This window comes from Peromyscus eremicus, chromosome 1 (genome assembly GCF_949786415.1).
Source record: "Peromyscus eremicus chromosome 1, PerEre_H2_v1, whole genome shotgun sequence".
NCBI lineage: Eukaryota > Metazoa > Chordata > Mammalia > Rodentia > Cricetidae > Peromyscus > Peromyscus eremicus.
The window spans coordinates 68,867,598-69,009,605 of NC_081416.1; the positions used below are offsets into that span (position 1 = coordinate 68,867,598).

General features: G+C 45.0%; 5 protein-coding genes across 10 annotated transcripts; 3 read left to right on the plus strand and 2 right to left on the minus strand.

Annotated features, from left to right (window-relative positions):
• Positions 1-13,294: 13,294 nt before the first annotated feature.
• Positions 13,295-55,517, plus strand: Dhx32 (DEAH-box helicase 32 (putative)). The gene is made up of 11 exons (XM_059265153.1): positions 13,295-13,652; positions 25,936-26,129; positions 32,034-32,406; positions 37,024-37,269; positions 39,078-39,177; positions 39,269-39,427; positions 50,316-50,507; positions 51,410-51,559; positions 52,695-52,882; positions 53,999-54,180; positions 55,055-55,517. Exons 1-11 carry the CDS (start codon positions 13,371-13,373, stop codon positions 55,221-55,223), a joined length of 2,235 nt encoding a protein of 744 aa, XP_059121136.1. The 5' UTR covers positions 13,295-13,370; the 3' UTR covers positions 55,224-55,517.
• Positions 55,321-66,485, minus strand: Bccip (BRCA2 and CDKN1A interacting protein). Its single transcript, XM_059265133.1, has 7 exons — positions 66,289-66,485; positions 61,747-61,821; positions 60,982-61,062; positions 59,544-59,633; positions 58,667-58,854; positions 57,273-57,447; positions 55,321-55,752 (listed from the first exon to the last, which is right to left on the minus strand). Exons 1-7 carry the CDS (start codon positions 66,445-66,447, stop codon positions 55,582-55,584), a joined length of 939 nt encoding a protein of 312 aa, XP_059121116.1. The 5' UTR covers positions 66,448-66,485; the 3' UTR covers positions 55,321-55,581.
• Positions 66,486-66,690: 205 nt separating this feature from the next.
• Uros (uroporphyrinogen III synthase) lies at positions 66,691-90,520 on the plus strand. 5 transcript variants are annotated; one of them, XM_059265167.1, is made up of 11 exons: positions 66,748-66,790; positions 74,504-74,579; positions 75,847-75,922; positions 76,131-76,214; positions 77,189-77,285; positions 78,398-78,472; positions 79,762-79,836; positions 86,026-86,106; positions 86,593-86,678; positions 87,663-87,761; positions 90,084-90,520. In XM_059265167.1, exons 2-11 carry the CDS (start codon positions 74,566-74,568, stop codon positions 90,219-90,221), a joined length of 825 nt encoding a protein of 274 aa, XP_059121150.1. In that variant the 5' UTR covers positions 66,748-66,790; positions 74,504-74,565; the 3' UTR covers positions 90,222-90,520. The 5 variants fall into 5 exon arrangements, with proteins under 5 accessions (XP_059121176.1, XP_059121150.1, XP_059121158.1 ...); XM_059265175.1 differs by having other exon boundaries at positions 66,789-66,900; XM_059265193.1 differs by lacking the exon at positions 74,504-74,579 and having other exon boundaries at positions 66,691-66,790.
• Positions 90,521-94,816: 4,296 nt separating this feature from the next.
• On the plus strand, positions 94,817-100,319 carry Mmp21 (matrix metallopeptidase 21). The gene is made up of 7 exons (XM_059250530.1): positions 94,817-94,978; positions 95,395-95,908; positions 96,887-97,026; positions 97,280-97,421; positions 98,435-98,692; positions 99,640-99,812; positions 100,020-100,319. The coding sequence occupies exons 1-7, from the start codon at positions 94,817-94,819 to the stop codon at positions 100,317-100,319; spliced, it is 1,689 nt and encodes a 562-aa protein (XP_059106513.1).
• Positions 100,320-102,221: 1,902 nt separating this feature from the next.
• Positions 102,222-136,297, minus strand: Edrf1 (erythroid differentiation regulatory factor 1). 2 transcript variants are annotated; one of them, XM_059265212.1, is made up of 25 exons: positions 135,995-136,297; positions 134,785-134,993; positions 133,506-133,572; positions 132,757-132,882; positions 130,226-130,350; positions 129,826-129,982; positions 127,425-127,526; positions 127,062-127,183; positions 126,254-126,365; positions 124,422-124,569; positions 124,234-124,342; positions 123,701-123,812; positions 122,606-122,866; positions 120,622-120,693; positions 120,175-120,325; positions 117,405-117,593; positions 116,895-117,095; positions 115,690-115,908; positions 114,718-114,941; positions 113,261-113,419; positions 112,798-112,947; positions 111,583-111,736; positions 108,843-108,958; positions 107,046-107,197; positions 102,222-103,046 (listed from the first exon to the last, which is right to left on the minus strand). In XM_059265212.1, exons 1-25 carry the CDS (start codon positions 136,100-136,102, stop codon positions 102,872-102,874), a joined length of 3,720 nt encoding a protein of 1,239 aa, XP_059121195.1. In that variant the 5' UTR covers positions 136,103-136,297; the 3' UTR covers positions 102,222-102,871. The 2 variants fall into 2 exon arrangements, with proteins under 2 accessions (XP_059121195.1, XP_059121200.1); XM_059265217.1 differs by lacking the exon at positions 127,425-127,526.
• Positions 136,298-142,008: the final 5,711 nt, after the last annotated feature.

The following is a 142,008-nucleotide window of genomic DNA, read 5'->3' on the forward strand; positions in this document are numbered from 1 at the left end:
GAGGTCTTGAGAGAGACAGTAGCAGAGAGGACAGCTTGCAGGCTTTTTACCAGTCTGTATTTCTAGGTACACCTCTTTGGGAAAGCTGGGAGCTGCTCTTTGCTCATTATCAGGTGGTGGTTTGTCTGATAGTTTAGTGAGAATCGGAATACATTATGTGTAATTTTAGGGACAGGGGATATAACTCAGTTGGTAGAATACTTAGTGTGAACTAAGCCTTGGGTTCAGTTCCCACCCAGTGTAAACTAAATGTGGTGTCCCACAACTGTAACCTCAGCACTGGTGAGGTAGAGGAAGAGGATCAGAAGTTCAAAGCCATTCTTGGTGACATGGTGAGTTCAAGGCCAGCCTAGGCTACATGAGACCCTATTTCAAATAATAATAATAATAATAGGGAAGTGCTAATAGATAACGAATACTGATATCTTCCATGTTGTAAAAGAACTCCCCCTCTCCTCCAGACAGGGTTTCTCTGGGTAATAGCTTTGGCTGTCCTGGAACTCACTCTGTAGATCAGGCTGGCCTTGAACTCACAGAGATCCACCTGCTTCTGCCTCCCGAGTGCTGAGATTAAAGGTGTGTGCCACCACTGTCTGGCTTTGTTTTTGTTTAAGGTATGGAAAGGAGATCACTAGGAGTAGGTTTTGGTGACTGTGGTGCCAGTGTCCTGGGGAGGGAGAGCCACTGGAAAGAGCAGACTTGGAGGTCTTGGTGACATAGGGTAAAGGAGAAGACAAGGCTACCCCCCAATGTCTGATGTCAGCAGTAAGGTGGACTCTCCAGCTGTTTGTTGAAGTCTAGAACACAAAAGAAGGAAGCAAGCTTTGTAAAGAATATGACAAATGGGCCAGCCAGTGGTGGTACACGCCTTTAATCCCAGCACTCGGGAGGCAGAAGCAGGGGATCTCTAAGTTTGAGGCCAGCCCGGTCTACATAGTAAGTTCCAGGACAGCCAGGGCTACACGGAAACCCTGTCTCAAAAATAAAACATCATCAACAACAAAAACAGATATGACAATGGAGCCGGACAGTCGTGGCCCACACCTTTAATCCAAGCACTTGGGAGGCCGAGGCAGGTGGATCTCTTGAGTTTGAGCAAGTCCAGCCTGGTCTACAGAGCAAGTTCAGGACAGCTAGGGCTAAACAGAGAAACCCTGTGTGTGGGGGAGGAGGGGATATGACTGTGGACTGTGTGCTGAGTTCAGGTTGAGACATGAGCACATGCTTGTTGTGCTGCCCCATAAGCAATAGTTGGACACGTGGATCCGCAACCATAAAAGCCTGCAAGGAAGCCGGGAAACTGCACCCAAGCCTTCAGAACCATTTGCTCACAGTGTCTTTAGTAAGGGAAAGGGACCCAGGACCCTGGGGCACATGTATTTTACAATGGAGGAGGGTGGCGGTGGGAGACCCTCACAGACTAAGAAAAGGGTGGCCACAAAGGTAAGCTGACCTGTGAGAAGGGTCCTGAGGTGTGCAGGTCTGGCCATTCCCTGAAATCATTGTGCTCTCCACCCCCAACCCAGCTCCTGGTCGTTATTAAAGTGAATGCAGAGTGCCTACAGTTTGTCTACAAGGAAAGAAAGCCGCTCGGCATTTCTAGGGCTCAGGGTCTCTATTTAGGACAATAATCCATGAAAAATGTACCTTCAAACATTGGCACTCACGATGCCTCGGGTCAGTAGTGGGCTATGGTACCTGTATGTTTGCTCTGTTGCTTGATTGCTTGGGGGAAAGGGAGTGTCAGCAGAACGTGGTGGCCAATGACTGTGATCACAACACTCACGGGCTTGAGGCCGGAGGTAGAGGGTAGCCTGAGCTACATAGTGAACCCCTGTCTTCTAAGTAAGTAAATTAATGAATTTTAAAAGTTCAATAAGATGGCTAAAAGTTCATTTTATAAATTTCAGAGGTAAAATAAATGTCGTATTTCTTAGGGAGACTGACGGGTGTACGCTCCTCAGATCTTAGCTGTACTGGGTTCTACCCCATGCACGCAGGAGTAAGCCAAGTTAGTATTTTTTTAGTGTATTGACTCTGCTTTAAGGAGCCCTTAAGCTATTATACAATCAAAAGTGATTAAAAAATTAATATTGGAAAGACAAAACCCTTCACTGTGGGGAGTTGAAGTGTGAACATTAAGAAGTCTTTCTGGCCGTGCACCATGGTGCACAGCTTTAGCCCCAGCACAGGGGAAGCAGAGGGGATCTCTGTGAGTTTGAGGCCAGCCTGGTCTATGTAGTGAATTCTAGGACAGTCAGGGCTGTATAGAGAGACCTTGTCTCAAAAAAAAACAAAAAACAAAACAAAAAACAACCATACCAATAAAAAAAAGTCTAAATCTAAAAATATTTAAATTATAATGTGTGAATCTTTGAAATCCATGTAGAGCAGTGAAATGGCTTAGTAGGTAAAGGTGCCTGCCACTAAGCCTGTGAGACTGAGCCCAATCCCCAGAGCCCCCATAGTAAAAAGAGAGCCAACTCCTGTAAGTTATCCTCTGACCTCCATACAAGTACCCTCATGGCCCCCATATAAAATAAATAAATAAATACGTACATTTTTAAATTAATTGTGCAATTGATTATTCATGATGCATTTGATATGGAACAATGTTGAATAAAGACTGACTGGTTTTCTAGGTGCTTTTTCCAAAAGCTGATGAATTTTTTTTTAATTTAAATTTTATGTTTATGGGTGGTTTGCCTGCATGTACGTCTGGACCCCCTCATGTGCCTAATACCAAAAGAGGGCATCTGATCCCCCTGGAAAAATGGCTTAAGATGGTTGTGAGCATCCATGTAGGTGCTAGGAATTTAACCTAGGTCCTCTGGAAGAGCAGCCAAGTGGCTCTTAACCACTGAGCCATTTCTCCAGTCTCAAAGATGATCAATTTCATTTGTTTACTTAAACTAGATGTCACTGGTTTTAAAGTCTAGAAATAAGGTTTTAAAAATAAAATTTGAATTTTGACCTTATCTTTTCCAGAGAGACTTTAAGTAGCTCCTAGAAAGCAAATACATTCTGGAGAAGGCTGGCCCTATGAAAACATGGGCAGAAAAAAAAGACAGAGCCTTGTTGTGCAGCCCAGGCTAGCCTGAACTTCTAGTTTTGCCTCAGCTTTGGGCACGCTGGGGTTACAGGCCTGTGCCAACGCACCCAGCCTTCTGAAAATCTCAGGAACGTGACTTCATTGTGTCAATGGAAGCTTTCTGTAGCTGAGAAAGCACTCATGCTAAGTATTTGACTTGTAGCCCCATGAGGGCAGTTAGAACCATGCCTTTCAAATACATAAACAAGATCTGCAAACAGATCTGTACCGGATTTATTTCAAAAACATCATTCTATTTGCATTTATTATGTGTGTATTATTTGTATATGTATGTATGTAGGCAATGCACCTACCACAGCATACACTTGTGGAAGTCACAGGGCATCTTTCAGGATTCTGTTCTCAGATCAGCAGGCTTGAAAAAGAGTATCTCCTCCTGCCCCTTTTAAAAACACTATCTGACATCTCCTGTGGAGTAAAGTATTTCTTCAGCCTGCACTGATATAATACAAACTCCTTTTCTTTCTTGAGACAGTCTCACTGTGTAGTTCTGACTCTCCTGGAACTGACTTTGTAGTAGACCACGTTGGTCTCAGACTCCCAAAGATCTGCCTGCTTCTGCCACCTGAGTGCTGGAAGTAAAGGGGTGAGCCACTTCACCCAGCCAAGCCCTGTGCTTTAAAGAAATTGGGAAGAGCAGTTGCATGGCTCAGCAGGCACCATACACTAATCCAGGATCAAGCTGGGGCCAGACTGCCTGACTTCAAACACCTGCTGTGTCACAGCCAAGGTGCTTAAAAACTGGGTAAATTAACCAAACCTCTGAAAGCTTAAACTTCCTCATTTGAAAAAAAAAAAAAATAAGACTGATAAAGTAAACCCTCAGGGGGTTCTTAAGGGTTTAAATGAAATAATCCATATAAAGTGCTTAAATGCTTAACAGCATCTGGCATAAAATACGCATGCTGTAAGTGCTAATCAGTAGACTTATCATCGTCATCATCATTAATCCAACTTCAGGAGTGTGTGGATCCATGTTCTCCAACTGTGGTCTGCAGATGGGTGCTGGCCCCAGCCTTCCTGTCATGTGAGGAGAGGAGTTGCTACCAGGACTTTTGGCTACAGTGAGAGAGGCAGTGTGTGCATTTACACACTGAGACCGGCTGCTGTGGGTCACCACTTGGCATAAAATTGCCATGGAATACTGGACCCATGATCATGTGCTCCGGAAAAACAGATGGCCTTTTATCCTAGCTCTCGCTTGCAGTCCTCATTCCCTCTCTTTTCTAAACATTAGCATTGCGGGTTGTAAATATATGGTTCGTTGGCTTCAGTGAATCCTTACTGATCACGGTGCCCATGCGCAGCCCTGGGTCTGTTTTCTAGGAGTTGCAAAGATAACTCTGAAACCATCTCTATGCTAGAGCAAGAGCAATCTGGGTAAATGTGGAAGTTAGTATTTTGTGCACACAGTATTTGCAGTGGTTTTATAGCCTGGTCACCTGGGCTCCTGCATCCCGGAGAGGACAACAGAATACCTATTTGTACTCTAGCATCATGTGGTATCTGTCACAGAAGTCAGTGTTCCCAGTTTTCAAAACAGGATTTGACTGTTCTAGAAATATGCAACACTAGCAAGCATCTGAATGAGAAAATAACTTTTTTTTTTTTTTTGGTTTTTCGAGACAGGGTTTCTCTGTGTAGCTTTGGAGCCTGTCCTGGAACTCACTCTGTAGCCCAGGCTGGCCTCTGCCTCCCGAGTGCTGCGATTAAAGGCGTGCACCACCACCGCCCGGTGAGAAACTAACTTTTAAAGGTTATTATTGAGAGCCCATCTTCTTACACTGTAACTTGTACCTGAAAGTGGGAGTCATAAAAACTGTGGCAACAGGAAAAGTTTTCTAAGCACACAGCAACCCCAGATTAATTCAAAATCGAACTGGAAATGAATCTAGGTGTTTCTGGCACTGCTTTCCCATGTTGTATCATGCGTCTTCACAGCAGCCTTTGTTCTGAGCATACAGCGTGCACGCTTCACACTTTCTGTGCCAACAAGCTCTGCCCGAAACACTGGGGCTCAGATTCTAAACCATTGTGTGTTACTATTGCAGTACTTTTTGTTTGGTGTGTGTGTGTGTGTGTGTGTGTGTGTGTGTGTGTGTGTGTGTGTGTGGTATATGTGTACAGGTGTCTGTGCACATGGGTGTGTAAGTGTAGAGGCCAAAGGTCACTGTCAGATGTCTTCCTCAGTGACTTCTTCACCTTATTTTTGGGGACAGGGTCTCTCATTGCACCTGGGGTCACCAACTTGGTTCAAACTGGCCAGCGAGCTCGTAGGATCCACCTGTCTCTGTCCCTCTTCCCCCAAGGAGGAGAGTACAGATGCACCCCCACACTCAGCTTTTACGTGGATGCTGGGGATCGAACCCATGTCCTCGTGCTTGTGCAGCAAGCCCTTTATCCACTGAGCCAGCTCCACAGCTCCTGATTTACAGTGCTCTCACTGTGCACCCAGAGATTTCTGCTCTTATAAAAACAGTGCTTTAATTACCAAGACTGAATACTTTGTACCATCTTTCCTCAGCATGCCTCAAAGTACTATGCCTTTGCATTCTGTTGTATTAGAGTCCTTGGTTTTAAAAACTGCTGTTTGAGTTGCTGGCTTGAATTTCATGGGAAAAAAATTAAACAAATCTTGGCTTATAAGGACAAAATTTCCTAATTTTGAAGTCTCCGTAAATATACTTCTGCCACTTATACTATGTATTGGTGCAAAGTGACATTCTCAGCACTTAATAATTCTAAAATCAAAATGTCAGTTAACCTTAAAAAGCCCTGAAGAAGGGGCTGGAGAGATGGCTCAGAGGTTAAGAGCATTGACTGTTCTTCCAGAGGTCCTGAGTTCAATTCCCAGCAACCACATGGTGGCTCACAACCATCTGTAATAAGATCTGGTGCCCTCTTCTGGCCTGCACTCATACATGCTGTATACATAATAAATAAATAAAATCTTAAAAAAAAAAAAAAAAAAAAAAAAAAAGTCCTGAAGAAGCTTCATGTCCTTCAGGGTATCCAGCCAAGATTCATTCTTTGTGCAAAAATAAGCAAACATGGCAGTCTCATTAGTATGCAGATTTGCCTTTGACTTTAATAAACAGTGATACTATCTATATACATGCCAAAGAATTGTTTCAAAAGTGAATTTCTTTATGATCAGTAAATGATTTATATATCGATTTTGCGTACCTGTATAACCAGGGTCACGTCAAGGTTTCTGAGGTTATAAAGGGATGATGAGCAGAAAACACTAAGAAGCCTTATAGAAGACCTGTCTAATCATTTGCTCTTATGTGCAAACACATGGATCATGAGTGATTTACTGCTCTGTTGTAGATATTGAGGGTATATCAGAGAAATTAAAATCCTGGAGAGCTTTTGCATTGGCTACATGTGAAGCTGGGCATCACATAAAAGAGTAACTTAAAAGAGGTGAGATATTTTATACCTGTCCTGTAGACCCAATCTTGGGGCCAACTGATCTTTCAGACCTACTAGAAAATGATACTAAAGGTTTTTTGTCAAGAAATTTTCCTTAGCAGGGGACTGGAGAGGTGGCTCAGTGGTTAAGAGCACTTGCTCTTCCAGAGGACTCAGGATAAACATGCATTAAGCAAAACACCCATACACATAAAATAAATGTAAAAAAACATAAAGAAAAATGTTCCTTAGTTTGTAATAATTCTTCGGGTTTTTATTGTTGCATGAATTGCATTTACTGGTTTCTCCTGCTGGGTGTCCCTGATTATAACCACTCTCATTGTGCCTTGTGCCTTAACTTAACCTCTTACTGGTTCCCCCAGAGCTGGATCTCAAGGGCAGCTTTAACAAAACTAAAGGCAGGTGATGAAAAGATAGACGGGGTTAAAGACAAGAGTGTACTGTCAAACTTCAGATGAAGATTGCCAGGAAAGCAGAGAACTCTTAAAAAGCTGGTCAAGAAGTGTCCGAGTTATCCCGCACATGAACAGCCTTCGTACCAGTGTGTCAGGCCACTTGTGGCTCCCTCTCATTGTTGAAATCATCTGCCCAAATTTGCCTGTCTCTCCTGCATGGATCAGCCTTGCTTTCCTTTTAGTTGCTTGGCAATAAGATGAAGGGCATGCATATGTCATGAACAAAGAATTTCTGTTTCAACACCCCCTCAGCCTTGGCTGGACTGGAGCCCCGGGAGAGAAGCCAGCCTGCATGTTCACACCATCCCAGCATGGCCACCATGCAGGCAAGCATCAGGCCAAATGTTGGCTGAATGAGTGAAGAAACCTGGAAATGTAGACACAGAGAATGAGACTGATTGGATTGTGAGAGGTGCCTATGATACAATGCACCAGATGTCTTAAAGGCATACAATTCCTAAAGACCACAACATGTATCATTATTTATTCAATTACAGTTTGTAATCAAGGTTCTGGATCATAGGGATTAGCAGTGAAGGAGTTGAAGCAAAGCTCCGGCAATAGTCCAAGTGAAGACATGGATGGGTGGGTAACTAACTCCCTGGTATGTGAGGCTGTTGCCTGCTCACTCTCAGCCGCAGAGACCTGGGATGTGCTGGCTTCTGAATCTCAGAGCAGCCTTCTCATTTCTAACAGTAACTCCTGAAGGGACCAAGGAAAATCTGGATGCTATTGAGTTTATGAATTTGCCCACTTGCCCATTCCTCCTTTCTAAGGGTAGCAAGGGTATATAGCATGTCCTTGATAAAGAGGACACAAGTGTCACCATAATGACTTCCTAATGAGGTGATTAGACATTACTCAGCAATGCTAAGGGATCTGGAACTCAGAACAGTGATGTGGCAAAAAAGCAGCTGAGCAGGATGTAGGACAGCCTGCAGGGAGGCAGGGGTTGGGGTTCAGGGGGACAGTGGTCACAGATCCTGGACATAATGGCCTAAGGAAAAGAAAGGAATAGAATTCTGAGAAATTGTTATGGGCTTGTTGACTGGCTTTGTAGGGGGCAAGGGGAGCTTGATAAAAATATCTCTGAAGCCTTAGCATCATTCATCCATCAGCAGATACTTACTGAATGTCTCCTATGCCCCAGGCAGGCCCTGTTACAGATGTAGTGAGCCAAATAGAGCCAGAGCTCTGCTTCACAGAGCTTGCCATCTGGTGGACAGCTCAGACACCAGAGATACATACGCTGAAAGGCTGTGATGTATAGAGAGGAGGTGGCCAGGGAATCCTTTACCAAGCTGGCCCTTGGCAAACCTTTATAAAATAAGGAAGTGAGGCACTGGTTATCTAAGGAACATTTCAGACACAGAAGAACAAGTACAGGGCCTGAGACACAGTGAAGGAGCCCTGATAGGGCTGAGGGAGACCGAGACAGCTGAGGGAGATGGGGCAGAGTGGCACCAGGTCCCTATCAAACACAGCTTCTGGAGGTCACCACTGTTGTTCCTGGGCTTAGGAGGCATGTCCTCCATCTTCAATAGTCTTTGGTCTTTGTTGTCTTTCTTACCTCCCTCTGACTACAGCAGAGAAGGTTTAGACTGAGCCCACCCAGATAGCCCAGGATAGCCTGAGCTCAAGGTCCATGGTTACAACTGCCTTTGCTGTGCAAAGTACATGCTCACGATTTCCGGGATTAGGCACCTGATACTGGCCTTTTGAGACCTGGAGAGTTGTCTTACAGGCTGCTCCACTCCCCAAATCTGCTGGTGTCTGGTGTCCCTTTAAGAGTTAAGGTCAAAAATATTATATAGGGGCTGTCGAGCTCAGCGGGAGAAAAGCGTGAATGCTCACTGCCCACATCTGTTGAAGGATCAAGTAGAGGATCTGAGATTATAAAACAGAATCAAGGGGTCCTGGCAGTGTAGCTCAGTGGTAGAGTGCTTGTCTAGTATGCATAAAGCCCCCGGCCTGAATCCCTACCCTGGGAGACAGAGTCAAGAATAACTTCAAATACTTCGGTCTGAGCAACTGAAGGAGTTAATTGGGATGCAGCCAGGTGTACAACGTGGAGGCCGTGTTGGGAGCTCAGTTCCAGACATGCAAAGTTTGAAGAGCTTATTCAGTGTCTAAGTGGGAAGTGATGAGAAGATGTTTGAACACATGAGACTGGAGTCCAGGGAGGCTGGAGGAGAACACTACCCTGTTATCAAGGGAGGAGGGAAGAGGGCCGGGGACTGTGTTGGGAAAGACGCAAACACAGAAGAATGCAGCTGAGGAACTCAGAATACTGTAACAAACTAACCCAAGAGAAAGCAAACCTGCGTGCCCTCAGCCTCCGTTCCTGCTCTTCTGTGTTTCTAGAATGATCTGACCAGACCTCATATGTCTGAATGACTAAAGCAAGGCCTTTTCTCATCTCAGCTTCTGGTTCTTGCTCACTAAGGCTGTTACATACATGTGGGGTTTTTTGTTTGTTTTTGTTTTCTGTATTTTTAATACCCAATTACAAGTTGTTACAGGCCCGTTTCAAAGGGCAGCCCTGAGAAACTGCAGTCTACAGTGTGTATGTAGGATCGCTCTGAAAAGGATGTTTTCACATTCAAATTTCTTTTAGTAAAAGGTTTATTCTGATAGCAGTTTCAGTTTAATTTTACTTGAGCGACATATAACCTACCATATTTGCCTGCTTGTTTTTCTTCCCTCCCTCGTTCCTTTCCTTCCTTTATTCCTTTCGAGTATCCTATGTCCCAGGCTGGCCTATAATTCACCATGTAGCTGAAGATGACCTTGAACTTCTGATTCTCCTGCTTCCACCCCTCCAGTGCCCACTTGATACAGTGCTGGGGCATGAACTCAGGACTTTTCGTGCTAGGTAAGCACTCTGCCAGCTGAGCTATAACCCTAGCCTCCATGTTCTTTCTTCCCGTGTTAGGTTGCTAATGTAGGGCATGGATCACTTATATATTTTTAATTACTGCTAGGGAAAAAAATGGATTCGCATAGCTTAGTACAGATGCAGGCCAAATGAAGCCAGGGATCTGAACATCACTGGGCCTTAAATTCAGCCTCCAATTGGGTCTCAGCCTCTCCACTGTCCAGCACAAGCCACACACAGTCACAAGAAGTCACTCTGACTGCTCCAGAGTCTGAGAATTTAATAGCTTGGTTCTTCAAACTCACCAGTTTACACTGAAGCCCTTTGTGGACCCAAGCTTTCCAAATGTTTTTCAAACAAGCCTGTCTGGTTTCTAAGGGCCAAGGAGGATCACCCCCCTGGTTGAGTGTGCAGATGATGGGGTGGCATGGATTCTGAGTCACTGAGACAAGCAGGACTCCAGGGCAGCAGTCTGGTTTTGAATTTTCTCTGCTCAAGGGAGTGTGAGGACAACATTCTGCTCTGGTAGCTTACACTAATAATGACCTGAGTTTCAGTGGGGGAAAGTTAAACTGTGGATATATGTTATTCAAGGCTGCAAGGCACACCACCCAGGAGCATGGTAGCATCACCTCCTAAGATTCCTCGGGTTGAGCGGGCTACTGAGTGTATTGCTTAGGGCTTGGGCATGCTTGGTAGCCCTGGGGCACCTTCCCCAGCTCTCTCAGGTTGGAGGGTTTCCTGACTCTCTGCTGCTGTGGCCTGAGCACCCCAGAATGATAGCCAGCCCTTTGGCACAGCATGGCCTCTTCCATTGGCGCATTGGCCATCTTTTGTTCCACTATAACTGTCAAGTGGTGTGAACACATTCTTGTATGGCAGAGTGGCCAGGTGAGCCTTAGGTCATAAAAAGAGCATGCTTAGAAGATGTGTCTATTCCCCAAGGGTTCATAGTGGTCACTCCTATGGTCATGTTCAAACACTGGTTTTCAAAGCAATAAGAGATAGTTATCCAAAGCCAATTGTGAGTGACAAACCAGGAGTAACAGATTTAGGTGGCCCTGAATGATGTGTTCCTCAGAACAAAGGAAATCAGATAAGTGCATTTACCAAACACATGGGTGAGGACATCAGGTAGACCCGAGCAGAGCCAGGGAATCTCTCCTACAGGCTCCAGATGACAACCGATGACATCCTTAGCTCTGGGTTCCGTGGAAGCCAGTGGTCTGTTCAGCAGTGTGACAGTGCATTCCAAGCTTTGCTTAATAGAAACAGGAAGTTAGGTCACATGTGCTGGCTGGTAATGAGTATCTATTAAGAGGACTAAAGGCAGAACAAGAGGATTTTGACTATGCAAACCATTCTGTCTCTCCACAGTCGTAAAGTTCTAGTCATCAGCCTTCAGGATCTTCAACACACTTGTGGCTCATGCTTTGTGAGACTACTGACTACTCTCAAGGGTGTGCCATAAGTTAACAGAAATGTATTCAGTAAAGATGATAGCTGTGCTATGCTTGTTCGTTTTATTTTTTTTTAATTTAAAAATTTTTTATGTATAAATGTTTGTCTCCATGTATGTTTATGTAGCACATGCATGCAGTATTCAAGGAGACCAAAAGAGGGCATCAGAACCCCTGGAACTGGAGTTACAGATGGTTGTTAGCTGCCATATGGGTGCTGGAAATCAGTCCCAGGTCCTCTAGAAGATAGCCAGTGCTTTTAACTGTTGAGCTCTCTCTCCAGCATCTTAGGCTTTTTAAAAAAGTAAAATTGGTAAGAAATAGTCCCTAAGGTAATCAGGGACATGGTGTAGTAGCAGCTTAACTTAAAAGATTACAAGGGTGAATGAGAACCCTGAGATGTGATTCTAATTAGAAGGAAAGAAAATGTGAACCTAAGACTAAACCTTAGCTTCTTCAGCAGGGTCCGCTTCCTAGACCTGCTGACGTCAGAGTTTGCCTGCCAGGCATCTCTAGCTGCCTAGTTTCCTGCAGCTGTCTAGGGTATCATCTCATGCCATAGGCAGTGTAAAGGATCATGAAGAGAATCCACACTGAACTTTTGTGTTTTTATTATGCCATATTGTGGTTGCATTTTAGTTTGGAAGCAGGATGCATTTTTCAGAACCCTACTGAGACAGAGGCGGGAAGTGTCCAGCCTGCCCCCCCCCCCCCATGGCCTCTGCCCTATGTGTGTGTCGAGTGCCTGGTGCCCAACAGATCCTTCTTGAATGGCTGGCTCCTAGGCACCCACTGGGCCAGTGTGCAGATCTTTTCTTCTTCCTTATGAATGAGGGGCCAGTCCTGGAAGCAGCTGGAGGCTAGCCCGGGAAACAGCAGTTCAGGTAGCACAAAGCTGTGAAAGCGTGCGTGCAAGGTGACTAGGTCCTGCTTTATGACTTGTTCTTTTTAACTTGAGTTTCCTCTGTTTGGTTGGTTGGTTTTGTTTTTAATTTCCACCTGGCTGATATGAGAAGGGACTTTCCCTAACATCACCAATTGGCTTATTTCCCCCTGTTAATCTCTAGTAATTGGAGAAGGAAGAGAAACAATGTCTCACTTGATACGTAAGGAATATGTTCTTGGTGTAAATCTCACCTTTCCATAGGCAAGCTCTCGTTACTTAGATTAAAAGTTATCTTTTATTATTTTGGCTCTAGCTTGTTAGGCTTCACACTCAGGACTCTTAAGAAATATTCTGGGGACTAATTTAATTAAGTGAAGGTCTTATTAGCAAAATATGGGGGGGAAAAGAATAAATTCACATACCTCCGTGGCATTTCTAAACTGGCATGAGCAGTCCTTTACTCCCAAGGCATGCTGGGTAATAGACTTTCTGGTAGTCTGTGTTTGGGGACCACTCTCCAGGCCCACCCGCCCGCCCGTACCACTCTGCCCATTATAAAGTCCGTGCCTCTTTGTCAGGGGATTAGGTGACCACGTGACTGATTAGCCTCACAATTCCGATGAGCCTCCCTGTTGCTTTCCATTCACAGCTACCACGCTGCAGAGGCCTGAACAGAGGTCAGGGAGAGAGCAGCAGGCTCAGTGAGGATCGTTTCCCAAAGCTGCGCCGTGCTCTGCTCTAAGAGCCGGCCTGAATTATTCCCGGTGGGAAGCAGGCAGCAGCCGGCACAGAGAGTAACTAACCACTTCACAGAAAAGGCTGACTGTTGGCCTTGAGTGTGTCTGTGTTTCTGTTTTTAACTCCTTGTATGTTACCAGATTTTACACTCATCTTCCATGTGTTTGTTTTTAGCACGGTTTATTGAAAGCCATGTAACAGACCAAGAGCATTGAAGTGAGCCGGCACAGAGGGTAACCCAGCAACGAGGAACACAGGTTTGAGGAATTAACTTGCTGAACTCCCCGAGCTGGGCCCGGGAGCCTGGCTGAGCGTGTGAGTGGGCCTCACATCCTGTCTGCAATGGGCTGCTGACAGAACTGGACTGTGGAATGTGGACGGCCTGAGCTCACTGCGGGAAGAAATGGACGACGAGGAACTGGAGCATCCAAGCTCCTCCCCAGAAAAACGCTATTTTCCCGAATCCCTAGATTCCAGTGACGGGGACGAGGAAGGGGTCCTGGCCTGTGAGGATCTGGAGCTGAACCCTTTTGATGGCTTGCCGTATTCATCGCGCTATTATAAACTGTTGAAAGAGAGAGAAGAGCTTCCAATATGGAGAGAAAAGTACTCCTTCATGGAGAGTCTGCTGCAAAATCAGGTTGTGGTCGTGTCAGGAGACGCCAAGTGTGGCAAGAGTTCTCAGGTGAGGAGCCGCTAGGAAGGCCCGTGGCCTTGAGGTTTTTGTATGTATAAAATGTTGCAACCAAACAAAAAGAACATTAGCAGCTTGGGTGCTGTAAACCAACCTTGGTTATTACAGACAGGAAACTGTGTGGAGTGTACCTAGATTATCCCGGAATAGTAATTCAGATGATCTCATTTGTAGATGAGGTCTTAGAAGATGAAGTCGGTGTTAAAACCCTCCCGGTTTTAGAGGATTACCGTTGATTTTTGTTTATGTGCCAGTGGCGATAATCACAACCTCTGACTCTTCTTGCTTTTTTCCTTTTTTAAAGTTTTTTTTTTTTTTTGGTTATTTTAGTTTTATGTTTATGAGTGTTTGGCCTACATGTAAGTCTGTGCACCACTGTGTGTGTGCCTGATACCCAAGGACACCAGAAGAGGGTGCCAGATCCCCTAGAATTGGAGTTAAAGACAGTTGTAAGCCATCATGTGAGTGCTTCAAACTAAACTCAGGCCCTATGAAGAACAGCCAGTACTCTTAACTGCTGAGCCATCTCTCAGCCTGTGACTGTTCTTATGTGTGAAGCTGGCTGAGCTCAGAAGCCAAATGCACAGTAAATCATTTTCTTCTTTTATTTATTTGTTTTGGAGGAAAGGTCTCCTGTAGCCCAGGCTGGCCTTGAATGCCTGATCCTCCTGCTTCTACCTGCCAGGGCTGGGATCATGAGTATGTGCCACTGTGTCCAGCAGAAATCCTTGTTTGCCTTGCAGTAAGAAATACCAGAATGGCCAAATATCCAGATCGGGGACAATAGAGAGAGAAAAGTGTTGTATATTGGGTGTGGATGTTCACGTGGGCCCATAAAATCATGAGACAGAGGTATCTCAGGGTGAATTTTAGCCTTTTCCAGCTGCAGGGGGGAGACTCAGCCTCTGTTGGACTGAGACCCTCTCCCTTAGCCAAGGCATTTTTATTGTTCTCCAGTTTATACCTTTAGCAAGTTATTTCCACCCAAAACATCCTCTCCCCTAGGAAAGGAGTAGGGCTATTAAAGGATGAATATAGTAGCTAGGAGTATGGCTTGGTTGTACAGCACTTGCCACAAACATCTGAGCCCTAGGTTTGATTTCTAGCATGCTAAAATGATAAATTTAGGAATACAGATGTTTCCAGTGTTGATGTGAGCCAAGGAGGATTTTTGAATTGGGCACAAGGTAGTGCTTTGTTGTGAATATAATTGTATTGGGGGGTGGGTCCCGAGCTCCAAAGATAGTTACTGAATACTTCCTGTCCAGTTTGTTGTTTGATCTTCAACTTTTAACTCAAGAGAGGTCTGTGTTTTGCCGGGCGGTGGTGGCGCACGCCTTTAATCCCAGCACTCGGGAGGCAGAGCCAGGCGGATCTCTGTGAGTTCGAGGCCAACCTGGTCTACCAAGTGAGTTCCAGGAAAGGCGCAAAGCTACACAGAGAAACCCTGTCTCGAAAAACCAAAAAAAAAAAAAAAAGAGAGGTCTGTGTTTTACATGGTAGATTCTTACAATGAAACAATTAGACTAGACCACACAGATTAGCTGGTAGAAGGCACAGTGGGTTTTCAGACGACAGAACTGTGGCCTGGAAGCCTTAGACAGTGTGCTGGCTCAAGTTGCACAGTCCTGAGCTGGTTGAAAAGAACAGTCACAGCCAGGTGTTGGTGGTGCACGCCTTTAATCCCAGCACTGGGGAGGCAGAGCCAGGCAGATCTCTGTGAGTTCGAGGCCAGCCTGATCTACAGAGCAAGATCCAGAGCAGGCACCAAAACTACACAGAGAAACCCTGTCTTGAAAAACAAAACAAAACAATAACAAAAAAACACAGAAAAGAACACTCACACTGTGCCTGCCTCTTCCAAGTCGCCTGAAGTGTACTTTGGAAAGAGGAGGGCTGGGTAGTGAGTGATGGTTTATATCTGGTTTACAGCTGCCAGAGTTTTATTGTAACTTTTTATTTACTCTGATGAGTTGTTTTTATATCGACTTACTTTAATTCATTATAAGAACTAAATGAAATTTTTTCTGGTTTCTATGGACAAGTGGACATTTTTTATTTTAAAATTTGTCTTTTCAAATCTTGTTTTTATGCTTATTGTGCTTATTTCAAATTGATAAAAAATTTTCAGTAATAGTACAGATGTTTTCCACAGCTGGCCCCAGAGTCTCCAAAAATATTGCCATACCACATTTGATTCAGCATCCCCCCCCCACCCGCCACTTCCATGCATGAACACACACATTTTTGTTCCAAAATTTTTAAAGATTTAGTGTGTGTGTGTGTGTGTGTGTGTGTGTGTGTGTGTGTAGTTTTTTTGAGACAGTATTTCTCTATGTAGTCCTGGCTGCCCTCACTCACCATGTAGACTATGCTGGCCTTAAACTCACAGATCCATCTGTCTCTGCCTCCTGAGTGCTGGAATTAAAGTTGTGTGCTACTATGCCTGGCTATTTATTTTTATTAATGTGTGTGTGTGTGTGTGTGTGTGTGTCTGAGTGAATATGTGCCTTGTGTGCATGCGCCCTCAGAGGCCAAAAGAGAGCTGAAGTTACAAGTAAGCTGCCCCATGTGAGTATGGGAACCAAACTCTAATTCTCTGAAAGAGCAGCAAGATGTCTTTACTCCTGAGCCATCTCAATAGCCCCTATTCTGCACCTTTTAAGACTAAATTGAGGTGTGATGGCTCATGTATTTAATCCCAGCACCCAGGAGGCAGAGGCAAGTGGATCTCTCAGTTTGAGGCCAGCCTGGTCTACAGAGAGAGTTCCAAGACAGCCAGCCTACATAGAGAGACCCTGTCTCAAAGAAAAAAATAAATAAATAAAAGTTAGCAAAGCCAGGCATGATCCACACCTATAATCCAAGCAGTTGGAAGGCTGAGGGAGGAGGATGAGCAGGGGCAGGCCAGCATGGGCTCCAGAACAGGACCGCTGAAGGAAGGTGGCATAATGCCCTTCTCTCACAGTACCAACAGAAGGAGCCGAAAAGGGAGTACAGTGCTGATGTCCCTCTTTGTACTGATTCCTAGGTGTTCTATTTACTAGCTGGGATGCCATCAAAAATTGAAATCTTCCTCCAAAAGGATCCAGAATTATTCTGGAGTATTCATTGTCACTTAAAACTCCTTCAACCTGAAACAGCTTCTCTGCTGTCCTTGATGACCTTGGCATTTTCAGGGCACAGTGAGTTCTGTGGAACTTTGATGGTGTCTGAGGTGTCCTCGGGTTGGTTCAGGCTCTGCCTGTGGCAGGACGGCTCCAGGTGGCTCCTGAGGAGTGCTGCCCTGGTGCTTTCTCAGCATGCTGTCAGGAGCAGCAGCAGTCAATCCTTCCTCCGTGCTGCTGGTGCTGAACGTGATCTCTTGGAGAGATGGCAGCTGCCGGTTCTCAGCCGCGAACTCCATGTTTCCCCTTATGGTTTCATAGACCGCGTGAAGTACGCGCCTTGTCACACATTAGCCCACAGTGTCAGCCTGCTTTACTTTGGGATGGTCACTTGGCCCTGATGGCAGCCTAGCAGTGTCCTGTCTCCCCCCACCCCAACCCCCCATAACTCTGACACACCTGGTGGCAGCTAACAGTGGTCCTAATTCTGCCTTCAAATCGACTGAAGACTCAGCTCTTGATTTCTTACTTTATTGTTTGGGTTTTGAGACAGAGTCTCTCTGTGTAGTCCTGGCTGCCCTGGAACTTGTTATGTAGATCAGGCTGGCCTCAAACTTACAGATATCCTCCTGCCTCCCAGCTGCTGGGATTAAAGGCATTTGCCATCATGCCCAGCCTTACTATTTACAAATGTTTAAATTATTTTTGTTTTTGTTTTTGTTTTTTGAGACTGGGTCTTATTCTGTAGCCCACGCTAACCTTAAGCTCTCCCTACAATCCTCCTGCCTCAGCCTCCTAAATGTTGGGGTTGTAGGTGTAAGCTTAGCTTTCTATTCTTAATTATTTATTCCATTTCTTATGTTAGCATAGACCCAGTCCTACCCTGTGGGTTCTCATTCACTAATAAACGCATCGTGCTGCTCAGTCTGTCCCTCCGTGCTCGGTTAGAACACCTCAGGAGGACCCTGTTCTCGTCACTCACCTGCGTTGTTCTTGGGTACTTCGTTGCTCGCACAGTAAGATGTCCCAGGCTCCTCTAGCACGTTCCCTGTGCCAGCCTAGGGAACAGCCGGTCTTCTCAGGGAGCTCTGGTGTCTTTAGCAGATAACTGCATTTAGAAACTGAGACCTGGGCAGCAGGTGTGCCTGTTGCTGTTGGCTTCTTGTGTTCCTGGTTCTTCCTACTGGGAAGTATGTGACTTCTTGTGTTTCTGGGAAGTATGTGGCTTCTTGTGTTTCTGGCTCTTCCTGCTGGGAAGTGAGTGTGATTTACCTGTATCCCATCAGTTCATCTGCATGCATAGCTCCATGTTTCGACCCTCCTCTGTCTTCCTCTGTTCGTTTCTTTCTCTGGGTATTTCCATTTGTTCATCTTTTATATTTGTCTCCCTGTGTCAGGATGCATTCATACCACTGGCTCCCAGCTCAGCTCTGGTCTCTTTGTAGCAGCCCCACCTTCCGTAACATCCTTCTCAGCCACACGGCCCTCATTATTTATATCTCCGTTTCCTTGTTCAGTCTCACAAAACTGGTCATTTCGGAGTTGCTGCCCCACGTTTCTTTAGAATTTGTGACTGTTAAGAGCAAGAATCGCTGTACATTCTGTCAGTGTGTAACAGTTGTTATAACGGGGCACGGTGTGGTTTCTTTTGTCACTTTAAAGTTTAGTTTGTTTGAGATAGCTTCTCCAAGTATCCCAGCCAAGAGTGACCGTGAGCTTCGGATCCTCCTGCCTCCACCTCCTGCGTGCTGAGATAGCACCATTTTTAATCTTAGTCATGTTAGTAAGCTGGGATTTTGTTCTGTTGAGGAGGAAGGCAAAGCCTTTCTGGTTAGAGGAGTCAAATTGTATTCAAACAGAAAATTCATTTGTGTTTTAAATTCTGAAAGTAACTTGTTTTGTTTCCAAGACTCCGTTCTTGTTTCCCACAGTTTTAAGTCTTCCAAAGAAAAGCCTATCTTCAGAGCCAAAGTTTCTCCAGCTGCCTTCTCTTTCTGGTGCAGATGTTACCGGGGTTGTTTAATGACTGCCCGGGGGAAGAGAAAGACAATTTCTCATCCATTGGAGGAGCCCTTTCCTGTTACTGTTTCGGGACAGACTTAGGAAAGCCAGGAGGGAAGAGAAGCATTTCTAGAACTACCTACTGTGTCTCCTCCTCCAGCTTTTGCCCTTGTCTCCCATGAGTCAGATGGGTCAATGACATTAAGCACAAAACAGCTAAGATTTCATTTGAGACACTGGTGGTGTGGGATGTCTCCTGTCTTGACTGGACATCTTTGTCCACAATTCTCTGCAGATAGATTCCATGGTGAAGGATTCTGACTTACTGGTTGGCAGCGGGCAGAGTGATCTACTTGGGGAATCAGTTCCATGGCCCCTCTGCAGGGATTGTGGGAGAGATTCCCGTCTTCGGGTGGATTGCTAGTCCTTAGGACTCCTTTCTCCTTGGGAAGTCTGTGGTTATCTTGGTACTGAAGGGACTTTGGTGCTTTAGTGTCCTTGGGACTCCAGGAGAAGATGTGAAAGAGGAGTCTCCTGCACAGGCTAGAGATATCAGCAAGGGCTTGGGGACCTGGAGGTCAGGACAGCAGCCATTTTCTGTCTCATGGGGGCCTTTTCCTTCTTCCACCAGTGCTGCTCTTGTGGATGTCGTCTTGCCAGATTGGCACTGATGAGTCTTGCCAGATTGGCACTGATGAGGCCGTATACAATGCTGCCACCACCGCTGCTGCTGCTGCTGCTGCTGCTGCTGCTGCTGCTTTGGGTTCTGATCTGCATTTGGCTGATGGATTCTTAGTCTCCCAGAATCCCACAGCCTGAGCTCTTGTATGGGCTATGCTGTCAAGCATGGGGACTGGAACATTTTTACCTCACCTCATGAATTTGCACCAGTCAGTAACCAAAGTCCACAAAGCCGATGGGAACTAGAGTTGGCCACCCGCCTCGTTGCCTTCATGGCAGGAGATACACATATTGCCGCCTACCCTGACACTTGCTCCTGCCCCAGGAGTCCCTGAAGCGGGTGAGGTTATGGGCAGAGTAGAAGCATGCCTCACTGCAAGGACTTTTACACAGTTGGCATGTCTGACAGTTCTTAAAACCACTTTTAGAAAATGGATTGAGAAAATATGGTTATTCGATAGATGGGTTCTGAGCGATTGATTTCCAGCTGGTGAGAATTTCTAAACCGAGTACACGCACGTGGGTGTTGTCTGCTCCCAAACTCCAGACGAGCTGCTTTGTAAGTGGGGTTTTGTCTCCCTTGGGGTAAAGGAGCAGTTGCCTAATTTTTTTTCCCACTGTACTGCACAATTTTTGCCAAGTGCTTAGTGTCATTGTTGTCCTACAGGGTCTCGGAATTCACTTTCCCCAAAGAGAGCAAGCCCCGCATGCTGTGGAAAGACGTAGCGCTCTGCATGCCTGTGGCTCCCACAGGTCCGACTTGGCTCCTAGCCTACCCACCATTGGACGTTCTGATAGGGAAAGATCTGCCAAAGAGAAACTGTGTCGAGAATTGAGAGCTCTGTCCAGCAGGTGATTGTGGGATGACCAGATGAGGGTCCTCTCCGGACAGTGAAAAGCCCCCGGGGGAGCATTACCTGGAGGAATGACAGATTCAAGCAAGGAGCCTTAAGCACAGACGTAGGCAGTGTCCCCACACTGCAGACAGCGACACAAAGCCCTCTTGGGGAGTGCTCCTCTGCACCTAGAAGTTATTAAGTGCCTAGACTTCGAGCTCTTCCTGACTCCTGCTGTTCTCAGCAGTACTTGACATTTGTCAAGGACGTGCACTTCAGAATGCCCCTGGTCTGCCTAGAGCAGCGGTTCTCAACCTCCCTAATGCTGGGACCCATTAATACAGTTCCTCATGCTGTGGTGACCCCCCAGCCATAAAATTATTTTCGTTGCTACTTCATAACTGTAATTTTGTTACTGTTATGAATCATAAATATCTGTGTTTTCTGATGGTCTTAGGGGAGACCCCTGTTCCGAAAGGGTCAGTCCACCCCCAAAGGGGTCACAACCCACTGGTTGAGAACCACTGGCCTAGAGCAATGAGGCAAGGGTAGGAATTCTAACAGCAGGACCCCTCCCCTTTCTGTTCAGAGGGAGAACATTGCAGCCTGCAATTGCAAGGCTTACTGTTATTATCTACAGGTATATATAATGGACACATCTTCCAGGCTCTGTAATTAGTTGCGGTTTCTGCTCAGCTGTGAAACTTGGTTACTGAGTAAACATCTCTACTCTGCAGAGCAAGTGGGTTCCCTCCTCCACTGGGTGTTTTATCCGACCTGTGAAAGGACCCTTCCCAGTTCCAAGGCTGTGACTTCCTGGGTTCCTTTCAGCTCTGAAAACTCTGGGACAGCCCTCCCTGCCTCAGGATCCTGGCTTGCTTTTCAGTGGCAATCAGGGAAGCCACGCCTCACGTCTTCTGCACATCAATCACCACGACAGTGACAATCTTCCTGACTTTCAGAGAGGTTTTCTCCCTCCCTGCTTCATGCTTGACGCCCATGCTGCTCTAAGCTTCATCCCTGCCTCTTTGCTCACTTGCTCAGGTGCTGTTCATGTTAATCATGCGTTACCCCAGTGTTGTAATGAGAAATCGTGGAATATCTGTTTCTTTGCTGAGCATACTGAGTTTATTAGAGGTTCTGCTGTTGTCCTTTCTGCTAAGTGGCCCTCGGTTTACTCCTTTTATGCTTACTCTCCAGCCTGGCTCTTGTCCTTTCTTCATTATTATGAGGTCCTTTTCCGTCCCAGCGCCACTTGCCCGCCCCGCCCCTACACCCCCACCACCCTGTGAGCGCTGAGAGAGCAGAGACCCATCTTCTTGGTCACCAGAGTCTCACAGTGTTCAAATATGTGTTAGCCCCACTGTGTGTCAGACCCTTTCTCGAATACTAAGCCACAAGTATGGATTTTCCAGTCTGTTGGGAGACAAAAGATTCAAAATGTTATTTTATTCACCTTGCATAAGAATCCTGTTTGAGGTCTTGCCTAGGGCCCTAGGTAGAAGACCCTGGCAATAGAAATCAGACTTAAAGGGAAGGATTTGGCAGGGGTAAAATGATCTGCTGGTGTGTTAGTTACTTTCCTGTTGCCACGAGGAAACACCCAATAAAAGCAGCTGAAGGAGGGAAGGGTTAGCCCTGAGGTGCTGACACTTGCCTTTGATCCCAGCAGGCAGGTGGATCTCTGTGAGTTCCAGGCCAGCCTGGTCTACAAAGCAAGTTCCAGGACAGCGAGGGCTGTTACACAGAGAAACTCTTGTCTCAAAAAAACAAAACAAACAAAAGGGAAGGGTTTATTTGAGTTCACAGTTTAAGGGAACAGTCCATTATGGCGGGAAAATGTGGCAGGAGCTTGAGGCAGCTGGTCATATTGTATCCATAGCCGGGAAGTAGAGAGGTGGATGTCAGTTCATTTCTTTTTTCCCTTTTTTTAGTGTACATGTACAGGTATGCAAACATTACGGAGGCCAGAAGTCAACATCAGCTATCTTCTTGAATTACTCTACACCTTATTTTTTAAGAAAGATTCTCTCAACAAACCTGGACCTTGCTGATTCTGATAGACCAGCCAGTGAGCCTCAGAAATCTGCCTGTCTCTGCCTCCATAGCTGGGATTACAGAGGAGTGCTTTTTCACATCAGTGCTGGGCGTGAGCTCAGGCTCATGAATACACAGCAAGCGTGTTATCCTTGGAATCAAGTGCACCATGGACCCCCCTTTTTTTTCCTTTTTATGCAGTCTAGGTCCCCAGTTAGAGGGTGATGTTCTACACACGTTTAGGTCTCCCCACCTCAGCTAAACCTGACAGCCATGCCTCTGGGTGTAGATGTAGTTCTGAACAATCTTATTAAATAAGAAACACAGAGCCAAATGCAAAGTTAAAAGCCCAGAGATTGAGCAGCAGCTGAGAGCTAAGACCACCTTCTTACCCCTCACTGTTGTCCTTCCCCTGAGAAAGAGACCTACTTCCTGTTGACTTTCTGTTCTGCCTTCTCATTGGTTGTAAACCCAACCACATGACGACCTCATCACTGCCTGCCTATACAGACCTCCAGGTCTCTATGGTTGGTATTGAGATTAAAGGCGTGTGTCTCCATGCTGGCTGTGTCCTTGAACACACAGAGATTCTGTCTGTCATGTATCGGGATTAAAGGTGTGTGCTACCACTGCCCAACTTCTGCTAAATGGCTGGCTATTATCTCTGATCCCCAGACAACTTTATTAACATACAAATAAAATCACATTTCAGCACAAATAAAATCTCACCATATCTGGGTGATTCTAAATCCTATTAAGTTGTTCATGAAGGTTTTAACCATTACACTAAGGAATGAAGGTAACAGGTTTTACGTAAATTTCTATTTAGGCCAGTGATTTTGAAACAACTCAAGATAAACTATCTAGGATTTAGCCGGGCGGTAGTGGCGCACGCCTTTAATCCCAGCACTCGGGAGGCAGAGCCAGGCGGATCTCTGTGAGTTCGAGGCCAGCCTGGGCTACCAAGTGAGTCCCAGGAAAGGCGCAAAGCTACACAGAGAAACCCTGTCTCGAAAAACAAAAAAAACAAAAAAAAACTATCTAGGATTTTAGACATTTTAAATATTTCTGGAAGATACAAGAAATTGGTTTGCTTGGTTGATGAATATTAACTGATAAAAGGGATAACTTGCTGAGGATGACTGTGGATCTCTGTTCTCACAGCTCATGGTCTGGGGGTGTGGCACAGAGGGGATGAGGAGCCTGTGGCTCAGTGATGACAAGCATTGCCCCCCACCTTCCCCCCCCCCCCGCACCCCTCCCCACCCCACCCTGGTCAGCATAGCAGGATCTAATGTACTTAGTCACGGACAGCAGTGAGCCCTGGAGAAAATGAAAGAGATGTTCCGACTTGGGGGAGGAGGAGTCAGCTCTGTTTAACTCATTGTTTCATAGATAAGGAAACTAACACATAGGAAAACTGCCCTGTGTGAGACAGAGCACTAACCAGCCAGCCTGGTCCCCGAGTTATAGGAAAACTGCCCTGTGTGAGACAGAGCACTAACCAGCCGGCCTGGTCCCCGAGTTACAGGAAAACTGCCCTGTGTGAGACAGAGCACTAACCAGCCAGCCTGGTCCCCGAGTTACAGGAAAACTGCCCTGTGTGAGACAGAGCACTAACCAGCCAGTCTGGTCCCCGAGTTATAGGAAAACTGCCCTGTGTGAGACAGAGCACTAGCCAGCCAGCCTGGTCCCCGAGTTACAGGAAAACTGCCCTGTGTGAGACAGAGCACTAACCAGCCAGCCTGGTTCCTCAGTGCAGCATCGTAGACTTTCTTTCATACAGCAGACTAGGCAGGGACTAAATAATGACTATACAGTTAGTCATGGCCAATATGCTCATTTTGGAATCACTAACACTTTCAAATTCCAGTGAAAATTAAAATATAAGAATTTCATGATGAGTCTCTGTAGCAATCTCCAGATAATTTAAAAATGTTAATAGGCTTTTACTACCCAGATCAGTTTTAAAAACACCTTTGGACTGGTTTTTTAATGCATGTACCAAAGCATAATTTATTAATAGCACCTTAAGGTTATAGAGTACAAAATGAATTTAATACTTTCTACTATAACTCTTGCACACATGAACCTGATTAAAACTCAGTTGATCCATAGCACATTTTATTTTTTAATTTTTAAAATTTATTTATTTACTTTTATTTATTTTTTTTTTTTTTTTTGTTTTTCGAGACAGGGTTTCTCTGTGTAGCTTTGCGCCTTTCCTAGATCTCGCTCTGTAGACCAGGCTGGCCTCGAACTCACAAAGATTCGCCTGGCTCTGCCTCCCAAGTGCTGGGATTAAAGGCGTGCACCACCACCGCCCCGCTTATTTTTTATTGTATGTGTATGTGTTGCTTTCATGCATGCCTGGTGCCATGGAGGTCAGAAGAGGGCATGAGATCCCCTGGAACTGAAACCACAGACAGCTGTGAGCCACTGTAGAGATGCTGGGAATCGAACCCAGGTCCTCTGGAAGAGCAACCAGTGCTTTTAACTACTGAACCATCTCTCCAGCCATGGAACACATTTTAGATAAAAAGGATTTTGAAAATAAAATGGCTGAAGAGCCGCTTTACTTGAAATTGACTCTAAGCAAGCTGGGTTGATTTTTAATTACATTCAGACAATAAATTGGCAGAACATTTTAGCTTTCATTAGTAAAACCATGTTAAGCAGGCTCATTTGGATATTGTTATGATTGCTTAAATTTAAATATAAATGCTTTAATTCGGGGTTGCTATTTTTCATTTAAATGTTGTTTAATATTACATTCTTTAAAACATAATCGCTCACACCAGAAACTGTATTTTTGATGAGGCCTTCTTATTACCAGAAAAAAATGACTTGTGTCTGTATGAGTCTTTCACAGTTGGCATAAGCTGGGCCTGGACAGTGTCCATCAAATAAGAGCACTTGCTGCACTTGGCAGAGGACCTGGGTTCTGTTCCCAGTGTCATCTGTAACTCCGGTTCTCAGAGATCCAGCGCCCTCTTCTGGCCTCTGTGGGCACTGTATGTGGTACACATACATGAGCAAAATACTCATACACATAAAACAAATAAACCTCTAAAAAATTTTAAGAGGCATAAGTTTAGACCATTTTTTAAATTATTTTATTTTATTTTCTATTATCAGCTTGATACAGTACAAATTCTTATCCTAATAGTGAAATGTTTCACTGAAGCTTGCCCAGTGATTGAGTAAAACCAAAACTTATTCTAAGCCACAGTCATCCTAGGGTCCCCCCTGCTATGTAGCCTCCCTGGTTCTGTGGGTTGCAGTCTGATTGTTCTTTGCTTTATATTTAGCATCCACTTATTTTTTTAAATGTCCTAAACTGACTTTCTAAAGTCAGGGAGTCAAAGCTTCATGGTTTCCGATTTCCTGGTAACACCTGCATACTCATCATTTACTAGTGATTAAAGTGTACAGCATTGATCACTCAGAGCCTCACTAAGAAAGGTTTAATATAGTCTGCTGGTAGTTAACTGGTGAAAGAAAAAGGTCTCAAGAGCACATGAAGCCAGATCTGAGAAAGAGCTGCTCCTCTGTGTTCTGAGTTTGTCTTTCCAACAGGGGCTGATCCTGTGTCGTTTTTCCCTGTCCAAGGTTCCTCAGTGGTGTGCTGAATATTGCCTTTCCATCCACTACCAGCACGGGGGTGTGATCTGCACACAGGTCCACAAGCAGACGGCGGTCCAGCTGGCCCTGCGGGTAGCCGACGAAATGGATGTTAACATTGGTCATGAAGTGGGCTATGTGATTCCTTTTGAAAACTGCTGCACCAGTGAGACAATCCTGAGGTTTGTACGTAGACGCTTCATCTCGGCCTAGGTGCCTCTTGGCTTGGGTTCTGCAGTCCTCAGAGTATTGTCCTTGCCATCTACATGTCAAGCACCCATGGTGTAATAACTGCCCTCCCCAGCCTGACACACACCGGTTGTTTTCCCTCCCTGCTGTCCTCACTTGTTCCTTGTCTAAGCTTCCATGATTACAGTCCTCAGGGGGAGAATTACAACTTGTTAGTTTCACCCAGGACCTTCCATCTGGTACTTAGAGATTTGTGCCTCCTGGTAAGGCCATCACCATTGGCCTTGTGCCAGCCACGTGACCCCCTGTGGCTCTGTGTGATACCTATGTTTCCACACTTCTACACCTTATACCTGGCCTACCCATCGTGTACTTGGCCTGTCTACGACTCTTCTGGGGTTGGCCAGTTCTTTTTTTTTTTTTTTTTTTTCCCAAGACAGGATTTCTCTGTGTAGCTTTGCGCCTTTCCTGGAGCTCGCTCTGTAGACCAGGCTGGCCTTGAACTCACAAGGATCCGCCTGGCTCTGCCTCCCGAGTGCTGGGATTAAAGGTGTGCGCCACCACTGCCCGGCATTGGCCAGTTCTTCCTAGCTACTCAGGACTCAGTGCAAGGGTCACCTGTACCAGGAAGGCTTCCCTGACCTTGTAGAGGTAGGCATTAGAGGCTCCTGGTGGGCTTCTGTGACACCCACCCTCAGCCTCCACATGGCCTTTGGGATCTGTTTTTCTAGATATACTTTGAAGTCTTAGGGGTTCCAAGGAGCCTTCTCTGAGGCTGCAGTTACGTTGGCAGATGTTTGTGTTTAGCTTTCTTTAACAGAGGTTTCCAAGGCTTGACACGTAGTAGAAAAGAGAAATGCAGAAGGGGAAAAATAAGGAAGGGGGGAATTGGAAAAGTAACTGCTTAGAGCCAAGGCTTCTCTAGTAGTGTTCTAGCACCCTGTAGACAACGACAGAGCCTGTGCCTATCCCACACTGCAAGGAGTGGCCAAAGCTGCTTGCAGCCAGAGGTGACCACCCAGTGGGTTTCAGATGCCCAGGGCACTGTCTTCCCCTCTAGGAGCTCAAGAGATCAGAATATACTGATGCTTATCCCATTCATATGGCATGCTGGTGTGGCTCTCCTGAAGAGGCTGCTGCAGAATTACAGGGCAGGGGTGGCATTCTGCACACTGCTAGCTCATGTCTGATGATACACTTGTCCCATAGAGGATGTTCACTAACTTGATGGAGGAGGGAGTACTACTGCCCTGGCCCAAACCTGGAGGTCGTTTAGAATGAACGCCCGCCCCTGTGACTCATTCAGTATCAAGTATCAAGCCATAGGGGATGTTGAGGCCAGAGACACCTTGACTTAAAGTTCTTGAGGCTATTTTACCTTTGTGAAAATTCACAATGAACGAAGCCGTTGAAAGCATTTGTGTTTATAAATTACTCACTATATACAGGGCACATACAAAAGGAAGGTGCCCCTTCTCTTAGGAACTCTCAAACTAGTTGAGGACTGGTTAAACAGGATAAAAGAAACAAGAAGGATGAGGAGAGCTTAAACTTAGCATTTCCATTCACTATTTTCAACTTAGAAAGGGGGTTGAGAAAGTCTTGCTATGCAGCCAAGGCTGGCCAAAAGCTTTTAGTCCCCCAACGCTTCTGCCCCCAAATCTAGGAATTAGACTTGTGTACCACCATACTGCTTTTATTTTTCACCCTTTTTTAAAAAAATTATTTATTTTTATTTTATGTGCATGGGTGTCAGGTCCCCTGGAACTGGAGTTACAGACAGTTGTGAGCTGCCATGTGGGTGCTGGGAATTGAACCTGGGTCCTCTGAAAGAGCAGTCAGTGCTCTTAACCCCCGAGCCATCTCTCCAGTCCCTTTCTTTTTATTCTTTAAAGTGGCTTTTTGAATTGTCTGTTTTAACTGAATAATGGCTCCAGCTAAATTCTGTAGTCATTGTTTGTGTTTTTATATCTTTAATACCATCCAGACTTAGAAAGCCTTTAGAAAGAACTCTTAGATGTAGCAGTTTTTAGGTTAATGAATATGGAATTATATTTTTAAATTATTATTATTGAGAAAGTCACAAAAGTACATACAATGGGATCTATTAACGTAAGAATGGAGCACAACATCTTTTTAAACATCTGTTGGTTTTCATGGGGTTATCTTAAGCACTGGATTCTGTCAGGCAGAGGAAGGTCTGAGATTCCTTGTTCACGTGTTAACTTTCTGAGTGGGAGCCCTGGGGCTTGCGGTAAGCTGTGGCTCTTGTGGATGGAATGTTCTGGCTACTGTAGGTTCTGTTCTCTGCCTCTACTGGACTGCCTGTCCTTTCCTGTCTCCATCTTCACTGTGAGGCCTTGGAGGGCTTCCGTTTCCACGATGTTCCTCCTAAACCAGTAGGTCTGAGCCTCAGGGAGGCCCGAAGATCAAAAAGTCCCTGCCTAGGAGGCTAGGTGGCTTTACAGCCAGTGTCTCCCGCTTTCTAGCTGGGACGCTGCATAGGTTCCCTCCCAGAGCTGTCTGTGTTGAGGCCTCCTTATCCATAAAACCAATGGCTGTTCAGAGGGCTGTTGTAAGGACTAAATGGCTGAATAGATAGAACTGAAACGTAGTGTGGATGGTGACTATTTTATGGTTATAATTAAATTTGTAATTATATCTTTAGAATTGTTACCAAAATCAGTTTGTTTTCCTGGAGAGGTATGCTAGCTATGATTTTGAGTGCCCTCAGATTGAATGGCGATCTAAACCACAAATGTTTCCTAATGATGTTGGGCCAGGGCCTTGCACATGGTGGGCAAGTGCTCTACGACTGTGCTGCTTTGCCAGCCCTTCAGTCAGAAGCTTTAAAGTTAACTGCTAGAGAAGCTATATTACCTTTTATGTTTTCTTTGTAACACTACTGGGCATATCATAGATACCTGGTAAGATAACTCTCCCTTCTTGCCTTCTTTCCTTCCTCCTTCCTTCCTGTTCTTTTTTTTTTTTTTTTAATGCTCTAAAAAAATTAGTTCTTTAGGCTTTTTTCTGGCCTTTCCTGACAGTAGACACCTAAATACTGCATACCCGAAAGCACTTTCTTTGCTGCATGCCACAGTCTCCTGTGCGGCAGGTCTCCTGTGCGGCAGGTCTCCTGTGCGGCAGGTCTCCTGTGCAGTGGGCCTCCCATGCAGCAGCTGTGGATTTTAAACCTCTGCTCTTTTCAGAACTGAAAAGTTCCCAGTTTTCATTAGGGTCAAACTCGGTACAAACCTTCCAGAAGGTACGAATATGAATACAACTTTTAATATGTTTTTCTTGACTCTCACAAGTCTTGGAAATGTAAGGTACAGACTGTGTTACATTGCCTAGAACACTGACAGCATATCTATGTAAGTTATCATGACAACATTTTTAAAGCATTGTTCACATGGAATCTCATTAATGTGAAAATGAGAAATGAATCTTGCCAAGCTTGGTGGTGCACACCTTTAATCCCAGAACTCAGGGGGCAGGGGCAGGTGGATCTCTGAGGTCAAGATAGTCCATAGTGAGCTCTAGGCCAGCCAGGGCTACATAGTGAGGGAGACAGAGACAGAGACAGAGAGACAGAGAGAAAGGGATCTGTATTGTGGGGGAAAGGATGAAGCTTAGTGATTCCTTAAGTATTGAGTCATCATGCTGAGTCTAGCAGAGTTTTAAATAGGTCACCATCCTCTCCCTTTTTAATCAAGCCTGGATTTCTTTACATAACTCATATACCTCCTCCCTTTGTGGGAAGCATGGCTTTGAGGAAACTGAGTACCAATGGGATGGTTGCTCAGCTGAGTTTTGCTGAAGAGGAACAAGATTGTATCTGTGACGTAAAAGGAGCAGACATAAACACAATCTGCTTGAAAATAGGGCCAAAGTAACTTAGGTCATTGGGTCCTAATTAAGCTCTGCAGAAGATGACCGGAAAGCTAGATTTTGGTTGCCTTTGTCTGCATCTTGCATTTTGTGCTCAGGAAAACTCTAGTCTTAGGTTAGATCATTTTCTCTTGTAGGCATGATCCACAGTTTGTTGCTGCTCATCCGGTGAGACCCGGGGTGAGTCTGTGTGAACAGAAAGGCAGAAAGTAAACCTTGGATGTCATAAATTGAGAGCAAGAACCAAATGTAGTCTTAGCCCTGACCCTGGAGGCGAAGAAGCAGTCTGTGGTATCAGGTGTGCTAGGCCATCTGGTCCAAATCTCAACCTGAGATGGCTATGGCGGTGCGTGCCTGTGTGTGGTGGGAAGTTGGAGGTCAACCTGGGCTACATAGTGCCAGACAAACCATGGCTACACCATGAGACCCTGTCTCAAAAAACAAACAAAGCAAACAATCAAACCTTGAGCCCGACCCTAGCTTTGTGACCCTTGCTGGAGAACTTTAATTGTTGACCTATTTTCTTCATTTATAAATGTGAGGGGCTATGTCTCCCCTCAGGATCTATTCTGAGGGTTAAATGAGAAATGTATGTATTGGTCCAGGGTCCAAACACACTAGGAACTTGCCTCTCTTCTCTCTGTTTTCCCTTGAAAGGGGATTGAGCACTGTAGCGAGTTTTGGTATGTCAGAGGGCCTCACTGCATCTCCTCACAACTGAAGTTATCACAGTGAAAGCAGACAGCAGAGCAGCTAAGTGAAATGGAGGATGGGGGGTTGGTTCCTCAGAGGAAGTCAGATTTGAGCCTCAAGAGTCCATCCCTGCTCCCTCAGGCTAAACACACTGCAGTTTCCCAGCAGGGGGCTGTGACATGTGTGAAGTTTCCCGGAACTCAACAGGGACTCATTGCCCCGTTGTAACTAGGGGCTGGCCAGTAAGCACCCTTTGCCCAGGATGTCCCAAGCTTGCAGACTCCCCAGAGGAAAGCACATGGTCACATGAGCCCTGCGCTGGTGCAGCTGCTCCTGTCAGGTTTGGGCAGAGTGGACGCTCTCCCCAAACCTGAGCTTCTAAATGCCAACCTCACCAGCAGACCCATCCAGCAACCTCAGTGTTAAGTGCTGGTACAGGTGGAGAATCCATAAACCTGCCGCCTTCAAGCAGTATTCTGTGTGCATATATAAACTGTGTCAGAAAGAAATCTTTATGGTAGTGGATCACTACCAGGTGGCTTTTAAATTTCTTTCTTAATTTTAAAAAACATCTCAAGGGCTCTTGGGGGGTAGGTGCTAATATCCATTAAATTGCCAATGAAGGAGGCTGAGGCTGGAAGATTTTGAGTCCACTATCTCAAACAAATAATCAAAATTGCTAATATTGCCCCACCCCATCAAGCATGCCGGCCAGTTTGCACAGGTGCTCCAAACTGTGTAGAAACTTCTGTTCTTTTAGCAGCATTTCAGACTTACTGATGTTAGCATCCTGTTGACCCAGCCTCCTAGCAGCAACCCCCCAGGGATAGTCTTCATGTGGGCAGCTGGATCATGAGCCTGAGTTTTCTCTTTGGAAAGTGTATGCCGGTACCCAGAGTTCCACTAATGTCAGGAAGGGAGGTAACTGTCCAGTAAGGATGCTTAATGATAATACTGTTTGCTTTACAAAGCTGAAGGCAGATGTTAAATGCATTTGTCATCGTTTGTACCAGTGAGCTTGCAGAAGCAGGACACTCATTTCTGATGAACATTGGTCACACAGACCTCTGTGTAAGTAGAGGCCTCTGACCAGGAGTTCCGGGATGATCCTTGAGTCATTGAGCATGTACAAAGAACAATTCAAATGGGTTTGTGTGGGTTGTGTGCTGTGGCCCTACAGATTCTGTCACCTCAAATATTGGCTCCAAGAAAAAACCAGTGCCACAAAGAAGGGCAGGGCAGGGCAGGCGTGTGTATTCTGGGAGTCCTTTATATGGTTTTCAAAGGAATTCTCTAACACGTCTTCTTTGTAGGTACTGTACTGATGATATGCTGCAGAGAGAAATGATGTCCAATCCTTTCCTGGGTAGCTATGGGGTCATCATCTTGGACGACGTCCAGGAGAGAAGCATGGCGACCGACGTGTTGCTTGGACTCCTTAAGGATGTGTTACTAGCAAGACCTGAACTGAAGCTCATAATCAGCTGCTCACCAGTCCTCATCAGCAAACTCAGCTCCTACTATGGAAACGTGCCTCTCATAGAAGTGAGAAACAAGCACCCCGTGGAGGTCGTGTACCTCAGTGGGGCTCAGCGGGACTCCTTCGAGTCCATTTCACGCCTTATCTTTGAAATCCACCGCTCGGGCGAGAAGGGTGACGTGGTGGTCTTCCTGGCCTGTGAACAAGTAAGTTAAGCGGTGTTCCGACTAGCCGAGTGCTGTGATACAGCATTTCCTTTGGAAACTTTTAATCACCAACTCCTGGCTCCCATGGCACAGCTGCCATGTAAATATTCCCTCCACCACACCTCATTCTACACAAAAGCTGCAGCACAGACAGGATAAGCAAAACCAGTTTGTCAGATCTCTCAGTTCTCAGAAGGAGTGGGGTGGCATGTCTTTCACTGTCCTGCCAGCCAGCTCCCGGATAACCACAGAGACTTCTTATTAATTATAAAAGCTCATCTGATAGCTTTCTAACTAGAGCTAACTAGCTCTTATAACTTAAATTAACCCATTTCTATTAATTTACATGCTGCCACATGGCTCATGGCTTGTTACCTCATCTTCTACATGGCATGCTTCCTCTGTGTCTGGCTGGAGACTCCATCTTCTTCCCAGCATTCTCTCTGCCCCGAAAATCCTGCCTAGCTATTGGCCGTTCAGCATCTTATTAAACCAGTCCCGAGTGACACATCTCACAGTGTACAGAAAGATTATTCCACAACAGTGACATCTTGAGTTCTGAGAAACCATCCTCCCAGCTGCCTCCGCTAGGGCCTGGCTTGATGGAAGCCTCTGGTACAGCTGCTCCACTCTGGACACAGGAGTCCTCCACACTGTGCTGCATCCTCAGCATCACCTGAAGTAGACCATTCTTACAGACTAGCAGCCTGTTCTACCCCAGCCTCTCTCACTGTGAGGCAGGCGGGCAGTGTTTCTAGTGAGTAACAGGGACCACAAAGTGTTTGATGCAGGTTGAACTACCAAGGGCTGAGGCCCTGCCTCACTGTGGGTCTTCCAGGGGATAGCTCAGAGATGTGACCTCAACTCAGGCTCAGAACTAAAGTAGCCCAGGGCAGTTCTTGAGACTTAAACTTTATCTGTTTGCTTAAGGAGAGTAATTGGAGTCTCATCTGCATAAGGACATTTATCAGATGTTTGTGTAGATGATACACATTCTCCTGAATACTAATCTTCTATGATAGTGATTTATTCTATCCTCCTGCCCCAGTTGCATGATTTAGAATGTTTATGAAGGCCCTTGGGGAAAAGCAATAAAATGATTAAGAGGCAGAGAGAGCCTGAGGAAGGAACAACAGTAAAGTCAGGAATCTAAAACATTTGAGAGTTGAAACTGCCAGATGGAGTCAGAAAAAGGCATGGGGACCAACAGGATAAACAGTCATCTCTGAGGTTACAGTCAGAAATTTCAAACCAGAGCCAAGTGCAGGCCTGTAGTCACAGTACCCACCAGGCTGAAGCGTGAGATCAGAGAATCAAGGTGGAAGCCAGCCTTGGCAGGCAGCTGTGTCTCAACAAAGAAAAAAAGAAAAAGGAAAAAGAAAGAAAGAAAGAAAGAAAGAAAGAAAGAAAGAAAGAAAGAAAGAAAGAAAGAAAGAGCATCCTAAATGAATGCTTTGAAAACTAAAGGTCATAACAGATTTGGGGGATAGGTTATCTTAGAGTGCTTGATTCTTATAAATGTAGTGGAACCTGTCTGTCAGTGACATGTGACCTTTAAACTGGTGAGCTGTAACAGGCCATGGAACATAGAGAGTGGCCTTCCTATTGAGAAACACCATCCATGACATTGTCTACTGTGGAAGGGATGGCCCTGAAAGCTGCAGGGAGCTTTCACCCTTCTGGACCTGGAGAGTGGGAGGTGCTGCTGCAGTGACCTGGCCGGGGCTGGACTCCATGTCCATGGACACAGCAGCTGCCCTGTCCTCGCTGCCCCACTCTTGTCTCCAGTTCCATCCTGAGCTCTCCAGGTCTGGGTCTCTATTTCCCCCACCTTCCAAGCTGTACCCAGTTGTGGGTCTGCTGGGCATTCCACTTCAGTGCTCTTACCTTAAAATCCCTGCTCAGAGCTGCTGATTGTTACTCCCCACTTGGTAACTCAAAACCCTCTTGATTTCTACATGCAATTAAAACCTGCTGTGGTCCTTCAGTACCATGTAAGACAAACGTAGGTGACCAGGAGCCATTCTTTAAGAAATTGAATTCAAATTGTGGACATTTCCACTAACAGTTTGGTTTTACAAGTCAGTTGCACACTCTTGTTAGGTGTGTTACATATTCTGCTGACACAGCTCCACACCTGTTGTGAACTGATCCCCGTAATACTCAGGCTTCCCTGTGACTCAACCCTGACTGCTCCAGCCACCTTTAACCTGAAAACAAAATGTGAAATAAATTAAGTACAAAATACAAGTTGAGTTCATATTATATAGTCCAACCAGATCACTGTGAAGACCAGCAGACAGGTGTGCCAGGGTTGGAGTTTCCTGGGAAATGGTCTCCATGGCTACAGGGCTTCTTTGGTCTCAGAGCCTAGGTAGATGTTTGATACTTCCTTTCAGTGGATGTTCAGCTTTGCAAGTGGTCACAGCGAAGTCCTGCAAACTATTAAGAACTGAGGGAATGAGCTGGACATGGTGGAACATGCCTTTAATCTCAGCACTTGAGAGACAGAGGCAGGATCTCCATGCCTGGTTCATATACCAAGTTCTAGGGTAGCCAGGGCTAAAGAGAGAAACCCTGTCTGAAAAGAAAAAAAGTATTCAAGGAAATGAATGGACAGTAGACTTGAAGCACCAGATGCATGTTTCAGGATTGCCTTTTGTAATTTTTGAAGATTATGGCCTCAAATCCATATGTCAGCTGTGCTTCAGGAGTGGGAACTATACATAGCATCCATTTCTATTCCCTTTGCCTTTTTCCTGCTGAACATTTCCTTTATTTCTCCTCCAGCAAAAAAGTGTGTGTGCATGTGTGTGTGTGTGTGTGTGTGTGTGTGTGTGTGTGTGTGTATTTTTCAACAATATTCTAAGAGGGAATAATTATTCACTGCTGTTTGAAGGTATATATTGGTAAGAAATTGCTCTGAAGTGGGCTTCCAGAGCTGAATCTCCTTTTCTGTGTTCTCTGTTGAGAGTTAGTGACATCTGCCTGAAGCTGGGTGGAATGTGGGCGTTCTCACTGAGGCTGTCCTAAGAAAATGTGTGCAATAAATAAAGTGAGCGATCTGGATCATTCATTTCTTGTTTAAGACAGGGAACCAACAACCTCTCGATCATCCTGCCCCCTCCCAAACATCAACAAGAAATAGTTTGCTCTTATTATTCTAGTTAACACATTTTTCATTATTCAGTATGTAAACATCTGTGCTGTTTGCTTAGTTTCAAAAGAAAAGATTTTGTCCTGGTAAGCCATATATGTGGTGGAGAGGGCAGTGTGAGAATAGGCCTCCTGGGAGAAGCTCACCCTAGCTCCCAGAGTCTCTGATGCCTGACCCCTCTTTAAGGCAGATCTATCCTCTAGACCCCTCCCTCCCCCAAGGTGCTGGAGCCACTCTACTAGTGGTGTAGAAAGGAAGGCACCTTGAGGCTAGAGAGAGGGAGAAGGGAATGGATCCTGAAAAACTGCAGAGGTCACAGGAAACAACTTTGAACTCTGATGACTCTGATAAGCTAGGTGAGCTTCCCATTTGCTGTCTTCCTTTATATTTTAAAAGACGAAATCTGGCCAGTGTGGGCATGAATCCTTTAATCTCAGCACATAGGAGGCAGAGGCAGGAGGATCCCTCCGAGTTCTAGGCCAGCCTGGTCTACAGAGTGCATTCCAGGACAGCAGAGGCTACACAAAGGAACCCTGTCTTGAAAAAAGCAAACAACACACACACACACAAAGAAGACGGAAATTCTGAAACTATAAAAACTATAAAAGGATTCAGATTAAGTAACATCTATTCTCAAAAACTAGCTGGGAGTTGAGAAATGTGCAAACTAAAATACTTTACCTTCAGGCACTCCCATTTGCTTGTAAGTAATTTCACGGCAGGTGGTTTATGTTCTTTCCCAACATGTTTGATGTGTATTTGAACTGATCGTTCTAAACGCCTGCAAATGCGAGGTGTCGGTGACTGCTTCCTGCCCGTCTTACGGCAGGCTTTTCTGCCACCACTTTGAACCACACATGGGTCAGATGATTTCTAAGGTGACCTAGGTGAGGATCCCAATGATGCTTTTGTATGTCCCTTTATGTTTTATTTTAATTTTTTGAGATGAGATTTCACACGTAGTCCACACTGGACTTGACCTCACAGCAATCCTCCTGCATCAGCCCACTGAGCCGTGAGAATACAAACATGAGCCTGCACACCTGGCTGGTACACTTTCCTTTATAGAAAATCTAGATGATGTTGAGTAATGCTTAGTTTTGCTGGCTCGAAGAACAGTGAGCCCCCACCACTGATGTGAGGATGAATTTGATTTTTCTGCTCATGTTAATGTGTCTGAAAATGGCATCAAGCTGGGAAAATAGTAGAATGAAGGCATAGAGGCAGGCAGGACATTTCCTGAGCGGAAAACCATTCTGAACTACAAGCAATGAAACTGTGTAGGAATCACATTTAACTTGCCCAAAGAAAGATTATGTCCCCTTTCCTTATTTAAGGCAACAGCATAAGCGTTTCTTTCCCTATTTGCATTATTACCTAAAAAATTATTGAATTCTGGGATATTTCTGTACTGAAATATTGTTCTTTATTCTCATGGATTTTTTTTTTTTTCACTTTAGGATATTGAAAAAACCTATGAAATTGTGTGTCAGGAAGGTTCCAACTTAAACCCAGACCTGGGCGAGCTGGTGGTCATTCCTTTGTATCCCAAAGAGAAATGCAACCTGTTCAGGCCAATGGATGAACCCGAGAGACGATGCCAAGTCTATCAGAGAAGGGTGGTGCTGACCACCAGCTGCGGGGAGTCTCTGATCTGGAGCCACACGGTCAGATTTGTTATCGACGTTGGTGTGGAAAGAAGACAGGTAATTACTGTCCTAGGGTCTACAGGAGGCCAGCCATCACCGGCACCCACTTGCTGGGTCCCTGCCACACCAGTGGCCAGAGAGTGAGGGTGCACGGTGACCCAGGGCTTTCTTTATTTGGTCAGATGTGCACAGACTGGTTGCAGCCAGCAGTTAAAACCTTGGCTGTATCTCATTAGCATATTGGTAGTCTGGAAGCAAATTAATTGAGGTACAGGGCTTTGAGGAAAGACCTAGCATTAGCGTGAAGGTGTTGGTTCCTGCCTACCCGACTGCCCCTCACCTTCCTCCCACCCTTCCTTCCCTTCTTCCCTTCAACTGGGGGTTCAGCCCAGGGCCTCCCACGTACTAGCCCAGCACCCCAACCCTTGTGTTGTAGGTAAACTGCTAGCACAGTACGTTATTCTGGCTTCTGAAGCTTCTCTGGTACATCATGTCTGGTTATCCGTTTATTAGCATAATTAGCATATTACTTCAGGGAAATTAGCTTCAAGTGAATTGACTAACTTTTGCAAATACTGGATAATTGGACAAAATTTTTAAAATCTAAATTCTTTAGAAAATAAATTATTGCCAGGCGTGGCGGTGGTGGCACACACCTTTAGTCCCAGCACTCGGGAGGCAGAGGCAGTCAGATCTCTGTGAGTTCCGGGATAGCCAGGGTTGTTACACAGAGAAACCCTGCCTAAAAAAAAATAAACAAATAAAAAATAAAAAAGCAAAAACAGACAAAAAAGTGAAAAAAAGAAAATAAATTATTAAAGCCAGGTGGTGGTGGTGCATGCGTTTATTCCCAGCACTCGGGAGGCTGAGACAGGCAGATCTCTTTGAGTTCGAAAGTGAGTTCCAGAACAGTCAGGGCTACACAGAGAAACCCTGTTTCAAAAAAATCAAATAAATAAAATAATTTAAAGATAAATAAATTATAAATGAAATAACCTCATACAAAATATTTTTGTCATTCCCTTTAAATAAAAAAAATGAAGATATGGTTTCTTAAACTCTAAAACTACTGGAACTAAAAAAAAAAAATGCTTTTGAGACAGAGAGAAAACTACCAGACTTTATCCCTTGAGGAAATTCTGCACTTCCTGAATGTCCTTGTTTCACCGTGACACCATAGTGTCCAGTGGCTATGAAGGTTCCCTTGAAACAAGTTGGAGGTAGTCTCTTTTGAGCCTGGGTCTTGCCGTGTAGCCTGGCTGACCTTGAACTTCAGATTCTGTCTCAGCCTCCGAGTGCTCGGGTCTTAGTTGCACACTGCCACAGCTGGCTTATTAGAGTCAGTCTTCGGTTACTTCCTCATTCCTAGCGGACAGCCTGTCACTTGCCCTTTTAAGCCACACGCCAGAGTAAACCATTAGTTCTGTATGGCATTTGCAGTAGGTACACCACCCAGAAAATCCCAGTATGTGCCATACAAGTGGGCCCACTGAGGTAACAGGCTGAGCAAAACGTCAAAGCATGGCAGGCCTGTTGAGTGGAAACCTTTCTTTCATGTGGCATTTAGGGGAAGGGTGTCCCCACACACTAGCCTGAGGCCCTGGAACTGGCAGTTCAGTACTGTGACAGGTGATACTGAGGTCCCGTAGTTCCAGAGGTACTGTGGAAGCTGGAAGCTTTAGATCCCTTTGCCAAGGCCCTTGCAGTTTCCATCTCATGGTGCTCATGGTGTGTATAGACACCAAACAAAGGAAAAGAGCCTGACAGCTTCTCTGTGGTGGCATGCTGCAGGGCTGTTACCTTGGAGAGAGGCGGGTGACTGCACCTGAGTGTCCTGGAGCTAACATGCTGTGTTTCTGTTAAAGGTATACAACCCCCGAATCAGAGCCAACTCCCTCGTCCTGCAGCCCATCAGCCAAAGCCAAGCAGAGACCCGCAAGCAGCTTCTCGGGTCTTCTCCCTCAGGTAGTGTGGTAGGCACAGTAGCCAGCCAGTGAAGTCCCTCAGGGATGGATGCCACAGCCACACTGAAGCCATTTCCCTTGTCTTCTTCCAGGAAAACTTTTCTGTCTGTACACTGAAGAATTTGCCTCCAAAGACATGAAGCCGCTTAAGCCCGCAGAAATGCAGGAAGCCAACCTGACCAGCATGGTGCTCTTCATGAAGAGGGTGGACATCGCGGGCTTGGGCCGCTGCGACTTCATGAACAGGCCAGGTAGCTTCACACTCAGGTTTTCTTCTTATTCTTGCCACTTCTTCCTTCCGTGGCACCTGTCAGTGTAAGCCAGTGTCAGTCAGCATGGGGTTTGGTCAGTGCTGACACCTCCTCACCATCACAGGTAGAAATTCTCTAAAGAAAACCTAAAGGCACAAAAACCGTGTGTGCGGGTGTGTGGGTGCGTGTGGTGTACGGCGGCGGCGGCGGCGGCGGCGGCGAGGGCTGTCCCGGCTAAGGTTACTTTTGTTGTGCTGAAACACCATGATCAAAAGCAAGATGGGGAGGAAAGGGTTTATCTGGCTTACACGTCCAGATTGCTGTTCATCTTTGGAGGAAGTCAGGACAGGAACTCAAACAGGGCAGGAACCTGGAGGCAGGAGCTGATGCGGAGTCCAGAAGGGGGTGCCGCTTACTGGCTTGCTCAGCCTGCTTTCTTATAGAACCCAGGACCACCAGCCCAGGGATGGCACCCCAATGGGCTAGACCCTCCCACATCAATCACTAGTGAAGAAAATGCCTTACTGGCCAGGCTAAAATCCGATCTTGTGGAGGCATTTTCTTAACTCAGGGTCCCTCCTCTCAGATAACTCTAGCTTGTGTCAAGTTGACATAAGACTAGCCAGCACGAGGGCCAAAGCTCAGCATCTGGCATTTTCCTGTATCACTCTTTGCCTTCACTTTTGTGACAGGGTCTGCCATTGAACCTGAGGCTCCTTGAGTGGCTAAACTAGCTGGCCAGTGAGCAAGTCCCTGGGATTCTCCTAGCTCTGCCTCACCCACCAGGTCCTGAGACTGTAGCTGTGCACCACGAGCCTGGCTGTTTATGTGGGTGCTGGGGATCTGAATTCAGGTCCTCATTCTTGTGCAACATTTTACCCACTGAGCCTTTTCCCCAGCCCAGAGAATATCTTATCTTTTGGGCAGTGGAGTCAGAAGGATTGGCAAGAGCAGCAGATATAGGGAGATATAAGAGAAATCCACAGAGTCTGTTTAAGGGGCAAAGGACTTAGTAAGGGGAAAAACTCACTGTACAGAACAGAACTGATATAGGTTCTGGAACGTTGTTCCGGCTGAAAGGGTATACGGCGCTGGTTTGGTTGGAGCTGGATGCCGCGGCGGTGCTGGTTTGGTCAGCGGCAGAAGAGTCACGGAAGAGCCATGGTTCCCAGAGTTAGAATGGGCTTTATTAGAGAGAAGAGGAGATAGGACAAAGAGAGAGATGCAGAGAGAGACTGAGGGCAGAGAGAGACGCAGAGAGAGAGCGTGGAGAGAGAGACAGAGACAGAGACCGAGAGAGTGAGTGGGGGTGCATGTCCGGCTTTTCCTTTTCGGCTGGGGCACAGTCACCCACTGATGACGTAATAAGGCACCAGACAAGACCACTGAGCTGCGCATGTACAGAATCCTTACATTCCAGACTTTTGCTTATTATAAAAATGTAAGCAGATAGGAATAGGGGTGTCGTTTCTCCCAGGAAAAACTACTTCCAGCTGACTTGGAGGGCATCAGTTGGCTCTTGGGGGCAGGGATAGGGAAGTGGGGGGTCTTCCGAGGCAGGCAGGTGTTGTTGGATGATGGGCTGTGTGCTGTTCGTTGCTCTGGAGACATGCATCCCTCTTGGCTTGGTGCTCTGGCTGCTTTTGTATCTGACAGGATGCTGGTGAGACAGGAAAAGCCTGAAGTAGGTTCGACCTGTCCAGATGGATTTAAGCTGGTTTCTGGAGCTTGGGAAAAGTTTTGAAACATGTTAAGAAGCAGCCATGAGAAGATTAGTGACCATATGTGGTGTTTAGTACTCTGCTTATATTGGTTAGTGTTAATGGGAGAGACAAAGAGATTGGAACATGTTGAGCTTTATCAGAGACAGATTATTTTAAGGTATCTGTTTCCTTTACTAGTTTGGCATCCAGGAGACACAGGTGATCAATTGTTGAGAGCATTTAACAGTAACAGATGTTTATATTAAAGTCTGTTTTTGTAGAGCCCAGACACTTTTTGGTCTGGGGGTGTAAATATCTTTTAGTTGTTACAGTTTCTTACTTGATCTCTGGACTCTGGTTCTGTTGTCCAATGTTTCTCTGCAGCTGTTGTTCCTTTCTCATCAGAAATTCCCATGAATTTGAGAAAATTCAAAGTTAATAAAGCATTGTATAACCTATTTCCAGGGGTCATTGTTACCTCTTTCTGTTTATTTAGCATATCCTTTAAAGTTCAATTAGATCTTTCTATGACTGCTTGGCCTGTGTGATTGTGTGGTATACCTATAATATGCTTTATATTGTAATAAGCAGAAAACTGTCTCATTTTCTTTGAGACATATGCTGGGGCATTGTCAGTCTTAATTTGTACATGATGGCCATAACTTCTAATAGGTACAATTTCCTTGGCTTATTGCCAAGTGGTGGAAAAGTCCTTCTTCAAACCTTTGCTATTTATATGGTGTTTCTTATGAAATTCTGAGGCTTCTAGCACATTACCGATTAATAACTGATCAATCTCATCATCACCTTGCATTAGAAGACCTGGCAGACCCGTATGGGATCTGATGTGTGTTATATATATAAAATTTTTCCTATTTCTGATGATTTCCTGTAATTGTATAAATAGTGAAGTTAATTATATATTATCAGGAATAAATTCAGGGAGGGACAGTAAAGCACCGGCATGTAAGGACAAGATGAACAGAAGGTAGAAGATACATTCCTGAAGTGGCTTGGTGTCCTCCTCATTAATTATATTAGCACCTGGGGAAAGTCCACTCAGATTTCACTCCTCTGCATTTAGGGCAAACATACAAGAGAGGTTAAGTTTCCTGAGCAAGACTGATCCTCATCTAATCAGTTTCCTCCAGGGGTCTACCCAGTCTACTGGCCCTGGATTTCTTCTTGTCCCCAGAGCTACTGAAACGCTGAGGGAAAGGCCAGTGAAGCACAGGCCACACAGCTGCTACCTGAGTGACAGCCACCATGCCCAAAGCAGATTGGTGTTACATGCTCAAAAGGAAACCAGCTTGTGTCTTTCTCTGTACCCTCAGTCGACTTATCCCCTATGTGGCAGGCTGAGGTTAAATCCCTCTAGTGTCTGGGAGGTGGGGGCAGCTGTACATGTCTTAACCTTTTTTTCTTTCTTTTTGGTTTTTCAAGACACTGTTTCTCTGTATAACCCTGGCTGTCCTGGAACTTGCTTTGTAGACCAGGCTGACCTTGAACTCACTCTGTAGACCAGGTTGGCCTCAAGCTCAGAGAATAGCCTGCTTCTGCCTCCAGAGTGCTGGGGTTAAAGGCGAGCATCACCACCATTTGGCTAAGCCCAGCTAAGCTGTACATGTCCACAAGCAGCTGATGAGGAAGGTCTGCCAGCAGCTACCATCTGCGCATCATATCTGTTTAAAGCCCCACCTGTTCTCAGTCGTTTATATGTGTTTACTGGTGTGTTAAATCATTTGTGACAATAGCCCAGTGACTGGATGTTGTTATTTGCTCCACTTTACAGATAAGAAACAGAGTCACTAGATAACAAGGCAACTCACAGAAATGGGGCAGGTGGCGTCTGCCCTGACAGTGGCCGGGGTCTGACTGTCCTGCCTTGTCTTGCTGAAAGTCCTGGGGTTTTCCCTTTCTCCCTGGTGCTCTTTGTCCAGTGCTCCTTGCCAAGCATGGGCAGCAGGTGCCTATAAATAATAATGAGTCGAGGAGCACAGCCAGGGGGCTTCCCCATTTCCTCACCCATCATGCTCCTGAAGCTGATGGGGACCTAGCCCCATGGCCAGGGAGACACTAGACTGTCAGAGCAGGGTCCTGCTTCTCCAACCCGCTTTGTTCTGTGACTGAAGCTTAGCTTCCACAAAGCAGGCAAGTGTCTGGATCATCGTATAAAGGTCTCCAACTTAAAAAGTATTGGTTGCTCTTAGTTTTTGCTTATATCTTTGTGCAAATCGCATTTCTTCTCCACTTTTGGCCAGTGGTTAAAATTTCCCATCATGCTTACCCTAGAAGTAAGTGGCAATCTGCCTGTGACATCCGTGACCTTTGTCACATTTTGTAGGACAGGGAAGTCAGCAAGAGGCCATCAAGGTAGAAGGAGTGTTTAAAGTGGGAGCTGTGTAACCCAGACTTGTCCATGTGCTGTCCTTCACCTTGTCCTGGCCCTACATGATGGGCAACTATCCTACCACTAACTACGGCACCAGCCCCAATGCATTTCACCCGTAAACATTGCCCATCCAGCTCTACTGTTCATGTCTTGGCACCTTCAGCATCCTCCTGCTCAGGAGAGGGGGTGGTTGGTGAATTAGATGTGAGGGGAGAAGAAAAAGCAGGATTGCTAGAGGGTTCTGAAGAAATCAGACGTCAGAGGTACCTGAAAGGAAACAGGAGGCTGGACTGTGGACTGCCCTCTCTGTGTGCTGGGACCCCTGCTCTCTCTGTACTGGGACCTCCCTCCCTCCCGCGCTCGCTCTCTCTCTCTCTCTCTCTCTCTCTCTCTCTCTCTCTCTCTCTCTCTGCCGTGACCCCTGCTCTCTCTCTGTGTGCTGGGACCCCTGCGCTCGCTCTCTCTCTCTCTCTGTGTGCCGAGACCCGGGACCCCTGCGCTCTCTCTCTCTGTGTGCCGGGACCCCTGCTCTGTGTGCTGTGACCCCAGCTCCCGGTTGCTTCTTTCTTTATGAGGCTTCAAGCTGATAAATGGGAACAAAGGAGTCAAACTCATTGTTTATTTTTGGCTCCTGACAATACACACACAACTGTTTTCTGCTGTGCTTGGGGAAACGTAGTTGTGGATAAACTCTGGCTCATCATTTTGGAAAAGAGGAGGAGGAGGAGGAGGAGGAGGAGGAGGAGGAGGAGGAGGAGGAGAAGCTGCTTGCAGTCGATGCATTTAATTCAACTTATAATTGAAATGTATGAGCGCAGCATACTCTCTGCCCTTTTCAGGATCTGTGAACCGTGTGGAAATGGACTTGGCATGACTAGGTTACCGGCAGTTAAGTGAGTTCCCTCGGCATGAACCTCTCTTTTGAAAAACTAAATCAAGGCTTTTTTTTCCTCTTCCTTGGCTGCCTGAGGATAGACCTCCATGAAAGTGTCACAGCCACTGTTGATCTGGGTCAGGAAGCTGAGGACCAGCTGAGTGCCTCAGCAGGAACAGATGGCTGAGACTGTTATTGTCCTTGGAAGGCAAAGGTACTTAACAGGGATTTGGAGAGAAACCAGGCAAAACGTCTCAGACTATGCCAAATGTCATCTCTATGCTCATAGCCAAAACTTGCTTTACTGGTAGCAGATAAAACCAGTGTGGAGATGGCCAGGATATCTGGGATTATGAAAAGAAAAATGAGAGCCACGCTTGATGGTCCGTGTCTATAATCACAGCATTCATGAAATAGAAGTGGAGGTAGGAGAATTGTATGTTCAAGATCGTCCTGTGTGGATTTCCAGGTCAGCCTGGGCTACATGAAACCCTGTCTCAAAATTTAAAAAAAAGAAAAAAGAAAAGAAAAGAAAAATGAACCATATTCAACCTGAACTTCCAGCTTGGCATCAAGGACAAGATAAGGGCCTGAAGAAAACACAAAGTACAGACAAGGGCTGGAGTCTTGGCTGCAGAGGCCAGTTGGAAAGGGGGATCCAGCTCTGCAGTGGCCCCCTCAGGGCTTGGGTACACATTTTTCACTAGATGATTCCTGAGTCAGTGAACCTGGATCTTCTGACATCAAAGTCACACACCCAGAGATGTTTGTGAGGATGCCTGCAAGTCTGTAAAGCACTGTAAGCTAGAGATTCTCCTTTGAAACAGATTGCTCTTAAAGTGCCACAGACTGTTCTCAGGAGAGAGAGAGAGAAAGCCACCTGCTCGCTTGGCTGGGTGATCACCAGCTGCACCTGGAGCTCTCGATAGGGAGGGGCTCCTTTTTACAGGCAGGATGCATGCTGCATGTTGCCTCCAGAACAGCCCAAAGCTAAGAAATTGTTCAACCACTGTACCAGTAAAGGCCACAGCTAGGACGTTGTTGTTATTCATTTTTATTACATTTAGTTGTAGAGGTCAGGACAACTTGTAGGCGTCAGTTCTCTCCTTCCACCATGTGGGTTCCTGGGGTGGAGTTCAGACCCTCAGACTTGTGCTGCAAGCATTTTCCCCATTGGCCATCCTCCGGCCTCACTGCTTGGTTCTCCATACACACACCTCCCCTCCTTGCCTCCTTCCTCCCATCTGCACAGTAGGATCTGCACAGCAGCTCTGTACCTGAACTCTGTGATGTATGCATGCTCAGCCCCTGAAAGGCCCCTGTTTGTCTTGGTGCAAAATATAAAACTCCCAAGGAAGGGAGTCTGGCTCAGTGTGAGAAGGAGCCCACCCTGAGCCATCACTGTGACTGGGTTAGTAGGGGCAATTGGATGGTTAGTAACTCAAAGCCATGTCTCACTGCTGGACCATTAAGAAACAGTGTGAGTCCAGGTTTATGTCTGTGCCTGCAATGAGCTCTCCCCCCAACCCCAGAGGGATCAGCACTAGGACTACCCCCAAGTGTGCACCTGCCTGGGGACCTTGCAAGTGCCAACAGCACAAGACACTAAAGTTGGACTGAGGGAAGAGATGGTGAGCATCAGTCTAATAAGGAGACAGGCGATAGCAAAGAGAGCCCTCATGTACATAGAAGCCACTCACTGGACAGCCATTTTAAAATTATTATTTTTATGTGTATGGGGGTTTTGCCTGCATGGAGGTGTGTGTATCACATGGGCAGTGCCCTTGGAGACCAGAAGAGGATATCAGATTCCTTGAAATTCGTTACAGATGGCTGTGAGCTGCTGTATGTTGGGAATCGAACCAGGGTCCTCTGGAAGAGCAGTCAGTGCTCTTCGGCACTGAGCCACTTTCCCAGCCTCCATGCATTTTTTTTTTTTTGGCCTCCCCCCGCCCCACACTCCCCAAGTGTTTTTGAAATAGCCAATGCTATGCCATCTTATTACAGTGATAAGCCTTGTTTGTCTGAAGATCGGTCCTAGGTGCTGTAAGGTGGCGGAGACTCCTAGTTACACTGCAAAGAAGCTGAAGTCCTCAGAACATCCGTCAGGGCTGTTGTTTGGTAAGAGTGTCTTGAGGAAGGCCAGCAGTCTCCCCTAGCATAGTGTGAGGAGGCACAGCCTTGTGTGGAGATGAACTCAGTTCTTTCTCACCTGCTTGGTCCTCTCTGAGACCTAACTGGGCCAGGTGCTGATGTGGCTTGCTAGGAAAGAAGGCCTGAGGGACCCATGGCTGTCTGTGGTCCACTTACTCTTTCTTCTGTGCCACAGGTGGGAGCTGAGCTGGTATGTGAGAGGTCTCCGGACCCAGCAAGAGCTCATTTGAGCTGTCACCCTTAGCTGTGAGCTTCTGAAAGTCTGGACACAACCATCATCTGAAAGCCAGGCTCATAGCATGACTTCTCCTGGTGTCCTGCTAGTGGTTGGGGAGTTTCCCTCTCTCAAACCCTTCCCATCTCAGGTGACAGATTGGGCCCTCATCTTTCACCCTTGCTGGTAAGACAGACTGAAGAGCGTGGCTGAAGGAGAAAGCCTGACTGGCTTTGAGGCTTGCTTACCAAGAGACTTCCTGTCTCGTTATGTACCTGGAATTCCGTCCCAGACAAGAAGAGCCATGGAGTTCTGCTAACGTTCCCAGGGGTAACTGCATTTGAAAACTTTTGCCTGTGGGAGAATATAAATAAATATAGTGACATGAACTTGTATAATATCAGCTAGCTTGAGAGGAAATTGTTTCTGACTTATTTCAGCAAGTGAGGCCAAAAGTAAGCAGAAATCGTTTGTGGCAAAGAAGCCCTGACTGGAAGAGACACCCCCACCCCCGACACACACCCCAAGCACTTGAGTGTGGGACAGATGTCCCGCAAGAGAAAGAGGCCAGCCTGGGATTCCTCCCATCTCTCATAGATGTGTTTGGGCATGCATTGGAAGAGCAGAGGACACCGACTGTGGAGGCCGTCGTAGCCTAACTCTGGACTCCTCACATAACTGGTGCCGTTGCTCAGTCAGCTCCTCTCCACAGAGGGACTTGAGCCTTGTTACCAATCACCAGCTAACCTGTTCCAGACCTGCCCCGCTGCTTGGTAGAAGGAAAAGGCAGGCACATGTGTGGGTTGTTTGGGGTTCCTTCTGGATCGAATGAGTGCATGGAACAGTGAGGATATGTGATTATAGCTCTTCAGGTGACCTTGAGTAACCACAGTAAGGGAAGCCTGTGAGCGTGCAGTGACATTCTACAGAAAGCAGAGCTGTCGTCAACAAGAATGTCTAATAGGAAGGCTGCTCTGCTCCTCTTGAGTTGCCTGCAGAATAAAGCAGTCTTGTTCTGCACGGCTATGAGGAGGCCTTGCTCTGGTCCCATTCATTCACTGCCTGCCGTAATTTGCATTCAGGGCACACTGCCATTGAAAAACCCTCATCTGGGCCATTCTACTCTTTTTTTTTTTTTTTTTTTTTTTTGGTTTTTCGAGACGGGGTTTCTCTGTGTAGCTTTGCACTTTTCCTGGAACTCACTTGGTAGCCCAGGCTGGCCTCGAACTCACAGAGATCCGCCTGGCTCTGCCTCCCGAGTGCTGGGATTAAAGGCGTGTGCCACCACCGCCCGGCCTCCATTCTACTCTTAAACATAGTTTTATGGACAGTACTGGGGGGGATGTCTTAGAACGTAGTATTAGCAAGTGGGTTCGGTGTTAGAGCTCCTCACGCCATCCATGATCATTAACCCGTTCCTCCTTTATGATAAATGCACGAGAAAAGCTTCTGCATGAAGCCCAGGAGTATAGTCCTGAAGTCATTTCTGTCCCTCTGTTAACTGTGTGCAGCCAGCTCAACTTCAGGACACAAAAATGAGTAGTCGGTGTTCTTTGGGAACAGAGCCTGTCTGTTGAGCCATAGGCTCGTGGGCAGTTGTCCTGGGGCCTGTAGCTCATCACACAGCAGCTGTGCTGTCTCTGAGGTGCTCCCTGATGAGACCAGCGTTCCCGGGCTCTTTGCTGTTTATGCATCCCCCAGGCTCCTGCCTGCAGCTTCTGTGGCACATCAGCGGTCCCTTTGAGGACCCACAGCTCTCTGATGGAAGTCTTGGACTACTTTTCTAAGTAGCCTGTGGTTTCCTTCCTGGTACTGCAACCTCTCAAGGTTCTGTGTTCACCAGTGTGGTCAGGCCCCAAGTCCCCAGGGATAAAGAGAAGGCCATTCTGCTTAGTATTAGATTTTGATTGGGGAAAAAACCCAGAAACAATAGGTGGCTGCCCTGTCTCCCTGTGGGGGTGTCACTCCCAACAGAGCTCCCTGTGATGGCTCCGCACCACCCTCTCTGCTTCTGGTCTCTTGACTCAGTTGCTCCGCTCTCCCCCAGCAAGGCAGCAGGACAGCATTGGTGTATCCCAGACCACATTCGTGGTTTCTAAAAGCTTTCCTGGCTTCCTGACCACAGTGGGAATCTGATCAAACCAGAGCTTGTGACTAAGCTGCAGAGTTCAAATTATAAATAGCAAATAAGTCATTTTTTCCTGTCAGTCACTTAAAAACTGTCAGGCACAGGCAGGTTCAGTTGCTTCTTGGGTTAGGCCTATGGGTCCCGTCTCCCACACACTACGTACATCTCAGGACTGAGACCGATGAAAGCTGGCCTGCGGCTCTCAAGGCCTTCGGTTTTAGGTGGTGCAGCAGGAGTTGGCTTCCCTGCGTAGCCGTTACTGGGATACCAGGTAGCAAACAGGTGAAAAAGCGTATTTAATAGAACTTGGTTCCACATGGTCAGAGACTAAATGGACTTCTTTATTGGTGAAATTATTAAGGCCACTCCACGTAGTTAAAAGGAGATTTATTTAATGGCGTAACTTACAAATTAAGGGATAGGTAGGTCGCAGGGTCTGGGGAAGGTGTATTGCAGTCCAGCGGTGTTCTCTGGAGCTCTGCTTGGCCCATCTCCACCGTTCAGGGTCCCGGAACAGAGAGAGAGCACTGGCCCATCCAGATTTTGGGTCTCCAGGCGCCTCCCTTGGCCCCGCCTTGTAGGCGTGACAGTTGCCGAAGTCTCAATGGGGGTTGGAACTTCCAGATCAAAGCTGGAATGGCTACCCACTACACTTCTTTGTGGAAATTGAGTGGCTATAACACACACACACACACACACACACACACACACACACACACACACACACGGAAGTGGTGCCCATGTTATTTAAAAGAAATGAGGGATGGGGAAAGTCAATCTGTTTGCAGTAACCTCAAGTGTCTGTGTCTAGTGTTTCTGCTTTCTCTGACTTTTTTGTTCTGCCCATTCTCCTTGTCATACCTCAGTTTACTGGGCTGTAGACCATGTGTGTTTTGCCTTATTGAGCAATGGATATTTTTGCGTTCCCTTAAGTACACTCGGGGCTGGCTTTGTAGACTCGTGCAGGGGCTGCTCACACAGCCAGCATTCTGAGCCTGCAGCAGGCTCACTGGCTGGCCGGCTGGTGGGATCAGACTCTGCTCTGGATGCTCTGTGAACACCAGGTATGTTCCCTCCAGTCACAATGACTGGAGCACTGCTGCCTGGTCAGCAGAGTTCTCAGATCCCCAGAGTCACCTTTGACCCCTCAGGACAACATCAAAATGCAAGGAGTCCCTGGCTGTCCTCTGCACAGCAGCCTGCCACTCTGTCAGGGCCCTTGTCTATACAGCCATAAGGGCCCTGTCAGCCCCTCAGAATCTACTGACTTAGTGTCTGGCCCATTCTTGCTTCACAAGTTTTGTTCATTGGTTGCTTGTTTTATACAAACATGAAAAATCATTACTCACTGCTCCATTTCAGTTGTGCAAAACGTATTCCTTTTTTTTTTTTTTTCTCTTTTTTTTCTTTCTCTCTTTCCTAGCCCCAGAAAGCTTGATGCAAGCACTGGAAGATTTAGATTACCTGGCAGCCCTGGACAATGATGGCAATCTCTCCGAGTTTGGAATCATCATGTCTGAGTTTCCTCTGGATCCACAGCTCTCAAAGTCTATCTTAGCAGCCTGTGAATTTGACTGTGTAGATGAAATGTTAACCATCGCTGCCATGGTAACAGGTATTCCTTAATGACCCTTCCTTTGTACCATGAATCCACGCCGAGTATAGATTTAAATGGAGTGTGCAGCAGGAACAGTGGTTGATCCACCTAACTTTGCAGATAATAGTGAAGTGGGTTTTTGTTTTTGTTTTTATTTTCAAGACAGGGTTTCTCTGTGTAGTCCTGACTGTGCTAGAACTCACTTTGTAGACTGGGATGGTCTCAAACTCAGAGATCCGCCTGCCTCTGTCTCCCAAGTGCTGGGATTAAAGGCATGTGCCACAACAGCCCTGTGGTAAAGTGTTTTATTAGACTGAAAAGAGGAGACTTTTTTTTTTTTAAGCTGAGGATCGAAACCAGGGCCTTGCACTTGCCTAAGCGCTCTACCACTGAGCTAAATCTCCAACCCAAGAGGAGATTTTTAAAATCACCTTAATGCAGAAGTTCTAAAGGGCATGCCTGGTTTCTTGCCAAAAGGACTACTGTAGTACAAACACCACCACCAACACCACAACAGTCATGAGACAGCGCCTCCCAAAGAACCGTGTGATTGTGTGTTTCCTGCCAGCTTCACTGATTCTGGCTCCTCTATTTTCATACATCCTTTGACAGCAGCATGGACGAAATGCTGTGCCGCATTGGAACGTAGTCCTAATCCTGTGTCTGACCCGCTGGGCCCCTTGACACCCTGCTTCCGCTGGACTATGAGCATGTGCAAAGCAACATGCACACAAAGGAGAAAGAATTAAGACAACTCCCTCTCAATTTCTTTGTCTTCCAAGTAAACAAGAACATTAAGAACAACGTATTGATTCGGAGAACCAAGACAGGAGTGGGTTCATAGACAGGGTCCTCTGGGCACGCTGGGCCAGGGTGAAGTGTCCTCTGCATTGCTGACTGTGACCTCTTGCATCTTAAAGCTCCCAGCTGCTTTTTGCATGTGCCTCATGGTGCTGAGGAGGCTGCTGAGACTTGCTGGAAAACATTCTTGCACCCTGAAGGTGATCATTTTACACTCATCAACGTCTACAGGGCCTACCAAGACACAGCTCTGAACTCTACCAATGAGCGTACGTGAGCATGATCCCCAGAAACCACCTTCCCGTTCCTTCTCCCTTCCCCAAATGAGGCTCAGAGACTTGAATTGTTATTTGCTAGCCTTCTTTCCGATAGCTCCATTAGCCACTGGGAGGCTTAAACATGTCACAGCAGGGGTCTGGGTTTGGGAAGCTTTAGTACCCTGGAGCTTTCAGAGCAGCATGCCTGAAGCACAGTAACGGACTAGAGTGGGGGGGTGGGGGGGGAGCAGACACCCCTGGTGCCCTCGGTGTCCCTGAACTGCAGTGGATACCATAGTGTCACAGAAGAGGCCCACTGCTGGGGAAGCTGGCATCACCTCTTGCAGGGCAGGGGACAGAGAGGGCAGGGGTTAGAACTGGATCAGCTCCCTTTCCCACAGAAGGCTCTTCTGCTTCCCACAGACCAGCCTCTACTTCCTTTGGTCCAGAAAATAATGTGAAAAATATTTGAAATGATGTGGAAAAATCTTGAGGTCAGTTTGCAAGGCAGTAGGATCATGTCAGGAGCAGGGGTCATTGTTCCTAAATAGACTGGAGGGACTGTGGTCAGCTTTTGCGAACCAGGCTGGGTGATGGTGTCCGACCAAGTACGTACTCCTGCTGCTCTGAGTGGGACAAGTGGACAGGTAGATGAGGGTCTCATGTCCACTGGGCCAAGGTCATCTGCATTCTTCAGTCAAGATGCAGTTGCAGATGCCAAGAAAGTACCTTGAAACAAAATCAGACTAGTACATTTGGATTACAAGAAAGTGGCACCCAGGGTAGACAAGGAGCTCAAGTGTGACATAATGAACTCCCAGGTCAGCCTGGTAGGGCCTTACTAGATGAAGTATGGGACGATCAGAGGGGTAGACGCTAACAGCTCCCCTCTAGCTTTGGGTCTCTAGCTGTATACATCCTTGCTGTACAGAGACACAAGTGCAGATGCTAATGCGGTCTCCAGTGTGCCCCAGTCTCCAGTATGCTGGGTTCACAGAACCTCAGCAGCTGCTACAGGTGTGGCTGGTCCAACAGCCAATGGAGAGCCCTATCCTAGCTGCCTTCCTGCACTCATTCATGTGACCTTCAATAGAGCTTAAAGAAGACTAACACATCATTTCTGAGTGGCCTCTTGTTCTCCCTCTAGACTGTGTGGAGAAATGGTGTCAAGATTACTTCCTCAACTGTTCTGCTCTCAGGATGGCAGATGTTATCCGAGCAGAACTCTTAGAAATTATCAAGCGGATCGAGCTTCCCTACGCAGAGCCTGCCTTTGGCTCCAAGGAAAATAGTCTGAACATCAAGAAAGCGCTGCTTTCTGGCTACTTTATGCAGGTAAGCAGGAGCAGAGCTGCTTTGGTATGTGTGGAGTGAGTTCCGCATACATGGGAGATTCAGCTAGCAATCTCACCTAGGTGATGGTTTTACTGACCTTAACTTTTAAAATAACACTAAAAAGATGTTGTTTAAGATTTGGTATTTAAGCACACTTCTCATGCCAGAATACTCTGTTAATTTTGTCCAGGGGGATGGATCTTTTTCTCTAGAGAGGGAAGTAGACACCACAGCTCCTCTTTCCCTTTTACTAGTGATCTGAATGCCCAGTGAGTCAAAGTACTGCCTCGGTTGTTTCTTTCATGTCCATCGAGAGGCTAATTAATGTCCATGACAGAAGTAAGTATGTTTTTCAGATCAGAACTGGCAACACTGTACCCCAATGAGCAGTCTTAATGGAGAGATAGATGAGTCAGTATAGATCTCTTCATCTGTGAGGAAAAGTAGGTTATACAGTAAGGATGAACTGAGCTAAACACCAGGCATAAAGCCTTGGTAGCATGGACAGTTCATGGCAGAGCTGATGGTACTCTATGTTTTATTTCATGACCCCAACATTTACTTTACCCTAAGGTGCTGAAGCTAACAGCATCACTATCTCAAGGGGTAAGACAAAAGTCTATTGCACGAATCCACAGCCACCACCTCTTACCTCACCAACTCCTCAGCCTGAATACGCAAATTCCTCTCTCCTCCTGCCTTATATTCCTTCCTCTACCCAGCCATATCACTTCCTGTGTCAACCTTCCTAGTGCTGGGATTAAAGGTGTGTGCCACCACTGCCTGGCTCTGTTTCTCTTTTAGACTGGATTAATCTCATGTAGCCCACTGTGGCCTTGAACTCAAGGAAATCCAGATGGATCTCTGCCTCCCGAGTGCTAGAATTAAAGGTGTGTGCCACCACTGCCTGACCTCTATGGCTAACTGTCCTCTAATCTTCAGGCAAGGTTTATTAAGAGTACAAGCAATATCACAACAAAAGTCATTGTGATTTATTTTCTATTATCTGAAAACAGGAAACATGGGTGACAAATTTTAGTTTTAGCTGTTCTGTATAAAATTTTTCAACTAAAATGTTTGTGTATCAAACATTTCTTTTTTCTTTGAACCTTTTAGATTGCTCGGGATGTTGATGGGTCTGGTAACTACTTAATGCTCACACACAAGCAGGTTGCTCAGCTGCATCCACTCTCAAGCTACTCCATCACCAAGAAGATGCCCGAGTGGGTCCTCTTCCACCAGTTCAGCATATCCGAGAACAACTACATCAGGGTGACCTCGGCAGTCTCCCCTGAACTGTAAGTCTAATTGAGAAGGAAGGGCTTTCTTTTTAGTTCACCTTTGTAGAAATGAAGCACACATTGCATTATTTCATTCTCAGTTAGGAGATTTTTTCCTGGTGCCTGTCTTTACATGGACGACACCTAAGACGCATGCCTGCCTGAGATTACAGCTTAGGGAGAAATATAAAAAACAGCATGGTGTCATCCAGAACCATGCAAGAGAGAACCACCAATGCACTGGCCGTGCAGAATGGACTCAGCCAGCTTTTAGGAATAGATAAGCCACTGGCCGGAGCTGGAGGTGAGGGGGTGACTCAGGGGAGGGAAGGTGAGGCTGAAGAGACAGGCAGTTCCCAGAGGGTGTAGGGCTTTGTAGGCCACAGAAGGGTTCGGATGTTATCCCCAGTGCAATGCACAGTAATTGGTGTTTTAAACAAGAGGAAGGCCTCTCTATGCTATAAAGATCTCTGTATAGCTGCTAAGTGGAGAAAGGACAGGAAGGGCAACAGTGAGGCCAGAGACTCTCGGAGATGACTGCAGACTTAGTCTAAAGGCACCTCGTGGTATTCAAGGTCACAGCTCACACGAATGGATTCAGTATTACTGAGGTTAAGAGGCAACGACGCTCTGCTGTTGCTTACCCAAAGCTCTCTCCAAGCATATGCTCTGATCCCCCTCGTGATGGCCTCGTAATAGAGAAGGAACATTGGGAAGTGCAGTGAGATTGACTGAACTAAAACCAGTGTTGTTATCTACAGAGGCAGAACAAGGTACCAGGTCTTCAAATGAAATACCAGGTCTACACGTATCCTCTGGGGCTGGGGCAGACTTACACACTCCTAATGTCTGCCAGTCCCCTGCTCTCATATTGTTTGTTTTCAATGAACAGATTTATGCAGCTGGTGCCACAGTACTATTTCAGTAACCTGCCTCCTAGTGAAAGCAAGGACATCCTACAGCAAGCCTCATGCCACCTACCCACCACAGCTGTGAAAAAGGACCAGGATGTGTGTGAGAAGTGCCCTGATGCTACTGAGCAGAGATGCATGATCCAGTGACCTCTCCAAGACAGAGTGCAATAAGGACACTAAGGGGAGACTGGCAGTGGGCTGCTGGAGCCAGGACAGTCCTGGACATTAACACTTCAAGTATGATTTTAAAATTAAAAAAATAGTTTTTATTAAGTTCTTAAAATTACTATTCCATCGTTTTCTTATTGGAAGTTTTTAACCAATCATTTTTAATTTGACCAAAATTTAAAAAAGAAATGTAAATGTGTCACGGACACATGGAACAGAACCCTACTTTTTGTAGAGGACTTGAATCTGAATAAAATAATGAGTTTTTCAGTATCTCTCCAGTGGGTTTCTTGGTAATTATACATAAACAAGTCCATCACTGTCCGGGGGAAATGGACTAGACAGATAGATGGTCTTTCAGTTTTTCCATGATTTCACCCATCTTGTCATCTGGGATTAACATCACAGTTCGTAAGGGCTTCATTGGCACATCATCAAAGGACCATCTGCCTCCCAGACAAGTGTCGCTCTCCTCCTGCACCGAGTAGCTGAACTTGAGGACTGCCTTCTGCAGCAAAAGAGGAGACAAGGCAAATGTAGCAACTCAAAGGCAGAGCTCACTTAACCCACAATAAAGCATACTGTCTGGTATACATGCAAATAAGAAAAACAGTGGAAGGAAGCAACACTCTGAATAAAGTAAGTTCCAATGGACACTTGGGGAAAATTATGAAACCCGAAACAAATTTCAACCCACAGGAGGATCACGGATTAAGGTGTGCCATTTCCAAGGCAGGAGCAGGCAGTCAAGTGATAGAGGTGATATTGTTTCTATTCCAAAGTCACTTTCATGATCACTTGATTGTTAAGATAATACTGTGACAGGTAAGTGAAACTTAGAACTGTCCTCAAATGCTGACCTTCATATGCCTGGCAGTTTCCTTAGCTTGGGGACACTGTGTCAGCATGGTGCTTGCATAGCCAGAGCATGCTGAAATCCCATAGACTTCCTTGAAATTGTCTCCATTTGTAAAAATACATTTTTGCTGGCTTTTTTCCTGCATGTGGTACATGCATGTAAGCATGTGGATATGTGTCTGAGTAGAGGCCAAAAGAAGACATTGGGTGTCCTTACAGGTTGACTGTACTGTCTTGAGACAGAGTGCACCACTGAGCAGGAAGCTGACCAGTGAGCTCTCAGGATTCTCCTGTCTCTGTGCATGTCTCGCTTTTTCATGTGGGTGTTAGGGATTCTAAGCCAGGTCCTTGCACTTGCATACCACTGACTCTCCCTAACCCCATTTTGCTATCTACTTCTTGTAAAACAAAGGCAGAGCTGAATTTCTACTGCTTCAGTAAGTGGGGATGGCCCAAAGGGTCAGTATCCTAGCTTTGCATGTCTGATCCCTAGAAAACACCTACACAATGGATGCAGAGGTGTCCCAACACCCCTGGGAGGCAGACAAGGCTGCTCAGCACAGCATCTGCAATGAGACCTACCTCATTGCACCTTATCTCAGCAAGGTGGAAGATGACCTCCACAAGCATGCCATGGCACTTAGGCATCTGCACATACATACACATATACATTTTAAAATTGTGTTATCATCCAATTAAGGAAAATGTTACCCCTAAGAGATAAAATTTCAAGATTTCCATAGAGGGCCATGTAAGAAAGAATAGAGGAATACTGTCTGGGATTTGGCTGCCCATCACAGTATGAGCCACCAATATAGAAAGTGCTAGAGATCCACCAGCAGGATGATATCCAGATCTAAGGGCACAGAACAGCTGTGATCACCTTCACTCATCCACATTTGCACATGGGCAACTTCTTAGAACTAAACATGCAAATGTGGCTGGAACATCACTGTAAAAACACTCTAAGTGCCTACCACCTCACCCTCACCACCTACACAGTGTAATGGGAAGAAGCCTTTGTGTGTGCACCATGTACCAGACAGTGGGTCAGCCAATAGCCAGAGACCACAGAGAAAAGCAGGACTTTGGCATAAATCCTGTGGATAAGTCTTATTTTCAAGGAAATTCTACTGACAGCTAACAGAGAGATGAGCAGGCCATCCTTACCTCATAGAAAAACTCTTCCTCTGCATTTGCGAACATCAAGGCTTCCTGCTGAAGGCCGTCCCGCCTCTTTTTGGAACCGGATTTCCCTGCTTCCACAAATGTCTTACTAATCAGCAGATAGAAGTGGCACTTTCCGCATGGCTTATTGGCTCTTTGTGCCTCAGCTAGTTCTTTCCTACAAGCATCCACACACATACTGGTTACTGCTGGGTTAAATCTGTTTAGAGCCCAAAGGAAACCGACACAGCACCCTCTCGGGGCTCTGCTGAACACAGGCTGGACATTCTTCTCACATGCTACTGGCTATACTGAAGCATGTGATGACACTGGGTTTTGCAGTAAACAGTGAAGAACCTGAGTTCAGAAAGACACATACCCACAACAGCTGATCTCAGATTCCCTCAATATCACTGTTTTGTGCAAATTTAAAAATAGATAAGAACCTGCATTCTTTAAACAATCAACATTTAATTGCAAAATTCAAATGCATCCAGGCACAGCAGATGGTACTAGAGCATGTGACTACACAAGCTGCATCACCAGTCTGGGCTGACTTCTGACACTGCAGTAACTGCACAGCTACGGATACCCTAAATACTAGAATCATCAATGAAATGGCAATGAAATTTTTCTCCTTCTATAATTGACTGACTGCCTTTAAACAAAACTAATAAATTCAGAACAGTCTACTTTAGCTCCAACACAAAATCAGCAGAAAGCAGATCAAGCCCCTGTGAGGCCAAATAAGCAGGAGCCCCAGCTGCTTACAGAAACCAAAGATACATAGAACCATTTAGGATACAGGAGCAGTCTGAGCTGCAGCAGAGGTTGCAAGAGGGAGCATGGGGCACATGGACACAGGGAGGTGCTCCGTGAGGGAGACCATACCAGAGCTAGGGTACTCTGTCTCCACTTTAACCTGGGAGTCAAAGCACAGACATATGGTCCTTAGTTCACTTAGTTGTCTCAATGTTGTTGTTCTCCTGCATTAAGGAACAACAGAAGACCAAGAAGGAGAGCCAGTGAAGGATGTTTCATTAGTCAAAACACAAGGTAGGAGTTTGATTCTGGTTTTGTTAGTATTCAATGTTTTGTTGAAATTACAGAAATCTGTGAATGTGGAAACTGTCAGTCAAATGTAAAAGGTCTTGAAAATTCAACTTTTCTACCATCTGAATTTTTGAAAATATCACAATTACTACCATCAATCATCAAAACTGTTCAAGGGGCTGAATGCTAGAAATGAGTGCCCCTCGTATATATTCCACTCCCCTCGCTCGGAATCTGCACAACCCAGGCTGGACATTTTGTACCAACCTACACATGCTTCACACAAGTTACACTTCTGAATCTACTTGGGTGAACTGACTGAAGGCAGTGTCCAGGTCTCTTACTGAAGCTGCTGGTGCATCGGCAGAGCAATCTGTGGAGGGACGTTAATGAATCGTTCACTTAGCAGAAGGCCCACAGGCTTGCTGGTGTCACTCAAAAGCTTGTCCAGCTGTTCAACCATGCTCTTTGCACAGTTCTTCTCACAGAAGCTTAGGACCAACTCTTTAATTTGTTCAGCACACTGCGTACCCTAGAAAGTAAAGAGAAGGCTTCTTTTCACCTCACAAGTAGAGGGTTTCCTCCCATTGCCTTTAAAAACCCTGATGTTTCCTCAGTATTGACTGCTGGAGAATTCCCCAAAAGTAACTACACCTAATTACCATCCCATGATTGGTGGTAAATCAAGTTTATAATTAACATTCACACACTGGAATAGCAATTCTACTCCATCTAACAGAAACAGTTGGAAATTAACTGGAACATTCCTTTGAAAACTGAAGATTGACTGTGGGCTGCACCTTTTTTGAAGAATAAAGAGCTGTCATAGTTTTTATTAGAACTCATTATTGAGTCAATAAAGAGAGATGATGGAACACAAGTGCATGCTAAGGGCCCACCCCAAACTTTGGAAGCTGCTGAACAAGGCCTCTGTATCTACACTGTACTAGGAGCAAAGAGACCAGCTGCAGAGACCCTGCAAACAGATCCTGTATCAGCACCAACATCTCAACCCCAGCCACTAAAATGCTTGGTGACTGTGCCAGCAGGAGCAATCAGCTTTAAGCTGGATACAAATGATTCCAAACAAAACACTGCCACGCTGAAAAAGAAGCAGAGAAATAAATAGCACATACCCTGATAGTTAATATCATATTCTCACATAGAAGACTCCATCTTGACCACAGATTCAAGGCTTCAACTACACCCAGGGAAACTAACCTTTCTTTCCGTTAAATTGAAAAGGCTTATGAAGCCGAAGATCTCATCTTCATCCATGTCATCACCGCTGTCTTCTGAAACATCCGTCTGCTGTTTTACGAGAGTGCTTGAATTTTACATTATTTGGTTGGGAAGAAGTATAACACTAATTTTTCACTTTTCAAAACCAAAGCTTGTTTTTCTTCTGTCTGCTCCCAAAGCACTGCATCCTGAAAGCCATGTGGCAGCATTCATATCACTTTACCTCCTGACTGACCTGTTCCTCCTTCACATTCTGAGTGACCTCATCCTGCTCTCTCTATACAAGATTCTTGGAGTTTCTTTTCTTTTCCTTTTTTTTTTTTTTCCCAAGACAAGGTTTCTTTGTGTAGCCCTGGCTGTCCTGGAACTTGCTCGATAGAACAGGTTGACCTCGAACTCACAGAGATCCGCCTGCCTCTGTCTGCCATGTGCTGGGATTAAAGGCATGCGCCACCACTGCCCAGCTGGCAAGATGTCTTAAATTAATCGAAACTCAATAACACAAATGGAGAATGAGAAAGTAATTCATGAGCCAGCCCTGGTCTTCCACTATCTATATCCGACAATTTCCCTGTACTTCAGAAGACCCTCAGCAACTGTGCCAAGACCCATGTGATAATGCCCCTACTCCAGAGCCTGCTCGGCACATAGAACACAAAGCAAGAGGAACTGAGATGAATCTGACCTCTGTCCAAATGGCAGGTCCACAACCCAAACAGATGCCTGTGATAATTCTAAGCGGTGGAGTTATTTGTAATACAGCAAGAGGAAACCAAAAGAGCCCCAGTTGACAAGTAGCAGAGCCAGGTCCATGCCGGCTCCTCACTTCCTTCGGCTCTCTAGCCCTACTAGACAATTCCTTCCTTAAATACCCCTCCCTGGCTTCTATGAACCCAGGCACTGCTTTCCCCTTCCTGCTGCAGCCATTCCTATCAGTTCCTCGAATGTCTCTGCCACTGATTTGGCTCAGACAAGCACGGCTGGCATAACCAGGGTGTCTGTCCTCTGCCTTCCCTTGGCAATCCCAATCACATCTGCTGAAAACTCAAGGCTCCAGCTGCTGCTCAGTACCTCACATACACATCCAGGCACCCCAAACTCAAAGTGTACAAACCCCATGATGCGTTCATCCTCTCAACCTATCTTCTATGTCTGCTAACCTCCTTGCTCTAGCAGAAATTTGGGAGTCATCCTTGACTATTTTCTCTGTTACTCAGAACCGAGTACACTAAGCCATATCATATTTCACCTCCCAAGTATCTTCTAAGTCAGCCCTCTTCTCCCCTCCCTACACTGTGCCTAGATTCCTGCACACTAACATCCTGGACCACTGCAGGCCTGTGGGCAGTCCTCCTAGTTCCTCTTTCAGTTGGAGCTGAAGAGGACAAAGAACCCACAGTGCCAATCACCCGCTTACCTTAATCACACTCCCAATGTGGTTCTGTTGAATCAAGAGATCCGTTAGCTCTCCAGTGTTCACAGGAGCTTTTAGGAAAAGCTTAAAGGAGAAAAAGAAATATTTTAAATAAAGATCAAAGCAAAGTTTCTAGTAACCCTTTGATTCTGATATCTAAACCACAACAATAAAATGTAATGACCTGATCAAGATGGCTGAGAAAAGTAACACCAGGAGGAAAACAAAAATCCAGAGTTGAAGAAATTTCAGAAAGGACACAGCCAGTAGCATTTAGCAAACAGGTATGGGAAGAAGATAAACACAGGCCATGATATTTGAGGTAAAGGCAGAGTACAGGCAGCAATGTGGACTGTGCGGCACCAGCAGGTGCAGTTACGTGGATGTTATATAAGGATTGATGCTCTGCTTCTGAACTGCTGATGCTATGTGAGGCTGGCCTCTGGCCCTAATTGCCCTGCCTTCCCTGCCACAGTGGACAGCATCCCCTCTGAACTGTAAGCCAAACTCTTCCTCCCTTATTTAAAAAAAAAAAAAAAAAAGTTTTGTTTTCCCCCCACAAAGTTTGGATGTGGATTATAAGGAAGAGACTAGTATCTCAGGCAGTGAGCACATGAAAAGGGAAGCATTCCAGGACACGGCAAACTTAAACACAGTAACCAGGGGCGGGGCCAAGAGAAGAGGCACAAAGAGCCATTCACCCTGAAAAGGAGAGACTCCTTCAGCAAAGTGCAGAAGACAGGCATGGGGATTCTGGAGAGACCGTACCTGTTGCAGTAATTTCTTAATGCCGCCATAATCATTATCTGAGATGGAATAAGCTTCAAATTCAATATTCACTTCCTGTAATAGTAGGTGAAACAGATCATCATAGATTTAGAAATGATGCAGGTAGTACTTCCATTTTGCAAATTTTTCCTTTCCCTCAGTTTCCATTCTTTTAGGTCTGCTCTCTATCTGCAGAAAATGTTTCAGGGAGTTGGGGTTGAGAAAAACATGAAATGTTAGTCTAACGTGGTGGTGCAAAGCAGAACTTGGGAGATATAGGAAGGAAAATCAATAATCTGAGACAAGCCTATGCTACATAGCAAGACGTTGTTTCATAACAGTGAAGGGAGAGTGAGGAATGTTACCTAAACAACTATCACTGTCAGGCCTGAAACAGGCAAACCTAAAATCAGGATGGTACTACAGGCCTGCAATGCCAACTCGCTGGTTTGGGGGAGGGGTGCAAGAACATCCCAATTTTCAAGTCATCCTGTTCTTCACAGGGAGACTCTTTCTCAAAGAAAAAGGAAAAAAATAGGTAAATACTTCCAGATTGCTATCTGTACATATTACAAACCACAAAGAAGAAATAAATGGTCGTTCACCTGGCTTCAAAAGCATTCATAAAGACAAGATCACTTCAAGTCCCTGGAATTGCCCAGAGTTTAATTTACTCATTGATGTGAGGCTATACTTTGTTCACTTAGCAAATATTTACTAAGTAACAGCAGGTACCAAGCACTTGAGAGGAAATGGTGAATCCATGCCTGGTGGCACAGGCCTGTGATCCCAGCACTAAATAGGCTGAGGCAGGGAGATAGGGAATTCAAGGTAAGGGTGGGTTACAATGTGAGTTCAAGGTCAAACAAAGTGACATAGCAAGCCCATGCCTCTAGATAAATAAAAAGTAGGAGATGAAAATGGTGAGCAAAGCAGATGTGAATGACTCTGCTCTTCTGGAACAGACACAGGCAACAGAAAGTAAGTCTAAAGTTGCAACTGTATGTGCCATTAAAAAGAGGAGGATGGGCTGGAGAGTGCAGCAGGTAAAGGCACTCACTGCCAAGCCTGACTGCATGAGTTCAATTCCCTGGATTGAGATGGTGGAAAGAGAGAACTGGTTTCTGCAAACTGTCTTCTGATTTCCACACGTGTACTGTGGCAGGCGCGCGCGCGCACACACACACACACACACACACACACACTCGGGAGTGCTGTAGTAAATGAACTTGTAAAAAAGGAAATGGGGGTGATGGTGAGATAGCTCAGGGGTAAAGGCACTCACCACCAAGCCTGACAACCAGAATTCCTTCCTCATGACCTACATGGTAGAGTAAGAGAACCCACTCCTGCAGTTGCCCTCTGACATTTACACATGTGACTATGGCACATACACATACAAATAAATGTAATTGAAATACATATATATATATATATACACATACATATTTAAAAAGATATACTGTGTTGTTACAGCTTAAAACTAGGAAATCAGAAAGTCAAGAAAAGCTTGCTTTAAAAAGTGACATGAGGGGGCTAGAGAAATGGCTCAGCAGTTAAGAGCACTGGCTACTCTTCCAGAGATCCTGAGTTCAATTCCCAGCACGCACATGGCAATTCACAATTGTCTATAGCTCCAGTTCCAGGGGAGCTGGCATGTTCACAGAGATACCCAGAACACATTTAAAAAAGAAAAAAAAAATGAGAAAAGGGGAAGAGATTTCCTGGCACGGGGGACAGCAATACAAGGCCTAAGGCAGGAGAAATTATGGTGGAGCCACGAGACTTAAAAAGGGCACATGTCTCTCAGTCCCCTAACCTCTGATAAGCAGCCAGCAACAGAATCTAAGAGGAAAAGCCAGCTAATTCACTTTGTCCTTTAAGTTAGGCTGGACCTGAATTATGCACATTCCTTCACTCTTGATACATCTTTTTAAAAAGATTTGAGATTGATTCTGATCTTCCAAGATAATTCTCATGGGCTTTTACATCAGAGAAATTAATTGTGGGTGAATAAATGTATCAGAAAATGAAAGCCTTCTTCAATTAAAGGAAGAAATACTCACTAAGGATTTCAGAATGGAGACCTGCCCTAAAAGCTCTAACCATTTCCTCTCTGGGCTGGAGAGATGGCTCAGCAATTAAGAGCACTGGCTGCTCTTCCTGAGGATCCAGGTTTGATTCTCAGCCATCTACATGGATGCTCACAACCATCTGTAACTCCAGCCCTGGGGATCTGACGCCGTCTATGGCCTCTGTGGGCACAGCATGCATGTAGATGCAGGCCAAAGACACATACACATAAAGAAATTTATAGGCATATGTGAGGGACAAAAGCTACCCTGACTGCTAAGGTCTGAGTGAGAAACCCTTTTCCTAGCCTTAGCATCATATTCCTATTCTCCTAAAGTGACTGTCAAATAACACACACACACACACACACACACACACACACACACACACACACAAGCTGATGGATCTCTGCCCCCGCCCCCACCCACACCTTGTTTCTTTTTTCCTCCACATAATTATATATACACATTTCCCCTGAACTTGCTGTGTGGTCCCACTTGTAAAACAGTGATAATTCCTAAGTTCATGGCACTGATACAAGAATTAAATGAATTAATACATAATGCAGAGCCTGGGGGTATATTTAGTCTCATTATTATTATTACTGTCAATTTCTAGAGGGTAAAGTCTTACAAGTTATTGAGTCAGGAGTTATATGCACTTTAAATTTTGATAAATACCCTCAAATTACCCTCCAAAGAGAGTGCACCAACACACTCCCACCAACAGAGTATGTACGTGCTTATACTGCTACACTATTATCAACGCTGACATTCTTTCTGTTGCTCTGATAAACAGCATGACCAAAATCAACTTGGGAAGGAAAGGATTTCTTTTATCTTACACGTCCAGGTAATTGTTCCTCATGGAGGGAAGTCAGGACAGGAACTAAAGGCCGGAACTGACTGAAGCAGACCACAGAGACCACTGTTTACTGGCTTGTTTATCCACCCAGGACCAGGGGTGGCATCACTCATAGTGGGCTGGACTCTTCCCCATCAATCATTAATTAAGCAAATGGCCACTGACAAGCACACAGGCCAATGTGATGGAGGCAATCCCTCCTCCCACAGGATTTAGGACTGTTCTATAAAAGAAATAGGAAGCCAGCCGGGCAGTGGTGGCCTTTAATCCCAGCACTTGGGAGGCAGAGCCAGGCAGATCTCTGTAAGGCCAACCTGGTCTACAGAGTGAGATCCAGGACAGGCACCAAAACTACAGAGAAACCCTGTCTTGGAAAAAAGAAAGAAATAGGAAGCCATCGGAGCATTCAATGAGGGAGAGTAGCATAGGCCAACCAGATCTCTCTGGCAGTAAATGGAGTACAGATGGTAGAAGGATGAGAATGGAAAGGCAAGACAGTGAAGAACTATTACAGGGAGCTGGGAGTGTGGCTCAGTGGTAAAGTGCTTGCCTAGCATGCACAGTATCCTGGCTTTGATTCTCAGCACTTCAAAAATAGTAAAATAAAATTACATGTGATTTCACCGTGGTTATCTCAGACTTAATTTCATCTAAAAAAAATAAAAAAGGAAAACCTTTATAGTAACCAGGCAAGAGATCGATGGAGTTGTGAACTAGAATATGATAAGCTGTGCCTGGATACTGAAGGAAAAGCTAACAGAATTTACTGATGGATTGGGTGAGGGGTGAGAAAGGAAGCATAATTAAAGTTAACAGAATTGGGGAACTATTACAGAAATGATGAAGAGAGGGATAAGTTACAAACCCTGCGCTGGACAGTCAAGCCTGAAGTACCTACTGAGACTGCAACTGTCTTGAACAATCATTCAATCCCTAATTATTCACCTAGAAAGAAGTGCTTAAGCCACTGAAAAGTGGGTAATAAGAAGTCTGAAGGGGGTTGGAGATTCAGCTCAGTGGTAGAGCACTTGCCTAGCAAGCGCAAGGCCCTGGGTTCGGTCCTCAGCTCCAGGGGAAAAAAAAAAAAAAAAAGTCTGAAGAAAGGACATCAGTTCTGTGAGGCCACAAAACCAAACAATCTGACCAGGTTGGCTGTCCCGGGGAGGCAGGAAATACGGTGTAGCTGAGACGTCTATAAAGAAGGGGAAACTATGCAGGACGAAGAGCATTTGAAGAGGGTATAGGACAGAGCAGGTGGCCTTTAAGAAACTACAGAGGGCCAGCGTGAGCGTGCCTGTGTAGAAGGTGGAGGAGAGCTGCTGCAGGGAGGGGAGAGAAGAAACTTCGCAGGTCTCTGCTGGCCTAGTAACGACTTGGGGCCACTGAAGGTAAGTGTGTGTGAGATTGGTGGGCTTCTGGGGGAAACAACTCAGCCGGGAAGGGCTTCAGGGAGTAATGTGTAGAAAAGCCTGAGGGGAGAACCTGAGCAAAAGTGTGCCACGTCCGGTTCAGCTCCTGAACCACAGTTCCCACCGCTTCGGTTGCCAGAATGGTTTTTTTTCCCCTCTCAGATCTACACCCAAAATACGGTCACGTGTGCCTCACCTCGTCCACGATCTCTTCATCCTCTTCTTCGTCACTATCTTCATCGTCTTCTTCCTCATCCTCCACCTCATCCTCTTCTTCCTCCTCGCGCTGGCCCTTTGCTCCCAGCGGCAGCTGAACCCCATTTCCCACCGCTCGCCTCTTAGCTTTGGATGCCATGTTGCCGGTCACACTGCGCCTGCGCAAGTCCCGCCCCTCTCCTTCCGGGCTCTCTCTTGTCAGACTAGGGGTAGATAGTACCAAGAAGTTCGCCGCGGAGTCTGCACGACCCAGAGAGCGCCCCGGGTGAGTCCCACAGAACTAATCTGACGGTCTTATCTCCAGCTTGGTGTCATGTTCTGACCTTCTTTTCTTCCCTCCATCCTCCCGCCCCCCTCATTCTCCACAGATCTCCCCCTCTGTGCGCAGTGGTTTGGCCCATCCCGCTGCGCTCCTTCCGCCGGCGCCTAGTGGCCTGTGCGCGTGCGCAGCCAGATGTGGGCGGGCGGCCCAGGCGCCTGAGGTAAGAAGGCAGGGACCGCTGGCTGCTGGGTGAGGGGCGGCTCCCGGTTGTCAGTGCTCCGCAGCTCCGGCTGGAACCGGGAGATTCGGTCCTACCTCTTAGCCCGCGAGGTAGGTGTCGGGTCTAGGACACCGGCCTGCGGAGTTGCACGCAGGCCCTAGCGATCCGCGACACCGCGGGGAGGGGTCCCGGTGCAGCTGCCAACTAGGGGCCGGTCCCGCGCCATCTCCCTAACAAAGTTCCAAGTAGACAAGACTTTGCTGCCGCGGGCCCATGGTGTCGTTAAAAGAATTGTTTGAGCCGGGCGGTGGTGGCGCACGCCTTTAATCCCAGCACTCGGGAGGCAGAGCCAGGCGGATCTTTGTGAGTTCGAGGCCAGCCTGGGCTACAGAGTGAGCTCCAGGAAAGGCGCAAAGCTACACGGAGAGACCCTGTCTCGAAAAACCAAAAAAAAAAAAAAAAAGAATTGTTTGAAAAGAATAGAACAGGAGGAAGGGGATTCCGGCAAGTTATCGAGAGTTCTCCTCCTCTGCCACCACTTGTGCCTAAAGTTCTGGTCCAAAGTTTCAGATTTCAAGAGAAGCCAGATTTTTTGCAAGGAATATCCTGATGATTAAAACCTGTATCAGATAAAAGTCTACCAGTCAGGTTTATCCCAGAGTCTTGCACAGACTTGCAGCTCCTTGTAAAGGTTATTGAGAAAGATCATTAACTAGGGAAAACATTAACTTCCTGCCAATAAGCTCCGTGGTTCTCCTTTTTCTCTGTAAAATAACGTCAGCAAATGAGGTGTTTGATTCCCAAACCAGAATGAGCTGCCCTGGAAGTAAGGAAGCCTTTGCCAGAGAAATTTAGAAATGTGAATAACCCCAATGATCCGTCATCAGTAGGAGATAGTCAGGATACAAAGGCCCCCATTAACCGAGAGTCCCCATGATGGTATCCTGTGAGATCCAGGTGTCCCGGGAGTTTCTTATCTACCAGGTTATATCATGGACAGTAATGACACCAGGATTCCACCTCTGATAGAGTAACTTAAAATGACTGCCTTGGGTTTTGTAATTGTCCAAAAAAACATGTTCCTGTAATGCATACCTATCACAAGGCTAATAATAGAAAAAACAATTTAAAGTGTGTCAATAGTATTGCACTGAGACTCAAGAACAATTTCCCCCCAATGCATTATGGGTTTTTTTTTTCTGTCATGGTAAAATATGCATAACAAATTTAACATTTAAATGCATGGTTCTTGGCTTAAGTTTAACCAAACTGTTTCATTGCCATTACCACTATTAAACAGTTCCCCAGTATCAGGCTTCAAGATGGCTTAGTGAGTGAAATGCTGGATGTACCAGCATTTCCCAGCACCCACATGCTGGGAAATATAACCCCAGCACTGAGTAACGGGTAGGATGGAGACAGGTGGATCCAGGACTCACTGGCCAACTAATCTAACCAATCAGTGGTTTTCGGGTTCAAGAGAGACCTCTTCTCAAAATATGAGCTTAAGAGTGATAGAGGACAATGCTCATCAACAGGTACACATCCCCACACAGAAAAACACAGTTCCCCAGTATCACTTTCCACAGCCCCCTGGCAGTTACCTCCTACTTCATCTGTATGAATTTGACGAAGGACTTTAATTGGAATCGCAGTACTCATGCATTACAATTTCTTACCTAAGGCTGAACAGCCCCATTGTACACCTGGTCTTCATTTTCAGCTATGTTTGTGGACACTAGATTTGCTCATACTATTAGACAGTGCTGCCATGGACATAAGTGTACAAAATACCTCACTCAAGTCTCTGCTTCTGTTTTTTCTGTGATCTGTGCCTAGAAGTGCAATAGCATAATCATTCAATTAATTCTATTTTTAATTTTCTGAATAATTGCATTTTTTTAATTTTGCAAATTTTCCTCCAGGATCTTGTATTGCTTTACAAGGTGGAAAAAAAAGAAAGGCTTCTCCTTGTGCCCTCAGATTAGTTCTTTTTTTTTTTTTTTTTTTGGTTTTTCGAGACAGGGTTTCTCTGTGTAGCTTTGCGCCTTTCCTGGAACTCATTTGGTAGCCCAGGCTGGCCTCGAACTCACAGAGATCCGCCTGGCTCTGCCTCCCGAGTGCTGGGATTAAAGGTGTACGCCACCACCGCCCGGCCTCAGATTAGTTCTTAATCTGGAGCTTGTGGTCAGAGTATGCATTAGAATAGCACCTGTAACCAGATGGCCTACCTCTGCTTTACTGACTGCAGGGAATGTAGGAAGTGGATTGACAACTTCTGGCTCACTTGTTCCTCTTTAATACAGGATTTGTCTTAAAGGTCAGCTGGTAGCTAGTGGTTAGGTGGATGAGCCCTGGGCTTCAGATCTGGATTCTGGTTGTATCGCTAACATTTATTCTGCTGACCTTGGGGAAATGAAGAGCCATGGTTTCCCTTCCTGTAAAATGAGGATAATAGCTGCTTTGCAGGCTTAAGTGAGGACTGTAAAATGCTTAGTCCACTGTGACAATTTGATCTGTCAATTTGACTGGATTGTGAGATACCCAAATAGCTGCTCTTCTCCATGTCTAGTGCTCAGCAAGTTTTGTGAACAAGCATTCTCTGAAATAAAGGGTTTGCTGAGCCATATGCGTGCTAGCCAGAAAAGGACCAGGTCCCAGGACACGTTCTGTAATTACCAGCAACAAGACAGCTAAGAGCATTTTTATAATGAAAATCTGAGAAAGGAAAGCATATTGTTTACATAGAACTAGCATTGGCTATGAATAATAGGCGTAGGATAATGACGTCATGACGTGGGAACGTTTGTGCGTGGAGGGCAATGTGTAATAGGTGCTTGCTGCTTCTGGATTCCAGGTTAAGATTAGTCCAGAAAGTTTATGGGTAAATTGGAGCTGGTGGCCTTTCAGACATTGGCTTTTTTTTTTAAAGGCCAATTTATTTTATTTTTATTTTATGTAATTAGAAGCATACACCATCTGCATGCAGTACATGTAGTGCCTGAGGAGGCCAGACAAGGGCTTCAGCCACTGGAACTGAACTTATAGGTGACTGTAAACCACGTGGGTGCTGGAAACTGAACCTGGGTCCTGTGCAAGAACAACAAGTGCTTTTAACCACCAAGCCATCTCTCCAGCCCCAGATACTGGCTTTCTGAAGGTTTCCTTCCTAGCAGTATTTGTTCACGCTGTAGAAAAACACTTTAAATTTACCCAGCATCTTTGAAACTGGGGAAGTGATTGCATTTCCTTAAAGAGAAAGGAAACGAGCTCCTAGGAATAAGGCCATTCACTGGTTTAAAAGAAATCCACCAGGGCAGGCTCCAAAGCTACACAGAGAAGCCCTGTCTCAAAAAAACCAAAAGAAAAAGGAAAAGAAAAGAAAAAGAAATCCAAAGCTCTCTTTGACCTTTATTCTTGAGCCAAACCTGTTCTTTCATGGAGACACCTGGATTTCCTCCTGACACTTGAACATCTCTCCTTAGTGTCATTCAGGTAGTAGTCAGGGGTCAAATCCAGGACCTGATGCTTGCTAGGCAGAGCTTCATCTGTTCCTCTGGCCTCTGCTATTGTCATTCAGATGCCACCTCCCCAGAACAGTCTCCCTGGTACCTGGAGAGGTAACTCATAGCTATCAGAACCCTACTTACTATATCATCACCTCACAGCACTTGCTAGTACCTGAAATTATCACTCAACCTCAAGAAAATCCTGTAGACCTGACTCATGAAGCGTGCAGGCCCAGGGGATTAGGCTGTACTGCTTGACAACAAACTAGAAAGACAAGTGAGAAGTTGACTTTGTTTTTTTAAGCATTACTAAAATGTCCTCTGTAGAACTATGACAGGCACATAAGCAGGTTGAAGAGCACCGCAAGGCCACACGATCATCATGTTTTGGCTTTTTAATGTCTACTCTTGTTGCTTACATTGTGGACTTCTGAAGAATTCATTCTTCAGCAGAAAACTCTAGATTTTACTTGCCACTAAATTTCATACCAGATTCCTGGAGCTCTCAGTGGAAGGTGCATTAGAACCTAAGCCAAGAAACAGCTAAGAAGAGATATAATTAGGAGATATATTAGGAGAAATTGACTTGTGTTATGTGAACCCATGAGCATCTGTTAAAGGATCTCAATAATTTATTTTTATTTTTTTTATTTATTTTTATTTTTTGGTTTTTCGAGACAGGGTTTCTCTGTATAGCTTTGCGCCTTTTCCTGGATCTCGCTCTGTAGACCAGGCTGGCCTTGAACTCACAAAGATCCACCTGCCTCTGCCTCCTGAGTGCTGGGATTAAAGGCGTGCGCCACCACCGCCCGGCAAGAATTTATTAAGGTATAAAATGGGGATAATACATTCACTGATACAGAACAAAGTAGACACCACTGTTTATCCTGCTGTCCTTGTTCTCCAGGGGCAATGGGAACCAACCATCCTGCTCCATCCCCCCCAAGAGAGAGTGCATGAGCCCTGCTCTTCTGCTGTAAAACAGGCAAGGCCATGCCCTAGGGCTTTCTACCTCAAAGCCATTGGCTAAAAGGAATGAATTACCACAACACTTCCCCTTTTTTGTCTAAATAAAAGGGTTCTAATCCTAACATAAAGCTATATGCAATAAGAACAATTATGAAGTATTGTCCAGAAGAAAGAAAAGGTAATGACATAAACAAAAATGGAACTACAACCAAGAACAACATCAAGCAAAAAAACACATACTCAATGTCCAGACCATAGGTAATTGGCAAATTACAGAGATTACGCCAATAGCTGTTCTATCCTGAAGAATCTACTAAATCTTGTACCTGAAATGTGCTTAGCTAAAATATGAGAGGATTGTAACTGTAACTATCTAGTCTTCAACCCCATCAAAGACCTGAGAAGGAAAATAATAATACCTAAGTAAACAGGCAGTGCAAGCAGGCAACTTCCAAAAATGCAAGAAATGACAGAAACAGCTGGCTGCTTGGACAGTCACCCAGTGTTTCTCTACAACGTTGGGGCATGCTACTTTGGCTATAGGCCTAGAATATCTGACAGACCATTTTCAGAAGCAGGAAAATTTAAAAGACTGTCCTACCCTGTCTTGGCAAGGTTCAACAGTTGCTTTTCCTTATGTCCTGCTTATCCAGACTGGACAGCATGCTTACTGTCAGCAGTTGAGGCAAGGGCAGTTCTTTGCCCAACAGGCCAGTTTTGCCAAGAAGAAGACAAACTCCATATGGAGTGTCTTTGACGCTCATCATCTTCTCAGGAGTAGATTGGCACTGCCAGGAGCAATTGTGTCTCATGTCAACCGTTATTATGGCAAAAGTTTTTAAAACATTTAAATGCCATATCTCTAGATCTTTGAAGTGTTTAAAAATTACCTATCCATCTGAAATATGTCTCTGTATGTCTAAAAAACCTAACTGTTATGACTATAAGTATGACAAGCATGGGTGACTATTAACCTGTTAAAGACTAAGGCTTTACATTATAAAAATCAACAATCTGTAAACAGATGTACAATATAAGGACAATGGCCTTGAATTTGTGACAATATACAAAAATATCTTAATCAGAGGTAGAAATGTATAGTGCAATATGACAAAAATATCCTTAATTTGTATCAATATACAAAATACCCTAAGCTGAAGTAGAACATGCATACAGTATGACAAATATAATTTTGAATTTGTATCAATATACAAATTATCTTAGACAGGAATAGAAAAATAACTTTGAATTTGTATCGATATACCAGAATCTATGCCAATGCAAATTATCTAAAACTGATAGATGCTTTTTTGATTTATAAGTAGATATAATAATCTACCTTCTTATCCTACCTACCCCCCTTTTTCTATTCTAAATGAGATTCTATCTAAGTATAATCTTTATTGTTCCACCCCCAACCCTAGAACAAATTATAACCAACCCCTAACAGATGACAATTATCCATAACCCTGAGAAAACGAAAACCTGTTGGGGGAAGGGAGTATCTCCCTGTTGTCTAGGGGTGATGGTATCTCTGTGAGATCCTGTGAAAAACTAAAACAATGATTAAGCCTCATGAGGACTAGCTGTAACATTTGTAGCCAGTCTCAGTAATGGGTAAAGTTTATGTGAAGTTCTGGCTACAGTGGTGTAAGATGGTGGACCATTTCAGCTAGTCATCTCATATAGTATAACTGTGAGGCTGGCAAGGCAAACCAATAAGAAGGGCAGGCCAATGGGACATGCAGGCTGGGGCGCTGTTCAAGCCAAAGCTGGTCTAGAGGTAGAATCTTCCTGTTTTGGAGGGCCCCCATGCTGCTCTTAGTAATACCTGTGGACTGATTGAGTCAGGCTCCCTAAAGTTATCTGGGGTGATCTTTCTTCCTAAAAGTCCATCAGGAAAAGAAAAAAAAAATGTTAAGCCTGGCAGTGGTGGTGCATGCCTTAAATCACAGTACACGGGAGGCAGAGGCAGGTGGATCTCAGAGTTTGAGGCCAGCCTGGTCTACAGAGTGAGTTCCAGGACAGCCAAGGCCACACAGAGAAACCCTGTCTCAAAAAACCAAAAAGGAGCCAGGCAGTGGTGGCACACACCTTTAATCCCAGCACTCAGGAGGCTGAGGCAGGTAGATCTCTGCGAGTTTGAAGCCAGCTCAGTCTACAGAGTCAGTTCTAGGACAGGCTCCAAAGCTACACAGAGAAACCCTGTCTTGAAAAAAAAAAGGTCCATGAATACCATCAGTTAGTGGACTTGGTCAGTCTCTAAACACCTTATTAACAGCACTTTGGTCACCATTTGTAAATAAGTGGAAACTGGATGTTGAGTGGTTTTCCAAAGCTGTGACTTGAAGACACAAGATAACAACTTAGAGGAAGCAATCATTCCTTTTGGCTCATGGTTTCAGAGGGTAGACTGTTATGTGGCTAAGGCTTGGTACTGTACAGCAGGAAGTATGGGCGTTCTCCTCTGCCTCTTATTCCATCCAGACCTCTACTTTATAGGTCTGCGCTCAGAGGCAGGTCTTCCCCTTTAATCCTCTCTGGAAACACCCTCATAGACACACCTGGGGAGTGTGCTTTACAAATCCCTTGACCTCTTTTCAGTTGAATCAAGTAGTACATGCCTATAATCCTAGCACTTTGAAGGCTTAAATTCAAGGCCAACCTGGGCCATATAGTTCCAGACAGCCTGAGCTATCTACTACAGTGTGGTATCTTATCTTCAAAAAACAAATCAAGACACAGAGTAAAATAAAAGTAAGATTTACTATCCTAAGCTGGGAAAACTGAAATGACAAAAAGACATGACCACCACAGAGGTGAAGTGTCCTAATTTCTGGCTGAGACACTTTGAGAACCCCAGGAAGTGATAGAAACCATATCATCTGTTTTTTTCTCCCTTGCCCATTTCTCTGACACCTGGACAGCAGCAACAAGTAGCCCATTCTTTTATAACTCTTATCCCTTAGCTGGATTTGGCTACTTAGATGTAGAGCAGCTCAGTTTGAGCCAGATTTCCTAGTGTTTCATGTTCCCCAGCCGTCAGTGTAATCAGTAACGTGAATCACGGCTCCCAAAGCTCACTCATTTCCAGTGCCCAGTGTGTTCTCTTGGTGGGTCTGATGCTGTCTATGGTGCGATGGTCCTCCTCTCAGCCAGATTTATTCCGCAGGTATTGCCTGCTATTTATTGTGAGACCTTTGAGTGATTTTTTTAATGTCTCCCATATAACCAGGAATATAATGCTCATAACACTTTTGGATAATAAGGGAAAGTAAAAGAAGAAAAATCATACTAATGCCTATTCAGAAGTAAGTACTATTAATGTTTGGGTGTGTATGCTCTCATGTATTTGTACATAAAACCATACTACTTATCTAACTGTTCTTGCATGTTTTGCTTAACATGTTTGATTAGATAACCCATGTAATTAGCTTATTTGTCAATATTTAATGATTTTCAAAAAAATAAAAATTAAAAAAAATATTTAATGATTTTCTAAAACCTGCATCATAGTTTACTTAACCAGCCTCTCATTGGATGCTTATATTGTTTCCAGTTACTGGAAATTATACAGATGACCAAGAAGGTTTTTTGTTTGTTTGTTTTGTTTTTGTTTTTGTTTTTTTTGTTTTTTGTTTTTCGTTTTTTTGGAGACAGAGTCTCGCTGTGTAGCCCTTGCTAGCCTGAAACTTGCTATGTAGACCTCGGTGGCCTCAGCTCACCTACCTGTGCCTCCCAAGGGCTGGGATTAAAAGCATATGCCACCACATCCAGCATGGAATGGGATTATTTATTTATTTATTTATTTATTTATTTATTTTTGAGACAGAATTTCTCTGTGTAGCCTGGCCTGGAACTCACTCAGTAGACCAGACTGGCCTCGAACTCACAGAGATCTGCCTCCTGAGTTCTAGGATTAAAGGCGTGCACCACCACCACCTGGCCTGGCTGTGCATGGTTTTGATTTTTGTCTTGTGTTCATTCTTAGAAGTGCAATTATAGGAAGAAAAGGTATGAATTATGTAAGATGGTACATCCTTATAGATGGTACATGTTGACAAGTTGTTTCCAGGTTGATAGATTATCTCAGGAAACTTGGTAACATTTAATAAACATTTAATAACATTTAATGGCTTGAGAGGTGGAAAGTCAGTGTACCTGAAGGGCTTATAAGCTACTTAGTTCATTTTGAAAAGGAAATCATTTATTTACCTCCTTACTCAGTTATTTATTTTCCTCCTTAAAATGAGATACTCATTTCTCTATTTGCTATTCTATTTGATACTCATTTCTCTCTCTGGTGGCCACAGTCTGGCTTAGTCACTTGATTTCACTAATGGCTGTCACTTGCCTTTCCAGGCAGTATCAACTGCTAACATGCTATCCTTTGGCCTTATCAGTGACAGGGGTCTTGAGCCCTTGCTAGCCTGAAAGACCACGCCTATTTAGCACCACAGGGGCGGTGGATGATTTCCTCATTCTTGTCCTCTGTCCCTTTCCAGCACTGCCTAGGAACGGTCTTTGAGATCTAATTAAGAGCGATTTCCTTGCTCTGTCCCTGTGTCTTTCATAAAGGCTGCCAAGCACAATGAAGGTTCTCTTACTGAAAGATGCTAAGGATGATGACAGTGGCCAGGATCCATATATCCAGGTAAGTGGCTGAGCCTTATTCCTTCGCCTCTAAACTAGAGCTTTCTTGCTAGTGGAGGTAGGGGTGAGAATGCTAAAACTCAGTGAACTTGATGCATAGCTAATGTGATGGCATGCTCCCTTATTTCCAGATAGCAGTTAATGTGATTTCATGACCTTATTTTCAAGACAGCTCTAGCCAACCAAGAATGCCATTCTTTCATTTGCAGGAACTAGGATTGTACGGACTGGAAGCTACGCTAATTCCTGTTCTGTCCTTTGAGTTTTTGTCTCTTCCCAGTTTGTCAGAAAAGGTAAGAGCCCCATGCTAGGGCTTGCCCTCCGTAGAATTCTTGGCAGCCCAAGCCACAAGAGTGCCAGCCTCATTTTACCACTAGACATGAACACAAGGGCAGTACACACTCACCTGGGTGCTGGAGACTCCCCATAGGCTTCTCTCCCTGAGCCCCTATCGGCTTCATCAGGAAGCTGTGGGCCCCGGAGATAAGGCCCTACCAGCATGGCTGTCAGAGTTAGGGCCTTTTTAGACCATCCCTGCCTGTGCACAGAAGCCTAGGGAGGTGTTTCTGAGTTTAGAGTGAACGTTGGTGTAGCAACTAAGCCAGGCACCTAGCCAGTAAGGAAGGCCAAATGCAAGCCCAGGGCTTCTGCCCACCACTTTGCTCTACTCAGTAGGCTTGGCGGCTACTGCAGGAGTCAGGCAGTGAAGCCTCCAAATCTTTCAGATTGATGGTGGCCTGAGGGTGTGCTGGGTGTGCACAATGCATGTTGGGTACCCAGTACTGTAAATAAACAGATTTGGTGTGGACACCTGGAGTAAAGTCAGGGGTATGCAGCAGCTCAGTGCCTGGCTCAGAGGTATTCAGCACAGTACTGTATTTGAACCCAGGCTTCAGCTGGGTTTACCTCCTTGATAGTCTAGCTGTGTTATGGATATAGGTCAGGTTTGCCTTCCTGCCTGCATCTTACTCCACTGACCCATCCCATGCTGGGTCAGGTTGCCCCTCTGCTCTGCTCATCTCCTGGGTTGCAGGTGTATGTCTCTGCCCAAGAAGGAGCTTCTGGAGGGAAGGGCTGTGACAATGAAGGGGCTCACCCAAAGCCCAGCATGGCTCCAGGCCCACAGTCCGTATGAGGCAGGTGTCAGGTGGGTGCAGGGAAGGCAGGGTAGGACTGGTTGCCCACTTCTTTGCAGATGCACTTGGACTCAGGCTCATAGCTCTTGGAGAGGCTGAGACTGAGCCAGCCTCTGTTGGTTTTGGTGCAGCTGTCTCATCCCGAAGGCTTTGGAGGACTCATTTTCACCAGCCCCAGGGCAGTGGAAGCAGTGAAGCTGTGTTTGGAGAAGGACAATAAAACTGAAGGTGAGGGTGGGTCTGCTCTGAATCCACCAGACTTATTTACTCTTCTTTCTTTTCTGAGTCACTGCAGTCCAGAGGTGGCTACATGCCCGAGTATCTGGGCATGCTGGCTTACAGGTGCCTCCCTGAGTCCCCACATAGACATGTTGAGAGGGTGCTCTCACTTCCCATTTATTCATTTGTTTTATTTCATCATTTTTATTATTATGTACTTACTTCTTTATTGGGTATATGCCATGATATGTGTGATCAGCGGACAATTGGTTCTCTCCTTTCACCCCGTGGGTCCCAGGGATCAAACTTAGATCGTCAGCCTTGATGGCAAACGCCTTTACCTGCTGAACTATCTCACAAGCCCTCGGTTGCCTTTTAAATGTTTACTTATGTGCTGTGCCAATTTCTTCCTCTGAAAGTAGGGTAAGTGACACTTCACTCAAGTGAGGAAATGCTTCATGGCCCTGCCAAAGTCCTTTTTGACATGGCCGCTCCTTGTTCTCCATTACAGCAGTATATAGTGACCCAACCCATTTCCTGACACCCAGGCTCCAGACTGAGTGCTAAATATAGTCCGGAGGCATGCACAGTACTGTGACCTCATTTACAGTTAAAACACAGGCATGGGGAGTTCTTCCAGTGACGGGAAGCAATTGGGAGATGGTTAGTGCTGGGGCTTGGGAGTCCTGCAGGCCTGGATTCATGCAGCCATACTGGCCACTGTGAGCTCCTTGACCTTTCTTCCCCTAGGTGACCTGACCTTGGAGAAAGCTCCATAACACCCAAACCATGGGGTTACTCTCCTACTAGCTGGAACAAGTCATGGCTGCTCTGTGCCAGTGTCTTGAGCCACAGGTTTTTGATGCACACTACATAGTCTGAGTCCCACAGCGGAGCATCCAGGACGTTGCCAGGGGCAGAGTGGTCAGTGAGGGAATGAGGATAGTGGTGCTGTCACTGTCATCTTCTTGCACAAGTGGCTGGCTTGCTTTGGAGACTGAGTGCTCAGTCTCCTGCTGAAGTGAAGGCCTGGGGCCTTAGAATGAAGAAGCAAGCTGTCTTAACAGCATCCAGATGGCCACTTTGTATGCATAGCTCATGTGTAACTCCATGTTTTGCAGACTGGGAAAAGTCTCTGAAAAACAGATGGAATGCCAAGTCTGTGTACGTGGTTGGAAGTGCCACTGCTTCTCTAGGTAAGGAGTTATGGGAAGATGATGGTTCGAATCCTAGGTGGGATGGATGAGATTTCATACTCAGACCACATCCAGCCTGGTACCTATGAGCTGCTTATTTCTGGAATTCTTCATTTAGTATTTTCAGGACATAGTTGGCCAAGGGTAGCCAAAGTGGAGGGAAATGAAATGGCAAAGCAGGGATGAGGGGGTCACACGTGCCTCCTGTATTGAGGGCTAGCCTTAGTAAGTCCTCCTGCCTCAGTTCAGTTCCTGGGGACTTCAGGCTTCCTGGCTCACTTGTCCCTGGTAGCCTGGGTCAGCAGCGCAGTGCAGGGACAGCTTTGGTGCTGAACAGAGTTTACACCTGCAGGAGGCTTTTTCCTCAGGCACAGTACATTTATAATGATTCATGAATGAAAAGCTGGTGGTGTTCCCACTGAAGCTGTCATTGGTGATAACATAGCCACCAGTTGTTTGGCTACCATACATCTTTCCTCTGGAAGGCACGTGTTCCTCTACGCAGGTAGCAGTGCTGAGTGGGCCCTACCTTCATTCACATCCTCTGCGGAGTAGCCACATGTTCCCTGTCTGGAGAAGGCAAGGAGTCTTCATCTGTCTGCTTCTTGTTCTCTTCAAGAAGGCTTGGCTGGGTGTGGTAGCGCATACCTTTAATCCCACCCAGCACCCGGGAGGCAGAGGCAGGAGGATCTCTGTGAGTTGGAGGCCAGCCTAGTCTATATAGAGAGCTCCAGGACTGCATTGAGAGAGCGGCTGGGACAGCACCCTCCCTAAGCTACCTGTGTCCATAGTGCTATGGGTCCTTGTCGGTGGTTATGAAACCTTTCCTCTGCCCCTCCATTCCAGTCTGGCCACATCAGCCCATTACCCCTTTCTGAATGGGAGCTGATCACATCTCCCTATGAAGTGAGGGCTCTTTAAAGAGATGCTTGCAAAACTTAGTGGCTCCCGAATGCTCACCATCTCTTGACTGATAAGCAGATGCCAGCAGTTGGCCTCATTATCACATAAGCCTAAGACAGTTCTACAGGGCCTGTGGTTTTGGCTCATGTAGATAAGCTAAATGGGGTTCAAAGAAGCTAGTTAGGACAAAGACTCCTGTCTAGGGAAGGTGTGCCCAGGGCGCCCTCGTCTTGGAAACGATAGCCATGGTCTTTCTACTTGGCTTCCAGAGGACATGTCTCCATGAGTGGGAAAACAGTGCCTGTACATTTGCAGTTTAAAAGTAATGTAGGAACAAAAGGGTTTCCGTAACTGCCAAAGGAATTCACCTCTTCATCATTTTCCAGTGAATAAAATCGGCCTGGATGCAAAAGGAGCACACAGTGGAAATGCAGAAAAGCTTGCTGAATATATTTGCTCCAGTAAGTGAAGACCGCCTCACATGAAACCCACCCTCCCTCACAAAACATGCTCCCAGGCAAAGAACTGGCTCCCCATAAGGTTGTCTTTGGTCAGCACATGGACCAGCCCTAGGGCTGTTTGGACTTAGGTGGTGATTTGCCTTAAGCTAATTATAGGAATGAGGGCTGGAAGATTGAGAATGCCCGCCTCTGTGCTGTGTTTCCTGTCCTCTTCCTGTGTGTCAAATCCTGCTGCAGACACTGGTCCTTGCAGCAGCTGTGTCACCCAGCCCCAGGACTCAAGTAGAATCCTCTTGTTCTATGTCAGGGGAGGGAATCTGGACCTGCTCTCAAGGTCAGCCAGCCGGGCGTTGATGGTTTTGCAGGCAGATCTCTGTCAGAGCTACCAGACTCTATAGTTGAAATAGGAGAACATCTGGGGAAAATGTAAACCCTGGGTCTTGGCTCTGACCGGGTCTGTAATGTGCTGACCCCTCTTGAGAAATTGCTTTGGGATCTGCTGGGCTGGGAGGCGGGCAGGATGGAGTGCTGACATGGCTTTGGCTTTCCTCAAAGGTTGTAGGAACTGGGCAAAGAACCTTCAGTAGATCTTATGGCTTCTCAAACAATAATGGATGAAACAAACTACGTTAGTTAAAATCTATGCCTTCAGGAAGTCGTATTGGCTTTTGTGATCTGTAAACTTGCATGCAAAAGTCTTCTGAGGTTCTCATGCCATAAGCTACTCCCATTGCCAAGAGGTTCTCTAGCTTTTACATGTTAGTGTTCTCCAGAAGCTGCTCCTAAAATCCTGAACTTTCGACTAAGGCTCCCTAGATCCAGACAGACCCTGGGCAGAGCCACCTGTAAATTTCAGCAGCAAGCAAGGGATGGCAGAGGCCCTCCCCAAGTTGCCAATTCTCTACTTTTTTTCAGTATGGAAACAGACATCTGTCTTGGTTAGGTTTGACTGTTAACTTGACGTAGCCTAGAGTGACATGAGGAATCTCAATTGAGGAATTACTCAGATCAGACTGGACTGTGGACATGGCTTTGGAGTTTGTCCTGATTGATAACTGATGTAGGAGGGTTCTGCCCACTGTGGGTGGCACCATTCCCTGGGCAGGTAGTGCGGGGTTACACAAGAAAGCTAGCCAAGCCTAACTAAGCCTGTGAACCCGTCAGCAAGGAACTTTCCTCTGCAGTCAGTTTCTTGCTTCAAGGTCCTCTCTTCCTTCTCTCAATGATGGACTATAACCTGTCAGCTGAAATAAACCCCTTTCTCCCGAAGTTGTTTTGGTCAGAATGAATCTAGAAAATGAATCTAGAGCATCTTTCTATTTAAATTGTTTAACTGATACAAAAAAATTACATGTATTAGTGGCATATCAGTTTCTTTTAAAAACAATTTCAAAGCTGGGGGTATAATTGAGTGTCAGAGTACTTCTCTAGTATGCATGAAGTCCTGGGTTCATTCCCTAGCACTAAGTAAATAAATAAATAGGCATTTAACTACTTTTCGGTAACTAGACCTCAGCATTAACACTGAAAACTAATGTGAACAAGTGCTCAGTGTGCCTCAGAAGCCAGTCTTCACAGCCACCAGGGAAAGAGCCGTGTCTGGTGACAAATGTGCCGTCCAGGATGGCTGCTACAGTAATCCAGATTAAATACAATTCCACATTCAGTTCCTCAGATGCACGGGGCACATTTCATCAGTGACCCTGCATTGGACAATGAAACATTCCTGTCAACATTAGAAGTCCTTTTTTCATGTGCTATTATTGAGGCACTGGAGACCAAGGACTCAGGCTGTGAGGTAATGGCTAGAATTGAGAATTAAACCTGCAAATCCATTGATGTGTGTGGCCTATCACCTTCAGCAAACCTAACTAAACTCTGCTTTGTGTCCACTTGCCTTCAAGGAGCTGCTGGCTAGGTACCACCTAGATTCGGAGTGAGGGGACCCCACTGAAGTGAGAGTTCTAGGGTGCCTGAGCCTGGTGTGGCAGAGCTTTGGGGGCCTCCAGCTTGCAGTGCCTGACAGGGTCCCTTCTGATCACTCTTCTTCAAAGAGGGAGCTCTAGCCATGGGATGGTTTACCAAGTCTACATTCTCCTGAACCCCGTGTTCATTGGCTAAGGAGGCCTATTGGGCACCTGATGCTTGAATTGAACCTCTCTTTCCAACTTCTATACTCTCTGCCACTTCATAGAACACCAAGTCAGTTAAGTCTGCCTTAGCAGATCTTTAGCCAGACACCCAGGCCTGTTAGAGTATAGGGCTAGGGCCCTCCAGCCCTCCTGCCTACTGGGGGCTCCCAGTATAAGCTGGGCTTGGGAAGGCAAGTGACTAAAGTAGTGAAAAAGGGCAGCAAACAGTTGGTGTGGTGAGGCTGCTGTACCAAACGGGCTTTTCTTCACACCAACAGCCAACGGTCCAACTCCTCAGATTACCAGCTGGGAATCCCATAATGTAATTCAGTTCTGAATCAACCCAGAGTGCAGACCCACAGGAAAAGGCTCAATCCCACAAGACAGCCCAACTTTGATGTAAATATTGAGTGTCCAAGGGACTTACACTCTGTCCAACTGGGTTACAGATCTAGTTCCCACAGCCCCCCCTGAGGGTCAGTAACTTTGAAGAATGGCTTCTGGAACTCAGCAACACTCTGCCCGTGTTCACTGGTCTGTTATAAAGGGCATGATAGGGGTACAGGTGCCCAGCCAGATTTAGATGCATAGCGGGATCTGAAGCATAGCTGTACATAGCACTGAAGCCTGTCTTTTAAAAACGTAGACCTAAATATAAAGGACAGATCATGGTGTTCTCTTGGGATTGCCAGCATTTAGGAGAGATAATTGCCCATTCCATGAATGGGACATTTTGCATCCACCTGTCTCCAGGGCAAGTCTTGAGTGCTACTCAAATTCCATGCATCTGTTCTGGAAGGATACTCATTATAAGTCATGCTCATTATAAGGCCTAGGGCCACCAGGCTGGTTTCCTTGCTTTGTAAGCACAAGGCAGAGGGTCAGTGCCACTTGGGAGTTCCCACACTGCTTCAGCTGACTGGCCCAGGCTTGGCAGGCTGGATAGTAACATGCTGTGCCCTGTCTCTGGGGATTGGTCCTCTCCTACCTGTGAGTCCTAGGGTTCAAACTCAGATCATCAGGCTTAGATACAAATACCCTTACCCAGCCCTGTCGTCAGCCAGGGGATGCAGTCTTTGCAAAGCCATTGTTACTTCTAGCTTATCGCCACCTTGTCTGTAGGCCTAATAAACCTTCCATTTGCAATTAGAATATACAGATAAAGTCCTAGTTAACTGCTGCTAATAAGGACCTGTACCTGGGTTTTTAACCAAGAAGACATTAATGATTTTCCTTGATGTAAACTGCAGCCCACCCCCACCCAGGTTTCTTTGTTTTGTTTTGTTTTGTTTTTCAAGACAGGGTTTCTCTTTGTAGCCCTGGCTATCCTGGAACTCGCTTTGTAGACTAGGCTGGCCTCAAACTCACAGAGATCTCCTGCCTCTGCCTCCTGAGTGCCACCACCACCAGTCACAGTCCAATTTTAAAGTTACAAATGTACTTCCAGTGTGTGATACATAACAAGGCCAACTCCTAGCTATTGCTCATTATTTTACTTAACGATTATTTACTATGAGTCAGGCCTCATTGTGGGCACTTAAAGCTGTTATCACTCATTATAGACAACTGTCCTCCTCTCCCATCTCTCTCAGAATGAGAGAGTAACTACAAGGTAAGTGGTACAGAAGCAAAGATAGTCACATTTAAAGAGACAGAAGCCAAGGCAGACTGGACTGCCTTTCTTTGAAATGACCTAGATGTAGAGTTCCTGCTCCCATGCTCCAGTTAGCTTCAATGCCCTGATGATCTGCAGTTGAGGCCTGAGTTTACAACTCAGTTCTTCCCCACATCAGGGGATGCTCCTGTTTGCATCTCTCACTGTCTTGTGGAGACTGTTCCTCAGGCCCCTTCTCAGCAGCATTGTATCACTTGAACTTCAACAATGTCACTTGTCATCTGTGTTAGCCCACAGTGCCAGGCCACACCCTGTTACAGCAATGGAGAGCAGAGCCCTTGGGCTCCACAAGTCACCGTGCATGCGTGCATGCGTGGGTGGGTGGGTGGGTGGGTGGTGGTGGTGGTGGTGGTGGTGGTGGTGGTGGTTGCACCCATTGCATTGGCCTACGTAGGTTGAAAATCAGCCAGCTTTGCTATTGCACTGACCTAATCAGGTTGAAAATAAATCCACAGAAATTAAGTTTTTTTTTTAAAGAAGGGGGTTTGTTGTGGTGGTGTAGTTCCATTTTGTTCAATTTTGAGTCCAGATCTCAAAATTCTGCAGGCCAGGCTGACCTTGGTCTGCCTGTGCAGACCAGTCTGTTTTCAAACTTGTAGTGATCCTCCCGCCTCTGTCTCCTGCATGCCAGGATCATGGGCGTGAGCCACCACAGCCAGCTGGCTTTTTACTTAGGGCAGAGAGCTCTTAGGAAAGGCAGGTCATTAGAACTCTCTCAATAGAGTTCCATATGGACATACTCAACATTTCCTTCCTGGGAAGGCCGCTGATCTGGCCAACTATTCGTGTGTGAGCCCCACGTGCTTCCATGGCTGGTCTTGGCCAGACAAGCCTGTGTCCTCAGGAAGCCCTGCACCACTGCAGCCCAGCCTTAGAGATACAAGATGGAACTTGAGTCCTATGTTTCCCACCCATCTAGGAATAAGATAAATGAATGAAGAGATAAAGGGGAGGGGAGATTCTTGAATCATCTAGAAGCTCTTTTCATGCCTTTGGGGCAAGGCTTGCTGGAAAGTTGAACTGTTTGACTTCCCATAGATGCCCAAGGAAGAGCTCTAGCCCCTAGTTTCCTGCACCTTCAGGCCACAACATTCACAAAAAGACACAGGAGAGCCACCTAGGCCAGGGTGGAGAGCACAGCACCTGAACATGTCTTTACACATGGGTGCCTAGGAGTGGTACCTGCAGCACTTCACTGGAAAGAGAACTCAGCAGGCAGCTGTGATCTGTAGTTAATCATTTCCCAAGTCGTGTGCTCTTCTATGTTGGTACCAATATTTACAGAGCAGTTTAAATAAAACATCCACCAGCATGTCACTGTTGCTTGTACTTCAAACATAGTGGCCTACAGCCATTCCTGTCACTTAGCTACCGCTTCTCAGAGCCAGTGCTAGCTGGGGAGTTTTGTTTGATTCTTCCTCTGATCTCAGTCACCAGTGGAGTGTTCAGAGGGATCATCACAGTATAGGAAATATGTTATGTTTGTGCACGACCAGCACCCATTACATTTCTTGATCTGATATGGAAGAAATGGCTGGTTTTAGTAAAACACTTTGTGTTCACAGTTAAGGAACTGTGAATCCGGCAGTCCCTCGGTTTGTTTGGATGGTTTTATTGCAGCTTGCTGTTCTGTCAGTTGCGAAGTGTTCAGGGCCGAACATTGATTGCCTCTGGTCTTCACAGGTGGAGGTGGGTGGTGGGGCACAGTGAGATGCAGGGCCATTGGAGCAGCCTCCTGTCTTTTATGCCCTTTAGGCACTTGCTTAAGGGGCTACTGGCATGGCTGGGCAAATAGTAAGGGCAGGGAATTTGTCTTTGTTGGAGGTGGCTACAGAGCCACTTCAAAGTGCCAGTTCCTTACTACCTCGTGCATATGTGCCTGGCTCAGCCAGAACCCCCTCCAGAGCTAGGAAGTATGCCCAGTGCCAATACCAGCCGAGTCCTTACTTACTTTCTTACCTAGTTAAGTACAGAGTCTGCATTCCAAATAGGGACCATGAACCAGGGAGTCACGTCCTGACAGAGAGCTCAGGCAGCAAGTAGGAGAGCGGTGCCTTGTTTTTGTGGCTGAGTTTTCTAGGCTCTTTCTAGGTTCATGTTCCCTCTGGTTCTTCATGGAACCCTTCAAGGCCAGCACAGCGCAGCAGTTGCCCTTCCTGGCGACAGGTGCTGGAACTAAGATCTTAGAGCAAAGCTGGTCCTGGAGCCCCCAGCTTCACCCTCCTGGGAGTTGCCCTCCATGTGCCTCTGTGCACAATGTCACTCTGAGATTTTACAAAGGTTTTACGGTGTCTGGTGGTATGTTCACAGGGCTGTCTTCAGTATTACCTCTTCTCTTGAGATTTTACCAAGCTCTTACAGTGTCTGGTTGTGTCTTCACAGGGCCATCTTCAGAACTGCCTCTTCTCTTTCCCTGTGGAACTATCAAAGGAGATACTCTTCCAAAAATGCTCAAGGACAAAGGTGACTAGAATCAGCTAATGGCATCCCCAAAGATGAATGTCCTGAGGCCCAGGAGGCACACATGACCATGTACAGACAGAACTGGGATGCAGTTGGGTCTCCTGATGCTGAACCTTTTTTGAGAGCTGCCTCGGCCCTCACTTCCTGGTGGCATGTCTGTGGGATTCATGGAGCAGCCAGGATCAGAACTGTGTTGACAAACTCACACACACAGAACCAAAGGCATCTGTGGGTACCGATGAAGGCTGTGGTTTCTGGGACTTTCTCTGCTGACTCAGCCTTCCCGACTTGAGATTGATTCCACAGTGCTCTGCAGGCCACAGAGGGCTGGGCAGGGTCTTTTGCCCCCTTGTTGAGCTTCCCATTTCTGAGGAGTTGGTTCTCAGAGGTGTGTTGATGGTCCCCATCAGCTACACACTAGGGTGCAGATGCCCCATCCCATTCTCAGTACGATGAAGCCTGTCTCCTGGTTTTGATTGTGCACAGGGATCCCCATGGAAAGCATGCATGTCTATCAGACAATTCCACATCCTGGAATCCAAGGGAACCTGGAGAGCTACTATGAAAATCAGGTATGTAGGGTTTCCAGGGAGAGCAAGTCCTGGCAGGGCAGGCCCCAGGGGAGGAGGATGAGTTGGGGACATGAGATTGCAGGTGTTGATTCTTCTTGGGGTTCTATCATTCCCAGCCATGTGACTGCACAAGTGGCTTTTCTGGTGCTCCATTTGTGTATCTGTGATATGGGAATAGACCCATCCAGTGAAAGTGTTATAAAGATTAAAGAAGATAATTCATACAAAGCTGTTTGTGTAACATCTACCATGTACAAAGTCCTGAAATAGACTGTGGCCTTGTTACTGCCTTTGCTCTCCATTCTGTGAGGTAGAGGCTGAGCCAACACTGGAAAGCCCACTGTGGAGTCTGGATTGGGATTGGGAGACCTGGGGCAGGAGAATGCAGAGTGCTTCTTAAATTAATGGCTACCTCCATCATTGCCATTCAGAAGTCACATCCCTTTGCCCTCCTAGAACAGCTTCTGCATACCATGCCTGTTGTGGGGGTTCTGTTGGTCAGTCCAAGTGTAGAGGAACCATGCAGGCTGGCTGGTTGTTGTCTGCTCTGTCCCTAGAGGGTAGAAGTTAACAGAAGCCAACAAGAAGACTGTTAATTCCATGAGGGCTGTTTAACCCATGGGCTGGAGGTGTCTCCTCTGCTGAGACTGGGCTCCACAGAGTCGGTATCTTCTGGCCAAACAGACCGGGGGCTAGCAGAGCAACCAGTGGGAATTGCCAGCCTCTCCAACCTCAGCCTGCTATATAAACAAGTCCTTCAGACTATGCCTTGGTGGGCTGAGAATGCCACATAGCCAGGGATCGATCCTACTGATGCAGAACCCCACCCCCACTCTCCACTCCCCAACCCCCCCACCCCTACCCCTACCCCCCACCCCTCACCCCCCAGGGCTTCTGGCTTCTGGGCTTAAAGGGTTGATGTTGATAAGCTGAGGAATGTTGTCTAGGGGCAAAGGCTAGATCTCATCTTCTCCTTTCCCATAGGGTATCCCAGCCAGCATCACATTTTTCAGTCCCTCCGGCCTAAAATACAGCCTGGAGTATATTCAGGCGTTATCTGGTGGCAGCTTTGATCAGATCAAGGTATGGTATTCTATGGACTTCGGCCTTTTGCTCTCCACTATATCCTGGAATTTCCATGTTGAGTCAGATGCCCGTGAGGTGACTGGAGAGTCCGAGGGACCCTGCTACTTCTTTGCTGGTGCTCTGCATATGTTGCTGATCTCCTCTGAGCTGGTCATATTCAAATTTGGGGATATTATCCCCAAGTTTTTTGTCCTGTATAGCCAACTGTTTGGCCTTCCCTGCATGGCATTGTCCTCGGTTAGTGGAGGACTCAAGTGAGGCCCTTCTGGCAGGGTTTGGTGTGGGTGTTGGTGCCTTTCCCTCCTTTATTCCATCTTGAAATGGTTTTCTAGTAACACAACTCTTGTGGCACCTGCAACAGAAGTGCCCTTGACCAGACTCTGCAGGGGCTGAGGACAAGGTACAAAGTGTGGCCTAGAACCCAGGGACAGTAGGTCCCACTCCCTCCCCCACCCCAAGAGCTCACTTCAGTCAGGTGTTCCAACACGTTAGCTTATCACAGATGCATCTCACAGGTGTGTCCCACCTGAACATCAGACTTTTCCCAGTTTCAAGGTGGAATGTTAGGTGCAGAGCAGCTGTGCCCTGCCCTGGGTCACACAGCTGAAAAGGAAGAATCATGGTTGGAACCCAGAAAGGGGCATGCCAGGCTGTGGGGTGTGGTGATACATAGCCATGGTCCTGGCAGTTGCCGGGCAGTGGTCTCAGTTCTTGCAGTCCTAGCTTAGGCTAGTCTGGTTGTGGGCAACCAGCAGGATGAGGTAACTGTCCTCCTTTCAGGGGAAACTGAGCACAGAGATTCAACACCTTGTCAGCATCATATAGTACATTATTAGAAGGCAACCTTTAGAAGGGTTACCAGGGCAGGAAGGTGGCACCTGAGTCTGCAGCAGGATTGAAGAGAAACGGCCCATGGGTGCTCACCATGCTCACTGGCTGAGTGAGCACTTGGGCACAGGGAAAGAGTTAGCAGCAGTGCCAGTGCTGCTCATGGGTGTCTCTGTGGACCGGGGCAGCTGATGATGGGAGCATGCCTCAGAACTCACCTGGGCTGACCATGCTGGTCTACCTTGATAAGAACTCATGCCACTATAACCTTACTCTATCTTCATCCTAAGAATACTCAAGTCGGAGCAAAATGGATGCTTGGAATTTCAACTCAGGACTTTGTTGCCAGTACTGTCTAGACTCATGGAGCAGCTGGGGCATAGCAAATGTGCCCATCTTAAATCTCTCCCATTCCTTACTGTAACCCGTGGGTTCTTGCCATCCCCCAGTCATCATACTGCCACGGTTTAGTGTACAACACACCAGTAGTTAAAGATGCTGCTGGGACCCTGGGCTCTGCAGCTGCTAGGGAAGAAAGAGTTTCAGAGCTAACATTGATCACAACAACTGTGGGCCAATACAAATTCATGGGAGTCTTCCTTCATCACTGGGACTTAGTGCCAGCCCACATGGGTACTGTTGAGGTTGACAGAGGATAGAGTCCTGAGATCCATGAACTGGGCGGCTTAGCATCCTTGTTTCAGCTCTACCCCAGATTTGCACAGTGGCCTTCCTTCCTCCAGTTTGTGAGATCCAATGTGTATACAGTGCTATTTAAAATGCAAGGGCTCACAGAAGGTTAAGGGGTAACTTGTGACCTGTGCTTGCTGCTTATGGCTGACTTACATAGACTACCACAAAGGAGCCATGCCAGAGCAATGAGAAATTTATGGCACCTGCCACCAAATGAATGGGAGCCATTGCATTGTCTTTTTCTTTCCTGTCTTCTCACAGTGACCACATGGCCTGTGGGGTGACCATCTGTGCACCGAGAGGTCACACATCTGTCAGTGAGCATATGCCTGTGCCTAGCACTGAACACATAGTTCACCCTGACCACCTCATGTAATCCCCCAACAGTCCAGTGGACAGCCTGGTTAGAGATAAGAAGGTGGGGGCAGAACCCTGGCCTTCCAGCTTATGGCTGTTCTGTGTTCCTGGAGATCCAGACCCACCTTGGCACCCCTGCTCCCCACCTGCTCCCACCTAGAGCCCCTGAAATTGAAGCAGAAATGTCTGCAGCTGGACCCCTGAGAAAGATAGTGTCTACCCCAGGCTTTGTCCCCACACACCCAATCCTAAGGCTATGTGCACTTATGGCAGGAGACTTGTACAGACTCTGAAGCCAGCTTCAGATCAGGTGGCACTGTTGTTTATAGGAAACATCACGTAGGAATGACGTCCTAACGAAAAGTCTGTCCAGATGACGCTCTGCACACAGCCCTTGCTGTGGTTCTGAGACCGTGTCTCTTGTGTCTTGCCTCCTTGCAGTTTGTAGCCATTGGCCCCAGTACAACTCGTGCCATGGCTGCCAAGGGCCTGCCCGTGAGCTGCACAGCAGAGAGCCCTACACCACAAGCCCTGGCTGCAGGCATCAGCCAAGTGCTGCAGCCGAACAGCTACTGCTGAGGCTGGCCTGGGCCAGCTCCTTCCCTGTGCGTGGGACAGCCTGCCGCTACCTCGAGGATGGAGCCCAGAATCAGAGAGGAGCTCTGGAGAAGCTGCTTGTGAGCATGTCACTGTGAACATGTCATCGCTATGTGTGAAATACGAAAAAATAAGACTGAGCCAAGCTTGGTGGCACACTCATCATCCCAGCATTCAAGGGAATGGAGACAAGACAGTGGTGAGTTTAAGGCCAGCCAGGACTATACAGTGAGACACTGTCTCAAAAATCCAAATGAAAATAAACAGACCTGAAGTTCTGACTCCTTTGCTTTGGATAATTATGCTTCAAATATGAGGATTTTTTATCTCATTCTGAAATGTAACTGCAGCATATCCATTGGGCTAGCTGCTTTTGGAGAGGGGGAGAGAAGCAAGAAGAGGAGGAAGAGATAGAAAGAAATGTAGTGCCCTGCAGAAAGGTTATGAAAAATCTGTCCCCAAACTTTAGTTCTTCTAGGCCAGTGATTCTCAACATGTGGGTCAAGACCCCTTCAGAGGGGTCACATATCGGATATCCTGCATATCAGATATTTACTTTGCGATTCATATCTAGCAAAATTACAGTTATAAAGTAGCAATGAGAATAATTTTATGGTTGGGGGTCACCACAACATGAGGAACGATATTAAAGGGTCACAGCATTAGGAAGGCTGAGAACCACTGTACTAGGCAGTCCTGGTCTAGACTTGTGTTGCATTAAGAAAACCAGTCTGTGGGCTGGTGGTAGGGAAGATGGCTGTGCACTGGCAGAGCTGTCTTCACGGAAGGCCAGGTTGGAAGACATCTTCCCTGAGTGCACACCATGCCCAGCCTGGTGCAGTGAGTTTTACGCATGTGATCTGATCCCCAGAGCACCTCTGAAATCCCTGAGCCATCTCATGTCATCACCACAGTAGAGGAGGAAGGGTGTAGTGCCGTGGCTTAGTGCTGTGGTCTGGGCATGGTTGGAGTGTGTCCCTCAAAGTTTGTATGGTAGGATCTTGGTCCCCAGGTACTCATGGAATCTTTAAGAGGTTGGGCATAGGGCTGGCGAGTTGGTTCAGAGACTCAGTGGGGTAAAGGCCTTGATGTCAACCTTCATAAAAAATCTGGAATGAGATAACTGACTTCCATTGGGTCTCTATAAATAACAGTGGTGGCGCACGCCTTTAATCCCAGCACTCGGGAAGCAGAGGCAGGCGGATCTCTGTGAGTTCGAGGCCAGCCTGGTCTACAAAGTGAGTTCCAGGAAAGGCGCAAAACTACACAGAGAAACCCTGTCTTGAAAAAAATAAAACAAAACAAATATGTGTGTGTGTGTGTGTATGTGTGTGTGTGTGTGTGTGTGTGTGTGTGTGTGTGTTAAAGAATTTTTTTTTTAAAAAAAAGGCCTCATGCCAGAGAGGTGACTCAGTGGTTATGAGCATATACTACTCTTCCAGAGGACCAAGCTCAATTCCCAGGACCCATGTCAAGCAACTCACTGCTTGTAAACCCTAGCTCCGGGGAACCCACAGCTTCCTCTCTGGCTTTCACAGGCATCTACACTCACACTGTACCCCCTCTCCACACACACATACACATAATCTTGAGAAGAAAATAAATCTTGAAAGAGATGGGGCCTTATAGGAAGGCCTCGAGTCACTGGGGTGTGCCCTGGGAAGGGAACTGGGGAACTGTGGTCTCTGGCTTCCTACTTCAGTACAACCCGTATTCCTAAACATGTTCCCATCACTGCGGCTGGTTTCAAGGTGGCACTACTAACGGGGGGCCTTACAAGGATATGAGTGCCCTTTGGACTTTCAGGCCACACCAAGCTAAGCAGTAACTGAGAAGAGCTTCATACGTGGACAGGGCCTGCAGCACAGGTGCTGTGGTGAGCCCTGCTTGTTTGCATGGCATCAGAGCCTTGCACAGACTTTCTCATTTGAGAGTCACATCTCACTGTTAACGTTCAAACCCCCCATTCTCAAGGACCCTCTTCTGTGGAGGATGCCTATCCTTGAGGGAAGAGCAGGCACCTCAGTCAGTGATGAGGCTGGCAGCACCTTCACGTGCAGCCTTGGTGTCCTGAAAGCATGGCGTCAGATGTGCAGGAGCCTTGGGGCCAGGAGCTGTACCCACACACTGCCCTTTCTGGCAGGCACTATCAGATTACAGTGTCATCCCACCATGCAAGGAACAGGGAGTTTATGCAACAGTGGATCGGCCCTGTGGAGCTGAGGTGCAGCAGGAGAGGGCCCTGGACACAGGCTGCCATGTAAGCGGGGCCAGCTGGCCTCGATAGTCTGTTTTTAGACCCGCACCGTGCAAGCCTTGGCAACTTGAGTTCAGTTCTTGAAACATAACGGTGACAGAAGTGATCCCACGGAGTTGTCCTCTGATGTTCACACCCACACCCACACCCCGAACACATTATATACAAGTGGACACACACACACTAGAAAGGTTTGTTTCATTTCTGTACTTTTGGCTAAGGTGAGGCTGTGAGAACAAAACTTTAAAATTACATACAATTAAAATGTCCATAGAAACACCTTGTTTGGTGGAATACTACACCACAGGAGCATGTTTTCTCTCAGTACACTCAGTGAACAGATTTCTATTCCATTTTTAAAAATAATTTATGGGTTTTTTTAAGACAGGGTTTCTCTGTGTAGCTTTGGAGCCTATCCTGGAACTCACTCTGTAGCCCAGGCTGGCCTTGAACTCACAGAGATCCACCTGCCTCTGCCTCCCAAGTGCTGTGCTTAAAGGTATGTGCCACCACTGCCTGGCTAATATAATTTATGTTTTATGTGCATTGGTGTTTTGCCTGCATGCATGTCTGTGTGAGGTGTCAGATTCCCTGGAACTGGAGCTACAGACAGCTATGCGCTGCTTTGTGGGTGCTGGGAATTGAACCCAGGTCTTCTGGAAGAGTAGACAGCGCTCTTAACCACTGAGCCATCTCTCCAGCCTCTATACCATTCCCTTTCTTCCAGTGTTTCCAAGGCTGGAGGCTGTTAACATGGGTCTCCAGGTCTCCTAGTGACCACAGATGCACACGGTGCAGGAGTCACCTGTGAACCTTCTGACAGTGGTCACCTTAGAGCAGAATGTAGTGAAAGGGCAGGTACGTCCTCTCCAAAAGACAGCAGGCTGGGTATGGCAGCATCTTCAGAAGTCACCATTTCAGGGCTCTAGAATAGGCTCAACACCTGACAATGAGAGGCATTCACTGTCGGATGCTGGACTGTCCATGGCAGGTGCCGAGGGAGGAGGAAGGAGAGAAAGCAGCTGAAAAGAAAGAAGAGATGGGTGGAAAGGGGTTCCACTGCTCCTAGGGAAGCTGGAGGAGAGACAGACACACTGACAGGCAGCAGAACAGGAGGGTCCTCACCATCTGGGGAGGGGGGTATTTACTGAATGGTGTCTCCAAATTATAAATGCCTCATGAATGGTCTTCAGTCCCTGGTGCCAAATGGCCCTGGTCACAGCAAGTCCTCAAGAGGGGCAAGGCAGGGCTTGGGTGCAGATGGGGACCTGTGCATGGCCTTTGGCATGAGAGTCCAGGCTCAGTTCTAGACTCCAGGGACTGAAGGGTTGCCTCTTACTCCCTCAGGCTGTATGTAGTATGTTGTAGGCCTCAGTGGTTCTAGTTCATCCTCACACCGACTCACTGACCACAGTGGGACTCCACAAAACGTACCTGTGTTCAGGAACACTCAGGCACCCAGGGCTTCTGTGGAGGTGTATGTATGACCCATGCATACACTTCTCTAAAGACATACACCTATGTGTCTGCAAGAATATTCACCATGGCACTGCCCCACCGCAGGAGCTCGATCGCCTTTTCTTGCACTGGTTTTAAATTTTGCTTTTCTATATGCTGATTAGACATTCTATTTTTTAAAATTACATTTATTTACTATTTATTTGGGCAGTGGGCAGTGAGTATGCTCATGGAGGTGAGAGAGCAACTTGCAGGAATTGGTTCTCTCCTGCCATATGGGGCCAGGGATTGAACTTAGGTCATCGGGCTTGGCAGCAATTGCCTTTACCTTCTGAGCCATCTTGCCTACCCGAGACATTCTTTTTTTTTTTTTTTTATAAAGAAAAACAACCAGTAGAAGAAATATGAAAACGAAGTCTAGAAACAAATTAACCTGCCCTAAGCCCCAGGCCCCTCAGCAAAAAGAGACCCCAGTAGGAGCAAACTGAGGGGTATGGTTTAAAGCTGCAAGCCCAGTCCTAAAGGGCATGTTGTTAGGGCTTAGGCTGGGCCTTCAGAGCAGCACAGGTGGACGCATTCAGCACGTCTCCCTCAGTTCATTTAGGAGCAAACTCAACCAGGAAAGTCAACACAGGAGAGCAATCCACAGACTGAAGGAAGAGGAGTTCTTACACCCATGAGAAAAGTAGCCCTGGGGTCTTCAAAGGCAGCTCACCGGGGCCTCAGAAGCAGCTTCCTAGTAGGCACACTTCAGAGCTGGGTGAAGAATGCTTGCTTGCTTATAAAAGGGTCCCACCATGGCCTGCTCCTCAGGAGGGGAGACGGGGACGCAGCAAGGTAGGACCAGAGTCCCAGTGGAGCCATGCTTGCTGCCTCTGACTTGCGTCTGACATTGTTGCTCTGCTGGCTGGTTGTACCCCAGCCCACCCAGCCTGAGAGGCTTTTCCACAGCCGGGATCGTTCGGACCTGGAGCCATCTCCTCTGAGCCAGGCCAAGCCCATTGCCGACCTCCATGCTGCTCAGGTAAGAGGAGACCCACCGAGGAGCAGCATCTGCATGCCCAGGCAGTATACACCCCCCCCCCCACACACACACACACGTACATGTAGAGGCCGGAGCATAACAGAAGGATGGCTGTGCAGAGGCGGAGAGCCTGCTTAACCTGGTGTCGTCTTTGTAAAGCTGGGAATGACACCTGGGGCCTTGCACAAGCCAGGCAAGCACCTCTAGCAGTGAGCTGCACCTAGCTCCATCTCCTGTTAATCCTTGCAGCATCAGTGTCTAGGCAAGATCAGCCACTCTTCCACAGGGCATGTGGCACCCATGACGTCACTCTGGATGGCCCTGGATACTGTCCTGTATCTCGTGCCCCTCCACACCCCCTACAGTACAGGAAAAATCTTGGCAACCTATGAACTCAGGGCTTTTCTTTCCCACAGAGATTCCTATTGAAATATGGCTGGTCAGAGGAGCCTCACCCAAAGGAGTCAGCAAGGGTCTCTGTGGGCTCCACCTTGGCTCAAGCTGTGCGTAGATTCCAGAGGGCGAACAGACTGCCAGCCAGCGGGGAACTAGACTTGCCTACACTGGCAGCTATGAACAGGCCACGCTGTGGCATCCCTGACACAAAGCTGCCACCTCAGGCTGCCCTGCCAACCCCTTTAGGTCTCCGGCCCAGGGCCCGGCAAAAGCGCTTCCTTCAAATGCTGCTGCCCAAGCCAGGTGGGCAACATGAGGACACCTCAGACACTGGGCCCAGCAGGGCCTTCTCCAAGAAGACACTGACCTGGAGGCTGGTGGGAGATGCCTACAGCAGCCAGCTCTCCGTGGAAGAGCAGAGATATATCTTTAGGCTGGCCTTCAGGATGTGGAGTGAGGTGACACCACTGGACTTCCGGGAGGACCTCACTGCCCCTGGCACCATGGTGGACATAAAGCTAGGTTTTGGGAGAGGTAAGAGGGGTACGGACTTGGGATCCCTCCCTGCCTACTCTGCAGGCCGCCTCTGAGTCATCCCCCAGGGCCCCATGCCCAGTATCGTGCCAAGGGCAACCCGGGCCCATCACAACTTGATTTCCTTGTCCCCCAGAGTGGTGTGGTTCCAGCTCCTACCTGCTGGGCTTCTTCAGAGATGACACCCACAGGAGGGGGTAGCATCTGCTCTCGGCAGATTCTAAGGTCTTCGCTGTTGGAGTTCACTTGCCTAGAGCACATCCCAGCTCATCACCCACCCATTCTCCTGGGCACATGGAACAGCAGTGGGTACAGCCTACTTGACCTGTGTGAAGACACATAAAGGCACCACTACCTCCTTGCTGACAGACTGAATGGATACCCTGACTCCTACGGCCCATCTGTGAACTAGAGTGTTCCCATCCACCTTGCTGCTCGCTCTCTTATGCTCACTCTCTCTCTGGGTTAATTTCCTAATTCTAGAGTACACAAGACATGGTTTGTTATAAAAGTATAGAAGTAAGAGACGGTGACCTCGAGGTCTTCCCCATTATAGTGACCCAGCCCCAGATGTTGTCCCCTCCATCAGCACTGGCATCACACACACAACCACACCACACACACACACACACACAAGTTAGTATCCAGATGTTTCTAGTCTTTTGTTCTCTGTATAGCCCTGGCTATCCTGGAACTCGCTCTGTAAACCGGGCTGTCCTCAGAAACCAGAACTCCACCTGCCTCTGCCTCCTGAGTGCTGGGATTAAAGGTGTGCACCACCGCACCCAGCTTGTTTCTAGACTTGACAGCCACACTGTTCACAGATGCCCAGTAGCTCCGTCTGCTTCCATGGACCTTATGCAGAGCCCATTGCTGCTAGTGTTCCTGGAGACTGGTGTTGTCAAAGTCTGTATTGTCAGAAAGGGACTTAAGATGGGCACCTTCATTCACTGCTACCCACCCCTCTCCCCACACCAGGCCGGCACTTGGGTTGTCCAAGGCTGTTTGACGGGAGTGGACAGGAGTTTGCACACGCCTGGCGTCTGGGTGAGATCCACTTTGATGATGATGAGCACTTCACCCCCCTCTCCAGTGACACGGGCATCAGCCTTCTCAAAGTAAGAGGCCCCAGCTGCTCTGTTGGGAAGGCAAAGCACCTAGAAACCCAGCTTTTCCTTGGTGTGTGCATAACCTTCTAGAAAGTTTAGCAAGTCTCTGATGGTAGTTCTCCAATACTCACCCCGTTTCTCTCCTAAGCAAGCACTACTCTGCACAGGGCATAGGCCAGACCACTATAATTTAGTGATTGGTCCCAGCATCATCAGAGACTGAGGTATGGTTCCACACCTGTGGTTTGTGTTCCCCTCTTAGGTAGCTGTCCATGAAATTGGCCATGTCCTGGGATTGCCTCACACCTACAGGGCAGGATCCATAATGCAACCAAACTACATTCCCCAGGAGCCTGCATTTGAGTTGGACTGGTCAGACAGGAAAGCAATTCAAAGACTATATGGTAAGATGCATCCAGGGCAGATCCAGCAGGGTACTGAGGGGGCTAAAGCCAGGAGACTCCACTCAATATTCACTTAGAGGCTGGTCCCCAAACAGCACAGGTTGCATGGCTGAAGGGATAACCCCAAGCTCCATCCACAGGCTCTTAAAGTGATCACACTAGACCACCGACAGCCACAGGTGAAGATCAACAATCCCTTCTGTGCCTTCTCTCTCCATTCCTTACACACTGGTGAGGACAGAGGACATTGTGGCTTTTAGACACACAGAGCTCCCATACCTCGGCATCACAGAGCTGTGTGGATGCAGAGCCACTGTAAGAAGCTGTGATGCCACACATCAGCTTCGCCACAAACTTTCAGTTGTTATGCCAGGCACCTATGGCTGCTTAATACAAATGGTGGGGTAGAGAGGTGGCTCAGCAGTTAAGAGTGCATTCCAGCCTTCCAGAGGTTTAATTCTCAGCACCTACAACTATCTGCAATTTCAGTGCCGGGAATCTGACCCCCATGGGCACCCACACACATACATGTAATTAAAAAATTATTATTATTGTTAAGAAAAAGAACTGATGGTTGGTTACAGCACAGATGCCCAAGACAGGGAAAGCATTTCCACTCCTAAGCCCTCACTGAGCCCATCCCAGGTCTGCTCTCATGTGCTCCCATTCTTGACATTCAAAGCCTATTGCAGACACATGACCTTCCCCCAGTGGAAACACGGCTGTTTGTGTGTCCAGAACCAAATCAGATGTCTTTCCTCTCATGAGATCAGATGGACCAACAAGAGGCATGGGCCAGCTGCACTAGAGTGGTCACAGAACTGCATCCAGACTGGGTCTGGGAACCCTGTGAGCGGCTTTCTAAAACAGCCTACTCCCTGTGTAGTCTCTATGGTGCTTCTTTAGGGCGTTCCAACAGGAAGTGCTAGCCATGTAGTCGTCCCCATTCCAGACAATTATGAATGCTGCTGTTTGCAGTGACAAATGGCTGGAATTATTTCTTCTCTTTCCAGGGTCATGTGAGGGATCATTTGATACAGTGTTTGACTGGATTCGCAAGGAGAGGAACCAATATGGTGAGGTGAGGGTGAGGTTCAACACCTACTTCTTCCGCAGTAGCTGGTACTGGCTCTATGAAAACCGTAACAACAGGACTCGCTATGGGGACCCTCTCCAAATTCTCACTGGCTGGCGTGGAATCCCCATGCAAAGCATCGATGCCTTCGTCCATGTCTGGTCATGGGGAAAAGATGAGCGGTACTTTTTTAAAGGTAACAATGCTTTGGGCGTGGCTCTATTTCTCTTACTCAACTTGCACTCAGGATGTTTCCAGCACTTACCAAGGTTTCATTGTTAAGTGCTGGTGACCACTGGCTTTCCTGTTTGCTTAGGCTCAGGGTGGGCTGTATCCTGATCTTAGGAAGGCTCCTAAGTCACCAAATGAGTAAACGTGGCTAGATGCCTCTAGCATGGAAAAGAATGGTGTCTTAGGGTTTCTGTTACTGTGAAGAGACACCACAACCACAGCAACTCTTATAAAAGAAAATATTTAAGTGGGTGGCTTACAGTTTCAGAGGTTTAGTCTGTTACCAGCATGATGGGACATGGAGGCATACAGGCAGATATGGTGCTGGAGGAGGAGCTGAGAGTTCTACATCTTCATCTGTGGGCAACAGGAAGTGAACTCTCTACCACACTGAGCATAGTTTGGGCAAAGGAGGCCTCAAAGCCCACCTCCACAATGACACACTTCCTCCAACAAGGCCACACCCACTCCAACCAAGTCACACCTAATAGTGCCACTCCTTTGGATGCCATTTTCCTTCAAACCACCACAAATGGTCTGTAGACTAAGACTTGAGATATTCCATGATGTTTGTGGGCTTTCACTGAGAGGCATCTAGCATTCTAAGACAGCAGTGATGGGTAGGACAAACAGTGGGGTCAAACTGAAAAGTCATGGGAGGTCTAAGGAGATGGTTGAGTGGGAAAACCTTTCTCTGGAATCATGGCAGAGCACCACACAGGGCTGACTTAGGTCCTATTGGAAGCTACCCTTTGGAATGACATGAAGTGGCATGCCAGTTTGTCATGGGATGGTGGGTGAAGTCTCACTTGGGTGGAGTTCAGGAGTCCTGGGTTGTATCTCTGGCCCATGCCATGTTTCTTGTGGACTGGTATTAAGAAACCACATTAACAGTTTTGGGTTGGCTCTCAGGAAATCAATACTGGAGATATGACAGCGAGAATGACCAGGCACACACAGAAGATGAACAAGGAAGGAGGTACCCCAAATTGATTTCGGAAGGCTTCCCTGGCGTCCCCAGTCCCCTGGACACTGCCTTTTATGAGCGGAGGCAGCAGTTAATTTACTTCTTCAAGGAGTCTCTAGTAAGTATCACTAGATCCAAGTTCTTAGTTGAAAGACATTCTAATTACTTCAGATCTACACAACAATGGCAGATCACCAGATGGGAAAATACTTAGAACTTCATTCATGTCTATAGAATTCAGTGCAAAGTCAGATTAAATCAAGATGCTGTTGTAAGTTCAGAGTCAACAATCCTCAGAAAAGTGTATGTCTGCTTTACTTTGCAGGTATTTGCTTTTGATGTCAACCAAAACCAAGTACTTAATTCTTATCCAAAGATGATGAGCCAAGTGTTTCCAGCAATAATGCCACAAAACCATCCATTCAGAAACATCGACTCAGCTTACTACTCTTATGCACACAGCTCTGTCTTCTTTTTCAAAGGCAACTCATACTGGAAAGTAGTTAGTGACAAGGACAGACAACAGAACGCTCAGCTTCCTCTGAATGGCTTATTTCCCAAAAAATCAATTTCAGAGAAGTGGTTTGATGTTTGTGATGTCCATATCTCTACACTGAACATGTAATGAGATCAGGACAATTCAGAGAGTGCTAGGACTTAGAAACAGCTCTAAGAGAAAGTCAGACTTCTTTGCAAAGAAAAGCAGCCAGATTCTTAGTGGCTAAAGCAAATATGGCTTCCCAGGCTAAAACTGAAAAAGAAAGCATTACTTGAACTTTAAAAATAGATTTAAGGATCAGTTACTTGGGGAAAAAGTACCTTTTAGAAACATCAAATAATTTGCCCTAGAGAATCCCCATCTTTTCAATTCCACATGATCTCTGCCATCCCAATAGTACCACCAGTGGTCACAGCATTGTCAGAAATGGCTTTGCTTTCACAGCACTTAAACTGAGGACTGGTCTAGGGTAGGACACAGAATTGAAATTAACTATACTGCACAATACGTTATAATGACGTGTTTAACATTTGACATGAACCAAAGGTCCCAATGTGTCTTAGTTTTGTCTGTCTGGCACAACAGTCAGGTCTACATCTCTGCACCCTGCAGTGGTCGCCTCCTGCTGCCAAATGCAACTTGTCTGTGCACACACCTCACCCCAACTGGCTGTGGCTCTGAATGCATGGCCTTTCTGGCTTACCCTAATTGGCTTGGTGGTCTTCTCTCCCTGCAAAGCAGTGAACACTTAATTGTTTATGTCCTGTAGGCCAGGCCACGCCACAACAGGGCTCTGGAAGCTAGATGGGTAACTAATTTTCCTAATCTAGGACAGGCATTATCCTTTATCTTCTACACAATAGGGATTATGAATTTTTTGTATTTTTTCAAGACAGGGTTTCTCTGTGTAGCCCTGGCTTTCCTGGACCTCAGTCTAGAGACCAGGCTGGCCTGCCTCTGCCTCCCAAGTGAGAGTACTGAGATTGAAGGTGTGTATCACCGCCCAGCTGGCTTACAACTTCTTAACACACAAAGCCACTGTCATAAAACGATGGTATCTGGACAATGAAATTAACTGAACAAGGTTCAGAAACCTGAGTGGTCAGGCCACAGAGTCTTCTAAAGGAACAGCTAAAACACATGTACTTCAGGAAACTTTAATTTAAACCAACATAAGTAATTACAACACATTTAAGAAGGATCTTTTATTTTTTCCTGCAGAAATTTTCATGTTATTGCTATGACAAGGGAAAGAGCCAAATTTCTACTTCCTTGGTTAAAAACCATCTTCCTTCGATCTGAAGGCTTTTCAGCTGAGGAGAAGGGCTAGGAGACAAGCAGTCCTAACACCCCAGCTCATTTCTAAGGAAGCAGGGGGAAATCCTGTTGAGTTCATCTGCTCCAGAGGTGCTATGCTCAGTGGAAGCAGCCAGGTCGAGGAAGGGCTGTGTGTTACTGTGTTCACACTCACTGCAGGGGCAAAGGAACACAGCAGTCCTGAAATGGGACTGCTGAGTTGGTTCAAAAGCTTTACAATTTCACCAAAACTTTAAGGGTTTCAGTGATTAATTCTTGTAAACAGATGAAAATGTGCTCCAAGGACAATGCAAACCAAACAAGAACTAGACAAATGGCTAGAGAATCTGCCTTTGCTGCAATGGAGGCCAGCTGAAGTGAGAGAAACCCACAGCTGCAGGCGTGGCTGGTGTGGGAGAGGCTGCACAGTGACTGGACAGCAGAGTGTCACCCAAGCAGAAGAGTCTGCTTGATTTACAGGCTGCACACTTCCTTGAAACTTTTAGTCACAGCCCCATATGCAGTCAGCTTTGGTAATGGGAGAGAATGAACGCATGCAAGTGGGCAAGATCCCCAGAGCAGCATGGCACAAGCAGAATGTTCCAGGAGAATGAATGGGTGGCAGACCTTTACCTTGAGCATTATGATCTAGGTTGTACTTCGTCAAGTTTTGCTAATCACAAGCAAATCAAATCACAGCAGTGTGAAGAATGCAAGTGGGAAATACCAAGGTATGTTAAATAAATAGCTTATTTATTCAAAATAGTTCTCTTACCTTATTCACAGTTTCAAGTTTAAAATGAAAAAATGATAGATAGTACCTATTCTTTACCAATGTCACATAAAGTCAAAGAAAAGTGAGTCCTTTTGGAACATGCACTGAATAGAGACCTGCACAATTACCAGTCTTCGGAAAATCCTGCACCACAGCTTAGAGGGTACACTTTTTTTTGTGCAATTTATAAGGAAATGCTGATGTGCAGAGTTTCTACTAGCCATTTGAACCCGTAAAGTCACTTGGATAAAAGTTTTCTTAGCCAAAGTAACTTTTTATCCAAAATAATCTCATCTTCCACCAGGTGGTTAAACATACTTGAAGACTATTTGCAAGTGTAATCTCATCATAGGAAGTGTGCTATCACTGAGGAACCATGTACTTTTCTAGGAAATACACTGGGAAGCTTTTGGTTCCATTCTGGTTTTTCACCTTTTAAAGGAAGAAGCCAAAACAACCCACGTCCTCTGCCTGCTGTGGGAAACGAGTCTCTACTGTGGACCTGTTTAAATGGCATCTCCTCATATTTAATAAGACTCAGCACCGAGTAGACAGAACAGCTCTGGGTTGGGAAGGCACTGACAGAGTCCTCAGGTACAACTTTGGGTCAGGGGACAGCACCGCCACTTGACCCACTGTTCCCAGAGGCAAGCTGCTCCAGCAAACAGATGATGACTTCAATTCTTTCCAGCAGAGTTGAGTTTCTGTTGGCAGTTGCTCTCAAAAGCTGAGAGTAAATCTGCTTGTTGGTTTGGAGGACTGTATCTTCTTCAGTGTTATTGCTAGAGTTAGACAGGTGAAAGGGATAGAGGGAGAGGTCAGAAATAACAGGCACTTTATAGAGCAGCTGCACTTGCCTGTGGCTACTAAGTGAATCACACACAGACCACCGCCTCAGTGGCAGGGCACTGGGAGAAGGCACAGTGAGCGACCGACCATGAAAACATGGTCAAAGAATATATGCCTTCAAGAGAGTAGAGTGGGAGCTGTGGCTGGTAAGGGCATGGAGAGGCTAGGTGGCCATTCCTCTACTCACCAACCCACATCCCAACCAGCAGCTGCGCTCTGGCCTCAGATTCCTGATTTAACTTCCTCCCATTTGTACAGCTCATGCTTTTTCTTAACCTCTTGTTACCCACTGAACTAAAGTCACTGTTCACAGGCTCCACTATGTCAAACAAATCCTTTTCCTCTTAAGATAATTAACTGATTTGCCTTACCTACCATTTTACTCAACTAAATACTTAATGTATTTGTCTCTGGACAGTCCATGAAGTTATTAATTTGTTCTCTGTACTACATACAAGAAAGGGCTCCAGGATTCCCAGACACTACTTTTTATAGCTTTTCATCTCAAATCCTAAAGCCTCCAAAATGTCGAGGCCCCACTCTGCTACAGCAGTGAATACTAAGTAAGGGGTAAGAAAAGCTCAATTCTTAACCCAAAGAATAAATTCTCTGCAACTTAATAGACAAAATTTACATTGTGTCTAACAGCACCTACATAGCTGTCATATCATGAAGCACACTCAACAGCTTGAAAATGAAAATTTTCAAAAAGAAATTTAATCTTAATTTTCTTAGATTTCACTGTAATTACTGGGAACCTAAGTTAGGCTTTTCAATTATTAAGCCCACTTTCTCAGCCTCAGGCTAAGTGGGAGAAATAGTCAAAATAAAACAAACTAATAACATTCTGTCACCTCCTTTACTCTCAAAGGAGATAACTAGGTCTGCTTCTTTCAAATTTCAATGAAATTATTAGCTGTTTTCATCTGCACATGAGTAAAACACAACCAAGTCACTGACTTAGTAACCACAGTGCTCTGCTGCAAACCTGCCACAGTATCATGTCTCTGTTGCTTAGCAAATCTGAAAACACAAATCAGCTCAAAGGACATGCAGTCTGCATAAAAACTTTAGATTAAAAAATTTTAATCTAAACTAGCTGGGTGTGATGGTTCATGCCTTTAATCCCAGCACTCAGGAGGCAGAGGCAGGTAGATCTCTGAGGCCAGCCTGGTCTACAGAGTGAGTTTGGGACAGCCAGGGCTACATAGATAAACTGCCTTGAAAAACCAAATAAATAATTTTTCTTCAACATTAATAACGTGATCAGAAATAAAACTTAATTAGGTCATACATAGGACTATTGTGATATAAAACATAACAAAAGACTCAAATTACCACCTGTCAGCCAATCACTCAAACCACTGATTTATGAAAAATCATTGAATTAGTTCACATGATCTTATATATACTGCCACCTTGTGGACACAACAGTGAATCTTAAAAACCTACCTGCAATTAGTTTTTAGGCAATAAAAGCCTAGAGTCCCTTCTCCACATGTGTTATTTACTCTGCTTTCTGGTTCTTCAAAAAGATGGATACATGTGCTAAACTGTAGTGAACATACTAACATAACTTGCTGCATACTTAAGACTTCCCCCAATAAAAGATCTCCTTAGGAGAAAGATACTCAGAAGCTGTGAATCTAATACTGAGGTATGCGCCAAGCAACTAAGTCTTGGCTCCCCAGTCCTCCCTTCCCAAACAGAATAAAAGCATGGGAGAAGACGCAGTATGGAATGTGGGTGGCAGTACCCAGTGTGTGTGAAGTCAGTCTCTCTGAGGTATGGTGTGAAAGACAGGACAAAGCTAAGGGCACAGCAGATGTAAGGAATCACCTTCCACAGACCTACCTCACCCTAAATGTACCCCCGTCCCTTGTCAGGGAGGGACCTTCTAACACTCTGGGTAGATCCTGAAACTAGGTATCCTGAACCCCATATATAGTATATCCCCCCCCAAAATGATAAACCAAGCTTATAGTAAACATAATCAAGGATTAGCAATATTACCATAGATATTAGTAACTCCCAGCACTTACCTGTTTTCTTTCCTTTTTTTGGTTTTTCAAAACCAAAAAAGGTTTCTCTGTTCCTGAGTGCTAGGATTAAAGAGGTGTATCACCACCGCCCAGCTGTTTTCTTTCTTTACTGAGAACTTTTGGCTCATTTCTCTCTCTCTCTTTTTTTTTTTTTTTTGGTTTTTTCGAGACAGGGTTTCTCTGTGTAGCTTTGCGCCTTTCCTGGAACTCGCTTTGGAGACCAGGCTGGCCTCGAACTCACAAAGATCCGCCTGCCTCTGCCTCCCGAGTGCTGGGATTAAAGGCGTGCGCCACCACCGCCCGGCTCATTTCTCTTAAAGCTGGCATCATATTCAAATTGTCAGCATCATCACCCTCTCATAATTTGGGGCCATTATGGAGACAGACAGATGTTACATGAATACAGGCCACGATGATCATCAAGCAGGCTACTAAATGACTAACAGGTAAACTAATAGTGTGTATGGTGTAGATATGGTGGTCAAAGGAATAATTTACATCCTAAGACAGCATGTACTTCATCAGACTATGCAGAATGGTGCACAACATTTATGAGCTGTTTACTTCTGAAATTTTCCATTTAATATTTTGAACTAGAGTTGAAGACAGCTAACTAAAACCTCAGAGGTGAATTTTAGCTATGGGCATCTACTATTGTTAGAACTTGTATCCTGTGGTATACAGAAGGTTGCCATGGCAAGAAGAAATTCTCAACTGTAGCTTATAAAAATGAAAAAAGTTGGGCTGGAGAGATGGCTCAGCGGTTAAGAGCACTGGCTGTTCTTCCTGAGGTCCTGAGTTCAGTTCCCAGCAACCACATGGTGGCTCACAACCATCCATAGTGAAATCTGGTGCCCTCTTCTGGCCTGCAGGTGTATATGCAGACAGAACACTGTATACATAATAAATAAATAAATCTTAAAAAAAAAAAAAATGAAAAAAGTTATAAAAATGACTCAACTGAACACCTGTCAGGTGAAACCTCTGAGACAGACCAAACCAGACTCTGTCGTCCTAACAGATGAGCAGTTTTCAACACTTCTGCACAAATAACAGCACATAGTAAGAAGCAGAGACTAGGAAGAAGGGCAGAGACGATAGTGATCTTATGGGGGCTTGAAATGACCACTGTGAACGAGAGAGGCACTAAGAGAAAACTCAGGCACTGAACAAGATCAGCTTGCTTAATGTCAGCAAGAAGCATTTATGGAGTGATGGGCTGTGTTGTGTCACAGTTGTGAAACTTCTAGAATGCTGTCAAAGCTCATAACAATCACACATAACAGTCTTAAAATATAAGACAAAAATTACCTGTATCCCAGGATACAATGATAAGACAGACTTAACTAGTAACAATGATGTATGTGGGTGCATTTTCTTTTACTTTTATCTATTTTCCATGTTTTGTAATATGGGCTAGACTACACTTGTGTTTTTTATCACGCTCCTGACGAAGTACTTGGTACTCAATTTCAAGTTACTGATGCCAAAAGAACAGCTCCGGTGAAAGAGCACACTTTACACATCAGCAGAGGAACCTGGGATCTCTGGCTGTGCACTCCTCATTCTTCTCTCTCCCTAACATCCCAGCCTCAGAGACTCTAGCAACTGGCCCTCAGGATCCACATCACAGCCCTGAATTCATATCAAAGACATGCTTGTAAGTGTTACTACAAACAATTTAGGGTCTTCATTCCAGGGCTACTTGTCTCTCCAATATTGTATTTATCCTATGCATATGCATATGAATATACCTAACAAGGAATAGTACTTAAAATTTTGCATTTTCCACACACAACATAAAAAACGCAACCTACCTGTTCTTTACATCAGTCGAGAGAACTCATGTTCTTTAGCAAAGAAGGTTCAATAAATAAGCATGTAATTTACCTCATTTTCCTTTTAGATGATGACAGCAATTTGATGGACTGAAGGAGAAGGAATGACAGACGAGACTCAAATATACTAAGGAGTTTGATCACTTCTTCTCGATTAAGATTAGGTGAAGAATCAGCAGCCGATGTAGCTTCATCATTCTTAGGCTAAAGACAGCACAACGTTACTTCACCTAAGCTGCCCTTCTCCCACATTTCATACACAATGATGGCAAAGCTGCCCCTGCAATCCAGCAGACTATGTAATCACAAACAGGAAGCAGACCCAAGAACACTCTAACAAAGACACAGTAAAGTCCCCACACCTAAAAAGTACTAACAAAATAAATGAATCCTGATGGGAATTTCATGACTTCTCAACACTGACTGGTTGCTACATAAGCACCATGGAAACGGATACCACCTAACCAGGATTCACCAGGGTTGGAAAAGTTAGGGGTGGGAGGAACACAGGGGCACACTCTGCAGAAATGCTGGACATGCTGTGGAGCTTGGGGAGCAAATGCTCCTGGGCAGTTCACTAGGACTGAGAGCACAGGCTTCCCTGCCCTTGGAAAGCAAAGGCAAAGACACCTCCAAACCAGAAATACGACTTTAAGAGGCTTTGTAACTTGCTAACAGGTCCCTTGGTAACTATGGCTCATTAACAATCATTCTTAAAAAACTTTCAAAAAAAAAAAAAATACACTCATTAAAGTAGGTCAGTAATACTATCATGCAAATGTAACTACTGTGCTTTGGCTGAACTGCCCAAGGCTGTGCTTTGAGGCTCCTGTGCAGTGTGTGGCCGTGAGCTAATGAACTTAAGACATGGGCACAGGAGAAAGTAACTGGACCACTGGGCCCTCCCCATGCAATGCTGCCTCTGGAGTTTACATTAGATAACTGGTGTAAACTAAAGTTCCCAGGGGGTAAGTAAGTGGATGAAGGAGCTGTGTGTGTGTTAAATATCCTACAAGGCTGGATGACTGATTAGAACTTCCACAACTGTGAAGATCTGGAAGGCTGCAGATCAAACCATCTTGGGTTCTTAGTGCCCTTAAAAGCCATTCACTGCCCACCTCTGTGTCTGGCCTAACATCCATCCTGTGACAACGAGGCCAATGCTTTTGGAATGTACCAATAGACCCCTAGCTTCTGCCACCCTAAAGGCTAAGGATGCCATCAGATAGCATCTGAAACCTATCTATAGCAGAGATGTCTCCACTTTCTTGTAACTCACCTGTATGATAGTCCCACCAATGTATTCATAAAATAGGACTTTCTTGGTTCTACTATATAATTTCAAGAGACTGACCACACTAGATGGTAGGATCTGGGTGACATCCATCTGCTTTCCCAGGCCATGTTTGGCCATGTGGCTGCAGAATAAACTATCTCATTCTCTCTTGGTGGTGAGAGCTGTTTCTGCATCAACACTGGCCTAGTTCTCCCAAGTGTAAGTTGTTAAAAAGAGGTGACTTCAGATCCTGGCCCATTCTGCATGTGGCCTGTTCCCTTTCCATTTCACCATGCTCAACATAGTTTGAGAACCTTTAACAGGACAATGGTGCCATGCTACTTGGATCCACTAACGTGGATCACTGCCATGGGTCAACAGACTCCTTTGTAACAACTTACCCAGGCTCTGGTATTTTATTATAGCACACAAATAGACTAAGACTATTAACCAATTAGTACTTTTATGCAGTACACACACACACACACACACACACACACACACACTCCTAAGTATGTGCCATATACCTATTACATACATTTAACATAAAACATAAAAATTTTCTCCAATTACCTGGTCACATTCCTCCACAAGCTCCTTCCGGATAAGCTGGAATGCATGCTCAGTTCTCACCATGATATCAAGCGCTCCAGATAATGTTTTTAACTTTCCAACATTGCTATTCTGACCTAAAATAAACACAAATGATCATTCCTAAGCTACAAACCTATGAAGCCATCCAGTGTTACTGTTACTGACTTTCAGGCACTATAAAGACAGCTTGTGACAATCCTAACAAACTAAAAGCCAACTTGCTAATTATTCTTTTGAAAAAAATACTAAGCCTAGCCAAAGTAGTATGCTGCATTAATACCTTTAACTTTTGAATGTAGTTGTAGTAATGTTCCCTTGCCTCAGCGTTTGGCTCTATATGGTGAGCATACCAATCTCTCTCGAATAGAGGCTAATATCTTAAAGTATTAGGTTATAGGGGACCAACAGACAAGTGCCTGTGGTTCAGAGGTCATCCCACCATTTAGCTGTGTGAAGTTGGTTGAGTCAATTTAATATTGGCTGTGCTACCGTACAGTGCTACATTTTCTTTTCAAAGGTAGATCAGGTGAGTATTACACTCTTCTACATCTCTCAACTACTGCAAGGCACCTCTCTCTACTCCTGTTCTCTGTTCACATTCAGTGTGTGTGTAGTACAGTGCTGTGAGTAAAGGGTTAACCTCCACAGAAATGACTGGCCATTCTCTGTGGCTTCCAAGGCCATCTAGAAGTCCTCAGAAGTATGTATATGACAAAGGTGTTTCTATCTACCTGAGGGCTTGGCCATATTGGGCAGTCTAATAATATGGTTTCTATGGAGTTTCTGGGCCGCAGGATGACAGCTTATCTTCCAGAGGCTGAAGGTGTATTTCAACCACGCACCCAAATCCCAATATGTACTGTGGACTCCACAGTGTGGCAGAGCTTCCTGGGTGGTGGTTACTGGGCACAATTATACATCATTGCTGGGATGAGGTAGGGGTCAGCACTACCTGTAACTGCACTGGAAGGACAATGCAGAGCTTTACTTCTGGGGTATTCCTGAACTCTTCCTTGGTTGATTTGATAGCTTTTCAGTGAGTTCTTTGGGCCCTTTTGCAAACTGCCAAAGCCTACAGATGTGTCAGAGCTCTCAAGTGTGCAGCTAGCATCAGAAGTGAAAATGGACATGGGAATTCCCCACCTGCTAATGGCCGCCTTCTATTACAGTATAATCTAAAACTGTTAAAAATGGCCTGCTACCCTGGAAGTCAATAGACAAATAAGATGTCAGTGTAGATGTGGCACCTTTGGGGCAGGAAGCAGACAACAGGGACATAAGGAAGGTATAAGAGCCCCATACACTAGGGTAAACTAAGATGAAGTGTCTTTAATGATAGCACTTACTAATGTGCCTTACAAATACCCACAAATCAGGCTAACCACCCTCCTGGTCCCGCCATGTACCTCCACTATTTTTCTAAGATATTCACAGTACTAGAATGGTTTAAAACTTTTTATTGCATTTATTTATTGCGTGACAGGACACACATATTATAACACGTTTGCAGGTCAGATGACAACTTGTGGGTCCCAGGGATGGAACTCAGGTCATCAGGCTTGGTAGCAAGTTACCTGCTGAGCTCTCTCACTTACCCTAAAATGTTTTCTAAAGGCAATTAACTACACCAATCATCTTAGATTCCATCTCCAGTATCTAGTCTTTTATAAAAATACATAAGAATCCTGAAGAATTCAAACATGTCAGAATATTGCAAGATGCAAGTGAAAGGTTACCCAGATGCTACCCCAGAGTGGACCGATCAGTCCCAGAGCCCATCCCATATATCTGTCATGCATACACACTGGCAAAAAATAAAAGTAGAATATAATATTTTTAGAAACGGTAATAAATCCATTTCTTAAAAGGCCCACAGGGAAATGGTCCTCCTATCCTCCAAGAATCCTATGTACAGGCAATAAACCTGCAGTTTCATATGTCCCCTTCAAGGGCTCTATCTCACACAAACATAGTCACACATATTTAAAGTACACATTGACATCCCTAACCAGACTGTTTTGGTGCAGAACAGTTCAGATCTTGTCTCCCTATTTTAGAGTATGTGTATAGATTTTATAGGCCGAGCTTCCTTAATTCCAAAATCAGACATCTGGAACGCTCCAAAATCCAAAACTTAAAAGTTTATATTTATAGCATTAAAAAAAAAAATCAAAACAAGATAAAATGAGTTGTTGTACTCAAACAAGTTTCCCTACCATATAAGAGGTATTTCTCAAAAGCTACCACTACAGGCAAGGAGAGCCCAAGTCAAGAACTCCAGGGAGAGAACCCTGGAAGCATTAAGTGGTCAGAATGTTCACCTATCATTTAATCTCTGCTGTGAAGATGACACAGTGAAGCCCTCACTTTTCACTATTTTCTATACAGCAGCATCCATTCCCTACACAATCACAGTTGCTAAGTATCAGTTCAATGTTTAAAAGTAGCAAGTGAGGACTATGGTTCTCATGCTGCTGCTTCCACCCAAGATTTTCATACTGTTTCAATCTTAAAAGTCTCTATTCACTTCTCTAAGTTTTAAAAACCATTTCAAAAAGTATAGGGACTTCTCTCAGTGGCTACTAAGGCTCTAACTATGGGCAAATTGATAGGAGAATAGTCCTGCTTATATCCATGAGCCACAAACAGCTTGGCCTCCCTCTAAGACAATCCAGAAAACAGCCACCCCCCCCACACACATCTGAGAAGTTAGACTTACTGGTCATCTGAAATTCTGCAAATGCCACCCTTTCTAACTGCACTCTAAGTAGTTCACAGGGAGCATCTTTGAGAAGCTGGAAGAGCTTTGCAGCTTTGCTGTAGTGGAGATCTGCCAGTACTCGGTGCTGCTTCCTAAGGTGCTCATCACCAACCTACAAACAAAAATAAAATAAAGATCGAAATGCTGAGCTTCAGCATTATTACTCAAGCCTTCTGCCTACATTACTAAATGCTTTCTTTTTTTTATTTCTTACATTTTATAAATTTTGTTTATTAAATTAGAATAACCATTTAGTATCTGCTATGGAAATAAAAAAATGAGGCCGGAGACTAAAAGGAGAACTCTAAGTTCTCAGTAAGCCAGCTACACAGTGAGTTCTAGGCCAGCCTGAATGGCATAGTGAATTCTTCTCAAAAAACTCAGGAAAAAAATGAATAAAACTCAGCCAAAGAAACAAGGGGCTCCATACATCAGTGTGGCTGAGTCTCAGAGACAAAATGTTCAGTGACAAGCAGTCATCCATGGGAGAAAGGCAGTACAACTCCTTCCATCAAGCTCATAACACAGCAAAAAGAACAAGAGGGCTCAGAGCACTTTTCTATTCCCTGACCCCCAGCCCAGGCCAGCGGGGCTTCTTTCTTGGTTTTTAAACTGTGTCCATGCTCCTGATGCTTTCCAGGTGCTTTCATATGCACACTCCATTGCACAAAGGTGGGAGAACTGTGTTTGAAGATTTATTTTCAATTTTTAATTACGTGTGTGTGGAAAAGGAGTATATGCACACGAGTGAGTTCAGGTGTCTGCAGAGGCCAGAATCACTGGGTCCTCCTGGATCTGGAGTTACAAGCGGTTATAAGCTGTCGATGTGGGTGCTAATAATCAAACTCAGGTTCTCTGAAAGGGCAGCAAGCACTCTTAACTGCTGACTCTCTCTTTCCAGCCCTGAGAACAGTATTTTAAAATGTACACAGAACTATTACTATACATAGCCTAACTACGCTTAAACAAATATTAAGTGACATCCTCAGGAAAACATGATTTCATATTAAGACCCAATCAATGATAGTAAAGTACGTGGTTCAGACGCAAAGGGGAAAGCACTACGTTAGCTGACAGGAAGAGGCGGCATTTAAAATATACACGAAAGCATGCAGAGGGAAGGGGGTACTTTTAAATAGATGAAGCATGGAATTTAATCTGGGATGACCACACCTGGTTTCTCAGACAGCTGTGGTACATAGAAGCCAGCCTGTGATGGATGGTCGCAGCTCGGTACTGACAGAGAGGCTGCCGAGCAGTCGCAGAGTCAACATCGCAGTGTTTCAGGGACTTCATCATAGCTTCGCTTACTTCTTTCTCAATCTGTTCATATATTTCAATGGGGAGGGGGAGGGGAAGAGATAAGCTTATAATCTTGTAAGAACTTTCACATTAAATACTGCTTGCTGCCAGCGGTGGTAGTGCACGCCTTTAATCCCAGCACTTGGGAAACAGAGGCAGGTGGATCTCTGTGAGTTCCAGGCCAGCCTAGTCTACAAAGTGAGCTATTATACAGAGAAACCCTATCTCAAAAACCAACAAATAAATACTGCTTGCTAAAGAAGACTGTTGTGCAATATTAAATGAAGGAGTAAGTAATGCTGACATCAGTTTAAAATCCAGGAAATCTTATCACCTGCTCCTGAGCTTTTCTGGACAACGGAGCATAATCTTGCTGTAAAGTTGCCATGGTAAAGTATGTAGTGGACAATTCCCAGTTCACAGAATCCCAAACAACTGGATGCATGTCTCTCGTACCCAATGACCTCAGAGCTTTCAAATAATAATCGACAGCCTGTGAAGAGGGAAAGTGAATTCAGGACTCTGTTAAACATGTGCAAAGAACACAATGAAATGAAACACGCTTCAGCCCATTTGGACATCAATTTAATCTGGGAGAAGTAACAAAAGGATGGTATCACCAAGAAGGGAGAAAAGAATCAATCAAGTGTTTTAGCAAAGAGCTGTCTCTGAAGCAGACAGAACGCCACTACAGGGACTGTCCTTGGCACTGCTTTCTGACTCAGGCTGATGCAGGAGGTTGTACTTTGTTATTTTTTTTTTTTCCACTCTGAAGTAAAACTACTTTGTATAACTAGTAAACTACAAAAAATTATTAGTATCTCAACCTCATCTTCAAATACCTGGCCACAGTATTCTCACAAGAGTCACTAAGCCCCATCACCCAGTAGTACTTGCTACATTTTAGGTAAGTATTTGTTAACAGGTTTTTTTTTTTTTTGTTTTTTTAAAGTTACTTCCATTTTAAAATGTTCTATGCTAGGAACATTTTCCATGAGTGCTTAAAGTTTCAAAACAACTAATAATTTAAGTGTTCGTGTTTTTTTGTAGCATTTGTTTGTATTTACTTACTATGTGTACACATGTATGTATTAAACTCAACGATAACCTGTGGGAGTTGGTTCTCTCCTTTGACCATGTGAGTTCACTCAGGTTATCAGGCTTGGTGTCAAGTACCCTTACCTCATGAGCCATACAGGCTCCTTTCTTGTACTCTTTCCAACATTGGAGACAGTGTAGCAAAATTTGGTAAATAAACTCAACCCCACGCCCTGCTAGGGAGCCTACAATCCTCCTGCCTCAGTCAACTAGGTACTGGGGTTACAAGTAGCTCAGAGCCATTCCTTAGACTGATTTTTAATTATGTGTGTGAGTACATGCAAGTTTCTTAACCTTAAAGGGTGTGTTCACCTATGACCTGTGATGTGTGTCTGATCATTTCTGTGAGACTTGCTTCCACTTTGACTCTGATGTACATTTCTATCTCCCACACTGGATAGGACACACAGCCTTCCACCTGTATCTTCTCGCTCTTTCCCAGTCTCACTGTCTCCATGCCAATCTTTAGTACACTAACAGTTACTCTAGCTGCATCCACACCATTTCCTGAAGCATCTTACCCAATAATTCCATATACCATCCTCAGCACTAACATCTTACTGTGCCTATGAGCTGCCCATTCTTTTGCCATCACAATGTAGTACTCATATTTAGCTTTATTTAGTGAAGCAAAACCAAGTTGGGAAGGATGACAGTGAGTAGATGAGGCCCAACGCAAAGGCAACGCCTTACCTTGCTGTAATACAAGCCCTCTTCTGGAGAGAACTCCCGTTTGAACTCATCCTCCGCACCACAGTGCGCCTGTGCACAGACCCGCATGAGTCTTCCTGTGTTGCACAGCAGAAGGGCAGCATTTGTAGCATCGTCAATGGACTCAAAGTTGTGAATCCCCTTTTCAAAACAAGAAAAGCTTTTTTTCCACAATTGTTGCTCTGCAGCAGACACAGATTTGCTCACTTCACAAAGAAAAAAAGAAAACAATTGCATAAGCAGACATCAGTGTGACCAATTGGGCCAACTGCAGCACTCTCTCTGATGCCTGTCACATGAGGAAACACATCTTCCTGAGTCATTCAGGTGAAGAACTAACTCCCACTAGCTTACAATGTGACTATACTTAGAATCAGGTCTTTCAAGAGGTGATTAAGGTTAAATGAAGTCATTAAGAGTGAGGTCCTGATCTAATAGACTCTGATCCCTGTAAGAAGGGAAAGAGACATAAAGGTGCACACAGAAAAGGGCCTTGTGAGAAGAGACAGAATGTGGCTCTTTGAAAGCCAAGAAAAGAACCTTGATCTTGGACTTCCTGTCTTCAGTCACCACCTCAGACCACTTGGCAGTCCCAACAGAATAACACATTTAATCACAGCTATTCTCAATACTTGCTGAGATTAAAACCAACTAAGACACCCAAGCAAAGCACTGTATTAGCATCAAATACACATCATGGTTCCATGGAGTTTTGAAGAGGCTATAGTCCATTTTATCTAATTCTCCTGGATTCTGACTCCCACTGACAGATCCCAGATGTCTCTTAAGCACTCAGGGTCTCTGTACTGGCTGGTTCTGTGTATCAATTTGACACAAGCTAGAGTCATCAGAAAGGAAGGGGCCTCAGTTGAGGAAATGCCTACATGAGATGCAGCAATCAGGCATTTTCTCAATTAGTGATCAAGGTGGATCGAAAAGGACATAGACACTCACCTACTCGCTCAGCCTGCAGTGCAGCAGCCTGATTCATGTAAAACACACCGATTTCATTTCTAATGTTTCCCATTCTCTTCAACACTTGTACATAGTGTTCAGGATTCTGACTTTTTAAGTCACTAAACTGCAAGATTTCATTAGCAGCCTCGTAACATTTACAACTAACTGAAAGTTGACTTTCTAAGTCTGTAGACAGATCTGTTGCCCATGCAAATCCTTAAAAGAAAAAGAAAAAAGGATATCAATACAAGTCATGTTATGAGTCCTTCCTCTTTAATACCTACTGTACCTGACATTTTAAGTCAAAAAGAAAAGTGTACTACAGTGTAAATACAGATCCCATCAATACAACAAAAAACTTAAATGTCATAGTAATATTATCTATTAATAAAATGGTATTTTCCCAGAATACTCATGTTTGACTAAAAAAGTATTTTTTTGTCTATAAATACCAAATATTTCCACCACTCAGATTTTCCCACACTACTAGGAAATGATACATCTCTGTCTTCTAGTATTCTATGCTGGCTGTAATTATCCAAGACTGACACTTACAACCCCCCCGCAGTGTGTACACATGGATGCTCTGGGCTGAGCTGCTCCTGTGGTTAAATCACTATCTCCCTTTGGAATGATGATGGCCATGAGCTAACTTTCTCTTAGCTCCTGGGCTCATCTAGAGGGTACTTACTTAACCCACTTTCACCAACCGTTTTTTCTTTCCCTCCAAAACCCTGGCTTGACCGGTAGCCTAGATCTGTACCCATAAAAACCTCACCAAGAGTACTTAAAGGAAACACAACTGTACTCAGACCTTAGTTAGCTTTAATAACTGTAAAATATTTGAAAATTATTTAATACAAACACACAGGACCATTCTCAATTTATTTTTGTTTTTTTTTTTGTTTGTTTTTTTGTTTTTTTTTTGAGACACAGTCTCACTATGTATTTCTGGCTGGCCTGGAACTCACTATGTAAACCAGGCTGGCCTCAAACTCTCAAAAATCTACCTGCCTATCTCCTCATGCTGGGATTAAATGGATTAAAGGCATATACCACCATGCCCAGCCAAGCTCAATCTTAAAACTCAAAAAGGAAAACTTGAAAATGATATAAAAGTTAACCAAAAAGCACTTTTGGAGCATAAATGGACATAAGCTGGACAGATAATCCCATTGTGAACAAGGGAGGTATCTGCATACCCTGGCAGCTGGATTCTCTGTGGAGACTATGGAGGATCTCCTGGTCCTCTTTTGTTTGGTAATTAAACTCCTCAAGGTGTGCTGCTCTGTTATTTGCGTTCTGGGCCAGCATGAGTTGGATGTCACCGCAGAGTGTCAGATATTGAGAGAGAAACAGCAGCACTTCAGACAGCATGTTGGTGCAGAGGCAGCAGTAAGTATCTGTGTGAACAACGGTGAGAGGGAGAGCCCACAAGGACGTTAGAATTGATACTCATGGCAAACATGAAGAGGCTGTCACTAGCTAAAGCTCTGTCCCTGACCGCCACTGTCCACATCAGGTGACACAGGGCTTTGCACACTTCACACCAAGGAGATGTTACAACACTGTGCAAAAAATAAACTATGACATGCTAGGAGGTACTTCTCTAAAATTAAGTATTTAAAAAACAGGAGTGAAGGATCACTATTATTCAGATGTCTCCCTCCCTCCAACAAGGCCTTTGGACATACTCAGTTATGGTGGCTTACCATGGCTCTGTAGAGCTAGCTTAATGTATCGCAATGCTCTTCCGTACTTCTGAAGACTCATGGCAGCATCAGACAAAATGTAGTAAGCCTTCGACGACTTGAGAATCAGCTGAAGTTTCATTTTATGTTGCCAAGAACCAGGGGTCATTCCAGACTGTCCGGAACAATTGCCCTTCTGAAGGGAGCCCACTGCAACAGGAGAAACATGACATTCTGTCTGAATCTAGGCCTCAATGGAAAAACTAACCTGCCAGTTGAAACCCTCAGCTTCCCTACTTATGAAAGTAGAAGAAAGCAGCAGTTCCATGGCACTCTTGTGTGGGTCACTTCCACTTTCAACCCCCAAGTGACACCTGTGTCTCCAATTTCTGCATCAATCTACCAAACAGTATACATTGTAAAGCACTCTTAACCTCAGCCAGAGCCTGTTCTCAGACACCAGACAGCTTCTCTATGCATCAGAGCCCACATGCTAAGCTGTTTTCCAGCATTCTTCCCAGCCAACACCCATCAACCAAAGCCATTTCCTACCTGTTGCCTGTAAAGATGCTTGCTCTTCTCTATTCCCGACTGCACCTTACCATTTCCTCTATCAAGAACACCGAAGTTGCTAGATATAGTGACTCATATCTAACTCTGGCACTCAAGAGCCTAAGTTTGAGGCCAGCTTAGGATATAGAATGGTGACCCCAACTCTAACAAAACCGTAACACAAAACAAACCCCACAGAAATCCATTCTTACTACCTTCTATACATGATCATGTTTATCAAACATTTATCATATTTTATATACACGATCATTTATACATTCTACACATGATCATTTTCACACCAACCATGGCAGCACACACAGAAATAGTGACAAAGTTAAAGGACTACCTTACTAACATCACTGCACCAGAATACTCGAAGTCTAACCATTCTGATAAGATCAAAATACTGTGGAACAAACAACAGCGCCAGCCTGTGGCTTAACTTCTCTCTCTCGTTTGTGAGATCATTTTTTATTAACACCACACATACTTTTTCAAGGTATTTTGTTGCTTTGACCTATGATGGCCTGGGTTGTGCCTGTATCTGTTCCTCTGCTACCATAAGTACTCTCTGCATGTGAGGTACTGTGAGGAGACCAGACAACAATGAAGGTCTTGCTCACAGCTGTGTGTGTGTCCAGAGCTGTTTAACAAAGGAGAAGATCCAAGCCCGGGTTTAGCACATGCTCACAAGACACACTGGTGACAAGGGACAGCAGACTGGAGAGCAAGACTAATACCCTTTTCTTCTTTCCCCTTTCTTCAGAGTCTCACTCTGTACCCCAAGCTGCCCTTGAACTTAGCCTCCCCAGGGACAGGACTACAGTGGGGCCATCAAATCTGAATTGGAGCAGGGTTTTTCTATTGGGGAGAGGGACAAGAAAAGGCATTTTAGACAGCAACAGTGAAGTCCTGGTGCAGTTTTCTGTACATGTAGGATGAGCCTGGCACACAAGAAGCACTACATAAGTACTAGAGAAAGAATCTGTCCCCTCTACCCCTGTCATTTCTACATGTGTATTACTTCAAATAAACACACTTTCAAGTCATTATAAAAACAAAAACAACCAGGCGGTTGTGGCATATGCCTTTAATCCCAGCACTGAGGCAGGTAGATCTCTGTGAGTTCAAGGCCAGCCTGGGCTACAGAGTGAGTTCCAGGAAAGGCGGAGAAATCCTGTCTTGAAAAACAAAACAAAACCAAAAGCCCGAAATGGAACTGAGTGATGGAGAGAAGATGGCTCAGCTGTTACAGTCAAGAGCACTAGCTGCTCTTCCAAAAGACCTGGGTTCTGTTCCCAGAAACCACATGGTGGCTCACAACATCTGTAACTCTAGTTACAGAGGATCTAGTGCCCTGTTCTGTCCTCTGTGGGCACTACATGCATGTGACACCCATACATGTAAAACAAAAATGAATAAAATCTCAAGAAACTAAACAACAAATAACCCAAACTGGAACTAATTAACACAGTATAAGTAGAAAGGGAAATATAACTTACATTAAGAAACAAGATTTTTATTTCCAAGTCTATAATGGTCCTTGTGAGGGGTAACCTCAAAGGGACCTTCAAGACATTTTTAAAGCTATTTCTAGCTCATTCAACAATGGCACAATAGCAGCCATCTCTTGTAGGTGCTCATCATGTACGGCTCTAAGCACATCATCTTTTTTATAATTTTGGTTTTTTGAGACAAGGTTTCTCTGTGTTGCCCTGGCTGTCCTGGAACTCGCTTTGTAGACCAGGCTGGTCTTGAACTCAGAGATCGCCTGCTTCTGCTTCTCCTGGGGGCATGAGGCATCATGCTTGGTTAATACATTATTAGTCATTTACATCTCCTAAAAGGCTCTAAGGAAGCTGCTGCCAATGTCTGCATTTCCAGAAAGAAAAAGCAGCTCAGCTGAGTAAATAAGGTGTCCTTCAGAGCCAAAGTCTTAAGTGAATGTTCTTGTTTTTAATTCTTTTCTCTTATAATACTCCATACATTACCAAGGCAGCAATTCCCTAAAACTCTGTAGGCAGAAGGCTTCCCAAGGCTGACAACAGGAAGAGGCAGGTTCCTTAGGAAATTAGAAAAGTCTACAGAATCTCAAAATTATCCTTCAAGGATAGGCTACTCTGACTTTCCCCTTACATGGCTTCCTTTTTCTCAATTCCTTCCAGTAAGTACCTTGACACATTCCTGGCCACAGGACAGTTTTCTGAAGATATTATCTGCGTATCACTCAACTTACTTTTGTCCAGAAACAAGGCCATCTGCTTCTCCAGCCCCTCGGGACTACCCCTTGTGGATTCATCTTCATATTTTAAGGGAATAGGAGTGCTGGGGTCAGCTGCTGGAAGGTCACTTTCTTTTTTGATGCTGCTATCCACAGATTTCAAACCCTTCAAAAAATTAAAACACACAAATACACACCTTTACTCCCTTCTTAAAAAGAAAACCACTTGTTATGTTCCACTTACCAGTAGTCAAACAAAACCTAAATACACAGCAGAATTTCTATCTCAGAGACTTAGACTTTCAGGGACCCGAAAGAGCTGGGAAAAACTAATTTAATTTTCACTTTAGGTTAAGAAAATAAAACCAGAGCAGGGCATCATTCAGAACATTTAAACACCAACATGTGCTACTTGCAAATAAGCACATACTGCTGATCAATGAGGAGCAAACCTAGACTTACCTCCAGCACATAGCTAAGTACGAGTCGACAGCGCTCTTCCGTGTCGTGGCAAACAGGAAATGCACAACTGGGCTTCAGAGACAAACAGTGACAAGTTACCAGCATGCTACCATTACAGCAAACAAGCTAACTCTCATTTCCCAAAAACTATTAAAACTCTGCAAAGCAGTAATTTAGAAATAGGCTTTGTATTCAGGTTAGTGAGCTAGGTATCTGATATGAATATTATCAGTACTGCTTCAAATCTTGCTTAACAAAAGCCCTTCCAGCATCTGGGCTGCCCAACACTTAAAATTCTAAAAAGAATTCTATTTGATAAGAAAGAAAGTGCAAGAGTAGTAATGCTTTAGATAAACGCACACCAAAGCAGGTCAGCTTACTCCTATCAGTGCTGATAGCAGCACACTGTTAGCAATGCCATCATCTGGTAGGTTAACGAGTACCACTTCCCATCAGCCAAGCCCTTCCTTTCATTGATTTGCTTAATTAAGGAACAGAACCAGTTAACAGCCTCCAACTAAGTGACATTAAATGCAAGAGCATTTCATCTGGTTGACTCCTGGGAGGCTGCAATCACCAGCTTTCACAGGAAAACCCATCGAGAAGACTGAGGGATTTGTCAGAGGACAGAATGAGTAAATGGAGAATTAGGGAACCCAGAAGCCCACACACTAACTACCAGGTCATTCATCATAGGCCAGGCAAAGCTAAAACACGTTCCCATGAAGATGACTCTACTCTGTGTGCCTCAGACATTGGGAAAGAGTGTTCTCTGTTAAATCAGTGGATGCTATCACCACATACCATCCTTAAATCATCCAACTGTCCTGGGAGTCCAGGGCTCTGACAGTGCAGTTTCCCCAGTACACAGAAGTGCAGTAACCACTGATTTAATTATAAAGATGTGGGGCTCGAGCTGAATGTGAACTAAGATTTAGACAGACAGGTAACGACTTATTTGTAAGCAACATATTACATGTCCTAGACGGAAGCTTACACTCTAGTGAAGAGAGGAAACAGACAGCACAAGGCTATCAGATACGGACAGGCTATGAGAGAGATAAATCAGCATGATTTGGCCAGAGCAGTCAGTGAAGGTCTCCTGAAGGAGGAGACACTATTTAGTCAAGACATAAGCCTAGAAAAAGGCAGCCATGAAAAATACACCAGAAAAAACATGTTCTAAGAAGGAGCAACAGCACAGGACCTCGGGTGACTCTGATGCTTTTCTTTATAGAAAAGAAAAGAGGGGTGGGGGGTGAAGAAAGCAGGTCAGAAAAATCAGGCAATGACTTAGGTCAGGTAAAAGAAACGCTATGCTTTCAAAATTTTACTTGGATATACAGTTCCCATCTCAAAGCTAAACTCTGAGCTTAAATTAAAAGATTATAAATGTGAGTGTATTTCAGTTCAGGGAGCGTCAGTCTTATGGGCTGACCTGTATTTAAACATAGGGAGGTAGTGTATACAAAAGGCCACTGTTGCAAACAGATGGCTGGTAAGACAGTCAGTGTTAATCATGCCAAAGACAGACCTAAAGAGGATGAGTTGTTAAGGTCCACCTGGCCCCAACCATGGCAGACAAAGACCATATAAACAAGCACTGTCTTCTGTAACACATGGATAATTCACCAATTTTCTCTACATGGGGACCAAAGTGCCATCCCCTTCTCAAGTCTGGTTCTATTCTCATCCACAAGCTGTAATTAACAGCAACTAAAATGCTAGACAGAAATGCCCTGGGAAGAGAGGACAATGTTATACATGGGTCACAGGAAAGGAAAATCCCCCTACATAAATAGTGAAATATGGTTGCCTGGTTATCACATTTGGTCACCATGATCTTGCATAACGTTGATCAGTTACCCCAGGTAATTTTACATCATTGTGCAGTTTCTAAAATCAAGTTCTAGAACTCACAAAGTGAGTTACAATGCCATGTTCTGCAAGGCTAACAACATAAACATAAATAAAACATGCTTACTCTGATCTGATGTATTGACTTGTATTTTTCTGGCACTGACAGTTCTCCAACAGATTTAATTATAGCCACCGCCTTGTTGTCATCTGCTGGGTCAGAGCTGGTGCTGTAGGAGCCGTTTTCATCACTATCAGGCATCTCCTCTTCCTCTTCACTGTAGCTTTCATCAGAATTCTCATTTAAAGGGGAGTCAGAACTTTCTTCCTTTTTAGGCTCATCCAGCTGGAAAAGCTCTGAAAGCATGTAGTTGGCTGAAGCAATAATCTTACAAAAAAGAAAAAAGAAAAAGAAAGAAATATATGTAAAGACTGAGGTTGCCTCACCACACTGAAAGTCTAAAGTTGTTTTCACCACCGGTACCACACAAAGGATAGGTCCCAATTCAAAGCTACAAATACCCTAGGTGTGCTCTGTGAACAGTTTTCTTCCTTCTAGAAATTCATGTTCTCTGAGCCCTCCTACTCAACTGGAGACAAGCTTTCATGTGTGAAGAGTCTTAAGTAGAACACTAGCAGATTCCATAAGAAACCAGAATGTCTCTTTATAAACTGTGACTGCTAATCTTTAATAGGCAACTAACAGTTACTATATAACCTATGGCTATCAGGGAAAAACTCATGATATGCAAGAGGGAAAAGTATGGAATGAGCCTCCCTTACTCTAAAAATGATGACATCTTGCTTCTGTAATGAATCCTTTAAAAGACCCTCTAATTGTGATAAAGCAAAAGAAAAACGCACACTCTAATAGGATTATGAGTGCTTGTCACTGAACAGAGCTGTCAAAAAGGAATGTTAACGGGAGCCACATGGAGTTTTAAATCTTCCAGTAGTCAGTCATGTTGAAGATATGAAACCTAGTAAACAATTTAATACTTTTAATTACATATCAAAACTTCAACACACAACTTTCTTTCTTAAAATTCAGTGTGCACTTTCCACTGGCAGATGCCTCAATTCAGGTGAAGCACATCCATATTGCTCAGCTACAAGCAGTTAGAGGTACACAGTATGGAGAAAGAATCTGACTAAATTCCACCCCAACAATGCTCTATCAGAATGCCAAGACTGGCTTACTCATCAGGTATGTCAACCTTACTTGAGGATGTCTGCTTTTGTCCAGCAACTTAACACAGTTGAGCAGCAATGTTCTAATAGTCCCATAGTGTTTCTTGTTTTGATTTTTCTTCATCATCATGTTACAAGCAACCCTGAAAGAAAAGCATGTCAGCTTCATTACCTGCTTAGCCTCTCCTGCAGGACTGAATGGAGGCTTATCTTGTATCCTTCAAACAGAATAACTGACACAAAGAAGCATCCAATGCTGCCTCCTGACCACCTGCCACCACCGAGCTTTCTCAGCAATGCTGAACATAATTTGTATGATGTGCCTGTATTTCTTTGTCCTACACACTCCAACCCCAAGCCAGCCCCACACTAAGATGTGTATGTTTTGCACTCTATAAACCTTTAAAAGTATTTAAAAGCTTTGGCTTGGATAGTGGGACTACTTCCTTATCTTCAACTTTTGTTTTCAGACAGTGTCCTGCTACACATCCCAGGTGGGCCTCCAACTCCCTCAGCTTCCCAAGTGCCACATTATGCTGGTGTCTCAGTTCTTCAATCACTCACTTATATAAGAGGATGGCCACTGGCATTGTGAACGGGTTCTGGTACTTGTCTTCAGTTTCTTCACAGAGAGTCGTGAGGTCATAGAGCTTCACAATATCACTGCCACTGGCTGAAAAGGGAAACAATCCACCTCATGTTATAGCTCTCACCCAAATCACTACTGTCCACTCAAGCAAGCATTAACTTACCTTTAAAGAGCCAGTAGGTATGCCCTTCTTTGGTACAATTAGATTTTAGAAATGACAAAATATTTTGTGCAATGTCTTTTATGACTTTAGTAGAAAAATTAGAGTTTTCCAAATTGGGGATTTCTTCTGTCTTTATCATTTCATATTTCTGTAAAACAAATCAAAGGCAGTTTAGAAAAACCTGACGGAGTAGCTATTATTAAAAGCAAATACGTAAGTCCTGGGTAGAAACCTATGCAGCATATAATTTAAACTGGTGTTTTTAAATCTTTTCCTGTTTCAACTGGCAAAGGGAGCTGAGGGTCTTCCCTTGCCCATAAGGGGGATTACTAGTGTCATTCTCTAAGAGTGACCCCTGATCTATAGACCCAGGTGAGGCACCGTCTCAACTCTCCTCTACCACAGCACAGACAGAACACTTCACCCGATGTTTGCAAGTAGGAAGGTAAATGAAGGTGGACTTCACATAGCAAACTTTAAAAAACAAACAAACAAAGAGAAACACATATTTCTTTCCTTCTTCAGACACGAGTGTCAGTGAGTCAAGAGTAGAGCATTACTCCAGATGTTTTCCCTGGACCTGCAGAATTTTCCTTTGCAGGGATGGAGCATAGCGGGTAGAAGTGGTATAAAGAGGAAAGGCTGTATGGATACTACTATTGCTATATACAATATGGGTTTTCTTGCACCACTGGAGATAATGCTAACAGCCTCACACCTTAGGTAAGTACTCCCAACATTCTGAACTAACACCCAGCCAACTACTACTACCTTTAAAGTACCTCTATTTTTCCAGTTTGTGTTCTGTGCAAAGGGCCCTAAACATCTCTTAGCATATTTTCTGATGTATATATAAGACTAGATATTGCTAACATCCAACAAGGTTGTGTCTCATCCTCTTACACTCATCTACACTTCTCAATATGGTTATCTCTCTCTCTCTAGCACTTCACACTGAGCTATCCCCCTCAATTTCACTTGTGTGTGGGAACTCCAATGCATGGCTTTAATAGAGTCCTTGGTAAAGAAACCTATCAGCACCTACTCAGATAAAGTGCCAGCTTTTTCTCCAGCCCCAGCATGCCTAGCGATTGCATCTTAAACATACTCATTAGACACTTTCATGATTTCCTCATTCTGAAACAAATCAATGTCCCATGTCAGTGGACTGTACCATTGTCCTAGACCTGAGAGTCCCTCTACTCTTCCTCCACCCCCCATCATTAATACTCTCCCCCTTTCTCCCCTATACCTGCTGCAAACACCTCACTACAGGTGTCAATTTAGGTTCATGGTCTAACAGTGGCTCTCAACCAACACTGCAAATCAGAATTGTGTACAAAGCTTCCTGAGAAGAAAGTTGGTTCACAGATCCTAGAACACTGGCATCCAAACATATACAGCTGTTTAAAAATCCTTAAGTGATGTTGACATAGAACACTGGGTTGGACTATGATGATGGAAAGCACAGTATCCGCCAGATGCAATTATTACTGTGGCATTTTCCTAAAGCTTTGTATAAACCAAGCCGATGTTCGCATAACGAAGAAATATGTCCACTGTACACTCACTTTGAGTTAATCATCACAGGTGCTTGACATTAACATTAGACACTTCAGTGGTATTTATGACCTTCCCCAAAATTACTTGTAATGATACTCCTGAAACATCTAAAATTCTGCTCTTACCAACTTAACTGTGAAAACATTGAAATTTCAGTTTATTCACAACTATCTTCTTTGCCAAAGACACATCTTAGCATTCAGGGCTGAAGTTCTCTCTGCACCAATCTACATTTGAGAGATTAGAATAGTAGTCACTCTGTATGTTACCTGTACAATCCCATTTACATGGAAGCACATCACAAGCTCCGGTACATTGCAGATCAAGTTGTCCAACCAATAGTCAATTCCAGTCAACACATTAATTGGTTTGTTGTTATCCCTGAAAATACACATTTCTAATGTTATCTGGCTTAATCAAAACACCCCACAATGAATCATCTTAGATGTGTTTTCCCATTTAAACATCTTACTCTACTCTCCCTAGATGCCATACATATTCTTTCTGATCTAAAGACCTAGACACACACAGCTATATTATGTCTATAATCCTTCCAAAAATTTTGACTTGCTAACACACATTGCTAAGTTCTCAGTACAAATAGAAAGCAGTATGATGATATGATTGTGAGCTCCCTCCATGCTCCTCACACATCCCAAGGAAACACTGACCACATACATAACACCTGAGTCAGAATTGATGCTGGTTAATGTGCATGGAGCATTAAGAAAATGTTCACAATTACTTAAAAGGAAACTGGTTAACTACCTCAAGCAATTAAATAAACTCTTGAATTTTGACTAGTTGTAGACTCAAACATAAGACTTGGCCATTTCCACAGATGTCTGGCCTGGACTTTGAATCAGTATCAGAATGAACACTTGTTTACGGGGCTGTCAGCATCTGCTGACAGTGCTTCCTTTTGTAATGTGGCAATTTTCATTGGCAGGAGGAAGTGGGAAAAAAAAAAACAACGAGAAAGAGGTGGCCAACCCAACAGTCAGAGGAGAGCGAATGGGACATTCACGTTAAAGGACACTTGTTTAAAGAAAAGCACAGGGGCATAAGGTGATTTACCTGAGACGTAAGCTAACTGCTGGGTATCTGCCACCACCAAATATAGGCATGTTAGAACCAACCAGCATATGGATATCTTCAAAAGTCCACAGAATATTCCGGACGAAATCATTTTTAAGACCCTTTAATTTAAAATAGAAAAGATTATAATAACAAGAGATTCACAGTTTTCCCCCGTGATCCAAAGAAACACCAGGAAAGGAGAAGAGGTCAGTTCCCAAGAGCTGTAAGCAGAGAGATGTTTACAAAGCAATTATGAGGACCAAGTGGAGTTATTCCCTATCAGTTCCAACTGAGACTAGTTTTCAAGCAATGAAGTGGACTGGGGACTAGTTGTCTCAGGTGGGCACGTGGAAAGCATACCTGACTGTTCTCCCCGTCATTGAACAAAGTAGTAAGGTTTTGCTCTTTGGGTGCTGAGGCCACATGCCCCACTATGCATGAGGGCTCAAGAGGCTCCCTGCCCTGTGGAAAGTGCAAGATAAGGAGTAACTGTGCTGCCCACACTTCTAAAATTGACCTACGCTTACAGAGTATCACCCACACACCAGAGCACCCAGCCCAGTCTACCTGTGTGAATTCGCCAGTACAAAGAATGCACGGTTCATCACTCATGGAGTGTGGCTCACTTTACCTCTCATTTCCCACAGGTACTGCAAGCTAATTATATTCATATCTTAAATGAGATGGATTAAAGATCTTTTAAGAATTCAGTTTTCATTTTTTGGTTTTTGTTAAATCTGATTATCACTCTCTGGCAGCCTAGCACATCTCTACTGAACTGAAATATCTAGCAATAGTTAAAACACTCTTTACACCAGTCTCCAGTTGAGCATATCCTATGTCAGCTGCACAGAATCCTAAACCCTCAGTACCCAGAAAAAACTTTCTCTTTAGTGTGAAAACCTGCTGCCTGCCATACACTTGCTTTTGAAAATTAATGTCTATTGAAAATCATTCCCATCACTGTCCTAAAAAAACAAACAAACAAAACAAAAATACTAATCAAAACCCAAATGTTTTAAATGGTACTACAATAGAAAAATCTACCTCCCTCTCTGAATAATCCAATGTTCTCCCATTTATTTAATATTAAAACTTTTTCTTTCTTTTTTTGAGACAGGGTCTCTCTTTGTAGCCCTGTCTGCCCTGAGTGCTGGGATTCAGGGTTTGTGGCACTACAACCAGTGCTTTTGTTTCCCAGAGTCTGGAACACAGTTAGGAAAACACCTAGCTGTTGGGTAAACACAGCATTGTCCGGTTTTTCAGCCACTAGGCAGCTGTCCCTAGGAAACACTACTTTAAACTTTGAATAGTGATGCTGTCATTGTCTGCTAATTTCACAAAACTAACTTATTCTATTGAATTATGTGTATATCTATTGGAGAATGTACATGTGAGTGCAAGTACCCCTTGAGGCCAGAGGAGGACAACGGTTCCCCTGGAGCTGGAGTTAAAGCAGTTGTGAGATGCCCAGTGTGGGTGCTAGGAAAGGAACTCAGATCATCCATGACAGTAGTGTGTATACATAACCTACCAAGCCATTGTTTTAGCCACTGTAAAATGAGTTTTAAAAAATCCTTTGGTTATATATAACCACATGTAATAAAACATGCAAAGTAATGAATACAGAATGATATGCCCCTACTCCTTGATGTAACCACCAAGTGACTTGCACATGAAGTACCTCCTTCCTTTTATACTTTCTTTGGGGGGGGAAAAAAAAGACAAGAACAAAAAACCCTCAAATTCATTTATGTACTATTTTGGAATGTCTTCTCTACTTTAAAACCCCTACAACCAAAATCAAGTTAGTTAATTTTTTTTATAAAATCAAGCTAAGTGTGATAATTTTTTATAACTCTATCATGTGTAAAGACTGAACCAATCTAGTTGAATCATGTTCAGAGCATGAAAATACACAGCAAGATGAAAAAACTTGAGTTTAAAGTTAAAAGTTCTACTTTTATTTCTTTGGACTTATTAGTATATTTTCCTAAAAATAGAAATGCCACAATTGTTTTATAGTGTTATTTCATCCTGCGGTACACTTGGTTAAGTTAAAAATAAATAACTAAGGGCTGGAGAGATGGCTTAATGGTTTAGAACACTGGCTGCTCTTCCAGAGGACCCTGGTTCAATTCCCAGGACAAACATGGCAGCTCACAACTGTCAGTAACTCCAGTTCCAGGGGATCCAACACCCTCTTGTGGTCTCTGTGGGTACCAGGCATACACATGGTGCTCAAATATGCAGGCAAACACTCATATACATAAGATAAAAATCTCAAAAATGAGTAAGTAAATAAGAAATCAAGGACATGAGACAACAGTCTATTCTATCTTCCTTTCTAAAATCTTCACATAATATTAATGTGGGGCCTATGTCAGGAATTTCATTTTAGGCTGAACAATCAACCTAAATTATAGGCACACCTATTGTCTAAACACAACAGGTAATTATTACACATCTAGAGTTAGAAATATACTTTACTGTTATATTCAATAGTACTCAATTTTAAGAGAAAAAAATCAGCTGGCTACTTTAAAATATTTTGGGTTATTTAATAAACAAAATTTATCTAACCATTCAAGTTAACTCCTGTAAAGTCTATCATAGGAAACTAAAAGCACTTTTTTCCTAATTGTGAGATGAAGTTGATGAAATACTCCTCCTCACCCTTATTCACCACCTGTTGTTTCGGTAAGGTTCTGTTTCCCTAAGTGAGTTCATTCACAGAATCATCCTCCAAGGACTGACAAACCTGACTGGAAGCACTGGGGTCTTCAGACACAGAAGAAGGCATTTCAAAGGGAGCAGGCCAGGAAGCCCCTTCAGAATCATGTGTCTGATCAGAACTAGATGACTCTTGCTGTTCTGCAGGAGATGGGACAGGCTGGGCGGCTCCATCACCATTAATGCTGGTCAGATCAGAAATGGAGGAAAAAAGTAATCACATTTATGGTACAGTCAAACTATTTGTGTGAACTAGAGTCTATAACCAAGCATACATACATCCTGCCTATAAGAAATACAGTAAGATAAATGTTAACAAAACCACAGAAGCAAAACTTGAATTGCTAGTTTTACCCTCTTCGAACTTAGTAAATTTTAGGCCAGAATCTCACTTTTTCTTAAGATAAAAATAAATAGTGGTCAAGTACCTGTAGTACAAGAACTTGGAAAGAATAGCCTTCTGATACCAGTGCTCTTTACTTTTCTTCTTCCTCTGCCACTTCTGGTCAATCAGTCTTTGATAAAACTCTTTCAACCACGTCCAATCACCAGTCTGAATAACATGAGACATTACTGAACAATATGCACACATATAATAGATGTGGAACACAGTGTGTTAAAGGCTCAGCACACAGACAGTGGTGCTCCTGGGACCTCTTAAGAGGGAGGGAGAGCTTAGTAGAAGGAAGTTATGTCACTGGAGGTGTGGCCTTAAAGGGGATACTGAGACCCTGGCCCCTTCCTTCTCTCTTTGCTTCTTGGCCACCACGAGGAAAGCAGACTCTCACACCAGGATCAAAGCAATGGTGCTGTGGTACTGTGGAACTTCTGAACCCACAGACAGATAAACCTCATCTCCTTAACGTTGAGTCACTTGAGTATTTCGTCACTGTGACAAAACACTGACCAATACTCATCCAATACTCTCATTTATAAGGAGATATTCTTTAATGTTTAATTTCTGAATACTGTTTCATAAACATGCACTTATAAAACACTTTAATCTTCCTACACTCAATTCACATCTCTTCTAAGCTCACATTTTTCTCTTCTAAACCAGGCCTGGAAAGGAAATCCTTTCCTGTAGTACCTTCTTAGCTGCCTGAAGCAGCCCCTACTTTTATACATTATTCCAAGTATGTATGTATATCTCAACAATCAAACAACTAAGGAGCAAAAGCTGTCTCTCACTCTACACACACACACACACACACACACACACACACACACACACACACACACCGCCACCGTGTTCTTTTCCAAGGGAAAACTACCTTTAGTGTCAATTTTATCACCTGTAACTTATTTTTCTTTATCAAAGCACTGGAGAAGCTAGGACTGGGGTCAGGTCTGTCATCCCAGCTACTTGGGAGGCTGAAGCAGGTGAACTGCAAGTTTAAGACATGTATGAACTACAAAGTGAGTTGGAGCCAGCCAGGGCAATCAGCAAGACCCTATTTTAGGGAGGGAGGTGTTTGTAGCAAACACTCGTCTAGCATGCGTGAAACCCTAAGTTCAAACAAAACAACACTGTGTAAGAATATTCTTTAAAAGGTAGTATAAACTGGCAGAACCATCAACTACTTGTCACCAGTTCATGAAAGTAAGTGCAAACATGGAAGTAGGCCTTGAGCAGCAAAAACTTTCCCCAACACCTGGGGGGAAACATCTGTTACCAACAGCTTGAGAAGCTAGAAATCGGTTAATATAATTGGTTATATTTAAAGGAATAGCTCTTTAACATTGTTTACATTTTTGACAGCCATGTTTCCAGAGTATGCCTATAATAGACTTTAAAAGATTTTTAAAAAATTCAATTAGCTTCTCTAATTTCACAGATTTAACAACTTTTTTTAATTGACATCATCTTTTTCCTTTTTTTTTTTTTTTTTTTTTCCCTGATTTTACAAATCAATAAAAGAGGGGGCTGGAGAGATGGCTCAATGGTTAAGAGCACAGACTAATTTTCCAGAGGCTCTAGGTTGGATTCCTAGCACCTACATGGTGGCTCACAAACATCTGTAACTCTAGTTACAAAGGATCAGACACCTTTCTCCTGGCCTCCTTGGGTACAGGCATGCATGTGGTCCACAGATGTGTACAGGCATCTAAAAGTAATAATTTTCTTAAAAATTTTCTTCTCTGTTCTCTATTCTTTTCTTTCCTTCTCTCCCTTCCTTTTTAAAGACAGGGTCTCTCTAACTAGCCCCAGCTGTCTTGGAACTCTACATAGACCAGGCTGGCCTTGAACTCAGAGATCCCCACCTGCCTTTGCCTCCTCAGCCCTGGGATTAAAGGCGTGGGCCATCACATCCAACTGTTTTTTCTTTATTAAAGCTTTTTGCTGTTTTTAAATCTTTTTTTTTTCCCCCCTTCAAGATAGGGTTTCACTGTGTAGCTCTGGCTGTCCTGAAACTCAATCTGTAGCTCAGGTTGGCCTCAAACTCACAGAGATCCGCCTGCCTCTGCCTCCTGAGTGCAGGGATTAAAGGTGTGCACCACCACCACCTGTCGCTGTTTTTAAATCTTTAATGAAACCCTTCTTTTCTTTATTGCTTAAGTAGTCTCAGCTACAATTCTAATTTGGCATTTTAAAAAACTGGATATGCATGAGTATGTACATATGCATATGAATGTGTTTGATGCACATGCATGCAGGTCTGGTACAGAGGTCAAATGAGGTTGTCAGGTGTCCTGTCTTATTCTTCACTGTACGCCAAGCTTGATTTTTGTCATTCCCCACCCCGTCACCGCCCAGCTAGCCCCAGCAATCCCATCTCCAGTTTCCCACAGTAATGGGGTTTCACAACTGCATAATTATGCTCAGTTTTTCATACAAATTCTGGGAATTTGACTCAGTAAGTGCTCTTAGCCCTACCTTGGCATTTCTTTACAAGAAAGTCATACTTTCAGTGCTCCTGAGCTATAATTCTAAATAATTTTTGCATAAATTAATTACCTGAGATGACCTCATAAAGAGTTCTTGAATATCCAGCTCATCTAATAAGAGCGTCCTTCCAATGCGGTGGACAGCCATGCTTACGTGGGACTTGCTGTAGGGAATCTTCAGGAGCTTTTTTATGTTCTTAAAAAGAAGTTTAGAAAGGCCCTTTTACTATGATCCAGAATATTTTGGATTTTAACTTCATTCAATTTAAAACATAATAAGCCTTATTTCCTCAAGGTTACACAAACTAGACTACGCAAGAATTACAATCATGTGGAGACAGTTCTTTATAAACCCTTGAGTTACACTGTCAGTGTAAATGACAACCCAACACTTACTTTTACAACAGGATTCCTTTTTATAGGAATGAGTGGAGGCATGTGGTCATACTGTTGTATTGACCAACAGAAAAAGAGCTACTAGTTAGGATCAATAGCTATTAGAATATCACTTTCAATTCTCTATTGGTAGTATATGAAGAATAACTTCAGATACGGTATGTTTCAATTATTACTATTAAAATACAACCAACAGTATTCATATTTTTATCATTGCCACTGTTTTTGGAATTTTTGTCTTCTTTAAAGGAAGCAGACAAAAAAGTTAGTATTTTAAAAACAAACATAGGCATTAATAATCAGTTAACTTTGCCTTATTGAACTGCTGATAGCAAGACTGTAAAACAAAACATGATTTAACACCCCCACCCCAGGCCACCTAGCACTGCATATCCCCAAGTTACACTGAATAATAACACTCACTTCTGAGTCAGAGACGACATCCACATCATTTCCCACCGAGTCAATGAAGTCATACGCCATGCCAAAACTATGGAAGGAAGAGGCCATAGGCTGAAAGCTGAACAGAGTATCAAGTTGCACTGCTTCTAGAATATGCACAGCTACATCTCACACTTGGGAATCAAAGTGCATACTGCCATCCAGCAGCCTAGTACTTCCTTTTTAGGTGTACATAAAATAAGGCACACCTTATAAACACATCTCTGACTTCATCAAACAGAAAGTAAGAACTGTGAAAAGCAATTAGTATTATCATAAACCCCAAACCTTTCCAATGTAAAATAGTTCAAGACTTTATTCTTTTTACATGTGGAGAAGAAAAACAAAGTAAAAAAATATATATTATGATTTTGTGCTTCTAGGAGTATATAATACCAATAAAAGGAAAAACTGTACCTGAAATCAAATCACTCATAAAGAGAAAATGAAAAACTGGTGAGTACCCAACTCATTCCAAGTCACTACATGAGGTTCATCTATGTAATCTACATGCTTAAAAAGCAGCTGATGTCACTATTTTCCCATTAGTAAGTGACAGAGTCCGGACACTTACCTAGGACTGCATACTGCACATGTTTGTATGATTTTCATCTGCTTTTCATAGTATCAAAAATGCTACAAATAAACAACCTGTGAACATGGCTTTTACCCTTTGAGGAATCAGGATAATTTCTAAACTAGTAGCTCATAGGGTATGTTTGTGGTTCTTGCTATGTAAGTTATATGAAAAATTTTAAATCCCATCATTCAAGGGAAGAAAAGAAACACACAGTAAATGGTCTACAAGAATATGGACACTAGCTAAGACCAAAGGATACTCTCAACTTTAAATACCATCAGTAGAATTTCCACTGTGGGTCAAGGGTGTAGGTTACCCAGCACGTAACCTCAGGCTTTTTCAAACACTACATCACCATTTAATAAAAACTCCAAAAGGCAAAAGTAGTGGCTTAGGTCTTGCTTCTCACATACCACCCTATTTGCATATATTCAAAGCATATACAAAGGGCTAAAACAGCTTATTAGCAGTCAACATTCATGTTTGCTAAAACAACATAATGCAGACTTGAAGAATGCATATAACTGATATTTTCTTATTGTAACATGGATTTGAATGACAGCTATAATTTTTTTATTAAAAATATCTGAGCGAGTTACTGTGCATCTCAAATTGAACTGGAAAGCAGCTTTAAGTGGGGGTTGAAAGAGAGGGAAAGAAATGACAACGAATAAAATTTACCTCGAAAATGGCTTGCTTTTCTTACTATTGCCAAGAATGGTAGTTCCTGCTGGCCCTAGTTTGGCACTCTCTCGTAACCAGTTGGCAGGTGGGAGTTTCAAGTCTGTTTTTTCTTCGAGACGTGCAAACGCTGTTCGAGGAGGGGCAGAAGAATATTTCACCACGGCTCGGCTTTTCACTTCATTGCCTCCAAGAAATAAAGCTGATCCCTAATTAACATATGGAATGAGGCTTTAATGAATACTGCTAGGAATGACAATCTCACCTTCATAAAGATAAAGCAAGAAGCCACCAAATCGGGCTTCCCAAGGAGCCTAGGCTGCCTGTCAGCTGTAACACTTAATCAAGCTTAAATTATGCTTACCTATCTGTTCTCCATTAAACTTAAGAAAAGGATCAATTAAGATGTGGATAAAGGCCAACCAAACTGCTTTTTAAAATACCAGGCATAGTAGTTGCACACGTATGCTTGGAGGCAGACCCAGAAAGGTCACTGCAAGGTCTAAAGCCAGCCTCACTGGTTTGCATGACCAGTTCCACACCAGCCGTGACTACCAAGTATGTTGAGTCATATAAAACGAAGCATCAGAAACCAAGTGCGCTCAATTGTGTCCTGTTAACTGCATGCAAAACAAGCAAGACCTGTATATGGTTTTAGTAGAATATTTTAATTTAGCAGACATCAATTACAAAGTCATCTGTAGTAAGATACTGGGTCGTGTTTATTTTAAAAAACGCACAGCGATTGATTTGTAAGCTCATGATAACATTATTTTAAATCGGCTCCATAGCGTTCACCGCACACTCCTGAGCATGCTCAGAGTCTGGACTCACTATTCTAATCTACTTCTAGAGCCCCTTTAGGCTTGACAAACACTTTGCTCCTTTTAAGAATCAGCTCAGTTAAGATTTCGGTGAGGCCCTCCCTGGTACTGTCCTCTTTCCGCCGCCTTCGGAGGGCTGTGGCCCATTCGGTAACCAATTCTACCCATCGATTACTCCCGAGTGGGCAACCAGGTGTGTTTTGCATTGCATGCCTTGCAAGCAAACACTTGCATACCCGACGACAATCACACCCGTGACTCCCTCTGTACTAGAGGTGTCAAGGAGGCGTGGAAGAAAGCTCCAGAAGCTTCCAGATTTCCCTTGCAGGCCCGGCGGGCCCGCAAACCCGGGAGTCCCGGCAGGTCGCGCCCCGCCGAAGCCTCACCTGTGCAGGTTCCTCGGACTCCGCCTGTGGCAGGAGGCTGAGCCCTCCTCGGGCGGCCGCCCGGGGAGGCGAAGCCTCGACTCCTGCTTCCTTGGGGTCCCCCATCATTTCCGCTCCGGGGGAGACGACCAGACGCGCGAGCCCAGGAGTCGGCGACAGGAACGCGGGCCCAGAGTCGCAGGAGAACCGCAGAGCGAGAGACTCGGACGCTCAGCAGCTCGCACTTCCGGCGGCTGACAGGAAGGGCTCGAGGTGACGCGATCAAATCTCGCGAGACCTACCCCCCCAAAGGTCCAGCCGGTCCGCCGGCTTAGCTCCTCCCCCGCGGCGGCTCAGGAGCTGCAGCGCGCCGGCGCCTGTCACACCACTCGGGCGGCCACTTCTCGCGATATCCGACGCCCGGGCTCCTCCCCCTCGCTCGCGACTGGTCTTTGTTGGCAAACAGTTATTAGGACTTGAATCAAAGTCAGGTTGGTCAGGGAGGGGGCGTGCTGCTGCAGGGCTGCGCGTAATCAAAGCCGATGGCGTCAGGCCTCCCAGCGAGTCCGTGCTCGCAGGGCTTCTCCGGGTTCCACACGCGCAGGGGCCACCTGTGGGTCTTGGCACCTTCAGATCAGAGCCTGCATGTCCTCCCTGGAGCCGCTCCAGTGCGCTGAACAGCAAGGAGAGAAAAGGAATCAGCCTGTTGAATAGTTTTCTAGGCAGCGCCCCGTGCAGCCCTAGCTGGTCTTGAACTCGCGGTGTGGAGGAGGGTGACCTTGAACTTCGTATTCTCCTGCCTCCGGCTCCCAAATGCTGACGTTTATTCCAGCCCGGGGATGGAACCCAGGCCTTCGTGTAGGCTAAGCAAGCACTCTGAGTTACATTTCCGACTCTGCACCTAATATCAGACAAACTCTGCCACATTCCCCATAAAATATTTGAGATAAAAGGTATTAAGTTTTTTGAAAAAAAAAATTTATGCGTGTGTTTTTTGCCTGGACATACAGATGCACATTGTGTGCATGCAGTGCCCGCAGAAGGCAGAAGAGGGCATCAGATCTCAAAGAACAGGCGTTAACAAGCAGTTAGGAATTGCCCGATGTGGGTGCTAAGTACTGAACAGGGGGGGTCCTCTGCAAGAGGAAAAAGTGCTCCTAATTGCTAGGACATCTCTCCAGCCCTGAGGTATTACGTGTTTTTTTGGTTTAATGTTTTGGTCTTTGCAGTTACTTGGTTATGCAAGGTTATAATTTTTCACTAGGCTCTGAGAACCCAGTTAGTCCATCTTTAGGGAGTCCTTGTAGCAAGCTGGTGCCGTCTGCAAATTGTTTTCAAGTTAAACAAAACATTTTCTATGAATTAGCATTTTGATATATGTTTCGCAGACATTTGCTTTAAAGCATGTCTTTTTTTTTAAAAAAAACTACTTTATATTTTACATCCAGTTACTGTTGTTGCAATAATTTGTTGTTTATTACATTACAAGGGCTGGCAAGTTCAGGTAAAAGCTTCTGCCGGCCAACCAAGCCTGATGACCCGAGTTCCATCTCATCCCTGGAAGCCATGTTAGAAGGAGAAAGCTGACTCCGGAAGGCTCCCCACTGCCCATCACATGTCCTGTGGCATGAACACACAGGCACATACGCAATAATAATATAAAGTTTGAATAAAACTTAAGTATCTGATATAAAACGATTAAACTTACTTTGAGTGCATGATAAACCTTATACATCCACTAACTCATTTTCCAAGAATATTTTTTTAAAAAATCTAAATTGCACCCTGTAATATGTTAAATGATATCAAATATTTTAAAAGTAATGTGATTCCAATTTTAAAAATACATCTGTTTCTGTGTCTCTAAATGAATGTAAGAAGAAACAATTCCACATTTATTCTTTGAAGTGTTCCTTATTTTCCTATTTTTTTCTTTCAGGCTGTTTTATAATTAATTTTATTAACCCTTTACAAATATAAGTTAGGTTCTGAGAATCTTACAGTTGTGTCATTTATTGTATAATATTGTACCAGTAAGAAAGGATTTACTGCGGTGGTGGTAATTTTTTCCTCAGGACTCAAATACTGCACATTTTCTCTAAAGAAGTAAACGTTTGGACCCTTTTTGATGCTCAGTAGGAAAATGTGCTGGTAATACCCTGCAAAGGGCAGAGATGACTGAAGCGGAACTGAGAACTTGATATACAGAAAAAGAAGCTGACAGTAACAAGGGGATCATGGGGGCTCGGAGCTCAGCCAAGGCAATCCGGCCTCCCAGGCCTTAGGAGGGAGGCCTGGCCCTGGCCTGGGTCTCTAGAAGCCACACACAGGCAGGGACTAATTTAGCTGGGAGAGGAGAGTGACCCCCGAGGCCTAGAGAGACCAGGCACATCTGGGTTACATAAAGTTTATACATTCCTCCAGCTCCAAGAGCTTTTTCCCCCATAATCAAACACATGCTGTAGGCTTTTAAAAGTTATTATCATTGCCTCTAGTGTAACTGATTGAAATCCAATGTTCTGAGAAAACGGATGACTCCTCCCATAACTCAAATGTTAGGACACGAACTTATGCTTTTGTTTGTACTGTGCCCGACTTAGCGTGACTTATGTCCCCTCAGGATGTTGTCTGTCACCCATGCCTCCCTGGACAGTTGTGTCGACTTAGGACTCTCGTGTTTCCTGTCTCAGTGCCCGATGCCCTCTCTGCTTAGGACACACATGTTGAATGGATGACTAACTTACAATGTGTCACACCAACAGCTTGCTCCAAAGCTCCAAGTTATTGATGCTTTTCTTCTGCTTAGAATGCCTTTCCCCAAGTTACCTAGTTTATTCCTGTTCATCTTCTAGATTAATCTCAGTATACATCTAAGTCCTCCCTAACACTCTCCATGCTCACTCTCTCTCTCTCTCTCTACACACACACACACACACACACACACACACACACACACACACACCCTTTTTGGTCCCTTACTCTGGTACAGCGTTAGCCTGTACTTGTCATGTTACAGGAAAACGATGTTTATATCTGCCTCCCTTGCTGCCTGTGAGCCCAAAGGCGGGGGCCCTGGCAGATCACCTATTTCACCAACAGCAAGCTCTGCACCTGCCGACGGAGCTCTTTCAGCCCTTAGGCAACATAGGGAAAATTGACTAGTGCTGTCAGGCTTTTAAAATGCTTTTCAAAATGCTGGAAACATAAATAGTGTTAGCTCAAAATTACTTTAATACTTAAAATCCGGGATAAAAATGCTTAATAAAGTGTTCCTCCATAGTGTAGCGCCAAAGTCATCAGCTCTTGACATTCGTACTGATACACCGTTTGTACCATTCTGAAAGGGTTTATAATCTAGACTCTCTCAGACTACATTCAGGATGCCCTCAGAGAAACTGATGGATGTGGTGAAATATGCTTTAATCCCAGCACTCTGGAGGCAGAGGCAGGCAGATCTCTGAGTCTGAGGTCAGCCTTGGATATGTAGTGAATTCTGGGTTGACCAGGGATACACAGTGAGACTAAGCCTCAAAAGTTTTAAAAAAAAAATGTTTTAGTTGTTTTCAACACTCAGTATTTTTGGTTTTGCTCTGAAAAAACAAATTTATATCCCTCCAAATGTATCCCATTAAACACTAGGTTTTCTTTCTTTCTTTTTTAGATTTATTTATTTTATTTATATATATATGAGTGTTTTACCTGCATGCATGTATGTGCACCATGTGCATGCCTAGCGCCCTCAGAGACAGAAGTGGGTGTCGGATCCCCTGGAACTGGAGGTACAGATGGCTGTGAGCAGCCATGTGGGAGCTGAGAACTGAACCTGAGTCCACTGTAAGAGCAACAAGTGCTCTTAACCAGTGAACCATCTCTCCAGATCCCCGTTGACCATGAGACACTATTCTAATGTTATAATAAATTTGCTACTGCATACTGCAACCTTCTCTTAGATAGTCACAGCATTCATTCACTACTAAAGGCCCAGAAAAGTCCTGTAGCAAAGACAATACTAAATTATTTTAGAAGTAAGCTTTTTGGGTTTTCTTTTTTCTTTTCTTTTCTTTTCTTTTCTTTTCTTTTCTTTTTTTGAAGACTGATGGTTTATTGATTTATTTTGGAAGTTAACCTTTTTATCCTGATACCTGCTACTATTTCAAGACTCACATCTCAGGACAGTGACCTTCAGTCCTCAATGTTGTTATGCTCCAACCACAGACTGGCCTAGGGTGGCTCTCAGGACGGCTCTCCCTTTGCCCTTCTTCCTTCAGTCTAGACTCAGGGTGCTTGAGTTTCTCTGTGGCGTTTTCAGTGGCCTCTACAGGCCTCCATCATCAAAATAGGCCTTGCTCTGTAGTAACCCTCTGGTTCCTAGATTCTTTCAAATCAAAGGTCCATTGCCTTGACGGTACCAATGCCTGCAGGATGCTCTGGTAGACAGAAGTGCCACCTTCAGGAGCTGACTCACGCTTGTCCAGTATTTTTGAAACCAAATGAGAAGTCCTTAAAAAACTTTTCTGGTAAGACCTGTATGAAAGGTGGGGATGGTTGGGATGCTGCTGAGTTTCATGGCGAAGTCAGTGCACTCAGAGAGGCTCTGCAGCTGCTCTAGTGGAGGAGGAGGCTGAGCTCTGAGAGCTTTGATACTTGGGGAACGTTTGGGAGTGTGGTCCTCAGCTTACTACCCTGACCCTCACTGACCTAGGGTCTTACACGTACCCTGCCTCACTCATTTGCTTGGTGAACATTGGAAAGCCCTAAGCTTTCTGACTCTTGACTATGCTCAGAGCTAGAAGTGGGATTTGAGAGGATCTGAAGCCATCTGTTCCTTTTTAAAGAAAGTGGCATGGTCCAGAAAGGCAAACAGAACTGATTCATTGAAAGGCATACAATACTCACTAAAAGCAAAGCTAGGTGAGTGCTCAGGTCTACTACTCAGGTAGCCTTTTAAAAAGTCATACTGCTAATGTAGGGCAGTAGAATTTCATTGTTTTTTTTTTTTTCATGTTTATTAGGATCTCCTTATACAGCCTAAGCTGGCCTGGAACTCATGACCCTCTTGCCTCAGCCTTCCCAGTGCTGGACCACTGTGCCCAGCTAGAACTTCAATTTGTTCCATAGTCACTGGCTAAAGAGCAGACTCTCAAACCACCATCAGTTTTGAAATCAGTATTTCTTGGTTAGTCTAAGAACTCTACGTTTTTAATGGGATTGCTAGTTCCAGAACACATTGGCCTATAGACCACACCTTAGGATAGTGAACTCCAGAGGCAGTTCTCAGTTGCAGGAAGAACCAGAGCATCTTTATTTTATTTTTTAAAAAAAAAAAAAAAAAAAAGATCTGCTAAATGCATGCCCTTCCTTGGGCCGTGGTCAGTTGGGGTACCAAGCAAGCGAGATTCCATATGCAATGAAAGCAAATGGCTCCCAAGTATCAGTGTTTATGAGGGTTGTTTGCTAATCAAAATATAGACTACTAAGGTAAATCTGAATTGCAGATGAACACTGAAGAAACTTGTGGAGTGAGAATATACCAAATATTGATTGTAAGTATACCTCATACAGTATTTGAGTTCTACTAGTCCATGCCGTCTTTATCCAGGACCCAAGCTTCTGGCTCCTTAAAGCCTTTGGTCCGTGACAAACACATCTGCAATTCACTTTATTTTAACAACAACGAATCACATGACCAGCTGTGGTATTAGTAAGATAGGGAAGAATGAGGCTTCCCCAAGGAAGGACATTGGTTATCAGTGACCACTACACAGTATATAGACCACAAGAAAGCCTGTCTAATCCCACTAACAAGGTTAAACTTGGGACAAAACCAGGCCCTTCAGAGATTTTTTTTTTGCAGTTGTATAATGGGTTAAGGAATGACCTTGAGATGGCACACAAAGAGGTCACAGATCCTCAGTGACAAAACCCTAATGAGAGTTGTCAAGCTTGGACATGAGTTACTCTTATTTTTTTTTTCAGAGTGTTCAACATTTTCTCATCTAGTCTGTGATGACAAGTAGCTGTCATTAGGATGCTAC

What these genes read in the sequence shown, in the direction of transcription:
- Mmp21 (XM_059250530.1), top strand. Translation starts at nt 94,817, where the DNA reads ATGCTTGCTGCCTCTGACTTGCGTCTGACATTGTTGCTCTGCTGGCTG. An exon ending in AAAGCTAGGTTTTGGGAGAG is followed by an intron (nt 95,909 to 96,886) that starts GTAAGAGGGGTA and finishes TCCCCACACCAG; the next exon opens with GCCGGCACTTGGGTTGTCCA. An exon ending in ACTTCTTCAAGGAGTCTCTA is followed by an intron (nt 99,813 to 100,019) that starts GTAAGTATCACT and finishes TTTACTTTGCAG; the next exon opens with GTATTTGCTTTTGATGTCAA.
- Dhx32 (XM_059265153.1), top strand. Translation starts at nt 13,371, where the DNA reads ATGGACGACGAGGAACTGGAGCATCCAAGCTCCTCCCCAGAAAAACGC. An exon ending in ACCAGTGAGACAATCCTGAG is followed by an intron (nt 26,130 to 32,033) that starts GTTTGTACGTAG and finishes TCTTCTTTGTAG; the next exon opens with GTACTGTACTGATGATATGC. An exon ending in TTGGTGTGGAAAGAAGACAG is followed by an intron (nt 37,270 to 39,077) that starts GTAATTACTGTC and finishes TTTCTGTTAAAG; the next exon opens with GTATACAACCCCCGAATCAG.
- Edrf1 (XM_059265212.1), bottom strand. Translation starts at nt 136,102, where the DNA reads ATGATGGGGGACCCCAAGGAAGCAGGAGTCGAGGCTTCGCCTCCCCGG. An exon ending in TCCAAGTTCTTGTACTACAG is followed by an intron (nt 129,983 to 130,225) that starts GTACTTGACCAC and finishes TGATCTGACCAG; the next exon opens with CATTAATGGTGATGGAGCCG. An exon ending in TACTTAGCTATGTGCTGGAG is followed by an intron (nt 120,326 to 120,621) that starts GTAAGTCTAGGT and finishes AATTTTTTGAAG; the next exon opens with GGTTTGAAATCTGTGGATAG.
- Uros (XM_059265167.1), top strand. An exon ending in AAGTGCCACTGCTTCTCTAG is followed by an intron (nt 78,473 to 79,761) that starts GTAAGGAGTTAT and finishes ATCATTTTCCAG; the next exon opens with TGAATAAAATCGGCCTGGAT. An exon ending in GCAGCTTTGATCAGATCAAG is followed by an intron (nt 87,762 to 90,083) that starts GTATGGTATTCT and finishes GCCTCCTTGCAG; the next exon opens with TTTGTAGCCATTGGCCCCAG.
- Bccip (XM_059265133.1), bottom strand. Translation starts at nt 66,447, where the DNA reads ATGGCATCCAAAGCTAAGAGGCGAGCGGTGGGAAATGGGGTTCAGCTG. An exon ending in ATGAAGAGATCGTGGACGAG is followed by an intron (nt 61,822 to 66,288) that starts GTGAGGCACACG and finishes CTACTATTACAG; the next exon opens with GAAGTGAATATTGAATTTGA. An exon ending in TTAAGAAATTACTGCAACAG is followed by an intron (nt 61,063 to 61,746) that starts GTACGGTCTCTC and finishes TTCTCCTTTAAG; the next exon opens with CTTTTCCTAAAAGCTCCTGT.